Source organism: Adiantum capillus-veneris, chromosome 6 (genome assembly GCF_014529385.1).
Source record: "Adiantum capillus-veneris isolate H3 chromosome 6, ASM1452938v2, whole genome shotgun sequence".
Lineage (NCBI taxonomy): Eukaryota > Viridiplantae > Streptophyta > Polypodiopsida > Polypodiales > Pteridaceae > Adiantum > Adiantum capillus-veneris.
The window spans coordinates 102564624-102708802 of NC_140936.1; positions in this window are offsets into that span (position 1 = coordinate 102564624).

Consider the following 144179-nt stretch of genomic DNA (forward strand, 5'->3'; position numbering starts at 1 on the left):
TCTCTCACACACACACACACACACACACACATTTGCTGGCGCACAGTCACTTCTCTTGACCTTACCACACACGACACTCTCTTAGTGCGCGTACATGCTCTCTCTCCTTCCGCCCTGCACGCCAGAGACCTCGCTGACAACCTCGCTGTTAAGCCCGACGTGTCACTCCCTGCTAGGCGCGCCTCGTCATCTCTCTCTCTCTCTCTCTCTCTCTCTCTCTCTCTCTCTCTCTCTCTCTCTCTCTCTCTCTCTCTCTCTCTCTCTTCCCATCTAGCCATCAGTGTCAACAGCGCACCCAGTGCCCACCAGGGCTAGAAAAATACATTTTTCCTAACCGATCATAATAAGGGGGAGACTTGAAATTCTCCTGGTTTTTAGGTCAAAATTTGAAGCTTTTACTTGTAATTACACTAAAACTTGTGTAAATTTGCCGGTTTTCTTAAAGGCAAGCTCAAAATCTAACCGGGATTTTATAATTTCAATCGATTAAAATACACTAGGACCCTGTTTTTTTCTTACATTGGTGCCCACCTCTCTACCGCTACAGTGTTGCACGTGCTTGAGCCCGCCATTAGTCCTCTGCGCACTGTCAGCTCCCCGTCATATGCGACCTGCTGCAAGTCACCGCCATTACAGCCAGGCTGCCTCAGGTAAGTCAAAGGTATTTTTTTAATTATTTAATTTTATTAAATTATTTATTTATTTAGTTAATGTTTTATTGTCTTTAGTGACTTAAAAAAAACGAACAAATAAAACCAAAATCAAAAGAAATAAAAGAGAAGAGAAATTTCAAACAAAAAAGTAGAAAAAATTATACAAATCACATAAAAAATAAAGAAAAAATAGGAAGAAAATCACAACAAAAATTAGAAAAAAATTCACACTAAAGATTAAAAAAAGCAAAAAATAATGAAAAGCCATAAAATTTTTAAAATCACAAAAAGGAAAGTCAACCAAAATTTTTAAAAAAACTTCAAAAATTCAAATTTGATTTTCAAAAACTTCACAAAAAATTCATTAAAAACTAAAAAATTTAACAAATAAATCACAAAACATTGTAAAAATCATAAAGCCTTAAGAAAATCCAAAAAATAAAATAAAATTCAAACAAAATCCATTAAAACTAAATAAAATCCCAAAAAAGTTAAAATCATAAAAATAAAAGGAAGGAGTCAAAAAAGGAAAAAAAGAGGGCAAAAAAGCAAAAAAAAATCTATGAAGAAATTCACACAGCAAGCTTACCACATGAGAAGCCAAGCAAAAAAAGGCAATTGCAAAAGCCTGATAAGAAAGACAGAGAAAGTGAGAAACCGAGCGAAGTGAGCCATGAGCAGCAGAATCATTTCAAAAATTTGTCGAAAAACGAGTAGAGCAGGCAAAAAAAACCTCTAAAACTTAAGAAGTGCAAAAATAGTGGAATTGACTCGAGATAGACAAAAAAAATCAAAATTTGCCAAAAACGGGTGAAAATGAAACCGCAAAAAATCGAGAAATTGAAGTTGTGGCAAAAGCTGATTGGTTAGGATACATTCACACGAAAACTCAAATCAAAGCTGTGTCAAAAGTTGATTGGTTAGGATACACACGAAAGCTCGATTCAAAACTGAATTTTGAGCAAAATTTGGCTGCTAGGGCATTGTTCATGCGCTAAAATTGTGAATCGGGATTGAGATTAGCAAAATTTGGTAAACATTGGCAAAAACTTGAGTCGTAAGTCTGACGAAAGCCTAGAATTTGGCTTAGAATCAGGGGGAACCGAGACTTAATTATTTTGTCCAAAAAAATCATTGTTCTAGCCAATTTTGAAAAGTGTTTTGACCATTTAGTCAAGGTGCTAGAAGTGATCGTGCCGAGTAGAAACGGGTGTGTGCAAATGATTGCATTGCAAGTTGGGCATATAATTTGTCGATTGGGGGCACCACTCACATTGGATTGCAGATTAGGCAGCTCAGGGCTCATATTTTCATCGTTTCAAGGGCTGCAGTCAAGTTTGATACATTTAAACTAGGGTTAGTCAACTCTTGTGAGTCTAAAGATCAGTCAACCGCCAAATTGATTTGACACAAGCAGTTTTGTCAAACCGAAGTAGGAGAAATTTGACGGAGCAACATCAAAATCTACTAAAGGACATCTTTACAAATTAAACATAACATGGATTCAAGTCGAGCCGAGAATTCAAGTACAGCAGAGCTAACCAGTAGTAGTAGCAACAAAGGCACAAGTGGAACGGAGCACATTTTAGAGCTCTATGGCTATAATGGAGACAAGGTCTTATATGCATCTTATGAGTAGAAAAAGCAATATAGGAGCGAAGATCCTATTAATTAGAGTATATCTAGATCCAGAGAATTCCCAGATGTTTACAGATTTCGGTGAAGCCACGTATTGCAAACTAAAAGATGAAGTGAAACTTGAAGTACAAAAAATGGACCAAAGTGATTATCCAGACCTCTGTACAAGTTAGCAAACCATACAGTTGGTGCATAAGCAATCATGATCATTGTACATGAATTAAAGTGGTCGAATCTACGAGATCCAGAATGGAAGACCCAAGAGATCAACCAATAGAAGCTAGTCTAAGTGGAGAACCATGTCAAAAATAGTATAAAGGTCAAGACGGAGCAGTATATAGCCTGATGCTCAATGTGCTGAAAGAAGATGTTGACAACTTGGCAAGTACAAAAGTATGGATTTCTCAGAAAGAGCTTGAGATGGATGAACCGAATGAAATACCACTAGTCATGGTATATTGCTCAGATAGTGGAAGAAAAGGTGGACATTTTCAAGAGGATTGTCTAAGAAATCCAACCAATAGGGACACAAAAACTACAAAACAACACACATAACTACAAAACAACACACATAGAAAATTGGAAATGCGACTCCCAATGTAAGTGCATCTAGCTCATCATTTTGGTGCAATCATATGTTCTTGCATTACCATTAGAAGCATCTGTAGAAGCACTACAAAGTCAAAATCTGCATGAAGATGAACGAGCACCTAAGTAGCTCAAATTTATCCTTTGAACAACAAATACCTCCATGAGCTTGTTCAAGGTCAAAAAGACTGTTAGGTTTTCAAATGATTCTGCATCCACTGCCACTAGTGTGCAATCATTCACGAGTCTAAGGGACACCTCAAAGATAATGATGTTAGCATTGTATGGTACACATAATTTATATGCACATTATGTAGATTGAGAAGGGAAACTGTAAAAAAAAGGATCGACCAGTGTTCAAAAGACCCACATACCAACTTATAGATTTGTGCCTAGTGATAGATAAAAAATGATTTTTTATTTATGAAGAAAGAATCTATTACATCCCATCTTCTCCAGAGCTGAATGATACTACCCAAGTGAACCCAGAAATCTATTCAGAGCCAAACTCTCCTCCATCAAAAGTCAAGCTTCGACATTATGACCAAACGAGCATATACTTTGACCAAAACAACCGTAGATATAGACAAGAGTCTAAAATCTATGATTCCTTGGGTCCTGAAACCACAACAACTCATATCATAGGAGACCCATCGGGTAGAGAATAATAGGGCAAAGATGATGCTATCTGCAACTTGACTTGGGGAATTATCTGTCATGTTTCACGAAGATAAATAGGAAACTATGAAGAAGGTTGACAGATGCCAAAAATCAATAGTACTATCCACAGTGTGCCTTCACAGTCCCAAAAGGTGAGATCAAACCAAAGCCAAACCTTCTTGAGGCTAGCTCATGGAGAAACCTTTAGTGATCACCTAGGAAGGGGGGAGCTACAAATCTAGTAAGCTCAAATCTTGTACCAGGAAATGCTACACCAATTAGAAGCCGTAGAACTTCTAGCCAACAAAACCCTTTAAAGAAGAAACCATTGAAAGATCATATGCTTGTTGGAAGTTTCCAGTTGACCGAGATCACATCAGAGTCTACAAATAAATTCCTATATGAAGATCATCAAGGACAACGCTTTTAGTTGATCTCTGTAAGTCAAAGTCAAAAGCCGACAAATCACATAGTGTTCCAGTAGTTACATGTGACCCAAGCTCACATATGCATATGGAAACAAATACCAACAAATTCATGACCTTTTACAAACCCCTACGGATGCTAACCCTAAAGTCAAAGACTATCTTAAGATGATGCAAAGCATCAAGCTACAAGAACAGGTGATAGATAGGTCAAAATCAATGGTAGCTAAAGCTCAAAAGACTACACAAAGGTCTCCCCCAAAATCTCCTCCGAAGAGACAGATTCCTCCAAAAAGTATAATGGATCTTTTAAGATCAAAACTTACCCATATGCAGGAGGGAGATAATGCTCAAAAATTACAAGCAAAAGGTGCGGTATTGCAGCCAACCGAGTCAACATTGACTGAAGCAAATGGTCAAAGAAAAGAAGATGCTGAAAAAATTCAATCCAAGGACACCACCACAACAAAACTAGTCAATTCAAAAAGAAATACTGAGAAGATCAAGTGCAACATCACTGGTGAACATGAAGAGAAACTGTCAAGTGAAGTAAAGCTAAATTTGTAGCTAGACAAGAATCTCATGTCATTTTGCACTTGGAAAAAATGTGGGCAACCACATTTGGAAGATGCCCCTGAATTTGCTAGTATATCTGGAAACAAATGAGAAAATGCTGGGGAATCGTTTCCACCACCATTCAAGTAGATTCACATGCCCTTGTAGCTTAGTTTAATGTGATGACAATAAAAGATGTACCAGACGGTAGAATATTGGGAATGCCACTAGCCCAAAAATTTCTAGAACCACGGAGTTCAAACAAGATGCATCTCAACCTGTAATAACACTTCCGGATCTCTCAAAGCCATTTGAGGTCCAATGTGACGCTTGTGGTGATTGTCTTGGAGCTATTTTGCTCCAAGAAGGGCATGCCATAGCCTATGAAAGTCAAAGGCTCGACCCTATTGAGCAAGCTCTAGGCATATATGAGAAGGAACTCTTAGCAGTTCTACATGCTCTAGACTCGTGGAAGCACTATTTATTGGAAATTCAAAGGCTCGACGCTATTGAGCAAGCTCTAGGCATATATGAGAAGGAACTCTTAGCAGTTCTACATGCTCTAGACTCGTGGAAGTACTATTTATTGGGAACTCCTTTCATTAGGAAGAGGATGGGGTCCAAGAGGGCCTCTTTATTTTCCATGAGCTTATGGAAGTGATTAACATTTTGACAAATAGGTGTATGCAATGTATGCAAGAATGGTGGGTGTGTAAGAGTGGTCAAAGGATGCACTTTTCCCCCCCAAGAAGGAGGTGGACAATTTTATGATTTTCGGCCTTCCATAACTCCAACATATGATCTCCAATTTATGCGAAGATTATAGATCTACAATCGATGCCTCAAGCTCTTTTCATAGATATGCTACATGATATGGTTTTACTTGCTAGATTTTAAATTCAATTTTGGGGAGGAAATTGAAATTCAAATAAACTAGCCACTTGGCCTGTTTGAATTCAAAAGTTGTCCTTTGATTACTTTCTTAATACTAAAGGTTTGACTTCCTTAAACTACCAAATAAAGAGGCCCTCCTAGACCCCATTCTCTTCCTAATGTCATCCTGCGAACGGATCACCAAAGCCTTAAGTACTTCATGATGCAGAACAAGCTCTCCAACAAACAGATGAGGTGGGCAAATTTCCTTTTGCAATTTCATTTTCATATTGCTCACATTGCTTGCAAGCACAATCAAGTAGCCGATCGCACTCTCAAAATGACCGAGAGTGAATGCAGTATCCATAGAAACTCACAATGACCGAGAGTGAATGTACGGTATCCATAGAAACTCACAATGACCGATCTTCTATGATAGATGAGTATGCTATTGATCCCGATTTAGAGATGTGATTTCAGTCCTAGCACTACGGAAGAAGGAAGAACCATTTACCCTACAAGATAATTATCTTCTCTATGGTAATAGACTATGCGTTACTAACTCTACTTTCTCACTACAGGAGAACGTAATGTATGAATCTCATGCTCCTCCTTATGCGGGGCATAGAGGGATTCAATTTACCCTAAAAGGGATAGAAACATATTTGTATTGGTCTGCCATGAAAGAAAACATACAAGAGTATGTTTCAAAATGTGTGATATGTCAAAAGACGAAGTTTGATAGAGGGAAGCAACCTGGATTGATTCAACCTTTGCTAATCCCTAATTCACCATGGGAGAGCATATCCATGAATTGCCCAAGTCTATCCATGGGAATATAGGAATATGGACAATAGTAGACATGTTTAGCAAACAAGTGCATTTCATATCTGTCAAAAAGACTATCAAGGCCCATCAAATGGAAACCCTCTTTATATCACAAATCTTCAAATACCATGGATTTCCAATGTCTATAGTGTCGGATAAAGATCCTAGAATGACCATTAAGTTTTGGAAGGGTCTCTTTGAGAATTTAGGTACAAGGCTAAACTTCTCTTCGACATATCATCCCCAAACGGATGGCCAAAGTGAAATAGATAACCTAACCATTCTTGATCTACTAAAAGATTATGTCACAAAAGTAGATCAAAAGTCCCAATGGGAGAAGTACTTACCCTTAGTGGAGTATGCCTATGATAACACCGTACATACTTCCACAGAAAAAGCACCTTTTGAGGTGATAGAGGGAAGTTCAAAAAGTCCCCTGCTACTCAAGGTACATGGGAAGATCTTTGCTACAAATGAATATAGCCAAGACCTACAAGAATCTTTTGAAAAGATTAAGGATGCTGTATCCATCTCTCAGCAAAGGCAAGAGGCTGATGTTGATCAGGACATAAAAGCCCTAGCCTTTAAAAAAAATAATTCGGTCTTGCTTAAGTTTCCCAAGGCTTGATTAAGGCACACAACATGCAAGAATCCTACGGGACACCAAAAGTACTATGCTAAGTTAGCAAAAAGGTACTATGGTCCCTTTTAGATTCTTAGGCCAATCAATGAGATGGTCTATCAACTCAAGTTGCCCAGCCATTGGCTCATACACAATGCTTTCCACGTGAGCCTACTAAAACCTTACAAAAGAGAGCCACCTCAAGAAGCAATTATTGAAGACCCACCGAAGATAGAGGACCAAGAAGAGATGCTGCAGTCCGAATCCATTCTCCGACCCGAAATCAAGGTATTGAAGACCCACCGAAGATAGAGGACCAAGAAGAGATGCTGCAGTCCGAATCCATTCTCCGACCTGAAATCAAGGTATTACAAGGCGGCAAGACTATCCGACGATATCTTATCAAGTTTAAAAAATATCCTTTTGAAGATGTTAGATGTACGAAAGGCATACAATTAAAGGATAACCTAAACCTTGTCAATGCTTAGAATGATTCCCTAGAGTAAGAAAATGTAAATATGTTTTAATGAACAAAGTTTTTGTCTTATAAGACTCTCTTTTTATTTATCATGCGCACATGTTAATACGTATGCATGCTTAGGATCATGTTTGTGGGGACGACGTCTTCCAAACACCAAGTAGAGTTTGTCACTCTACTATGGAAGATTGATACGGAATTATGTGCAAACATGCTTGTGGCAGATAAGGCTCTCAAGCACCAAATGGACTAGTCATCCATTCTGAAACGATGTCGTAGGGTAAAATAGGGATCCTCTACCCGCTAGTAAATGGACAAATGACTAGGCTTTATCTTCTCTACCTCATAGTCGAGGACGACTATGATTTCAAGAGAGAGGTAATGTCATAAAACTAATATCTAATTCTCCCAAATGATTTTCTCATATTAAATTGATCATTTAATATGCGAAAGTACCAGGGGAGTAAAAGCTATAATATTGGTAAGGCTGCCAGACCGATCTCTGCAAGGATCCAAAGGAGGAAAAATAGGGATCCAAAGGGGGACAATCTACAAAAGAGAAATGTGCTTCAATGGGGCTTAAAAGACCTAAGGTTCAGCTCCATTAAGACTTCCATAGGCTAAGGTTCCTAATTTTAATTCAATTGTTTAAAGGCCAAAGTAGGGGAAAATTGGATGGTCATGGGAAGACTAAAAAGTCTTCCCACATCCTTAGGAAGGAGGGGGCAAGCCCTTAGAGTAGGGGATGAGAGAGAAACACACACACACACACACACACACACACACACACACACACACACACACACACACACACACACACACACACACACACACACACACACACTCCAAATCTCCCTCTTTACACAAAGGGAATACTGGACACATGTGAGGCTCCTAGGCCAGTTGCCCCCAATCTCCCCTCAAATCCTATTCGATGGCCCATCGAGGTGTACCAATGAGAATTAGGCTAGAGTAAATTTAGGCTAATCAAATTTAAAAATGCTTGATAAAAGAACCACTAGAAATTAATCCCCCTAGAAGACTAATTGATAGTCTACCAAGGGGTCCAATGAGCATCCACAACAGCCTAATGGCTTGCCCGATTCTTATTGGCCAGAAAACTAAGAGGTCCAGTGAGAGTTTAATTGAATTATTTAATTACCTAAAGCTCTCACAAAAGGGGAAAGGGGGACATATGTCAAAAGGATATCAATTATGCTTCTAATTTGTCATTGGCTAAGCTTTGCAGGAGCCAATAGGATTCCAGTACTAGTAAATAGAAAGAAGGGTCAACCAAGATGAGAGAGAAGGCTGAATTTTAGTCTATCTTTATGCTACAGACACACACACACACATACACACACACACACACATACACACACAATAAACTGAAAAAGCCCTCATGTACAAAAATACATCACGCACATGCACACATACCCATGTTCTATAGAGAGTGAGTTAGACCATCACCAATTTTTATACTATTATTGTATCAATAAATTTTAAACTTATATCAATTTATTTGATTCACAAAAAATGGTGAGAGTATGATTTGCACATGTATACACACACACAAAAAATGGTGAGAGTATGATTTGCACATGTATATACACACACACACACACACACTAGGTTTTGATGTTTTATAAAGCTCTAGTATATTTAAATTAATAATTAAAAAAAAAACATACACACACACACACACGCTCACTCTCAAAGTTAGAAGATCCCTCCTCCCCCCCCTTTTTTTAGTGGGTATCTTATTATTATTTGCTTAAAATGTTTTTTGGGTGTGACTCTCACCCAACCCTCAAATTTGAATGGTGGCCCTAGTTTGCATTTTGAAGGCTCATTAAAACTACCTTTTCACTAGATGCACAAAAAAGAAAGTCATATAAGTGCAAGGCCGGGAGAAAGCCCTAGTTTGCATTTTGAAGGCTCATTAAAACTACCTTTTCACTAGATGCACAAAAAAGAAAGTCATATAAGTGCAAGGCCGCCCTAGTTTGCATTTTGAAGGCTCATTAAAACTACCTTTTCACTAGATGCACAAAAAAGAAAGTCATATAAGTGCAAGGCCAGGAGAAAGCTCTCAATTTATTTCTATACAAATTGGAAGGGTACAAATAGGATATCCAAATACTTTTTTGAAAATCTTTCACTTGTTTTAAAATGTAGTGGCTGCATTGACAAGGAAACATGTAGGACCATCACCTATACTTTTTCTTTTCAAACAAAGACAAAAGATGGTAAAATACTTTCCCTACCCTCTAAAAACTTCTCCCACTAGCTCTCATGCACACCAAACAAAAGAAGTTTTGGACACACACACACACACACACACACATACACACAGACACCCAACTCTCTCCTAGGCATTGATTTTTAAATAAAAGGGTATTGCTAAAAGAGGAGGAAATGGATTGCAGCTTTGTTGTCTTTTATCATTCTCTCTCCTTCTCACATGTACACACACACACACTCTTACAATATTGTCTCTATGCAAAACAAAAATTGGTGTATCTAATAATAGGTCACTCTACTCTTCAAGAGATTGAGGACATATGAGGATAAAAGGAGAAGAAGAGTGATTGCTGCCTACCAAGAGAGCCTTGAGTATACACAAGCTTGAGTTGTACTACACAGTAGAGCTTGAAAGACTATTTGCTTACTTTCAATTTAGCATAATTCTATGATAGCTATATATGTTGAGAAGCCAATCAAAGTATAAATTGTACCCCCTTGACAGCTCGTATGACATGTAGCCCTTAGGGACTGTTCCCCTAGTCCAAATGATGGATTGGCCACCCTAACCCGGCTGGAATGACTCACCTTAAGAGTCGGATTGCCTCCACCTACGGGGGTTGGGTGTGTGTGTTGTAATTTCAAAGTTATACTCTCTCAGAAAAAAAAGAAAAAGAAAAAAAAGAAAAAAAAGAAAAAATTGTAGCACTATATCAATCATCAAGGTACCCTTGGACATCACAGTCTTGGAGGTGATTTGCAACATGACATTACTTCTTGCCACACCTTTACAGGTGTTGTTTAATTCATCGTTTTGTCATCAATTTTAAATATGGTGAAGAAATTGTTGCAATTTTTGTACAAATGTTTTCATATGTATTCACACACCCATAGGTACATACATGCGTGTGCATGTATGTGTGCATGCACACTTGCGCGCACACACACACACACACACACACACACACACACACACACACACACACACACACACACACACACACACACACAAAAGCAAATCAAAACACACCCTCACTTGAAAATACACTATACCTACAAAAATGCATGCACATGTATAAAATCCTGTGCGCATGTGCGTTCGTATGTGCACGTGTGCACACACAATCACTCATTCAAATGTAAGTAACCAAAGCTAGAGATTATAACAAAATATACTTCTAATCGACATGTGTGCGTGCGTGCGTGCACACACACACACACACAAACAAACACACAGTAAGAAATTTTGACATAGTGTATATGTATATTGGTTTATTTGTTACATCCATACAATGAAATGTAGGGTTTTGTGATAAATACAATAGGGGATTATATACTACAAACTTGGTGATGGTTTTAAATCTATAAGTTTCATGGACACATCCTCTACATTTATAGATACATGCATATTCACAATAATATTTTTGTTGTGAATTCAATGTCTTGAGGAAGATGTTCTCAACTTGTGTGATTACAAAATAAGAGATTGTTGGGAGTTAAAACTCATTTCTATCAAATGGTAATTATTTTTTTCTTTCTCCTTCTCTCTCTCTCTCTCTCTCTCTCTCTCAATGAATAATTTACCTCATTATTGGAGAATGCAAGATGCTACGCATTGCTAGATGTGACAACTATAACACGTGGATGGGGGGCGCTTTACACTTGTCACCCATTCAATACATGATTAATTCTAACTATGTGTTGTCTGGTTGGTTGGCAGGTGAGTCTCTCATCCCTTAGCTAGGAATGCTTGTGGCAGAAAGCATCTCCTACAAAATCCAATTTCTTTGTGAATTTATCTTTGTAAAGCTGATTAATGCTATGTTCTTTTGTAATTTATGATCATAAAGATAATTTATTTTGTATTGGAAATTTAATCTAAATTTCACTTAAGCATATGATTCCAATTGTGGTTAGGATTAAAACATAAAACACACACAGTTATATAAATCATACCCCCCCCCCCCCCCCCTCTCCCTTTTTGGGTTGCTCTAGCCCGGATCTTGCTGGGTCACTTTAATGATAAAACACTCAAATTATACCATTTCCTGCTATGACCATGGGACCTAGCCCTTGAATAAAAATTGGTATTCATAACTCTTGGAGAGGCGAGTGTGGTCATTGGTCTCTTCCCTCATGACGCTGTGAAGGCGGCCTCTCCTCCCTGGATTTGGATCTCCCCATTCATGGGGATCTACGTGCCATTCTGTGCAACCACACACTCACAAGGGAGTGTGGCCCAACTCACTCATGATCCCAACACAGAGGACGTGCATACCGTCCTGCTCCTGCTATATAAACAGGTGAGGGTGCATCTTTGCCCCTCACTTAGCCAGTGTAGTTCTGTTGTGTTTTTCTAAGAGGTCTTACTGCCTGCTTCACAAAAAAGAGATATGGAGCTCACCACACAGGTGACTCAGGTTTCTCTCTACCTTAGCCTGCTTCATTACTGGCTTTATTGGTTTTTTTGCACTGTATGCTTTCGTATGACATTGTAAAATTAACATTAGAATGTTTTAGCAAAGGGAAGGTTATTCTACCTTGGGCTTATTCTGCATTCTTTCATAATAGGCTTTGTACATAGGTCGAGGATTGTCGCATTTCACGCTGTATACAGCTGATATTTTGTTTGTATCATTAGGCTTAGCCTGGAAACTATGGGTAAATTATGCCTTCTTCTGCTATGTGTTGACAAGGTAAGGTAAAACATTATGTATTATGATATAATGGCAGGTGTTCTCACCTTAAACAATTTCTGCGTGCGTTTATGGTAGGACTTACAGCCGTCAGGGTCTGCGGGTTTTTTATACTGTGTATAGCTGGCACTTCTATTGCCCTGGAAGGATAGGTTCTATCAATATGGGTAAAGATTGGTAGGGATGATTTGGCATACATTGGAAAAAGTGATAAATGGGGTTCTATTTTTTGCTTGCTCAAAACCGGAATTCACTTACTGTTTTCTTTGAAGAGAAGGGGTTTTCTTTCCCCGGGTGCTAACCAGGAGTGGTTTAAAAAAAAAAGAAGGGGGGGGGTGGGGGGGGGGGGGGGTTATGGTTTGGTAATTGGATTGGTAAGCATGGATGAAGGCTCACTGATGGCATACAAGCCTATTAAACTCATCGTTTTGGTTTTTAAAGGAGTACTGTTACTTGTTTTTTTTGGGTGCTAAACAGTACTGTATGAGTTCACTTGCTTTATTGAGGTAACTGTTTAGAGAGGGTATGGTTAGGGATTGGATGTATCCACTAGTCATTTGGTAAAAGATACAAACTGGAAAAACTCATCATTTTGGATCTTTATATAAGGAGTACAGGATTGGCGTTATACGCATTATGTGCAGGGTTGTTTGGGTAGGCTGCATACGTTTGCTGTATAAAATCTGGTTTTAGGGTTGTCTATTAATTCTATCGCATTCACTAAACAGTTATACAATTTTGTATAAGTACTCCTTAACCTGTCACACCCGTTGCTTTGTAACTTACCCTGTTTTATCTTGCTTAAAGTGCCTTGACCTAGTTAATGTAAGTATACACTATGGGATTATTAATTTTTCAACTATATTCTGCTGCATATCATGTACCCCTTGGTTTGGAATAAGGAGGATACGGTACTGGATATCTTCTTGCATAATAACAGATGCCATCTGTATGGTTTTCGGAGACTTGGTCTGCTGGCTACATACGGATTTTGAATTACTTGGTTACTTCAAGGGCTCCTTGCCACTTAAAAGAGATGAGAGATGTATCTAATAAAAGTCATACATGCCATAGGATTTTTCTAATTCCATATACCATGATGAACATTTAACTTAATTGATCTAAAAACAAAACATAAACTAGCGTATTATTTTTTGGGCTAAAAGAAGTCTTTTTTGAGCTTCGGATAAAATTCATTAAAACTTGAAAGAATTATTGATAGGGGACTATGACACTTGGATTAGAAGGGGTGGTGGCCTTCTAATCAGAATGATATTTTTTTTAGCTAATAAAAGAAAAAAGAAGAACATTTCACTTAGCTTGTTAGAATGAAAAAAATTTATAAGATGGACATGGATAACAACTGGTATGGTCCATTGATACCTGTAAAACACATCCAAGGCTAACTGAATTGTTGTCTTGTTTGGATGGATGAAGGTAAGGAATCTATCTTCTCTTGGAAGATTTTTTTACTTTGGCAAGCTACCCTACTCTAGATAAAACACTCACAGATGACTTGGGAAGTTTTTTTACTTTCTACATACTGACAGTGATCTCTTTCCTACAAACATTGTACGTAAATGATTCTAATACTGAGTTGTTTTTGTACATATCTATTCTTTGTTCCATTGCCAACTGTCTTTTGAATGTAAAAATTCAATTATTTCTTATTATCTAAGATTTAATAGCTACAAAGACACACACAACTCATGTGTGCAAGAAGAACTCCATCTCCTTCTCCAAGCATTGAGAAGTGGAGGCCTACACCAACAACTCTTGGCTATGGAATGCAAATCCAACCAAGAGCCAAGCTTCAATGGCATGCTCATCTCCCCTAACATGCTAATTACTAAGCTAAGCTAAGCTATTAGAGTGATTATGTTTGGAGAATACTTCTTTCTTGTGTCTTCTTCCTCTCAATCTATCCTCATTCCTTCTAGCTCTCACCATTTTTGAAGGTGTGTGAGGTCTTGAGACTGAGGCTAGGGATACTAGGTGTGTTTTTCAAGCATAACTTGTTGCATGAAGCTTCCATCTTCATTGCACCAACTAGTTTTGTTAAGGAACACAAAGATTGTATTGTACAAAAGTCTCCTTTGATGGGAGAAGCTATAATACAAAGCCTTTACGGAGGGGAGACCTAGCTACATATAAATCCGGTCCACTTATTCTATTTATCTCTCTTTTCAAGTATTTTCAATGCCAAATTAGCTAGGTGTAAATTTCTATGCTGATTTCTCAAATTAAGTACTCTCTCTATGCTCATTAGGATCTTGTTGTTAATGAAATTCTCACCATGTTATCAATTTTTGCTACACACAAGTTACTAGTGTATTAAATGTTACATCACATATGCATGCAAGGGTAGAAAATATCTTAGTGGGGACCCCTGTCCTTTTTTCCTCTCTAACATAGTTCCCTTTATGCCCTCTTCACCACAATTAGCATTAGCTGCCTCATTTTTGTTTGTGCCAGCTATGACATCACCTGTATCCACTGCCTCCCTTGATCCAAGTTCTCTCTCACTTGGGACCTCTATACCTTTACCTCTACTATCCACAATAGAGGCATCTGCACCCAAAATGGCATTAGTTGCATCACATATGTCTGCAAGGAAAATAACAGCCTCAGTTGGATAGTCTTTCCTAGCTTGGGCCGCGACATCCCCTATACCTATTGTCTTTCATAATCAAGCTACTATATCAATGGGGACCTCTGTACCTTTACCTCTACTATCCCCAAAGGTGTCATCTACATAGAAAATACCACGTGTGCCAACAATTGCCCCATTATCATTAATAGTAGCATCTGGGCTAACATCAACCACCATATTATGGATAATAACATCTGTGTCAACATCACTTACATTAGTATCAACAATGGCATCTACGATAGAATCAACTTCCAAAGCATCCACAATGGTATCTGTGGCATTATCAGCTACCATAGCATCAACAATGGCATCTATCTAGATTCAATTATAGTAGGGATAGGCAATGTATCCATTCCAAGTTCAGCAGGCTCAACATTTGGTATTATCAACTACCATAGCATCAACGATGTCATCTATCTAGATTCAACTTTAGTAGGGACAGGGAATGTATCCTTTCCAAGTTCAAGAGGCTCAACATTTGTGTGCACATCATCATTTACAACCTGCAGATGAACTGCATTTTCATCCCCAATGGCTTGGGTGCCAACTATATTAGGGTAGGGAATGTATTTTCAAGCTCAAAATGCTCAACATTTGTGTGCACATCATCATGCACAACTTGCACATGAGCTACATCACCATCAACAATGGCATCTGTGCCAGATTCAATAATAGGAGGAGTATGTAATGTGTCTCTTCTCAAATTAGCATGCTCAACATCTGTGTGCACATCATCATGCACAACCTTCACATCAATTGCATTATCATCCACAATGGCATCTGTGCAAGATTCAACTGTAGGAGGAGTAAATAATGTATCTACGTGCACACCATAATGCATAACCTCCACATCAATTGCATTTTTGTCATTAATGGTACCTCTGCCAGATTCTACTGTGGTAGGGATAGGTAATGTACCCTTTCCATTTATAGCTTGCTCAATATCTATGTCCACATCATCATGCACAACCTGTAAATCAATTGCATTAGGCACATCCATTGGAACAAGTGAAGAAGTACTAGTAGTGAAGCAATGATTAGCTGTATCTGTGCACACTTTCTTGTTATCATGATCATTTGTATCACACACTTTATGTCTATCATATTTTCATGTATCTATGAACACCTTTTTTCTATCACTTTTGCCTCTAGCTATGTGCACATCTCTCTATTACTATTGGCTCTTGGATTCTTCAAAGAACAAGAAGATTGAGCATGTGAATGTACAGAACCCTCATCTAAATACACTGAAGAGAAAAGGTGTGTTGTGTTGGTACTTCTATTTTCAGCCTCTTGATTATCTATGACAAGAAAAATTAGTAATATATTACTAAACATGTATAACAAACTTTTTGAGATAGTTTACAACTTCTTGATGGAAAGAAACAAGAGACATTTCATTAACAAATTCCAACAATTGAATCAACAAGGGACATGGATACAATAGGGGTGCAATGGAATGCACTAGCCTTTAAGGCATCTTCTAGATGATGGACCTATGACTAAGATATAATTAGTGCTTTGCATTTGGTTTCTTCCTCTTCCTAAATGAGTCAAGGGGTATATCCATTATGGGACTTCGATCTCGTGCTCTTTGGTGTTGGCTTCTTCGGCTCAAGCGGTTACAATACTTTCTCCGCATCTGCAACTACCTCACCCTTTATAACACATGCATTTTCTCTATATGCTATATAGCACCAGCTTGTTTTGGTATACGATATGATGTGTCCTATATGCTATATAGCCTTGGGGGGGGGGGGAGGGGGTCACTACAAGGAAACAATGCCTATCACATGGGTTCAACATTGGGAATTATTTTCTTCTATATTTTTTCACATTTTTACATACAGAAGGGTGTTGAAAAAATGTTATTGGAAAAAAATCACAAATTGAATAGGAAAAGGGTCCCTTTTATTGGTGAGAAATTCACACCTAAGGGGTTTTATAAATAGTGCTTGAACGCACGTGATATGTAGGTTTCACATATAGTGACCCCCCCCCCCCCCCCCCCCCGCCTGACCCCCTGAGTATATAGAATGTGCTATATAGCACATAACACATAACCACACACACTCCAAGAAGATGAGGGATTTATTGTGACCATATAGCATATAGGTTGTGCCATTTAGCACATATCACGCATGCCGATTGTGCTATATAGCCCATATCACAAAACCACACAAAGTTCAGGGATATGTAAAGATTGTGCTATATAGAACACATCACATATGTAGATTGTGCTTTATATGACATATCACATAGCACATAACTACACACATTCTAGGGAGATGAGGGATATATTGTGACCATATAGTACATAGATTGTGCTATGTAGCAAATCTATGTAGCACATAGTACATATGAGGATTGTGCTATATCACACCTATCACAAAACCACACAAACTCCACTTCTATGTACAGACTGTGCTATATAAAGATTGTGCCAATGGTACAAACATACCTTCTATTTTCACTAATGGTCTAGCAAAAGCACCAAGGGTTTTGGAACCTCTCCCTCTACCACTCATCCGGTCTTCCCACCTCTTGATCTTGCTTTGCAGGTTGTGTCTTCCTCTGAGGCTTTCATTGCCCTCTCTGCAAAGACATCCCATGCAATTTGATGTTTTCTAAGAGATGAGGTGTCTATTGTAAAGATTTCTAATGGCCTTTGCAAACTGAGTCCCTACTTCATACATATAGGGCCCCTCTTGGTACACATCCCAATGTCTCCACATAAGCTTTTGTAAGAACTTTGATCGTGCATGGTATGCCTTCACTTTCTTTTTTGACTACCTTGAACAGTCTTTGGGTATATGAAGACATTGTGTGCACAGGTGGTTTGATGTTCTTAACCAGACTGCTACTTGCTTGAAACCGGTTCTTTGAGGAAGGTTCCATGATGTAATCTACCTGGAAAAAATACAGTTAGCTCTACCTATATTCTAAGTTGAGGAAGGTGCCATGATGCAATCTACTTGCATAGACACATGAGACATGGTGCGGCACTCATGCACAACTAAATACAGTAGAGCAAAGTTTGAAATTCATGAACTCATTCAGCTGGTTAAGCTTGCATTGTCAAATGTGATATAAATTGGACTCTACTGAAATGGAGCTACATGCAACATAGAACTAGTGCAACATATGCAGCAACCCGAGTACCCTTGCAACAGTGCATGTGCATGCAGTGTGTATAGAGTGATACATGCCTTGTTCAAATACCTGTATAGTAGGAGAAGCCCTTTGCCACCTCCTTCAAGTAGTCTAGTTGTCTTGTCAAGCGTCATACACAATAGAAGTGCGGGTATCTTTGAGCAGAGTAACAGGCATGGTATTCAAGAATGATGGCAACGCGTGTCAGAAGTTTTTTGGAGCAAGGGATTGCACATATGTACATACACATGCATGGTGCATCGAATAAAGGATTGCCCATTTTCCAGAGCCAGGTGGTTATGTGGGGCCCACATGTGTACAGGTAGGACAACATGTACATAGTGCATCGATTTTCATCGTTACCAGTACCAATGTGTTTTTTCTACAATAATGAGGAGTTGGTAGTGCGTAAAACTTCTCGAGGAAGCTATCCGTGGGCCGAGGATATGAGGTAAGCAGGTGCGTCAGATGGCATCTAGTGGCGTCAGGAGGTCGAATGGGGTCAATATTTGCACGTGGAGATGTACGGACACAACGTGGATGTTTTTTTGTGATAATTATGCAGAAAGGTCATCATGAGGACCATATGTTGGGGCCACTTCACGTGGTGGCGGGAGGCATTATTGAAAAAAATCGAGTGCCAGTTGTGCGGATGATGCAAAAAGGTGACAACTATGCACTGCGAGGTCAGTTTTTGGGCTGTTTAGGGTCCGTTTGAGGTCATCTAAAAGGCCAAGGGTGCCCAAGTAATAAAGCTAAGTGTGGGAACTGAAAAAACAGAGAGAAGACCAGAAAAAGAGTGGAGAGAAGAGGAGGAACAACCGCAATTGTGTTTTTGGGGTTTTTGGAGCCTGTTTTGGCCGTAAACTGCTCATCCGAGGTCGGATTTGAGCACTTTGACATTGTAGACTGGGGTTTTGGGCCGTTCCGGACGTGATGGCGCTGTCCATTTTGCCAAATTCCTCACTTATTTTCTGTTTTTTTGGCTGTGTAAGTTTCTCCTATGAGCGAAGCTTCTGCTCCAGTTTGTGATTGTATCTGGCTTATTTTACCCATATTGTGTGAGCTATTTGGCCATTGGTGTTGGCCCAAGCTCATTTGTATCTAAATATTAGAAGTTCTCCTCTTTTAAGCTGAGTTTTTTGGGTGTGTGTGTGTGTGTGTCTCTGTGTGGAGTGGGCAAGTGGATAGTCTCTCTCCTCTCACTCCATAGGTGTGTTTCCTGTCTCGGCCAGGTGGGTTGTGTAAGCCGAGTGGTGCCCCATAGTGTGTGTGTGTGTGTGTATCCTTCCAAGAGTGTGTGCTGGGTCGTTATAGAGGCGTTCCGTGTGTTTCCATCCCGCTCAAAGCGGGTAGCTCCATCTCTTTCTCTCTCTCTCTCTCTCTGTCTCTCTCTCACTCACTCACACACACACACACACACACACACACACACACACACACACACACACACAGAGAGAGAGAGAGAGAGAGAGAGAGAGAGAGAGAGAGAGAGAGAGAGAGAGAGAGAGAGAGAGAGGGTGGGTCCCCTTTCAAACTGCCATTGGATTTCCCACTTGTGAAAGAGAGTAGGTATTTAAGACTAAGCTCACATTCAATATTTTCTCTCTCAAATGTATATCAATTACCTTGTGCTATGCCATTTCATGATATTATACATATAACTTTCCATTTATTCACGCTTTGACCCAACTATCTAAGGGCGGAGAGAGTGAGAGAATAATTACATGCAAGGTTTCTCTTTTACAAGAAAATGACTTCCCCTATTGTTTCCACCTATTAGTTGGGATTATGTCAAAAAATAAGCACGTCTTTGTAAGTCTTAAAGTCACTAAAACTCAACACTAATAAATATCCAAAATGTGCAAGATTTTTCATTCTCTTCTGGCTCATATGGCCTAGCCGGCTACGCCACAACTCAACAAATGGCAATTTGGTTATAGAAAAATAATTGTCTTTTGCAAAAGACATATTGGAAAAGGGAACACACGCAATCAATCTACCTCTATATAGCCCAAGATACCCATTGCACCCCAATCCACTAGAGTTCACCTTCAAAACTCAACACCTTCACATACAGATCACCGTCTGTATGCATAACCAACACACGCACGCTGCTTCAGACAATCCCTTGACAATATACCACACCAATATTTCCCGTTTGCAATAATCTCACAACGGACACCACTCTCTCTTTCTCTCTCTCACACACAGAGGCCCGGGGAGGCATGCACATCTCACACACCAGCACCATACAAATTGGAGCTTAACAAAGACAAGAAGGGAAAACAAGGGAAAGAAACGACACCCAGTTTGGCTATGGTTTGCTTCAATCTTGACAAAAATTACCTCTTACAAACACCATGAAATATGCTGCTACAACACAGCTCCGTCAGCACAAGCACGATGAGCACAGAAAACACTTTGGCAATATAGGTCTCCTTCTTTGTGTGGGTGGGCTTCCTAACCTCATCCTTATCTTGTTGCAAACATAGCAAGAACCACGAATATAATTGTCAATCCATGGGATGAAGCTGATTCGACTAGTGCATGGAGGCTACAAGAGGGTGTCAATCTTTTGGAAAACAATAGACAACTTGCATCTAACTCAAGCTACACTCAAATGACCTAAGTCATTAAATCGTTAATTGGCAAGAAAATCATGATCGTTACATTGTCAAACAACATCCGAATGATATAAAACTTCTAGGAAAAGTATATAAGACCAAGCACACATGCTTATGGTCCCAAATCTCACTTTAAATGAGTGGAAAAAAATGAAATTATTAAGAGTAGTGAGATTTTGACTTAGTTGTTTTTGACCCCGAATGCATCTTAATGCTTAGCAATGATTCCCCGATACGCCACCTATACTTACTTTGTGATTTCCTAGCCTAAATTCCTACTTATGATGAAATTTAGACCGCGGTTTGGTGATGTTAAATGCTACGATTTATCACAATAAGCTTACGTCAATGCGTAGAGCTCTTACCTATGGTTGTAATGCAACAGAGGCACTATATGTGACAACCGACAAGGGAGATAGAAGAAAAAAAAGGATAGAGAGACCGTCATAAGGTCACACATTGTATTTCATTATTTAAATCCTAATTAAAACTTTACAAAGTTGGCTTTTATACCTTAGCCAAGGTTTCTTAGGTCAACATCCTTATCATTTGGGAGCTCTAATCAAGGATTAACTGATACAATCTGGAAGCTTATAGCTCCGGATCATAGATTACAATATTCACTCATCAAATAGGAGTCACAATATTCTCGATTTATCAAAAACTTACAATGAAGCGCCCAAAAAATGTTACATGGGTTAGCTTGCTGCTAACATTTCCGCCCTCCTCAACTGTGTCGTCCCTTGACACAATTTCATGGAATGAAGTAGTCTTCGGGTTGACGGCTGTCGAGGCGGTCTTTAAGTGCTTGAAGAGCTTCTTGATATTGGTTGCATCGTTCTTTTTTAGGGACTTGCAAAAATTGTTGTTGGCGGATATGCCACGATGGACGTCAGCACAACGAGAACTCACCTAACAAGAATTGTCAGCTAAGGACGAAGCTCGACCGACAGGCGCGTGGAAGCAAGCATAGGGTGTCAACCTACACTCAACCGACTATTGACTACTTCCTACAGAGGTCTCTACTTAATGTTTAAGTTACAACCTATTATAGTGCACAGGAGGAGATTTTTTACAACGCTTGCATGAGCCAAATACCCATTAGACGCTCTCGAAACGCTACGAAACTTGAGGGATATACTATTAATACCAATAGGCCACTCTCTCTAAGGTATGTGACCCAAAAACCTACCCAAAAACACTTGGTGCAGAATCACGTAGGATGTTTGACAGGTTTTTGCATGTCGATGTTTCTGAAAACTAAGGTGCCTAATGTGTAGCTCTACTCAATACGAACGCGTGTATGATGATATGTGAAAACAGACACCGTTTGCTTACCGAATCCCTAGAAATAGCTCGCAAGTCAGTCTTGCAAAGCCGGGTCGTACACATGCAATGTACTTGGCGCATAGCTCTCTTCGGGGGCAGCATGCGGCACTTCTCCGTACTCGATTCCAACCACCCGTGTGCGCGTAGTGTCAAGATAATCTCTCACTCTCTCTCATACACAGAATACGCTTCTCACAGACACTTCATAGAATGAACAGGGGGTCTTTCATTAAGGTTAAAATTTGGTATATATACCTTCCAAATACAAATCCTCAGTTCCAAAGTGAAATCCTACTCAGTCTAATGGCAAAAAATAATATACAAATTGGAAACTTCTGCAAGACCCCAGTATTTACAAGTGAAATTACAGGTTTTTCTTAATCTGAGAATGACTACATAGGATTTCCTTCTTTTCTCATTTTTTCAGTCTTCAGTTGAGTGTGGCCGCCAGTCTTCAGCTAACACTCCCCCCCTCCTAGCTCATATCGTCCCCGACATGACAATAGAGCCGTTGCTTCAGTGGAGGATGTCACACATCTTCAAAACAGACTCATACCGTGCATGCTAGGCCACTAATGTTGGGCCGAATATATCTGTGTTGATGGTGAAGAAGCCGGTGTAGAAGGCTTCTTCAAAGGATTGGAGATGGTATGAGGGCAAGAACATTATTCTTTGGTAGAGGGCATGTATCACCTCATGGGAAGGTTGAGCAGACAGTCCATAAGCACATCTATAAGTGTCCTCGAAAAAGAATATGTTGTCTGTGGCTTGTCCCAGTTTGAAGACTTCAAAGACTGCCAGAAGTGTTTTACATATCTTTCTGAGCATAATGCAAGAGATGTCAGGCAAGCGAGTGAACAATTTAATGGCACCCGTTAGGGTTTTCACCATGTATTGCTCACTCATTCTCTCGCCTGCCATTAAGCCTGGCAGCTTCGGCTAGTTGAGCCACATGGGGTGGCTTCTCTTCAACAATTCATGTTCCTTCCATGTTTGCATACTTGGTAGAGGGCAAAAGCTGAGGCCGACTCTGATCATTTTAGGCGCCTCTACCAAATGTACTAAATACTGGGGGTATTTAGTGAGCCATGCCTTCCTCCATCTTGGTTGAGAGTCTACAATGAGATTAACACCTTTTGGTTTGGTTATGTCTTCATTGTACAGTGGCACTATAGAATCCTCTTTAATCCTCTTGTTGATTGTAGCAGCCTCGTATTTTAGAAGAGGATAGGGAAGAAAGGGTTGTAGCCATTCATGTCGAACTACATTTGCATCTAATTTTTGAATGGTCATTGTCTTCAATATCCTCTGCTCCCACTGCATTGCTTCTTTGGCGGTGTCTTTTATGGCTGCTTCTGTTGCTTTCTGTAGATTGTCCTCTTCTTCTTGTGTCAGATCCCGGGGCTCTTGTAATGGTCCCACAGGGATGTCTCCTTGTATTGTTGTGTCCACCGGATCTGACACATTATCTATATCAATTCCTTCCATAGCAGCCGGTCCATGACTTTGTTGATGTTCTTCACTTGTTTGGCTCTTAAGTTCGTCCAGCTACTTTTGTAAGTCGTCTTTTGCTAACTGAGCTTGTTCTGTCACAGCTACTACTAATAGGTCATTAAGTTCTAGATTGACTCTATCAGCTTTCTATAGCTTCTGTCTTACCACATCATTGTCTGTCTGCAGCGTCTTTGTATCATCTTCTAGTCTTTTCTGAAGGTTAACCAATTCTGCTTTCAATGATTTGTTATCATCTTCCAATCTACTATGTATCACCATTGATCCCTCTACTAGCATCACTCTCTGCCTCTTTTCAAGCGCCAGCTCTTTTTGAAGTTCTATCATTTGTTCTTCAAACACATCTTTATCTTGGCTAGTGCTAGTTGCAGCTGCAGCTATTGCTCTACCCAGAGATGCTCTCAACCTCTGAATCGTTTGATCTTTCACTTTGATTTTGTCCTTTCGTTCAATCACCTCATCTTGGCTAGCCTCATGTGATATTCCAGCCTTGTCCTTGGCCTCTTTGAAGCTCTCAACCTGTTTTGACTCTTCCGCCAGCTGTAGGGTGAGCCCATCCCTTTCCTTTTCTGCTTCAGTCAGAGCATTGTTGGTTTTTTTGTATTCTTCTTCAGATTTCATCAGCTTTTGATTGGTTTTTCGGTTTTGGCTTTCTAACTCTTGACATTTCTTCAGTGTTGCTTCTAGTTCAACTTGCAGCTGTGCCTGGCTGTGCATTTTCTCTTGACTTTGTTGCTGAAGTGTTTCCACTTCAGCCTTCACCTTTTCTTCACTCAACCTCAGCCCTTCATACGCAATCTCTTTGACCACTAATCTGGCTCTTAATCCTTGCAGTTTCTGCATCACTTCTTCCCAATCTTCTACTTGCGGTTACAAATCCATCGTATTTGTTGCAATCTCCTTTAGCTCTACGAAACGAGGGCTTCGCATGTCTTCTTCTGGTTAAGGGGTTGACAATTGAAAAGATGTATGAGCTACCTCTTCTCGGGTGTATCAAGCAGCAGCTAGTAGTGTTATGGAATTGATATCTTATTATTTATTGCAGCTCTGACAGGTGGAAAAGGCTTGACCGAGCTAAGCTATTGCAAAAGGATATCATATTTTATGTACATTTTATTATTCAAGTGCTCTTTATGAGCTTTGGCCATTTATGACCGGCCGGTCAGTTTGTACTCATTTTGACCATTCAAGAATCTATAAATTAAATACGTGCAAGAGGAAAATGGTCACTCTTGCACGGGGGGAGATTGCACCTAGTGTCTGCGTTGCTTTTCTCATCTCTCTTCTCTTCTCTCTCACCGTGCCGGCGTAGCACTCCGCTCTAGGAGGTGCGCCTGCACGTGCTCTCTCAATCTCTCTCGTGCTTTGTCTCTCTCTGTTCGTGTATCTTGCGATCATGCGACCACGTGATTGTGCCAGGTATGCCGATTAGCCTGTTTTATATTGTTTATTGTGTTATATCGGGTATTTCGCAGGGTAGCCACGCTCTCGTTAGTAGCAGTGGTATCAGAGCGATGGCTACGTTCTCGGGCTTGCAACACCCAAAGCTATGGATATGATAAACCTCAAAGATAAGTCTTTTTTTTCCCATTTTTGTACATGAAATTACAATTACTTCATGATGCTTGCCTTAAGTACGGATTTCAAGTTGTCAATTTGTGTTTAGATAAAAAATAGCATAACGGTGCATTGATGAATGATGCCGGTTATATTATATTATTTACCTCGTTAGTAGAGAAGATTTGAAAAGGCAGTATACCTCACCCGCAATATAAGGCAATAGCATGCTCACAAACCATCTAATTGTGGACTAAATACATACAACAAATTTATATAGCTCCGTGCTACTAACTGTGCAAGGTTAGACAGAGGAGTAGGATAGCTTTAAGTTCATGGACAAGAAGAAGAAGAAGAAGCCCATAACAACCATGGTTCATTTTTTTTCTTTTTCGTTTTGCTTTTAGGCTATGCTCACTTTGCCGTGTGCTCCCACGTGACGACTCAGTTTCCTTAGCAGTGGCAACTCAAAAGATGGCAGTCTCCACACGATGGTCGGCGACATCATGACAACACCAGGAGCATTGCAGCGCACAAATCAGACGTAGGCTTGGAAGCCATAAGTGGCAGAGGCCAAGCAACATGCGCACAGTCGAACTCACCATTGAGCAATAGTAGGGCACCGTCACTTGAGTGCCGGTTTGAGTTAGCATGGCAGTTCTAGCAGCACGTTCCACCATCTGATGACTTATTGGACAACATCTACAAAGCAGACCTGACCCTACCATGTGGCTTTGCATGGGGCCACCCATCAGACCCTTACGTCTATTGCGCACCACCCAATCACCATGCAGGCTTTTGGCGACTAGCCAGTTGTCCACTCTCTCTCTCTTTACTGAACCAACCCCCGCCTACACATAGTGATCCTGACACTGGGCGGCTTTGCACACCTTTGCATGCCGCAACAGAACTAACCTTCCCAACCCACACATGATCATGGGCCAACATCCCGCTCCCCCTCTCTCTATTGCATGGCGGCACTAAGAGCATGCAAGTTGTTTTCTCTCTCTCTCGTAGAGACACACACACACGTCGGCCTTTTGCTCTCTAGTTCCGACTCACTTTCACCCACCACCTCGCATGCGTGCATGCATTGGCTGCTGCCGTAATCTCTCTCTCACCTCATCCACTACGCCATGCAGATGAACGCCGTGACGATCATTTTTTGTTTCTCTCTCTAAACGACACCCTCTCGTAAACTAGAGACAACAGTAAGTGTCGAACTCTCTCTCTCTCTCTACCAATCACTGGTGCTAATCATGTCTTGCAGCCTCCCACAAACGCCTTCTCCTACTGCACCACACATGTCATGCAAGAGCGGGCTTCTAGAGTTGCGATTCGGTCTCCTTTACCTACCCATGCATGCACGCGTCGTTAAAAAAAAGTCTTTGTCTACTATCCCGCACTCAGCATCTCGCACTGGCCAGTAATAGCTGCTTGCATGGCTACAACACGCACCCTCACACCTTTCGCATGGCGCGATGGCAACCACCAAAGAAAAAGGAAAAAGAGGCGACGACTAGTTTTTTTTTTCCGTTTTCCTATTATATGCAACTGCCAACCACTAGATGAGCAAATCCTTATTGGCACCTACCACAACATCATCTGTATATTTCTCTTCTCTTCTTTGTCTAATCACGACTACTGCAGATACTCTTGGAGCAATGTGCTACCCAGCACCCTTTACTTATCAACAAAGTCTCCCTCTGTCTGAGCAACAACCATTCTCTCTCTCACTGCATCCTTCGCACACTTCACTCTTTCTCTCTCCCTCATCTGTGGCTGACGGCGCAGTCCCTGCAACAACCACCTCATTGCCTACACGGTCCAGAGATTGCAGCTTTACCAACTAACAAAACACGCATACATGGGAGCGCCATATCTGGTTTCATTTGGCCGAAGGAGCTCGGGCTGGAGAACGAAGCAGGAAGACAACATCGTGGTTGATAGGGGCAACATCAAGAAGAAGCTCCGATAAGATGCTAATTGTCAAGCTCACTACCTAGAGCTCAAAAAAACAATTACTGTTGGGACGCAGGCTGAAACTTCATCATCGTTTTGTTGTTGCAGTCGCTCTACTGAACACCCTAAGGATGGAAGATTTTGCTTTGCTCACTTGTAGGCCACAACTCACTTTAGCCTCATTCTTACTGAGTTCTTTGGGTGCCAGTAGTTTCCATGGTGCCCTCGGACCCTCTCTCCTCTTCTCGAGTAAAATTGATCTCCGCAAAATCTTGAGTTCCAACGCATCAAAACGAGAATCACAGTCATTAAAGTATTTGAGCTCTTTGACTTTATTGATTGTCGGTAGGCTTAAGCTAGTCATAAAATCATTGTAATGGAGAGCAAGTTGATCAAACATGGTAGCAGAAAAAAGGGTGCAATATTTGTAGGAGACAGTGGAGAGAGCATGTAAGTGCACATGCTCACAATAATCTGCATATGGGTGCTTCATCCTTAGGAAAATCCCTCAGGATTAGTATGACTATCATCAACCTCATGCACATCAATGATACGAAAGATCGCCTCTTCTCTAAAGCATTCACAAATTATTATTTTTATTTTACACCAAGAGTGATTTAACTTTGAGCCTGCCATGAAACTCTTCTTCCCCAAGTTAATTGACCTAAATCTTCCTTGTACACTGCTAATAGGTCAAATTTTTTTTGTCGCTATCCATTGTCTCTTGGCACTTACACATAAAAATATGATCTATTTTGTATAAATAGACTATCTAAATATGTAGAATCTATAAAATTTGAAAGAAGTTTTCTACTAAAAAGGAGAACATTTCTCTCTCCTCACATGCCCTTGGCCAGATGATGTAAGATTGTCTCATTAGCAATACTTTAATGTAATTCCATTTGTAGTTTGGTACGCTTGCAACGATTATTTCCACTATGGCACTATACATTCCTAAATTTGTTATTGGAGTCTAGACAACTACGATTATTTACAGTTAGGTACTTACTCTCATGCTAAAATTAAAAACCAAACTCCTCGCATCATGAGTCATACTTTTTTTTTGTATTCGAATATAGACTCATCATCATCACCATATACCTGAGTATTTAGTGTGCAGTTAACCTGTTAATAAATTTAATAAGAAATCTTTTTTAGGGCTTTGTCTTTGAGAAACATGTTTGCAGATAAACCTAAGTACAAGGCTACCATATTGTAGACCCTCCAGCTATAAATTCCCCTACCTTGGTTATGGGTTCTGATAAATTCATGCTTGTTATATTTAATTTCTTTTCAGTAAGTCTTCTTACAGATATTCTCACAACTCTATAACCCGAATTGTTAGTTTTAAAATCAATAGCCTCAAGATATTCCGCCTCTTGGCCATGTAAATTTAGTGTATGATTAGATTGTTGTTGAATTTAACACAAAGTCTTTTTTAGTGCTTTGTTTTTTTAAGACAAGTTTTGCAGATAAAATCTAAATACAATGTTCTCATATCAAGCTCCAGGTATGTCATTTCTTGATGGTATGTCATTTTTTGATGCATTCTGATAATACCCCTCTTCAAACATCATCTCAATTATTCTTGATAAGTAAGATCTATCTATGTATCTTTAGACCTCAACGTAACATTATCTAATTCACCACAAGTACCTATCCCATCTCTTCTCTTACCTTGACCCCTCCAAATTCCCCCACCCTTCATCACATCTCCTTATGAGCGAATCCTCTAGTTTAATAGTGGTTTGATAAATTAATGTTTATTATATTTAATCTCTTTAAAGTGAGTCTTCTTGCAGATATTTTCACACCGCTATAAATACCCAAGCACCTTTACAACAGACAAGATTTTTTTCAGATGCTTTTAAGAAGACATAACTTCCTTACTTGTTTACATTATCTTGCAAAATCCATTGTTTCTACTGTCATGGGTTCTACTTTCTTTGATTGGACTCTTCCAGAGATGACTTGTCATACCACTAATTACGTGAGCTCAGGTGGTGTGTGATGATTGCTAACATTTGGTATATGTTTCAGCATTTGAGCATATTCCAATTTCATATCAGACAGGTCATTTATTTCTCACGTTTTATGCCCTGTCTAGTCCATTGGTCACATGCACACATATTCGCCGATTTAGGCAGTGTACCAATGCTCATCTAGTGCAGATTCGCCGATTTAGGCAGCACAACAACAAACTAATATCAAATGCAGATTCACCGATTTAGGAAGCATTGGTGCAGATTCGCCGATTTAGGCAGCACGTCAGGTGTAGATTCGCCGACTTAGGCAACACCGATCACAAAATCATGCTGCAGTGACTGGCCACCACTGCAACTGGTATGATTTTGTTACCCGGGTACATAATGAAAGTGATTTGTAATTGGACTTATATTGTGGAATTGGAATTGGTTTGGGATTTGGTATCTGGTGATTATTATGGCAGTGTTTATGTGATGAGACTTGACATTATGAGATTAATGATGAGTGTGACCAATGATATCTTGATTCATCAGGGTATGACATATACTGCTTATTCTAGTGGTATGGGACACTAGAATAGGTAGTATGTGGATGACGGCAGGCATAAGCTAATGTTGTTTAGTTTCATAAATTTTTCTTTTATTGTGTGATGTTTTTGACACAACATACTAATCACTGTTTTTGACAAGTATTGTTTGCAGATTTTTATCTTCGCAACTGAGGATAGTTGCTTTCCAACGGAGAGGTATGTTATGGAATTGATATCTTATTATTTATTGTAGTTGTGACACGTGGAAAAGGCTTGACCGAGCTAAGCTATTGCAAAAGGATATCATATTTTATGTACATTTTATTATTCAAGTACTCTTTATGAGCTTTGGCCATTTATGACCGGCCGGCCAGTTTGTACTCATTTTGACCATTCAAGAATCTATAAATTAAATACGTGCAAGAGGGAAATGGTCACTCTTGCACGGGGGGAGATTGCACCCAGTGTCTGCGTTGCATTTCTCATCTCTCTTCTCTTCTCTCTCGCCGTGCCGGCGTAGCACTCCACTCTAGGAGGTGCGCCTGCACATGCTCTCTCAATCTCTCTCGCTCTCTGTCTCTCTCTGTTCGTGTATCTTGTGATCATGCGACCACGTGATTGTGCCAGGTATGCCGATTAGCCTGTTTTATATTGTTAATTGTGTTATATCGGGTATTTCGCAGGGCAGTCACGCTCCCGTTAGTAGCAAGTAGATCCAAGAATATTCCATAGTTTTTTGCTTTCGGATCTTGCTTCTCAGGCTTCGGTTCAAATTCTTCCTTCTGCTCTTTCTCTTTGTCCTCTTCTTTCTTGGAGTCTTGTTGCTTCTCAGATTTACTCAACTCCTCAGTTTGTCACGGTTGAGGAGGACTAGGAGGGGGTGGTGATGGTGGAGGACTGGACTCGCGGCTTGATGGTAGGGTTGATGGCTTTTTTTTGAAGTCTCGATCAGCCTTTGTTTTCCTCTCTCACTCTTCACCTTCCTGCTCTTCTAGTAGCTGCCGCCTCACATTAGCAACCTCTTCTTCGGTAAAAAGGTATGATTGGAATATTCTCGGCAGTCGCATCTATGATCTCAAAATTCTTTATATAATCTTCTAAGCGATCCCTATTAGTCCTTCGATAAGATCCAGACATGGCCTCAAGTGAGGGTTTCCATAATTCGTTTATATCTCCTTTAAGCATTCTTTGGGCTCTGAAACTCTCCATTAGCCTCTCTAGCCGAGTGGCCTTCTGGGATTTTGTCTCTTTTGCTGGCATCTGAATGGTAGATTTCTTTCCTTTCTTTGGCTGAAGTGGCTCTTCTTCTACTATCACTAACCTTCTTTTCATTCTGGTGGTCACCCTGGAAGCTGTAGGTTGCTCTCCTTGTCTTCTGTTAGCTTCAACCGCTCATTCTGTAATGGAGGAAGAGGCCACTGGCCCCTAGCATGTTGAGCTTCATATATCACCTTTGTGAGCATCTCCCCTGCTGCAATATATGTAGGATTCTTGGTTCCCATCCTCACAATGTGGTCTTGCAGGTGTGCTGCATAATCTATCTCTCCTGGGCTGCTTGTCTTCATTGCCCATGTGAATGTTGTTCCAATTGCTGTAGGTGGCATAGTGTACTATTGAGGCCTCTTGGTGCAGATATGGAAATATTGGTTGTAAAGTTGGCACATGGTTGCCACCATTGGATCCACAATATCCTCAACGGTGTAGTTCTTCTTGGTGTATACCTTTACATCTCTCGCCTCTTGTTGACACTGTCTCCTGCATTAGAGAGGTTGAAGGCACTTGCAACCACCCTTGGCGTGATTTACAATCACCCTGTTCTTTCCTTGTAGATCTGTCACCTTGACTATGCCATTCTCCTTTATTGTGGTGAAAAATTCCCAGACTCTCTGAATGTTAATTCCTGCTGGCAAAGCCTCAAAATAATTGTGTAAGTCTAACTTTTCCCAGATAGACACTATTTTTGGCTTTCTCGTGAACTCATTGCATTCCTGTGGTATCATTGGCAGCTCTATGGCATTGCCTTCTAGGTCTTTGAATATGCCTTGGTATATTCTGAGGTCGTTTGCTTCAAGTAACCTTCTTTGTAACCAAGTGGTAGTGGGCTTTATGGTGTCTGCTGGTATTATATATGGCTCCACCTCATCGAGGTAGTCCTTGTTGGTCATTCTTTTTTTCTTTGTTGGCAACTTAGCGGCTGCCATGGATCCTGTTGCACTCAGTAGCCCAAATTTAGCGTTCTTTATAGATTAGCTGATAAACTGAGTTTTAACTATCCAATTGACTTGAAAATTGAAATATAAGCTCAAGAGGACTAAGGATGCCCTGCAAGTGAAAACAGTAGGGTTTGTGCTGCAAAATAAGCCTAAAGACATACTACACGTAGGATGTCTTTTTCATTAGAATGACTTGAAACTTGACATGATGATAGCTTATGACCCGTACATCACAGCTATGTGCTTGGATTTTGATTTAGACACCAAAAAGTGAAATTTTGGACTATTTTTGGCTTCTTGGTATACAAATGAGGAGGACGTCCTATAATGATGAGCAAATGGTATCCAAATGACTTGAAACTTAATATGTAGGCTCCTTGTAGCATGTTGATCACATTCATGATGTCAAACTTGCCTCAGTAAGTCAAAAGGACCCTGGAGACATACTACGTGTAGGATGTCTTTTTGCTCAGAATTGCATGAAACTTGTTAGTGTGATAGGGCATAGCCTGTGGATCATCACCATGGTCTTAGATTTGGATTTGGATAAGTTTTGAGGGTAGGAAGACCATTTTTTGTGCTTTAGAGTATGAAAAGTCCATCTATGGAGCTATGAGGCCAAAAAGTGATTTGTTTGGCTTGGAACTTGGTGGTTGAGTTTGTATGAATGTGATATAGATGTTTGAAGATAAAACAAATCCACCTGTAGGTCATTTCAAGCTTGGAGACATACTACGTGTAGGATGTCTTTTTCATGATTTTGAAGATGTGACCTCACAGTTAGGTTTGAGATGTTATGAAGAGTGTGTGGTTTAAGTTTTACTTGATTTGGATCATTTTTGAGGACAAGAACATTATTCTTTGGTAGAGGGCATGTATCACCTCATGGGAAGGTTGAGCAGACAATTCATAAGCACATCTATAAGTGTCCTGGAATAAGAATATGCTGTTTGTGGCTTGTCCCGGTTTGAAGACTTCAAAGACTGCCAAAAGTGTTTTACATATCTTTCTGAGCATAATGCAAGAGATGTCAGGCGAGCCAATGAACAATTTAATGGCACCCGTTAGGGTTTTCACCATGTATTTCTCACTCATTCTCTCGCCTGCCATTAAGCCTGGCAACTTCGGGTAGTTGATCCACGTGGGGTGGCTTCTCTTCAGCACTTCATGTTCTTTCTATGTCCGCACCCTTGGTAGAGGTCAAAAGCTGAGGTCGTCTCTGATCAATTTAGGCGCCTCTACCTAATGTACTAAATACTGGTGGTATTTAGTGAGCGATGCCTTCCTCCATCTTGGTTGAGATTCTACAATGAGCTTAACATCTTCTGGTTTGGCACTATAGGATCCTCTTTAATCCTCTTGTTGATTGTAGTAGCCTCGTCTTTTAGAAGAGGATAGGGGAGAGAGGGTTGTAGCCATTCATGCAATATCCTTTAGCTCTACCAAACGAGGGCTTCCCGTGTCTTCTTCTGGTTTAGGGGTTGACAGTAGAAAAGCTGTATGAGCTTCCCCTTCTCGGGTGTATCCAACAGCTAGTAGATCCAGGAATATTCCATAGTTTTTTGCTTTTGGATCTTGCTTCTCAGGCTTTGGTTCAAATTCTTCCTTGTGCTCTTTCTCTTTGTCCTCTTCTTTCTTGGAATCTTGTTGCTTCTCATAGTTACTCAACTCCTCAGTTTGTCGCGGTTGAGGAGGACTAGGAGGAGGTGGTGATGGTGGAAGACTGGACTCGCGGCTTGATGGTGGGGTTGATGGATTTTTTCTTAAGTCTCGATCAGCCTTTGTTTTCCTCTCTCACTCTTCACCTTTCTGCTCTTCTAACAGCTACCGCCTCACATCAGCAACCTCTTCTTCGATAAAATGTATGATTGGAATATTCTCGGCCGTCGCATCTAGGATCTCAAAATTCTTTGTATAATCTTCGAAGCGATCCCTATAAGTCCTTCGAGAAGATCCAAACATGGCCTCAAGCGAGGGTTTCCATAATTCGTTTAGATCTCCTTTAAGCATTCTTTGGGTCTCTGAAACTCTTCATTAGCCTCTCTAGCCGAGCGGCCTTCTGGGATTTTGTCTCTTTTGTTGGCATCTGAATGGTAGCTTTCTTTTCTTTCTTTGGCTGAGGTGGCTCTTCTTCTACTGTCTCTAACCTTCTTTTCATTCTGGTGGTCACCCTGGAAGCTGTTGGTTGCTCTTCTTCCTTGTCTTCTATTAGCTTCAACCGCTCATTCTGTGATGGAGGAAGAGGCCACTGGCCCCTAGCATGTAGAGCTTCATATATCACCTTTGTGAGAATCTTCCCTACTGCAATATATGTAGAATTCTTGGTTCCCATCCTCACAATTTGGTCCTGCAGGTATGCCGCATAATCTATCTCTCCTGGGCTGCTTGTCTTCATTGGCCATGTGAATGTTGTTCCAATTGCTGCAGGTGGCACAATGTACTTTTGAGGCCTCTTGGTGCAGATATGGAAATATTGGTTGTAAAGTTGGCACATGGTTGCCACCATTGGATCCGCAATATCTTCAAAGGTGTAGTTCTTCTTGGTTTCCTTGTATACCTTTACCTCTTCTCGCCTCTTGTTGACACTGTCTCCTGCATTAGAGAGGTTCAAGGCACTTGCAACCACCCTTGGCGTGATTACAATCACTTTGTTCTTTCCTTGCAGATCTGTCACCTTGGCTATGCCATTCTCCTTTATTGTGGTGACGAATTCCCAGACTCTCTGAATGTCAATTCCTGCTGGCAAAGCCTCAAAATAATTGTGTAAGTCTAACTTTTCCCAGATAGACACTATTTCTGGCTTTCTTGTGAACTCATTGAGTTCCTGTGGTATCATTGGCAGATCTATGGCATTGCCCTCTAGGTCTTTGAATATGCCTTGGTATATTCTGAGGTCGTTTGCTTCAAGTAAGTTGCTTTGTAACCAAGCGGTAGTGGGCTTTATGGTGTCTGCTGGTATTATATATGGCTCCACCTCATCCAGGTAGTCCTTATTGGTCATTGTTTTTTTCTTTGTTGGCGACTTAGCGGTTGCCATGGATCTTGTTGCACTCAGTAGCCCAAAGTTAGCATTTTTTATAGATTAGCTGATAAATTGAGTTTTAACTATCCAATTGATTTGAAAATTGAAATATGAGCTCAAAAGAGACTAAGGATGCCTTGCAAGTTAAAACAGTAGGGTTTGTGCTGCAAAGTAAGTCTAAAGATATACTACATGTAGGATGTCTTTTTCATTAGAATGATTTGAAACTTGACATGATGATAGGTTATGACCTGTACATCACAGCTATGTGCTTGGATTTTGAATTAGACACCAAAAAGTGCAATTTTGGACTATTTTTGGCTGCTTGGTATACAAATGAGGAGGATGTCCTATAATGATGAGAAAATGGTATCCAAATGACTTGCAACTTAATATGTAGGCTCCTTGTAGCATGTTGATCACATTGATGATGTCAAACTCTGCTCAGTAAGTGAAAAGGACCCTGGAGACATACTACGTGTAGGATGTCTTTTTGCTCAAAATTGCATGAAACTTGTTAGTGTGATAGGGCATAGCCTGTGGATCATCACCATGGTCTTAGATTTGGATTTGGATAAGTTTTGAGGGTAGGAAGACCATTTTTTGTGCTTTAGAGTATGAAAAGTCCATCTATGGAGCTATGAGGCCAAAAAGTGATTTGTTTGGCTTGGAACTTGGTGGTTGAGTTTGTATGAATGTGATATAGATGTTTGAAGGTAAAAAAAATCCACCTGTATGTCATTTCAAGCTTGGAGACATACTACGCGTAGGATGTCTTTTTCTTGATTTTGAAGATGTGACCTCACAATTAGCTTTGACATGTTATGAAGAGTGTGTGGTTTAAGTGTCACTTGATTTGGATCATTTTTGAGGACAAGAACATTATTCTTTGGTAGAGGGCATGTATCACCTCATGGGAAGGTTGAGCAGACAATTCATAAGCACATCTATAAGTGTCCTGGAATAAGAATATGCTGTTTGTGGATTGTCCCGGTTTGAAGACATCAAAGACTGCCAAAAGTGTTTTACATATCTTTCTGAGCATAATGCAAGAGATGTCAGGCGAGCCAATGAACAATTTAATGGCAGCTGTTATGGTTTTCACCATGTATTTCTCACTCATTCTCTCGCCTTCCATTAAGCCTGGCAGCTTCGGGTAGTTGAGCCATGTGGGGTGGCTTCTCTTCAGCACTTCATGTTCTTTCTATGTCCGCATCCTTGGTAGAGGTCAAAAGGTGAGGTCGTATCTGATCATTTTAGGCGCCTCTACCAAATGTACTAAATACTGGTGGTATTTAGTGAGCCATGCCTTCCTCCATCTTGGTTGAGAGTCTACAATGAGATTAACACCTTTTGGTTTGGTTATGTCTTCATTCTACAGTGGCACTATAGAATCCTCTTTAATCCTCTTGTTGATTGTAGCAGCCTCGTATTTTAGAAGAGGATAGGGAAGAAAGGGTTGTAGCCATTCATGTCGAACGACATTTGCATCTAATTTTTGAATGGTCATTGTCTTCAATATCCTCTGCTCCCACTGCATTACTTCTTTGGCGGTGTCTTTTATGGCTGCTTCTGTTGCTTTCTGTAGATTGTCCTCTTCTTCTTGTGTCAGATCCCGGGGCTCTTGTAATGGTCCCACAGGGATGTCTCCTTGTATTGTTGTGTCCACCGGATCTGACACATTATCTATATCAATTCCTTCCATAACAGCCGGCCCATGACTTTGTTGATGTTCTTCACTTGTTTGGCTCTGAAGTTCATCCAGCTACTTTTGTAAGTCGTCTTTTGCTAACTGAGCTTGTTTTGTCACAGCTACCAATAGGTCATTAAGTTCTAGATTGACTCTATCATCTTGAATCTATCAGCTTTTGCTAACTGAGCTTGTTTTGTCACTGCTACTAATAGGTCATTAAGTTCTAGATTGACTTTATCAGCTTTCTCTAGCTTCTGTCTTACCTCATCATTCTCTGTCTGCAGCGTCTTTGTATCATCTTCTAGTATTTTCTGAAGGTTAACCAGTTATGCTTTCAATGATTTGTTATCATCTTCCAATCTGCTTTGTATTACCATTGATCCCTCTGCTGGCATCACTCTTTGCCTCTTTTCAAGCGTCAGCTCTTTTTGAAGTTCTATCATTCTTCAAACACATCTTTATCTTGGCTAGTGCTAGTTGCAGCTGCAGCTCTTGCTCTGACCGGAGATTCTCTCAACCTCTGAATCATTTGGTGTTTCACTTTGGTTTGGTCCTTTAGTTCAATCACCTAATCTTGGCTAGCCTCATGTGATATTTTAGCATTTTCCTTGGCCTCTTTGAAGCTCTCAACCTGTTTTGACTCTTCCGCCAGCTGTAGGGTGAGCCCATCCCTTTCCTTTTCTGCTTTAGCTAGAGCATTGCTGATTTTTTTGTATTCTTCTTTAGAGTTCATCAGCTTTTGATTGGTTTCTCGGTTTTGGCTTTATAACTCTTGACATTTCTTCAATGCTGCTTCTAGTTCAGCTTGCAGTTGTGCCTGGCTATGCATTTTCTCTTGACTTTGTTGCTGAAGTGTTTCCACTTCAGCCTTCACCTTTTCTTCACTCAACCTCAGCCCTTCATACTCAATCTCTTTGGCCACTGATTTGGCTCTTAATCCTTGCAGTTTCTGCATCACTTCTTCCCAATCTTCGGCTTGTGGTTGCAAATCCATAGTATTTGTTGCAATCTCCTTTAGCTCTACCACATGAGGGCTTTCGGTGTCTTCTTCTGGTTTAGGGGTTGACAGTTGAAAAGCTGTATGAGCTTCCCCTTCTCGGGTGTATCCAGCAGCTAGTAGATCTAGGATTATTCCATAGTTTTTTGCTTTTGGATCTTGCTTCTCAGGCTTCGATTCAAATTCTTCCTTCTGGTTTTTCTCTTTGTCCTCTTCTTTCTTGGAATCTTGTTGCTTCTCATATTTACTCAACTCCTCAGTTTGTCGCGGTTGAGGGAGGACTAGGAGGAGGTGGTGATGGTGGAAGACTAGACTCGCGGCTTGATGGTGGGGTTGATGGATTTTTTTTGAAGTCTCGATCAGCCTTTGTTTTCCTCTCTCACTCTTCACCTTCATGCTCTTCTAACAGCTACCGCCTCACATCAGCAACCTCTTCTTCGGTAAAAGGTATGATTGGAATATTCTCGCCCGTCGCATCTAGGATCTCAAATTTCTTTATATAATCTTTGAAGCGATGCCTATTAGTCCTTCGAGAAGATCCAAACATGGCCTCAAGTGAGGGTTTCCATAATTCGTTTAGATCTCCTTTAAGCATTCTTTGGGCTCTGAAACTATCCATCAGCCTCTCTAGCCGAGCGGCCTTCTGGGATTTTGTCTCTTTTGCTGGCATCTGAATGGTAGCTTTCTTTTCTTTCTTTGGATGAGGTGGCTCTTCTTCTAATGTCTCTAACCTTCTTTTTATTCTGGTGGTCACCCTGGAAGTTGTAGGTTGCTCCTCTTCCTTGTCTTCTGTTAGCTTCAACCGCTCATTCTGTGATGGAGGAAGAGGCCACTGGCCCCTAGCATGTAGAGCTTCATATATCACCTTTGTGAGCATCTTCCTTGCTGGAATATATGTAGGATTCTTGGTTCCCATCCTCACAATGTGGTCCTGTAGGTATTTCACATAATCTATCTCTCCTGGGCTGCTTGTCTTCATGGCCCATGTGAATGTTGTTCCAATTGCTGCAGGTGGCATAATGTACTTTTGAGGCCTCTTGGTGCAGATATGGAAATATTGGTTGTAAAGTTGGCACATGGTTGCCACCATTGGATCCGCAATATCCTCAAAGGTGTAGTTCTTCTTGGTTTCCTTGTATACCTTTACCTCTTCTCGCCTCTTGTTGACACTGTCTCCTGCATTAGAGAGGTTCAAGGCACTTGCAACCACCCTTGGCATGATTACAATCACTCTGTTCTTTCCTTGCAGATCTGTCACCTTGGCTATGCCATTCTCCTTTATTGTGGTGACGAATTCCCAGACTCTCTGAATGTCAATTCCTGCTGGCAAAGCCTCAAAATAATTGTGTAAGTCTAACTTTTCCTAGATAGACACTATTTCTAGCTTTCTTGTGAACTCATTGAGTTCCTGTGGTATCATTGGCAGATCTATGGAATTGCCCTATGGTTCTTTGAATATGCCTTGGTATATTCTGAGGTCGTTTGCTTCAAGTAAGTTGCTTTGTAACCAAGTGGTAGTGGGCTGTATGGTGTCTGCTGGTATTATATATGGCTCCACCTCATCCAGATAGTCCTTGTTAGTCATTGTTTTTTTCTTTGTTGGCGACTTAGCGGCTGCCATGGATCTTGTTTCACTCAGTAGCCCAAAGTTAGCGTTCATTTTAGATTAGCTGATAAACTGAGTTTTAACTATCCAATTGATTTGAAAATTGAAATATGAGCTCAAGAGAGACTAAGGATGCCCTGCAAGTGAAAACAGTAGGGTTTGTGCTGCAAAGTAAGCCTAAAGACATACTACATGTAGGATGTATTTTTCATTAGAATGACTTGAAACTTGACATGATGATAGCTTATGACCTGTACATCACAGCTATGTGCTTGGATTTTGATTTAGACACCAAGAAGTGCAATTTTGGACTATTTTTGGCTGCTTGGTATATAAATGAGGAGGATGTCCTATAATGCTGAGCAAATGGTATCCAAATGACTTGCAACTTAATATGTAGGCTCCTTGTATCATGTTGATCACATTCATGATGTCAAACTTGCTCAGTAAGTCAAAAGGACTCTGGAGACATACTACGTGTAGGATGTCTTTTTGCTCAGAATTTCATGAAACTTGTTAGTGTGATAGGGCATAGCCTGTGGATCAATACCATGGTCTTAGATTTGGATTTGGGTAAATTTTGAGGGTAGGAAGACCATTTTTTGTGCTTTAGAGTATGAAAAGTCCATCTATGGAGCTATGAGGCCAAAAAGTGATTTGTTTGGCTTGAAAGTGGGTGGTTGGGTTTGTATGAATGTGATATAGATGTTTGAAGATAAAAAAAATCCACCTGTAGGTCATTTCAAGATTGGAGACATACTACGCGTAGGATGTCTTTTTCATGATTTTGAAGATGTGACCTCACAGTTAGCTTTGACATGTTATGAAGAGTGTGTGGTTCAAGTTTCACTTGATTTGGATCATTTTTGATAGGTCTATGACCATTTGTTGCCTCTATGCTCTGACTTTGTGTTTTGTGATGCATAAGAGGTCAAACTTGGTCCAAATGGAGTGAAACTTGAGGGATTAGATGTAAATGACATGTAGAGGCTGTGTGTATGGTTAATTGATGAATTGGGTGCCCAAAAGTGGCCTTGAGACATCCTACACGTAGGATGTCTCCTGTGCATTTTTTTGGAGCAAGTCCTACTACTATGTGCATATGACCTTCCTAAGTCCCCTTTGTGCCTTATTTCAATTAAAAAATCAAATGGTTAGTTAGAAACTCCCTGCTTTGCTTTCAAAGCCTCAGAGGCAATTTCGGATTCTTGGAGCGCTTTTCCGCGATGAAATTTCTTGATGATGACCAGCATAGCTTCATAAACCCCTGGGGAACCTTGCCATGTGATTCTTGTTGGCTTTGGATTCACCTGAGTTGCGTTTGGAGATTTGTCGCTCTGAAAGATCCCATGATGGCGTTTGCATGCCCCCGATGATTTGTAGTGGTCTACCACCATAGGACTTAGTTGTTGAAGGCCTTGGTAAGCCGCTCGTGAAGTTTGGTGGCAAATGGACGTCTCGCTTGGCTGTGAGAGCCAAGTGACGCTTTGCGTTTCCGATGCCGTTTTTGAAGCTTAGGCCAGCTTTGAGTCGCCTGCTGGCCATGTGGCCTATGTAGCCTTGTAGAGCGTGTCGAGAAGCTCCTATCCATGACTTTTGGTATCATTCGGGTCACTTCTCCTGGATTTTCCTCTTTGTGGCCTCTTGTAGGGCTTGAGACGTTAGGGTTTTTTCCGTTGCATTCTTGCCTCCTTTGGGCATCCAAGATTGGTCTCCTAGGCTAGGGTAAACCTCCTATGAAGTCTTGTTGGTATTGGGTTAGCCATTAGGTGGCTATGTATGTTTACAAGCCTCTACCCTGCAAACCCCGTTGGAGTTCTATGCTAGTCTTGGCGACAAAACATCAAATATACATGAAGAGCATAAGTTGCTGAGTCTACCTCTCATATCTTGTGGCCGTCGGGTGCCTGTGTGCGGCGTATCCGCCACTGAAAGTCTTGTGCGCTCTAGGTGTGGCTAGAGCTCTCTCTCACAAGTGAAATAGTAGAAATGAGCTCTAAGTTGGGTGAAAAAATCTTATAATGGGGGTCCCCGAACCATTTTTCATGAAATTTGACATGTGCTCTTAACTTTTTGTGAAATGTGGTTTAGACTCAAAAAGTTCCTCATTTGGACTCCATTTGCCTAGTTTCTGAGAATTTTGACGATTCAGTCAAAATTTGGCCCACAACACGCCTCCCACTTCATTCTCATAATTGCACCCACACTGTACCCTGGGTTATCTTATAGTCACTGATCATCCCCATGTTTTTTGTTTTTCATTACGTTCACCTTTCACCTGCTTTTTGTATTTTTGAAGTTTTTCTGCCAATAATTAGTAAAATTGAAAAGAAAATAGCAAGGTCAACCCAAAAAAACCCCAAAAATTAAAATAAATCAAGAGCTTCACCTTGACACACTATGTACACTCACATGTAATTTTTATGGCCGGATTTCTTTGTTTTACTAATATTTTGTTCGAAAAATGACTATTTTTATATATACACACATCTATAGGCCTCAATTTGGCGTTTGGCCTCATATATCTGTAGATTAATGCTGTATAAGGGCATATCTACTTAGGCTAGTTTAGAAAATTTTGTAATCAAACGTAAACCCCTCAAAAATAGTCAAAACATGCCCTTTTTGCTGCTTTTTACGGTCATCGGGTTTGCATTGAGAATGCCTCCCCCCCTCCCAATCGGAGTCCTCCTGGACGACAAGGTATCGCCTTGGGGTATGTGCAATGCATGGGTTAAAAATCATGCTAATGTGTTGCCTTGTAACATGGCCCTACCTGATGTATACTCAGTCAATGCATGGTAAAATTAATGCGGTGCGAGAGGAGGGTATAAGCACGATGCTTATTGGCATTCGATGTTGAGGTTTTCTGTTTCTTCTTGGTTTGGTTGGCAGATTTTCTTTGCATTAAAAGTTGTAATTCTGCCACTCGTTGTTTGATCATCTTCTGTGGGAAAGTCGCTTGGTTTGTCGCTACTGTAGATATTGCCGTTGTGATATCCTTGGAAGGGAGTGTCTTGTTCGATGTGGCCATAATCTTTTTCTCTTTTGATTGCCATTTGTAGGTTTGATTTGGAGGCGTTTGGAGGTTTATGGCTTCTTCTTTGGTTGTTTTTGCGGTTCTTTTGATCGGCACCCACATAGATTGATTTGCCGATGTCGGATTTAGGGATTGTCTGGCTTCTTGTGTTGCTTGTACTGAAGGGAGTTCCTGTAGCATCGCTTTGGGGATCCAAATACGTGTCTCATGTAGTTGGCGATTGACGGTGTTTGTTTATCATTGTTTTTCGGAGGTTGTCTACTATAGCACTGTGGTTTGTATGCTCGTTCACTTCCATCCTTCCGTACCCATACCTGCTGTTTGCGTATCGCTGACCTTGATCTGTTCATTGTCGCCTGTGGTCTCTCATTTTTTGATTGAGTACAGTGGGCAGTTTCCTGGTTATGCTGGCTAAGTGGCACCCATCTTTTTTTCTCTTTATCAAGTGATTGTGGCACCATTATCTAGTTCTTCCGGGTTGTCTGAGCAAACGTTACCACCTGGTGTTGCTGTGCTTGTTGAATTTTGACCGTATTCGAACTCCAATCTTTCTGCACATTATACTCTTTCTGTCATGGTTGTCCCGACAACATTGGATGTAGTGTGCTCGCATCCTCAACCACATAAAACTTGTGGGATAAACATATTGATGTATTTGTACATGCAATATTGTCCAGCCCAACATGCTTAATGAATGTGATGTACTGCTTTCCAGTGCTTGTTGAGTAGGATGGAGTTGTTCTTCAAGCTTGAGCTGTTTATAAAATTTGCAAGAAATCAGATTTGCTTGAGCTCTTGAATCAAGCAATGCCGTCGATTAACTTGGTTTCTACCCACTTTGACTGCGATTATGGGATCCACTATGTTGTCATTAAAATTCATTAATCGAATAGCATTTATTCACAACGGTGATCCCATTTGTTGCTGTTGTCGTAGAAGCCTTCTTTTTGCAATGCGTTCTTTTGCTTCTGCTTGTGCTTCTTCTCTTACCCTCTGTTTCTCCTTTATCTATTGTTTTTCATGATGAATTTGTTGAAGCATCTCCTGTGTTAGTGGTAAATGATACTTTTTTAACCGACACCCACTAATCCAATTTGGCATTTCTTCACCTTCCAATGTCGCAAGTTTGACGGCTCCGCTTTGTGATAAGTCACTAATCACAAAGAGTCCCATCCCTCGCTTTTTAAGTTTTTTGGCATGTTGCTTCAAAGTGTAAACAAGTACATAATCACCTGTTTTAAACTCTTGCGTGCGCACATGCTTGTCAAAAAACTCCTTTTGTCTTCTCTTCTAAGCATAGATTGAAGCTACAACTCTCAATCGAAGTTCATCTAGCTTTTCAAGATCATCTATTCTTGAAGAGAGTTCATGTCCTGTCCATTCTAAGCGTTTTGCCACTTGTAGAGTTGGAATACAAAACTCTATGGGCAATATAGCATTTAGACCAAACACCATGTTGTACGGTGTTGTTCCAATCGATGTTTTATAAGCTACCCTCTATACCCATAGTGTTGAGTGTAATATTTGGATTGATGTCTTGTAATGTTTGGTAATGTAAAAGAGAAGGAGCAAAGTAACCCAAAATATATAGGATAGGCAAATTATCACTTACCTGGCTACACTTAGAACATGTGCAATAAATGTTGAAGATTCAAGCTTGCTATAATGGACTCGATAGATGATCAGGGTGGAGATTGGCCAGCCAAGACCTCGGCCATCTTTTCATGGAATGCACATGACTACCCTAATTGACATGTGATTTTTGTTGTATTTTAATATAAAATTGTATTGTCCATTACATAGACATAATCATAAATTCTTTAAATATTACCAACGTGAAAAGTCCACACTGACATTTAAAAAGATAAAACAAAATAGAAGTAAAATAAAGACAATAATCTAAAGAGATTCATTGATAATTTTATTATTTCTTTTATATAAAAAGTACGTCTAATAAGCATAGTTACATAGTAATTAATAAAGTAATCTCATAAAATGGACCTTTATGAAGTCCTTAAATGAAAGGAATCTTTCATAAAGTAAAATTTTGAAAAAATATGGTCTTTAAATTAAAATAATTCTTCACAAATTAGAATATTGCAATTTCTCGCATCATAGAATCAAACTTCTATGAAAGCACTCCCTAAAATCTTGTCCTACAAGGCCTTTTTTTAGCAAGGCAAATAGCTATGTAGTTCATGTCAATTTCAAGCATCTTAGCATGTGACTTCTATTTGGATTGATGTCTTGTAATGTAAAAAGAGGAGGAGCAAAGTAACCCAAAATATATAGGATAGGCAAATTATCACTTACCTGGCTACACTCATAACATGTGCAATAAATGTTGAAGATTCAAGCCTGCAATATTGGACTCAATAGATGCTCAGGGTGGAGATTGGCTAGCCAAGACCTCGACCATCTTTTCATGCAATGCACAACTATTAGAGGCCTTGCAAGAAAGGTGTGCAAATGGATACAAATGACGTGGAAGATAGGGTTTTTCAAGAGGGATTTGTGCCTTGGTGGCAAGGAGTTCCATAGTTTTTCACTTGTAATTTGTACGCAGATTGTCAGATATTGTTTCTTTAGTAATATTTAAAAGACCAAAAAACTCTCGTTTCTTCAATAACGTCCTTTATGTGGCTAGCTTCTCAGAGATTGTGCAAGAAAGCAAGGAGTTAATTTATGTGGTAAGTAAAAGGTATAGCTCGGATGATTGGATTTGGACATCCCTCGCCATCTGGTCATGCCTTGCGCAATAGTATGTTTCTTGGTTTTTGTAACCTAGCTAGGATGGAACCCTTGGTCCCTCAAGGCTCGGCATGAGCTTGAGGCAGTCTTGTATCTCTATTGATGACTTTATTATACATTCACTCACAATTGTGAGTTTAAAAGAAAAACATGTGCAACAAATATATGATATGAGTGGATAGTGGCTACACGCATGTTATGTGCACCTTGGTCTCAACCTTGGTTTGTGCATATTAGTGTAGCCACCTGCTATTAAAACTTCATTTTTCAAAACATACAAATTCTATAATAAAGTTTCATTTTGTGAATGGCATTGATAACCGTTTTTCGGCTCTCATAAAATAATTTTAAGAAGCCACTTCACCCCACAAAAACTCCCTAGCACAATGACTAGGCTCGCTTTTTCATTGTAAATAGTGTGCGTGTGTTTAGGGTTTTTATCACATTTTTTTATATCAAATCATTGAGTGAGTCATTGGGCTAGGAGACAATAAAATAAATTTATAATATTACGGTCCTCTTTATATGTAAATATTTTCTATCAAATAAAGGACCTAAGTATAAAGGGTTTTTTTCAAAAAAATTGTATTTATATAAATATATATTCCTAGGTGTGTGTTATCAGGCCTAAGTATGCTAGCTTCCATCACGTGTCATTTCTTATACATATTTTACTATCATTCTATCCCTTAAGCTCAACTCACACAAGCCTTGAAAAACCTTTATGTGACTTCATTGTAAAAATTCACCAATAACATTTTTTTTCCATCCCTCCCAGTTAAATATTCACAAGTACATAGATTTTATCTTCAAATAAATTCCATGAATTACTCAAAGGAGAAAATAAATGACGGTCCCTTCCCTCATGATTTTTCTCCTTTTATTTTATATATTTTTTGCCACCATGCATCCCATGTATCCATTTTTCATGACTAGCTAGCCTATCTTCTTACCCCACAAGTATATATTATATTTGATACTTATCCTATACCATACATGTGTGCAAGCTCCTTGGCAATATTAGGTCATGGTTGATGTATGGGGGGACTCACTTGGAAGACTACAAAGGAAAAACAATCAAATAGTGGCCCACTTCAAGCTTTATTAGGTGTTGCAGGGATAGCTTTTTGTTTGAATTTTGGCACCTTTTTATGATCCGAATTTGAGGATACTTCCAAAAGACAAAACGTAGCTCGTGAGCTGTAGTATTTTCCATACTTTTTTCAAAAATTTTGAAGTCAAGGGAGATTTTACATGAAATTTATGGCTGACTTCAAAACTGCCACCTCATACACCCAAAAAACCTTCCTATTTCTCTCACCCTTCCACACACCTACTCACTCTTACACACTCCTCCCTCTCCTTCCCACTCCCAAACCTGCAACTCCCATGTCCTAATTCACCCTCTTCACCATTGCCACTTCTCTCACACCTCCATAGCCTTCATCCTCCATTTCTACACCCCTAGGTGCTTCCCTTTCTCCCTACATATATGTCCATATTACCATACTCTCTTCAGCTTTGTAAAGAACTTCAAAAAATCAGCAAAAATCCAAGGTTAACCTCTGCAAATGAAGGCTTTTATCATGAATTTTCCAAGGTTTGAGGATAACATAGCTTCATTGACACGCGCTACTTCGCCATGCTGACTGCTTCTTCTACTGGTGATGTAAAGAGGTGAATGTCAACTTCTCCAAGCTTCAACCTCTCTTTACAAGCTCATCCCTTCTCTAACTTTTCTCATCATATATCTCACCATTTGGTGAATGATTTTGTAAATATTTTGTAGTGATAATTACTAACTACTAACCACTAACCTTATTGTAAAATGCACCCTCTACTAGAGTAGGCACTCCCAAATTATTCAGTCAATCCTTCTCTCCTTTCATCCTCAATAATTATCTTCCCTTGAGACCACATCCATGTGACTCAAAGGACAAGAGATACCCACCCTCATTTTAAAAAATAAAAATATGCATAATCTTTTATTCCTTCAAATAAACTTGATTAGGTCTAATCCTAATCGGGGCTTGTAAAACCTATAAATAGAGCCCTTCTCTCCCTTGTAAATATCACATGATCACATCACACCACACCATTCTCAACACATAACACACCACTCTTCAATCCTAGTTGTGTAGAGTGTGTGCATTGTGAGTGCTCTATTCCATCACTACACATAGGTGCATGGAGAAGCTTGAAGTTAGTTATGCTATCTAGAGGAGTGGAGTGATACCATACCCTGAATGAGATCCCCAACATAATGCAATTATTAATTTATAATAAAAACACTTACTTTTCCATTTTATCAAACAATTCTATTTTGAATTTTAATTTTCTTATTTTGCAAGGCCACCTTTTTTACCTCTATTGGCTCAATCTTGGCCAACTTACCTCTATTGGCTGAATATGATAACAACCAAATTAGTGGTTTACTTAGCTTGCAAGAAAACTTTAGAGTGAGTCCTTCTGTTAGAGTTTATTTTTCTGTCCGCGATGGTAGCTCTAGTATCTCCTAGGAGCAGATTGGGCAGTGAGGGTTGTTTTGTGGTTGTGCATGGCCATACTTGAGCTAGATGTACCTGTTCTCAGTGTGGTGCACTTCACTCTGATGCTCACCAGATAGGCTGACATGAGGGGACCCCCGTTCCTAGGGTTTATTGGGGTCAGAGTCTCAAGTCTTCTACAGTTTTGCTACTAATTAAATATGTATCACAAGTCACTTTTTGTGAGTTTATATGTTTATTAGCCATTTTATCCATTTATTGGGATCATGGGTTTTTTGTTTGAGTAGGGAAAACTAGTGGTTTCCCTTTATAGGAAGCCCCCCCTTGTACTATTTGGTGGTGGAAACTTCTCAGCATGTCATAAATGCCCACTGTGCTGAAATATAACCATAGGTGGTAGTCTATGAGGAGTTAATGGCTTCAAAGAGGTGCTAATCAGTTGGCTTTCGTGCAAGCTCCTCAAAACTATGATGGAAGAAAGCGAACCCATGGAATTGAAAATGGTTTAAGGCTCTCTTGATTACTACATAGAGTCTTTCCAAAGAGCTTGTGCAGTAATTATAGAGAGCAAAGGAATGGAAGATATAGGTACATGTAAAGATTACTCAAAGCTTTTAGCATTAGATGATGACAATGTCTTCAAGAGCTCATGGACTGAAAGGGCCTAGTAGACCCTAAGTTTCAAGGTGATCACAATGGAAATAACGAACCTCAACTATTGATTCTTTTAGAGATTTTCCTCAAGCGCCAATTTCAAAAAAATGTTTTTCTTGTTGTCTATGTCATAGGTTTGTTATTTATGTGAGTTCTCAATTTTGTCATGTACATTTGTACAGGTTTTAGACATTTCCACATGAAAAAGTGGTATGACATCCCAATTATCTCTTTGGTTTGAGTTCTTGTTTTTTCCACTCTGAATGTTGTCCGAGGAAAGTACACACACCTCGGTGTTATTGTTAAGGGGGGCCTTCTACTCATTATTTTAGGCGGTTTATTAAACTCTTCCATGGTTTGTTCTCAACCCATTATCATTGGTTTGGGCTTGAAAGGGGATTTTTGGGTTTCAAGCACTAGTCTAGACATTGTGTCTAGCCCGTGTGGGAACTACTCTTGTGGCATGCAATATACCGCTACTTTTGTGGAGTTTTCATTTTAAACTAGTGGCTTCTCTAGTTATATATTTCATATAATTAGAGGTTTATAATCATATAGAGAGGTTCTTTTGTTCCCTAGAAATCATCATATCTCTCTCTCTCTCTCTCTCTCTCTCTCTCTCTCTCTCTCTCTCGTTGATATTTGCTACATGCCCACTAGCTTCCATGGCTCCTCAATGGAACCCTGCATAGGCATCATCCCTAATATTGATTTTGATTATTATGCCATATTTCCTCTAAATTTCCTTATCAAATAAAAATTTCAATCCATGAGAGCCTCCTCGAGAGAGCTTCACTATCCTACACTTGCTTTGCAAAATGTCTAAATCAAGTCGAAGAAATCAAGCTTCTTGTTGAGACCTTGAGTTGGAATTTCTCTTGTTGTATTTAATGACCTCTTGCAATGCCACAAAAAATAAGTGTGCATTTCAAATTTTCGTGCCTCCAACAATTTTTTTCCTTCCTTGCTATGTATGTTCACTTTGGAGAGATTCCTTAAAGAACTTTTAAGCTTTCTTTGCCTTGCTGCGGATTGTGGGGGGGGGGGGGGGGGGGGGGGATGGATGGTGTGGTTTTCTTCCCCCATAGGCCAAAATTTGAAGGGTTATTGGCATTTGAGTCTGAACTCAAAAGCCTCAAGAAGTGGTAATGGATGCATTATAGTTAAAGAGGTGGCATGTGAATCAACCTTTTTTTAACATTTAATGCACTAGTAACTTGTGTGTAGAGGAAATTGATAAAATAGTGAGCATTTCATCAGGAATAAGTTCCTAATGAGCATAGAGAGAGTACTTAATTTGAGAAAGCAACACAACAATTTACACCTAGCTAATTTGGCATTGACAATACTTGAAAAGAGAGAGAAATAGAACAATTGACAACAATTGAGGACCCAATTAACATGGAGCTGGTCCCCCCTCCATAAAGGCTTTGTATTATAGCTTCTCCTATCAAAGGAGACTTTTTTACAATACAATTCTTGTGTTCCTTGACAAAACTCGTTGGTGCAATGAAGATGGAAGCTTCACGCACCAAATTATGCTTGAAAAACACACCTAGTGTCCCTACCCTCAGTCCCAAGACCTCACACACCTTCAAAAATGGTGAGAGCTATAGGGAATGAGGATAGATTGAGAGGAAGAAGGTGTATCTTACGATAAAGAAGTATTATCCTCACATAATCACTCTAATAGCATAGCTTAGCTTAGTAGTTAGCATGGTAGAGGACATGAGCATGCCATTGAAGCTTGGCTCTTGGTTGGATTTGCATTCCATAGCCAAGAGTTGTTGTTGCTGTAGAACTCTACTTCTCAATACTTGGAGAAGGAGATGGAGTTCTTCTTGCACACATGAGTTGTGTGTTTCTGTGTGTGTGTGTATGTAGCATTGTGTTAGAGTAAAAATGCAGCCTTATCTCTCATCTTGGTCGACCCCTCTTGCTATTTGCTCATGCTGGTCTCCCATTGGCTCCTGTAAAGCTTAGCCAATCACAAATTAGAAGCATAGCTGATAGCCTTTTGATAAGTGTTCCCCTTTCCTCTTTTGTGAGAGCTTTAGGTAATTAAATAATTCAATTAAACCCTCATTGGACCTCTTAGTCTTTTGGCAAATAGGTCATGCAAGCCATTGGGCTGCTCAATGCTCATTGACCGATTGGTAGACTATCCAATAGTCTTCTAGGGAGCTTAATTCTATTGGTTCTTTTATCAAGAAATTTTAAATTGATTAGACTAACTTTACTCTAGCCTAATTCTCATTGGTCCACGGTGGCTCTATGGCCATCCAATAGGATTTGAGGGGAGATTGGGGGCAACTAGCCTAGGAGCCTAACATGTGTCCAATATTCCCTTTGTGTAAAGGAGATTCCTTGGAGTGTGTGTGTGTGTGTGTGTGTGTGTGTTTCTCTATCATCCCCTACTAAAAGGGCTCGTCCCCTCTAGGGATGTGGGAAGACTTTTTAATCTTCTCATGACCATCCAATTTTCCCTTTGATTTGGCCATTGGATAAATGAGTTAATTTTTGGAACCTTAGCCTATGGAAGTCTTAATGGAGCTGAACTTAAGGTCTTTTAAGCCCCATTGAAGCACATTGCTCTTTTGTAGAATGTCCCCCTTTGGATCCCTATTTTCCCTCCTTTGGATCCCTGACAGAGATCGGTCTGGTAGCCTTACCAATATTCTAGCTTTTACTCCCCTGGTACTTCCCCATATTAAATGATCAGTTTAACATGAGAAAATCATTTGGAAGTATTAGATATTAGTTTCTACGACATTACCTGTCTCTTGAAATCATAGTCGTCCTCGACTATGAGGTAGAGAAGATAAAGCCTAATCATTAGTCTGTTTGCTAGCGGGTAGAGGATCCCTATTTTACCCTACGACAACGTTCTAGAATGGATGACTAGTCCATTTGGTGATTCAGATCCTTAGCTGCTACAAGCATGTTTGCACATTAGTCCATATCAATGTTCCATATTAGAGTGACAAGCTCTACTTTGTGTTCGGGAGACGTCGTCTCCACAAAAATGATCCTAAGCATGCACACTTATTAACATGAGTGCACAATAAAGAAAAAGCATTAGGGCCAATTTGGATGAAAAAAGGGCTGTGTAAGGATCTGAAAAGGGGCAACCTAAAAAAGACCATGAAGATCTTACCAAAACTATTCAACATGGGTACTCATTGGATAGATCTCATCAAGCGCCACCCATGGACCATTTGAGCGCTAGATTTGGAGTTCATATGAAAAAGTTATGGCTAAAATAGTGCAAAATATTCCAAAAGCAAGTGAAGGAGATCTTCACACGTGTACAAAAGTGCCATACTTTTGGAAATGTGGCTCCTCCTTGACCCTTAGATCAAGAATAGAGAAACCCTAAACAGCCCTTATTTCATCCAAATTGGCCCTAATGGAGAGTCTTATAAGACAAAAACTTTGCTCATTTATACATATTTACATTTTCTTACTCTAGGGAATTATTGTAAGCATTAACAAGGTTTAGGTTATCCTTTAATTGTATGCATTGCATCCATCTAGCATCTTCAAAAGGATAGTTTTTAAACTTGATAAGATATTATCGGTGGATAGTCTTGTCTCTTCTCCTGGTTCTATCAAGTCTATCTTCTTTGCGTCCTCTAGTATGACTCCTTGTCCTTTTTCTCTCGTATGGGTGGTGTCGTCACTACCTTTCTGTCTTGGATAGTGTATTTCTTGTAGCACTTGGGAAGGCTCGCTCATTTTGTCATCATTTTTCTCATTCTCTTCTCCAATTTCTATCTCCATTGTCCACACTTCCCTCAGAGTTTTCTTGAGATCTTTGTATTTCTTCTTTCTCTCAACTTTGGTCCAGTTAGTTTCTTCAAACTTGTTTAGTCTTGGTTCTTCTGTTTTCTTGGGTTTTGTTTTAGTTTCAAAATTTCGAGTTTGTTTTCTCAGGTTTCTTATGTTGTCTTGTGTCTTTGGATCTCAAGCTCTAGAAAATCTCCCTTAACACAATCTTCAGCTTTTACAACATCAAAAATTGTGTTTTGCCTTTTGTTCTAGGTATCGGATTCTATTTAGCCCTGTGCTTAGTTCTCTTTTCCTTATAGCATTGTTGACGTCTAGGTTTCTGATTTGGAAAGTCATAGAACGTGACATCCGTTATTGTTTCCTTTGTTTCACTCAGTTTGTCAGAGCATTCATTATCTATGTCCTCATCTCGCTTAAGATGCTCTGGAGAGTTGCATAACAACTCCTTTGTCTACTTCAACCGGTTCATCTTTTTTGGGTTGTTCAAAGATTGGTTCCTCATCTTCCCCATTTACCACGCTAACCATATAGCATGGAACCACGTCATTGCTACAATCGGAAGTCGTGGCGCCCCTGCAAAATATACAAATACTATGCTATATACAACGAAATACACGAATCTGCATACCTGATGCATTCACCAGCACATAATCAACGATGTACGCGAACAGAGAGAGACAGCAAGCGAGAGAGAGGAAAAGAACATGTGCCGACGCACCTCCTAGAGCGGAGTGCTACGCCTGGCACGACGAGAGAGGAGAGAAGAGAGGAAGAAGAATGAGACGGACACTGGGTGCAATCTCCCCCCGTGCAAGAGTGACCATTTCCCTCTTGCACATATTTGTTATATAGATTTCTTGAATGGTCAATTTGGTTACAAACTGGCCGGCCGGTCATAAATGACCAAAGCTCATAAAAGAGAACTTGAATAATAAAATGTACATGATATACATATCCATTTGCATAGGCCAAGCTGGGTCTAGTCTTTTCCATCTGTTAGCTGCAATAAATAATAAAATATCAATTCTATAACATACCTCTCTGTTGGAAAGCAACTGTCCTCAGTTGCGAAGATAAAAATCTGCAAACAATACTTATCAAAAACAGTGATTAGTATGTTGTGTCCAAAACATCACATATAAAAGAAAAATTTATGAAACTAAACAATGATTAGCTTATGCCTGCCGTCATCCACATACTACCTATTCTAGTGTCCTATACCACTAGAATAAGCAGTATATGTCATACCCTGATGAATCAGGATATCATTGGTCACACTCATCATTAGTCTCATAATGTCAAGTCCCATCACATAAATACTGCTGTAATAATCATCGGATACCAAATCCCAATCCAATTCCAATTTCCACAATATAAGTCCAAATCCAAATCACTTTTATTATGTACCCGGGTAACAAAAATCATACCAGTTACAGTGGTGGCCAGTCACTGCAGCATGATTTTGTGATCGGTGTTGCCTAAATCGGCGAATCTACACCCGACGTGCTGCCTAAATTGGCGAATCTGCACTAATGATACCTAAATCGGCAAATTTGCATTTGATATAAGTTCAAAAAAAGCGTGAATCTGTAGTTTGTTGTTGTGCTGCCTAAATCGACGAATCTGCACTACATGAGCATTGACACACTGCCTAAATCGGCGGATCTCGGTGCTTGTGACCAATGGACTAGACAAGGCATAAAGGAGAAAATAAAAATAGTTACTATGTTCACATCGCATTGCATTATATCAAGGCACTTGCAAATTTTTGTGCATTACCCCAAACACTCTGGCTCACATGAGTAGCTGCAAGGCTTATTGACAAATCATCAAAAGTACTTGTAGTACAATTAGAAGCCATGATCGAAGCATTTGATGGAGTATTCAGGGAGCAGATAATGTAGAGAAATGAAATTTAAAAATAAAATTGATGTATCTAAGATTCCATTTGATAAGTATTAGTGATGACATGAGAGATGTTGGGTTGTCTAATCTGTATTACAGGCGTATTAGTTATATTGTCGGTCTTTCCACTTGTACTAGTCAAGATTGAACGATAACGCCTTTCTTGGGTATCCTCGGGCATTGACAGTGATGATGTTGATTTTACTCATGATTTTAGGCTTTTGGTTTAAGTCTTTTGAGTCTTTCACTTTACTTCATTTTATTTTTGTACCCCAGCATTGGTTTAGATCCACAAGAATTGTCTCAGTTTGTTCTCATAGGTAATTTTGTCTTTTGCAGTCTATTAATATAACATTTCATTTCATTTCTCTCTCTCCCCATCAGGTCATAAATCTTTAAGGTATCTTGGGATAGTTTCCTATGATGTTACACTTCATAGCTAGCAACGATCAATGTGAGGCACTAGTGGGGCTTGGCATGGCTCATTAGGCACAATTGAACTTCTCTATGAGCCTATCCTACTAAGCATCAAGCATTGTCAAAACTAGTTAAATCACCTTCTTCTACCTTTACTTTACACACATTGGCCGATCTCCCTACTCCTTTGCACTCTTTAGATCACATTTCCTTTCACCACGGATGAAGGTGTAGGTGCCAAGGGCCCTACCATTTTACACATATGTAGCATTCCTTTATTTTGTTTGTCTCAAATCAGTATGCTTGTAGTTTGCCATCATGCGTACACCATATACGTAACCACATCACACTTTAAACACACACATACCCGTAAATATTTCACTTCAAAAAGTTGCACTATGACGATCTGAATCATCTTTGTAAATCAAATCCCACTCAGGATTATCATGTTGTAACACCCAATGTGCATAGCCCACACAAGTAGAAGCTCGACCATTTCATATGACACCTACCTATAACCAAGAAACATAATTATTTTTATGTAGTAACACACAACACGTATCAAACACCCCGTGATAACCACGTTTTACTACAAGTTTACAAGTTTTAATACATTGCAAGCACATTTAACTCAAACAATGTCAGAACCGAAAGAACTTCACGATATAGATTCTCATCGCATTTCTCTAGTTCTCACTTTGGTTACTAATTAAATTTTCATACTTTCTTATGACCTACTTACTTAATAGTCTATCTCCACTGACTGCCACTCGAATAACCTCTATATTTCCTAGTTTTTCGATCATCCTGCGTATGTATATTTCACTAATAAGAAAATGAGTTCATGACTTGTGATAACCTGAACGAATCACAAAAGGCAAAGTAGTATCATGATACACTTTGCTGGAAAGTGGTTACAACGGAGATTTTTAGGGTGGATATTTGTAAATATGAGCAGATCAAATTTTATACTAACTTGTGCTAATCAAAATTATGTAGTATAATGCAGACAAAATTGCGAGAAATAATGTGGTGTTCGTATGACAAAATCATTTTAAAAAATAACCATGCTAGATTACGTATGCTATGAGAAGTGTTGACAACTTAAAACAAACCAAAAGATTAGTTATGAATCCCGGCATATGGGAGCCGATAGAGCTATTGCGATATCCCTAAAAATAAAGTAGGCTACATAGAGATCTATGAAATGAGGAGGGCCAAAGGGAGCCTGGATAGGCTTAGTACAAAATTAGAATTAAGAAAACAAAAGACACGTCTATTGTGTAGGGGCGGGGAAAGTAGTGCTAGGAGGGTCGCGCCGCGGTTTCTTGGTGTCAGTGGAGAAGGGTTGTTCGAGGAGGTGTTCGGTGAGGCCCATTAAAGTAGAGTTTAAGGCCTGGATGGAGGCCTTCAAGTCCAAAAGGCGAAGACAAAGCCTTCGGAAGCGGTTTTCCAGGCGGTCATAGTCTCGTCGAAGTTGTGTGAGCTCATCTGGCAAGGAGCGGAGGGTGTCAAGGGCATCAGTTGTGTCGTTGGGCAAAGAAAAAGCCATAGTTGTCGATGGAAGATGGAGAATTCTTGGAACGTTGAAGAGGTGGTCGATGGTGCCGGTAGATCTTGCCAATAAGTAACCAGTGTAAGACGCGTCAATTCTCGAGGATGCTCAAAAGCGGGGATGAAGGGAGCTGTGCTGCGCTGTTGTCGGGCTGAAGAATTGCTCTTGCAAGCACAACTCGCGTTGTTGTGGGGCTGAAGCACAATGGAGATTCTTGGCCTTGCGTTACTGCTGCTGTAGAAGGGGCTTGTGATGGATGGTTACAGCCATGCCCCGCATCAATCCAACCCACGAGGGCCAACAAAAAGGAACTGGGTTTCTTGAATGCAGGTTATTGAGTTGGCAGTTGGCATGCCTTGTAGGCAGGGGCCGCCATGCAGTGGAGTGGCACCAAGATGGGTGGACATCTAGACATCATACACGTATGAAGTCTGAAGGCTCAGTTTAGGGCTCAAGAAGTGATTTTGATTGTCCAAGAGATTTCATTGAGACCCTAGGATCCCATCTATCTCCTTAGATTAGTACATAGAACTCACATAGCGAATCAAGTCCTTACATACAATTGTTTGATTAAGATTAACCTTTAATTATACCTATCAACATTGTAGAGTACTTAAGTGAGAATCACTATTTTGATAAAAAATTTCAGAGCTGAAAGTTTTGTACAAATAGCCAAAACCAATGATCTTGCAAGTTGATGATCCATTTGGAGTGAAAATTACTTTACAAGTTAGGAAAGCGGGTTTGAAAGTAAACCAAAACAAAGATCAGCTGCAAGCAGACTTCTAAGGTACGAGGTTTGGATTGATAGTTGTTTGTGTGAAAGATTTGATGAATTTGAGATCTGGTAGGTGTCTTCAGAAAGATCAAAAAGTGGGAGGAGATCAGGTTAGCGTAGTGTTGACAGAAGAGATGCAAACCAAGCAAGGATCGATTCGCTAGCACCAATCATAGAGGAGGGTAGTGATACTAACACCTCTTTTAACAAATCATATCAATGGATGGATAATGAAAAACTTGGAGGTTTCCAAGAGCAAGGGACTATGGGGGGTAGCACCTCCCAAAAACCCTTAAACATACCAAAATACATGGCAATCTTCCTAAAGGAAACAAACTCCCATGGAGCCCTAGTGTATGGTGATGTTCAAGGATGTCAATGCATTTGTATTGAAGAATGGCCAGCAAGAGGATTGGCAGTAATTATGGTAAACGCCGATGGTGATAGGTCCCATGATGAGGAGGGAAACCACTTCCTCATTATCAAAGATCCAAAAAATTACAATTGGTATGTATACAATGTAGCAAAAGGTTAGATGGTTATGGAGACCCAAGAATTTCCTCCTAAATTCACTCTTCCTAGAGCCTTCTACATTCATGAAAAGAGAGTAGTGAGAGTGGATACAATTCAAAAAAAAAAAGGGATTTACAAGCACGGAGAGGGGAGAGTCTCCTCTTACTACTGTTGCATGGAACCCCATGTGAGATTAAGAAAAGACAAAGTCGTGTACTTGTTTCTGTATGATTCTGCAACTCGAACCCATATCATTTTTGTGAATAAGTACGGACGATAATACAAGCCCTTCACCCAGAAGATGTAGGGAGAGTGATTACGCCAAAATTGTTGAAATAGGCTTCTTAAGAGAAGCAAATGCCTATAGAAACCCCTAGAAAATCTTTAAATTCCTTCTCATATGATTATGACGCCACATTGCAATCAAATAGACAACCATTGTCCAACCTTGAGAACTCACAAGCCTCACCACTATCAATGGAAGCATGGCTTGAGCAGTTTGCTATGCCAGACCTAAACGCGAAAGGGGGTGGATATTAGGCCATGGGTGGATGCATGAATAGGTGGACCAAAAACCTTGTCCCGGACAGAGGTTTTATAACCGGTACATACAACCATCTCTATTAGTTCAATTCAATATATTCTTTTGAACAGATTTTTAATTAAATATAGAATTTCCACAGCTTTTTGTTAAATATAGAAGACGGCTCTGTACCTCTTAACTATGCACGTCATCCAACTCTTTACATTGATCCGAGCCTATCACAAATTTTTGTTTATCATATTTTGTTGGTTTTCCTTGCTTCTAGAGGTTTACAATAAAAGAAAGAGTGAGAACAACCTCTTGGAAAAAAATTTTTAAAAAAAGATTTTTTCTTGACTAGTTCACCGGAGGTGAAAGGTAGAGGGAGAACCTAGTGAGGTGAAAGAGAATTTTGGAAGCCAATTCTTGGCACTTTCACCTCTCTGTGTGGGGAAGGAAGCAGGGTTCCTACAGGTGGTCTAGTGCAGTCCCGTCCCGTTCGTGTCCTATTTTCAAGTGTGTGGAGGAGTGAATGATAGCTTTCTTTATTCAAGTTTTCACTTGGGAGAGTCTATGAAAGTTCTAAGTTTTCATGGATGTGTGTGTGTGAGGAACTGAGGGAAGAAGGTGCGGCTTTCTGCAAGGCTATGTGACCCTACATCGGTGCCATTAGGGTTGGCGCTACTCCAAAGAGTCCAACAGAGTGGAGTTTGGTGGGGCTTTTGCAATGGTTTAAGAGAGGAATTTTGTGGCTGGAGTTTTTGATATTTTTATGGTTTGTCTTGTATATTTTGGTCACCATCAAGTGTGATTTCAAGTGGTGATCAACTCGACTCACCTTGTAGTGTCTGTGCGGGCAATCAAGGGCTTGTAGGTTGAGGCGTTTGGAGTTTGAATCGAGCTTGTGGGTAGTGTTTTTATTGATTTCTTGAGTGGTGGTGTGTGTGGGTTTGAATTTAAGCAAATTCAAAATTCTTTATGGTGTGTTGAGTTGTCTTGGTGTGTGAGTGTGTGCACGACGTCTTTTGCTCCGTGACTGTTCATCACTAAGGAAGTGCAAGATATAAAGAAGAACTTGCAAGAGTAGCTAGGAGCCCCAAAAGAGAAAAAATAAGGAGAGGAATTCAAGGTTAAATGACGGAGGTTAACCCCACGTGCATCTCCACTTGTATACACCTGATAGCCAAGCCAAGAGAAAAAAACAACTCAGCCATCTACAAAGGCAGCATAGGATGAACCTACACCAAAATACGAAGCAAAGACCGACATAATCACTTATGATGATCTCCTCAGAGCTGAGTACACATTTGCGGACGTGTCTAAGGAAACTTATGGTACATCTAACCCACCATGGGCTACAAACAATGAAGAGAAAGCTGGAGAAAAGCCCAAGGACAAAGATACACAAGAAAGAGCACCTGAAATGCACATATCATCGCCCGACGTGCTAGGGATGGTGCAAATTCCACCTGTGCCACACTCGAGACCTCCAGAGAGTCCATGACATCCCCCTCCAATGGGAGTACTGTTAAGTATGGAGCCCGATTTACCCTTGTAATTTTCAGTGGTAAAAGCGCACATTTGCAAGGCCCCCATTACGAGGAGAAGCCATCGTGCGTGAAGGAAAATCACTCACCGGAAACCAAAATTTCCACGGACAAGAATCAGGGGCAACTTTAAAGGCCGGAATATTCTTTTTCGCCGGAATATTATGGCCGGACGGCGGCCGAAAAGTGGTCGGAAAACAACCGGTCGGTTGGCCGGTGGCCGGTAGTCAATGGCCGATGGCCGGTGGTCGGAAGTCAATGGCCGGTGGCCGGTGGTCGGAAGTCAATGACCGGTGGCCGGTGGCCGAATTCAATGGCTGGTGGCCGAATTCAAAAGCGGACTTGTCTTCTCAAGGGAGGCCACACATGGGCGGATTGGAGGGTCCGATTTGGACTTATTCCCACAAGGGCGGCTACACATGGTTGTCTCTCATAAGAGAGGGCAGCCCTTTTGGCCTATAAAAGGAGGCCATTTCTACACACATTTCATAGTGTGAAGTTGATGCAACAAGGTGAGTGTGAGGTGGTGAGAGTGAAGCAAGGCGGGAGCTCCATTAAGGGTATAATCCCTTTGTAAATTACTTCTTGTTTTGAAGTACTAAAGCCATTGAGTGGCTGCTTTCCCGTGGACGTAACCCACATTGGGTGAACCACGTATATCGTGTGTACTCTCTCTCTCTCTCTCTCTCTCTCTCTACTCTATAATCTCGTGTATGTAAATCTGTCTTTCTCCATTAAGTAATCTACTCAATTATCTATTTAGCTACGTCTTATTTCCTAACAACTGGTATCAGAGCAAGGTTTGCTCGTAGCTAAATTATCTCAAGGAAAGGATTCCTTGAATTGAGTGGGAGTTATGGCGGAGGAAGGGAAGCTCAAGATTGAGAAGTTCAACGGCAAAAACTACCAACATTGGAAGATGCAGATTGAAGACTATCTCTACCAGAAGGACCTCTATTTGCCACTAGGCGGTCTTGCGAAGAAGCCCGCAACAATGGCAGATGAAGCATGGATTGTCCTTGATCGAAAGGCACTCGGAACAATCCGGTTAAGCTTGGCGTCAACGGTGGCCTTCAATGTTTTGGAGATGAAGACCACGGAGGACTTGATGAAGTCACTTGACGAATTCTACGAGAAACCATCGGCATCCAATAAGGTATTTCTTATGAAGCGCTTGTTCAATCTAAAGATGGCAGAGAATGGTTCAATTGTAGAACACCTAAATGACTTTAACACAAACATAAGTCAACTTCGATCGGTGAAAATCAATTTCGATGATGAAGTGCGAGCTCTCCTTATATTATCATCTCTACCGGATAGTTGGGATAGCCTTGTGATGGCTGTAAGTAATTCTATCTCTGGTATAAATACTCTTAAGTTTGATGATGTTGTGGGTGTTCTCCTAAGTGAGGAAATACGAAGGAGAAGCACAGGAGAATCATCAAGTGCTGCATTGTCAGTGGAAACAAGAGAAAGGCCTAAGGAGAGGTTCAAAAACCAAAAGGGTCGTGATCGCTCAAGGCGGAGCAAGTCACACACAAAGTCAGTTCTTGAATGTTGGAACTGCGGCAAGAAGGGCCACGTCAAGAAGGATTGCTGGTCCAAGAAGAAGGAGACAGACTCTCAAAACAAAAAGCCAACATCGGAGGCCAATGTGGCAGGTAAAGTAGAGCAAGATGCTCTAATTCTCTCATTAGACAATGTGTTTAATTCCTAGATAGTAGATTCCGGGGCTGCATTCCATGCGACACTACACAAGCAACATTTCCAAGACTACACCAAAGGTAATTTTGGGTATGTATACTTGGGAGATGATGAAGCTTGTGAGATTGTCGGCAAAGGTACAGTTTCTGTCAAAACTGCTAACGGAAATGAATGGAAGCTTAAAGATGTTAGGCATGTTCCTTCTCTTCGTAAAAATTTGATCTCTACAGGACAATTGGACGATGAAGGTCACAACATTGCATTCGGAAACAAATGGTGGAAGATCTCAAAGGGATCTTTGGTGGTTGCCAAGGGTGAAAAAGTCGGTACACTTTACTTGTGTACTGTTAGCACGCAACCTTCAGCTTGTGCAACAACTACAGAAGTTGACAGTGCGGTGTGGCACTACCGACTTGGGCATATGAGTGCCAAAGGAATGCAAATCCTTCAAACAAAGAAGCTTCTACCAGGTTTGAAAGAAGTGGACTTAGAGTTCTGTGAAGATTGTGTTTATGGTAAACAAAAGAGGGTAAAATTTCAAAAATCAGGAAATGAAAGAAAAAATAAAAAACTTGAGTTGGTTCATTCTGATGTTTGGGGTCCTGCAAGTACACCATCACTTGGTGGCTCATTGTACTATGTAACATTCATAGACGATGCGACTAGAAAAACATGGGTTTATGTCATGAAGAATAAATCCGATGTATTTTCCATATTTCAAAGGTGGAAAGCCTTTGTGGAGAATGAAACAGGTACCAAGGTTAAATGCATTAGATCCGACAATGGAGGCAAATATTGCAGCCAAGCTTTTGAAATCTTTTGTGCTAGCAATGGCATTCGGAGGCAAAGGACAACCCCAAGGACACCTCAACAAAATGGGATTTCGGAAAGGATGAACAGGACAATCATGGAACGAGCACGAAGCATGCGGCTACATGCAGGCCTACCGCTTGAGCTTTGGGCGGAAGCTGTAAGTACGTATGTGTACTTAATCAATCGGTCACCCTCAACGGCATTGGATGGGGGAGTTCCAGAAGAGGCATGGACAGGTAAACCGGTGAATTATGCATTTCTCAAAGTGTTTGGGTGTGAGGATTTCATGCACATAGATAGAAGTCTAAGATCAAAGTTAGATGCAAAGTCCAAAAAGTGTTTCTTCATTGGCTATGGAGAAGGAGACTTTGGGTGTCGCCTATGGAATCCTGAAGATGGTAAAATCTTAAGGAGTAGGGATGTAATTTTTAACGAACAAAATATGTACAAAGATTACTTGGAAAGAAAACAAACAAAAGAAACAGGTGATGAGTACATGGAGCTTGTCGACGATGAAGACTCAAGGACTGCAAACGATGACAATGTGCAACAACGTCAACCAAATGAGGAGCCTCAACCTATTCCTCGAAGATCTACAAGAGCAAGTAGACCTCCAGAAAGGTTTGTTCCTTCCTTCAACCATCTCTTGATCTCAGATTCTGGAGAGCCGGAATCATATGAAGAAGCTATGCAACATGAATCCAAAGAAGAATGGATGAAGAGCATGCAAGTGGAGATGGACTCACTACATCGCAACCAAACATGGGAGTTGGTTGAGTTGCCTAAAGGTAAGCAGGCACTTCAAAACAAATGGGTGTACAAGCTAAAGGAAGAAGAAGGTGGGAAGAAAAGGTACAAGTCTAGGCTTGTGGTAAAAGGTTTTTCTCAAAAGAAAGGTATTGACTTCAATGAAATATTTTCTCCTTTTGTAAAAATGAACTCAATTAGGCTTGTCTTAAGCCTTGTGGCTGCTCATGATCTAAATCTCGAGCAAATGGATGTAAATACGGCATTCCCTCACGGTGACTTAGAGGAGGAAATCTACATGCTTCAACCAAAGGGGTATGAAGTAAAAGGTAAGGAGAAAATGGTTTGCAGATTAAAGAAGAGCTTATATGGCTTAAAGCAAGCATCAAGACAATGGTACTTGAAGTTTGATCGATGGATGTTGGATCATGGATTCACAAGATGCAACTCGGATCACTGTGTCTACACGAAGAATTTGGGAGATGGGAAATTCATCATCCTAATGTTGTATGTTGATGACATGTTGATTGCAAGTGCTAACATGCAGGACATCAAAGACCTAAAAGAGGAGCTGTCCAAATCTCTTTCAATGAAAGATTTAGGTGCTGCAAAGAGGATACTTGGTATGAAAATATCAAGGGACAGGACGAAGAAAACAATAAAGCTATCTCAAGAAGATTACATCAAGAAGGTACTAGAAAGGTTTGCAATGCAAAATGCAAAACCAGTTTCTACACCTTTGGCTGGTCATTTTAAACTAACGAAGGATATGTGTCCAAAGACACAAGAGGAGATAGCCTATATGTCTAAAGTTCCATATGCTGCAGCGGTAGGTTCTCTAATGTATGCTATGGTCTGGACAAGGCCAGACATTGCACATGCAGTGGGAGTTGTGAGTAGGTTCATGGACAACCCAGGTAAAGAGCATTGGCAAGCTGTGAAGTGGATACTTAGGTATCTAAAAGGGACAACAACAAATGCTTTGTATTTTGGAGGAACTGATATTTTTCTAGAAGGGTATGCTGATGCAGATATGGCAGGTGACAAAGATACTCGAAGGAGCACTACTGGCTATGTGTTCACGGTTGGAGGCACAGCAGTAAGCTGGGCTTCAAAGCTGCAGAAAGTGGTTTCACTTTCTACCACGGAAGCAGAGTATGTAGCAATGACGGAGGCAAGCAAAGAAATTCTGTGGCTTCACAGATTCTTAGAAGAGCTTGGATTCAAACAAGACAATTGTGTCTTGTACAATGATAGCCAAAGCGCTATCCATCTTGCAAAGAACTCAGCCTTTCATTCAAGGACAAAGCACATTGAGGTGAGATATCACTTCATACGCACTCTTTTGGAAGAGGGACAACTAAAGCTAGGAAAGGTGCATACAAGTGAAAATCCTGCAGACATGTTTACAAAGGTGGCCAACAAGGAGAAGTTGAGCTTTTGCTCATCTTCAATCGGCATTCAAGGATAAGAAGCCAGAATGGAAAGCAGTCACAGGTTTGGTTTGGAGATCAGTCTCCAAGTGGGAGTACTGTTAAGTATGGAGCCCGATTTACCCTTGTAATTTTCAGTGGTAAAAGCGCACATTTGTAAGGCCCCCATTATGAGGAGAAGCCATCGTGCGTGAAGGAAAATCACTCACCGGAAACCAAAATTTTCACGGACAAGAATATTCTTTTTCGCCGGAATATTATGGCCGGACGGCGGCCAAAAAGTGGTCGGAAAACAACCGGTCGGTTGGCCGGTGGCCGGTAGTCAATGGCCGATGGCCGGTGGTCGGAAGTCAATGGCCGGTGGCCGGTGGTCGGAAGTCAATGACCGGTGGCCGGTGGCCGAATTCAAAAGCGGACTTGTCTTCTCAAGGGCGGCCACACATGGGCGGATTGGAGGGTCTGATTTGGACTTATTCCCACAAGGGCGGCTACACATGGCTGTCTCTCATAAGAGAGGGCAGCCCTTTTGGCCTATAAAAGGAGGCCATTTCTACACACATTTCATAGTGTGAAGTTGATGCAACAAGGTGAGTGTGAGGTGGTGAGAGTGAAGCAAGGCGGGAGCTCCATTAAGGGTATAATCCCTTTGTAAATTACTTCTTGTTTTGAAGTACTAAAGCCATTGAGTGGCTGCTTTCCCGTGGACGTAGCCCACATTGGGTGAACCACGTATATCGTGTGTACTCTCTCTCTCTCTCTCTCTACTCTATAATCTCGTGTATGTAAATCTGTCTTTCTCCATTAAGTAATCTACTCAATTATCTATTTAGCTACGTCTTATTTCCTAACAAGTACTGCTCAGTATGGGTCATCAAGTCCCCTTAGCCAGAACATTGCCAAAGTCTACTACCAGGAATGTGGTGGTAGCTAACAAAAGAGTTTGTGCAAGTTTGACTTGTAAATTTTGTTGTGAGCACATGTGCATGATGTACGCCCAAGCTAATTCTAAGAATTAAAGGCTTGTTCCTCCGGTTCTTATACACTGGGTGCATATCTAATGCCTATTGGTCTTGCTACCAAGAGAGGTGGCCCCAAAACTGGTTGTAGATGTTATACCCTTACGAGCCCTGGCAAATTTCCTATTGTATACCTAGGCATTGGTGGTACTTGAGGAGGTGCTACTTGGGCTCATGGGGCATACTATTGCTCTCTCACATATTCCTTATTGTAGTAACACTCTTCCATCACACGATTAGTCTATTTTTTCTTGATGGTACACCACTTGAGTTTCTTAGCCTATGGCTTAACAAATTGGCTTATCCTTTTCAGCACTCCTTCAATAAGTTTCTCCTAACTTACACCTACCTCACTCTTTTGTGCTGATTTTGTGGACTTTGATCCACTATGATGTGATGAACGAATCATCATCTAAGTCTTTATAGTCACCTTCCTTGTAGACAAAAGATTTTTCTACTAGGTATAGGGCTTCTTTGGTCAACTCGTTTAGAGTTATTCTCTTCTTCATATGTAGATCCTTCAAAAGACCCACATTCCTTAGTCCTTGGATAAATATAAACATGAGTCTGGAATCTATTGGTAACTCTTCCACAGGGCAGAATGTTATGTAGTGTTTTAGTCTTAAAGCTAAGATTCATATAGATTCTCCTTCTTTTTTTCTTGAACTTAAGGATTTTCAAAACCGTATTGTGAGATATCCCTCTTTTAATCCCTTGATAAACTCATCAAATACCTCCTCCATTGATTGGAAATCTCCACGTTCAATGAAGTCAAACCGGGTTGCGGCATCCTCCTCTTGAGTTAACCCAAATCATGCAAAGTGCGTGGGAAAGTCTAGGACTTCATCGGCTCTAATGATGTGCACAAATACTACCAAGTGATCCCTTGGGTCTATATTTCCATAGTATTTCTTCCTAGCCCATTGTTGGACTTGAGATGGTATGATCCTCCGGTGATCCATCAATCTAAGCATAGGATCCCCCGTTCCTCCGCTATGAGATCTTTTTGGCCGAGGATATGGTACATGTTCCACCCCTAGGGGTGCTCCTAATCATAATTCCTGATTGGTTTAGCAAGTGGTCATTCCTTTGCTCTGACCCTTTCTTCGCATTCTCATTCTCAATGTAGTGCTTCAGTCCTGGTCAGATTTGGCATTCTTGTTTTACTCTCATCTTTGTAATGAAAATGGAGTGGTGTCTTTGGTGGTGCTTCTAACCCTGACATGGGGGTGGATGCATGAATAGGTGGCCCGGTTTTAACCGGTTGAAAGTTTCTTTTGGAGGCTTAAAATTTAGGGGGTATGAAACTGGTGTTATGGGAAAGAATTGTTTGAATTAAATATTCGTGTGGAGGATACAAAATCTTAAAAATCATGTGGAGGATTCAAAAACACGTGTGGAGCCCACGTCAGAGCGAATGTTCAGTCGAATGTTTTCATGACTGTGACTTCTCTGTATCTTTGTGCCTTTCTCCTTCTGCCCCTTTCTCAGCTCGCTCTACAGCCCTCTGTGCACGTTGCTTATCCTTCGCTATGGATAGCAACCTAAGAAAGAGCCCAAGGAATGCAGCTCGACAGGTCTCCCCCACAAAGACCCAACATTCTCCCACGAAGGTATGTCACCTCTCTCTGTCTCTCTCTGTGTTGTGTACAACGGACCTGTGTGTAGTAGAGTACTGAGGTGTGGATACATTGAGTAATGAGTATGGATTTATTCCTTTCAGAGACAGAAGTTATAGCCTCCTCCCAAAATCAGCCGCTTTGTTCACCCCAAGGATGTGGAGGTGCCATTAAAGGCATTCTGCACGACAAAGGAGGATTTTCACAGGGAATATGGGTTAAGTCTTGAGGGGAAAGATGTTAGGAAGTTGACAGATGCAGATGTGCCCATATCCGACTGGATGAAAGTTTTCACGTGTCTTCCAGTGAAGGAGAAAAAAGTGCCGATAAAAACAGCAAGGCCGGATCACTACAAGGCACTCTACCAGCTCTACAAGCAGGTGTACCAATCCAAACCACCAAACTATCTACTGGGAGTCAAGTTTGCACGCGGATATGTTTATTTCGTATGCACAGGTCCAGTAAAGTGGGCTGAGTTTGCATCTGAGGTGGTGAAGAATGTGACGAATGAAGGTCATTTAGATAGGAAAAGAGAACAATGGAAGTTAGAGACTTCCCAAGTATCCACAGGTACCCCAAGTGGTTCTGCCATCTTCTTAGTAAATACCCCATCCGGAAGTACACCAGTCGGAAGTGGACTTTTTGCGACCACTCAGTCTGCCTTTAGTGTTGAAGTATCCACTTCCTTGCAAGAACTTCTTGTTGAGGTTAGAAAATCTCATGACAATGTATTAGCCGAGTGTCAGAAGGCTAAGGATTCAGTGGTCAAATTTGTTGCTGATGTGCACGATTGCGAGGGTGCCCTTGACACCATCTGAATGCACTTCCCTGATGATGCCAATGTACCAACAGGCTTGCTTGACAGGCTCCAAGAAAAATTTGACCAAGCAAAAGCCACCCTACAACAGGCACAGGTATGCTTTTTAACTCCATCTGATTGTAGTATAATACATGCAAAGTACCATACGGTATGATTTTTCATACCGGTAGGATTATATCATATTCGGTAAGGGTAGATGACAATACCGGTAGGATGTTATCATACCGGTAGGATTATACCCTACCGGTATGATTACATCCTACCAGTATAATTATATCCTACCGGTAGGATGTTATCTTACCGGTAAGATTTAGGAGATAATCCTACCAGTATGATAACATCCTACTGGTATGGTTACATCCGACCGGTATGGTTAGATCCAACCGGTATGATAAAATCCAACCGGTTTGATGTTATGCTTCCGATATACTGTTATCCTACCGGTATGATGTTACCAGATGTTATCCTACCGGTATGATGTTATACTATCCAATATAATAACATTATACCGGTGGGATAACATCATACCAGCAGGATGTAATCATACTGGTATGATAACATCATTATACCGATTTTCAAGCATTCATACCGATTTTATACCTGTTTGACATTGTCTGATAACAGAGCTCTCTTGCCTACAGGAAGAATTATCCAAATGCTTGGACCGTGAGGAAACCTTTGGTCTCTAGGTCACGTTTGTGACAGGCATGATTAGTCAACCAATGCTACCTGAAACCATAGTCTTGCCTACACGAGTAATAGCTCCTGGACATAGTGTTGTTCTCATTGATGTGTGCAATGCTTGTGGTGTAAGAATTCATGATCACAATCACTCAAGCCATGTTGTTTTATTGCCTTGTTCACATGCATACCATGCATTCTGCTATGCTCACTTGGCTGAGAAAGGAAAGTGCATGCTTAAGGATTGCCTCGGAGTTATTTCTGTAGAAGACCAATCCCTTCTAAAGAAGAAGCCAGTTGAACCATGCCCAAAAACAGGTGAGAAAATTGTTTTAATGGGTAATCAGGTGGTTGATTTTTGTCTTCTCTGATGTTTTTTCAGAGTCAAGCTGCTTCAGAACTACTGCCAGTAAAGACACAGGGAACGATGCAGTGACGCCTGCATACAAGACACCTGTGGAGATATTGCTTGATGAAAATGTCCCTGGTAATGCTGAGAAACCTGTTTCGGAAACAACAGAAGAAGAACAAAACTTTGAGGTAAAGGAGCAGAGTACGACTGGTGCTAAAGAGAAAACCCAGAATGAGGAAGACGATGTGTTGCTAGACAGCGTGCGGGTGACAAGATCAAAGACCCCAAGAAAACGAGGCCAACATGGAAAGAGTAAGTTTTTTCATTGATTATGGCTCTAATAAGTGATCTCTTGCTGCACAGCTTTCTAAAGCTGATGGTCATGTAGATGTCAGGCTGGAGGGAAGTCCCGAGGAGACCCTTGCTCAGCATATAAGAAAGGCAAAAAGAAAAAAAATCGAGAAGACTGGAGATGAGAATCTTGAAATGAAGCAAAAAATCAAGGAAGAGGAAGAGACCCAGGGGCAGCCAGAAGAGGAGATGGACATAGAAGACACTAAGGAGATGCAGAATACCGGCCCAAGTTCTGACCCTAAACCCAGAGCCTGCAAAAGATTATAGTTTTCCCCCCCATGTTTCTTTTTATGTAACCACTTCTGAAATTAATATAACTTTCTTTCCCATTCGACGTCTCTTTCATCTTGTGACTAATTTTTGAACATTGTGTGTTTTTATTGTATGATTTCAATCTATAGATATGTCCTAATTGCATATTTAAATTTGAGTCTTGTGTAATTTTACATCTGCAGATATGTTTTCAGTTGAAGAATGGCGCCTTGCAGATAGGTTCAGGGTTGACAAGGAGAATGGCAGGGCTGACATTCGTGCAATATGGAATTGCGTGTTGTCTCCTGCAGTGCTCGTGTTTCCTCTATGGCATAGACTAATTAAAAGAATCCCACTGATATGGCCAAGGCCACCACCTCCGTTGAGCGTCCAACGTAGGGTTCTCATTTTGGACCTTAATGGATTATTGCTCAAGAAATTTGATGGAAAATATGGTGAAGAATTGCCCCACTGGCCAGAAATGCGGTATGTTGTTGAAGGGGATACACAGTTTTGGGTAAGGCCCGATGCAGAAGTGTTTCTGAATTTTTGTTTCAGATGGTTCGAAGTGTGGATATGGAGCTGCTGCGAGTTTGAGAAGCTCAAACGCACGCTAGCGACAGTGTTCCCTAACCACCACAAAAGATTCAATAGAGTGGTAAGTCAGGCGCAGTGCACAAGGGCCCCTTTTAAATTGGGCGCGACAGATAAACCGATGTTCCACAAGAATCTCGAAAATTTTCCTGACCTACCACCTGACACACTTATCTTTGATGATTCTGGATATAAGCTAATGTTTAATCCATTGGGGTCATTTCTTGTTTTTCCCAAGCTAGAAAAGCAGTCTAAAGAAGTGCGTGCCTATTTTCTGTCAACCATTGTCATAAACTGGCTGGCACACTGGTTGTACTCTAAGGACATAATTGATTATACAAAGAGGACTGTAATTTGTGCAGACGGACACCCTGACGACACCTATGTGCGTCGTTTTTATTGGAAATGGCGGACTGACTTTTTCAAGAAGAAAGGAACAGATTTTTTATATAAAAAGAAAGCTTCATAAAGTCAGTGAAGTGGGCGACTTTGGTCGATGTATTTTTTGTCGATGGATGTAAATGGAGAATTACTCAGCCAAAAGGCTCAATCAATGTAACAGAATTCATGTATAATACATTTACAAGCAAGTTGCATGGAAATACGTTGTATTCTATATTTGAAGTATATTGCAAATAAAAGGAGACAGTGAGAGAGAGTGTTTGATAACGGTATTATACTGGGCATGACTGGTATGATACTGAGAAGTGAGTGAGAGAGAGAGAGAGAGAGAGAGAGAGAGAGAGAGAGAGAGAGAGAGAGAGAGAGAGATACAAAGAAGTGACATGTATGATACCGGTATGATTCTTTCAAGTGACTGGTGTGATACAGGTATGATACTGAGAAGTGACCGGTATGATATTGAGAAGTGACACGAGAGAGAGAGAGAGAGAGAGAGAGAGAGAGAGAGAGAGAGAGAGAGAGAGAGAGAGAGAGAGAGAGAGAGAGAGAGAGAGAGAGAGAGAGAGAGAGAGAGAGAGAGAGAGAGAGAGTCTTATACTGAGAAGTGACTGGTATGATACCGGTATGATACTGTGAAGTGACTAATATGATACAGGTATGATACTGAGGAGTGACCAGTATGATACTGAGGAGTGACAGAGAGAGGGAGAGGGACTGGTATGATACTGTGGAGTGACCGGTATGATACTGAGACGTTTTACACACACACACACAGAGAGAGAGAGAGAAAGACAGAGGAACTTGTATAATATCGGTATCATACCAGTCACTCCTCAGTATCATACCGGTATGATACTGAGAAATGACTGGTATGATGTTTAGAAATGAGAGAGAGAGAGAGAGAGAGAGAGAGAGAGAGAGAGAGAGAGAGAGAGAGAGAGAGAGAGAGAGAGAGAGAGAGAGAGAGAGAGAGAGAGGGAATGTATGATATGGGTATGATACTGGGAAATGACTGGTATGATACTGAGAATTGACTGGTATGGTACCGGTATGATACTGAGAAATGACTGGTATGATACAGAAATGATACTGAGAAGTGACAAAGAGAGAGAGAGAGAGAGAGAGAGAGAGAGAGAGAGAGAGAGAGAGAGAGAGAGAGAGAGAGAGAGAGAGAGGGAGAGAGGGAGAGGGAGAGAGGGAGACAGTTCAGTTTACAGTAATAGGCAGATATACACAAAATTATGCATTATGCATTTCTTAAGATGGTTACAGCTCAAAAGGCATACTATTGTAGATAGACTCACTGACATCAAGTGATATTGTATATAGTTTTGAGTTGCTTGGATGGGGTATCATGGGGATTTTGATTGCCCGAACAAGATGTGAATATATGAACACCTCTGGCTTTTTGTCCAAAAGCTCGTAGGTCTACTCATTTATCATACGATAGTAAAACCCTTTGATAGCATAGGATCCTCGCCCAATGATATTTCCCCAGTCATCTTCAGCGTCTGAATGAAACTCTTGAATAGCTGTAGTGCATTTCACTATATAGAAATCCACTTTTTCTTCATTGTCATTTGGTGCGGGAACAGCAAAATTATCACCAACAATAAGAGCTTGTCTGAGGGTGTCATAGTGTCCTTCATATCTGCATCCTCATTTATTTCGTCATCATCGTCTTCCCCTTCTTCTGTAGGCTCCAAAATAAGGTATGTCCAGAAAGGAACGTGTGACTTGCTCACACATCTCCTCCACTTTTCTTGTTTACATGCACTACAGAAACAAGATAGTGAACGTGTTCTCAAAGCAGTTGTATCATGCTCTAAATATGCAGAAACAGAGTGCATTGAGCGGGTATTTTTTACAGCCTTCACATCCTAATTTTTTCCCCTTTCGACATCTCCCAATTCAATCACCCAAAAAATCATGCTTACATAACAGGCCTGAGATGCATAGGTGGCTGTAGCACCATATGACAAGGTCCGTCTCAATAATGCCACAACATCTGTAGCACAGTCTATCTTTGGGCAGTTTGGCTGCAATTGGTATTGAGTTAAAGACCTTTTTATCACTGCTCCTGCACTGTCGTGTTCTCCCTTACCATGTCCGGATCCAGTTCCAAGACATTTTCCATCCCGTAAAAACACTGTATCTGCAATTTATTCAATGGATAGAAGAAGATTAATATACTCTTGGCACGATAAAATTACCAAGAAAAACACGTATTATAATATTATTGATGTTAGACAAGCATTTTATTACAACTTTAATGCCACTATGATAGGTCTCTATATTAAAACCACCTTCAGATAATGTTTGTTAGAACATGGTATACCTGGCAAGGAAATAGAATGGTCTTCTTGCTTTGAATTGTGAAGCTGCTCCATCAGACCATACCCAATGACGTTTTATATTTAGACCAAATTGCTTTAGCCATTCTGCATGTTTCAGAAAACAGTGTTGAACAAAATGTGTGCCATGTTGCTTGTCATCTGAAATGAAGAAGTGAATTGTCTTGTGGATGTCACCTGCATAATATAAAAATCAAAAATTATTGAAGGCTTAATACAAAAGAAATAATAGTGATCTAGGGTTATGTCGTTACCTGCAATTCGGAAATATGTTATGTGCACAAAAATAGTTAGTTGATTTGAATACTAGTGCATGGACTGAATCTCATTTTGTTCTTTGAAACTATAATTTTCAGCAAAGTCAACAATTGACACAACAACATCTTATGGAAAGCTTTGTATACATTCCTTATATTGTTCTGCTTGCCATCTATACACAAAATTATGCATTATATAATTCTTAAGATGGTCTTTGAACATGACTGAGAGATCTTGGCATGATATTTCCTTATGCGACAATACTTTCCTTTTCTTCTTCAGACTGTCACGCGCAGTTTCTACTTCTAGGTCCTCAAAAATCTTCACCACAATTTTTTTAGCAAGTCTAACTTATCCGGGCCACACCTTTTACATTGACCACTCAAGCAGGCAAGGGCATGGAAGGTGGACGTATCTGATTTAGGACACAGTATAGAGTCCAATAAGGCTGTTACACTCTTGATAGGGTTTTTTGGTGCCTTGTATCCACCATTGTCTTTGCATATGTTGCATTGAAAATGGAAAGCTTTTCCATGCAGACCGAATACAGAACTTCGCATGTGATTCATGGCATCCTTTAGGAAGGACATTTGAACATGTGAAATGCAGCAACAAGTATATCGGTCTCTCAATTTCTGCACAAAATATGGCTTCATGTACTCAAATGCCCGCTGCCTTATTACAGGTTCAGGGTATTGTTCTTTGAAGTTGAGAAAGAGCTCCACCTACAATGAAAGACATATACGGTTAAAGAACATTGAAGAAAACTGCAGGTTTTGAGGAAAACTGTTACATTACTATAAACCAGTATTTTTATTTCAAGCCACTATGTTTTTTCACTTAATTGGTTAGGTTTTCCAGTATATATGAACACATGTCCTTGGTACGTACCAGTGGTATATAAGTGTCAACCAGTGCAAATGTTCTTACTGCTGATGTAAACCAGTCTTTTCATTTATAACCGGTATGTTATTTACCTAACCAGTACAAGTGAGCACTTAACCACGATGTATACCAGTGATAAATAAGTGTTAAAAAGAATAAACACATGCCCTTGGTACGTACCAGTGGTATATAAGTGTCAACCAGTTCAAATGTTCTTACTGCTGATGTAAACCAGTTTTTTCATTTGAAACCGGTATGTTATTTACCTAACCAATACATGTGAGCACTTACCCATGATGTGTACCAGTGAAAAATAAGGGTTAAAAAAATGAACACATGTCCTTGGTACGTACCAGTGGTATATAAGTGTCAACCAGTTCAAATGTTCTGACTGCTGATGTAAACCAGTCTTTTCATTTAAAACCCGTATGTTATTTACCTAACCAGTACATGTGAGGACTTAACCACGATGTATACCAGTGAGAAATAAGTGTTAAAGAAAATGAACACATGTCATTGGTACGTACCAGTGGTATATAAGTGTCAACCAGTGCAAATGTTCTTACTGCTGATGTAACACAGTCTTTTCATTTAAAACCGGTATGTTATTTACCTAACCAGTACATGTGAGCACTTACCCATGATGTGTACCAGTGAAAAATAAGGGTTAAAAAAATGAACACATGTCCTTGGTACGTTCCAGTGGTATATAAGTGTCAACCAGTGCAAATGTTCTTACTGCTGATGTAAACCAGTCTTTTCATTTAAAACCGGTATGTTATTTACCTAACCAGTACAAGTGAGCACTTAACCACGATGTATACCAGTGATAAATTAGTGTTAAAAGAAATTAACACATGTCCTTGGTACATACCAGTGGTATATAAGTGTCAACTTGTTCAAATATTCTTACTACTGATGTAAACCAGTCTTTTCATTTAAAACCGCTATGTTATTTACTAACCAGTACATGTAAGCACTTAACCACGATGTATACCAGTGAGAAAAATGTGTTAAAAAAAATTAACACATGTCGTTGGTACGTTCCAGTGGTATATAAGTGTCAACTAGTTCAAATGTTCTGATTGCTAATGTAAACCAGTCTTTTCATTTAAAACCGGTATGTTATTTACCCAACCAGTACATGTGAGGACTTAATCACGATGTATACCAGTGAGAAATAAGTGTACAAAAAAATTTACTGGATATGTAAACCACTATTTTCCTTTCAAACAGATATGTTTTTTACCTATCTGACATGACAAACAGTACATGTGAACACTTGACGAGTACATGTGAACACTTAACCACTATGTATACCATTGAGAAATAGGTGTTAAAAGATTTTTACTGGTTATGTAAACCAGTTTTTTACCTAACCAGTTTATACATATCATACGTGTGTGAAAGTATGCGTCTGCAAACGTATGTTTCAACAAACATACGCGTATGATAAAAACTATGTTTCCATTTATATTCTCCTTCACATCCAATATTTATCTACTCTTAGTCTAGGACCAAATACAGATTCCCCTTATTTCCATTTATAACTTCCTTGATATCCGATTTCATATCTACTCTTATCAACCCATTTATAGAAAATATAGGTCATGAATGCAAATATTAGAAAACAAAAATGGATATAGTGAAGCAAGTTATTACCTAAGATTGTTCAAGAAGATGCACAGGATGTTTGACATATGAATTTCTTCTAATACGCTTTCTGCACACATCCTTCTTATTGGGTGAAACACGAGTGTTAGACATCCAAAAAGAGAAGATCAACTCTTTCTCATCAGGTGTTATGAAGCCACGATCCATGGGCTGTTGAGCACACAAAGAGATTGGCAAATTGCCATCACCTGTTGCCCTCAACCGATTCTTTGCAGCTATGAAGTTCCTCTTGTGAAAATTTAGCAACTTAGATGCAGCTGAAACATTCACTTTTGAGGTAGATGTACACTCAACATTCATAAGAATTGTGGTGATGAACCTTTCAAGAAAGAGCTCCTGTCCGCTCTTGGGTAATTTGATTGCATCTATTGTGTTGCGTATGGCTTCAACGAAGGTTGTTTGTGCCCTGGGCATTTCAAGGTCTCCAAGAGAAGGATGATTGACAAACTTGCACAAAATATCTGAGCGTGATGCAACATCGAGGGCCTTTGTACGCCGTTGAAGAGCATAACAAGGTGATTGCAAAGTCTTTGACGCTTTGCATCATCAGCACCATTTTGATTATTATCTTCCTCACATGCTACCTGCTCAAGCTTGTTCTTAGCACGCTGCTCCCTCTTTCTCCTAGCATGATATTCCTTGACCGCATCAACAACATACCTAGCACACAGTTCACAGTGAGGCTGAGAGCAGTCACATACAGTGTGAGATTCTTGCTCCATGCTAGAGAGGGAGAGATTGAGCGAGGTGATAGGCCTACAGAGAGCAAGAGCAGTATATGACAGCAATAGATGTGTGATAGGCCTACAAAGTAAAACAGCAATCTGTGCTCCTACACAGAGAGTTAAAGAGAGATAGGAAAACGAGAGAGCGGGAAGACAAAGAGCTGGCTGACGTGCATAGTTAAGAGCTACAGAGTTGTCTTCTATATTTGAAAAGAGACGTAGAAATAGTAATGGTGTTGACGAAGGAAATTTGGAATGGCGGCCTCTACACCAAAACAAACTCCATTGCGCCACAAGGGAAATGAGATGAGGGCACCACCTAGTCTTGGAAGCGTGGACTAGGACCGCTACACGAAGAGAGAGAGAGAGAGAGAGAGAGAGAGAGAGAGAGAGAGAGAGAGAGAGAGAGAGAGATCACTATGAATGAAGCATTAACCGTGGTGTGTGTACAAGGAATGGATGACTTCAAACACTCCCAACAAAAATAGCATATAGATTACCAAACAGTCACTCAAGGATTAGCCAAGATCACATCAAGCACTCTCACACGCATATAAAACATTTCTCTTAATTAACATAAGTAAGAGGAGGAGAGGTTACTAGCATGAAACAATTTGCACTCTAGGATGTGCAAGAATAGAGTGAATGAATGAGCTTATGGGCTCATGGTGAGTGATACAAAGGCTCAATGGGTTGAGGGAGGCTTGAAATTACAAAGGGGAAGGCCTCTTTATATAGGAAAGAGAGTGATTAGGAGTGAGGTTAAGATACAAGTGTAATTTGTACAAATGAAGCTTGATTAGGGACATTCAACCAATGAAGAAGCTCCTTCCAAGTGATTTGTTGACCAATTAGCTCCATCATCACTTGTGTTGTCTTCACTCCTTCCTCCATAGCTTGAGTCCAAGAGCTTCCTTATTTTAAAATGTAAAGAATCTACATAAAATCAATACATATCTAGTAATAATAGAAAGGGGTTGAGTGAGAACTTATGAATTACAACAAGATTAAGCATGACTTGAGAGGTGATTAGAAGAGGAACTTTGATGGGTTTTTGAGCTTGAGAGAGAGGAGGAAGGAGAGGAGGGTGAGAAGACTAATAGTTGATTTTAAAGAAGGTCTCAATGTGGAAAAGGAAGGGTGTGTGTGTGTAAAGGTAGGGGGGGTGGTCTCCACCACAGTTGAAAAAACTGGCGTCCACCATTTTGGCCATATCTCCTAGACCGTAGATGCAAAAATTATAAAAAAAATATGGCCAGAATCTTCAGCTCGTCAGTTACAACTTTGATGAAGACAACTTTTCTTGGATCGGAGTGGAAGTATTGTTTAAAAATTCAACAAAATCATGTGCCTGGTTTCTTCCTTTACCAAGTCTTCCACTTGGGTCCCATTTGTTTGAATCATCATATGGCTCCAAAGCCATGATGATATGAGACACTCATGACCCTTGAATCATGGGTGCATGGCTCCACAACCACATCATATCTTTTCTTTTTACATATTTTCCCTTCCCTTTACCAGCATCACTGATGTGGCAAATTGAAGCCTTTTCACACCATTTTTGGTCATTTTTTGACCTTTTTTGACCCAGTTTTGACCCCTGATAGGCAATTTTTGCGGGAAAAATCCCAAACGAACTCCAAAATTCACCAACTTTTGTATGCTTGATCCTTGATACCCAAATCACTTTTCCACATCCCCACATTCTATTTTTGACCACTTCTAGGGTAGTGCACGCATCATCGTAGATCAGGCACCGTAAATAGACAGTTACTGCATGTCCCAAACTTCTCGAGCGGAATGAGAGTACCCATACTTGTTGCTTGCATTATTTACATTCTAGAAAGCTCAAACAGATTCTCTAGAGCCAAAATAAGCCACCTAGAACCATATGCAAGGCCCCGATACCCTATCCGGGCGTGAACATGTGTCCGACTGCTAGCATGCGAACTTGCCTATTCAGAATGTGTACACGTTGCATCTTTTTCAAGCTTGAAACCACTTTGCAAATCTACCAAATGCATATATTTATATATTTTTGTACATATGACCATGCATAAAATGCTACTTTGTACATGCCAAAAGAGGTCTATCATCATTGCTCACCCTCTAGGTAGAGCATTTATGCTCAACCAAGAGACTATTTGCATCTGGAACCACATCCCTCACAAAATATTTCTTCTATCTATAACCATCTATTCTTTAGCACAAACATCCACCAGACAATTTTTCCAACTCATATGCGCCATTAGAAAATACATGCTTCACTCTGTAGGGACCCAACCATTTGTCCCTCAACTTCTTTTGAAAAGTAAAATCCAAGCGAGAATCATACTTTATCACTAGATCTCTCTCTTTGATATCTTTCTCTAGCAGCCTCTTATTCATTTTCTCCATCCGTGCCTTTGCTTGTTGAAGATAATAATCACTGGCTTTCTCTCTATTCATTCGCAACAACTCTAGAGAAAGAATTCTTTCTTGCAGCTTGTCATTATGCTCACCTTGCATTCTGCACAACAACTTAAGACATCCAGATGCACTTATATGGGCATAAGAGCTTCCTTTCCATAAACAAGCTCATATGGTGTAAACTATGTTGACGCTCTATACGCAGTTTGTTGGTGGTCATAGCACAACGCGCAAACCATCGACATAATGTCAATCCGGTGGATCGGAACCCGGCTAGTGCGTGGAGGCATGGATGCACCTAATGTGATGGAATGAGGACTCTAGGAAGAGGGGAAAAACAAGAGAGGAGAAGGGAAATCCGATGAAGCAAGATCTATGCACACACACTCTCAATCTACACTCTAACTCTCTAATCATGCAGACAATGGTGTATCCCTTTGCTCTAATCTCAAGCACACACACTCTAATCACACATTAAGCATACACAAAGAAGCCTAATGAGAGAAATGTATGCAGCCCACGTACACACACACTCTAATCTAGAACACATGTGAAGCAAGAATGCACAAACAAGAGGGAAAAATTGAAAGAGAAGAGAAGATTAACACTAATCATACACCATTAACACACATAAGCTTGAAAGGCAAGAGAAAGTAGAGAGAACTTAGCTTCCATTAATCCCAATGACTACTACATATGATATGGAAGATCCAAGCTCCATAGCCACTCCTCTTCTTCTTCTCCACACTCCCTCACACTCTCTTCCCTAAGAATGCCCTTTCACATCTTGTGAATTGACTTATATACAAGGGCTTTTAAAAATGGGCGACCGGCCAAAAAATGTATAACATGCTGCAGGTATCTAGGCTTATCTACTCATCAATATACAACTTGGAACCACAGTTACAAGGGCTTTTAAACGCCAAAAAATTATAACATGCTGCAGGTATTTAGGCTCATCTAATCATCAACATACAACTTGGAACCCATTGTGGAGCCCGTAAATACAAAAAATATATGCATACACATATGTGTACACACCAATGGAATCATAATGCATGTCGTTGACGCTCGCCTATCAACACAGTTCTATAAGACCACAAACACTTTTCCAAGTCCAAGTCCCACTCTTTAGGATGCTCTCTAGCATACTTTGATAGCATCTTCACAATTTGACCATTGCAGTTCTCAACCAACCCATTGCATTGTGGGTAGTAAGGAGAAGAATGCCTATGCTGAATTTTCAATTTCTCCATGAGAGCAGCAACAAGTTTTTCCCTAAACCCTGGTCCACGATCATAAATGATAACCATAGGAGCTCCAAACCTACAACACACCTGTTCATATGAAAAAGAGGCCACTCTTTCTACTGTTACATCTTTTACTGCTCTTGCCTCCACCCATTTTGTCAAATAGTCCACAGCCACAAGGATATACCTTTTTCCATTGTTGGTCTTTGGCATTGGACCTACAGCATCTACTCCCCATTTTGAAAATGCATCAAAAGACATAATAGGTTTTTGAGGCTCAGCCAAAAGCTTCCGATTTGCAAACACTTGGCATTCATGGCATGACTTGCACCAAAAATAAGCATCTCTCATCATAGAGGCCAACAGTAACCTGCTCTCAAAACATGAAAGACCACCTGATCCTTGCCTTGATGGCCTGTTTCTTCATGGCAGTGCTCCAAAATCAAGCCTATCTCTTCTTTGTACGACACTTTTCTCAAAATGCTATCCTTGCCATTAAGCATGAGATCCTCACCTACCAATGTGTAGTTTCTTGCTTTTGCAACTATTCCCTTACGCCGAACCTTTGACATGCCCTCTGGACATTTCCCTTTACTAAGAAATACTTCCACATCTTGCAATGATTCCCTTCCTGCACACAAGGCTTCCTTGACATTTAAAGGAGCTACCAAGGCATCCAACTTGTCCCTAGCCAACTCATCAGGTTCTTTATTCTGCTCACAAGGAGCATGCTTAAACTGTATCTTCTAAAACTCATACAAAAGCTTCTTGATGCCATAGAACCACTTCTTCAAATTGTCTTTCTTAACATTCCACAAACCAAGCAACTAATTCATGACTAGAAATGCATCCCCTTTTGCAATAAACTCTTCAATCCAAACTCAACACACTGCTTCAACCCGAGGAAAAGCGTGAGATACTCGGCCTCATTGTTACTTTCAGCTTCATCAAGATCGTAAGCTTTAGAAAAGATTACATCGCCTTTTGGGTTCTTAATGACTACCCCACCACTTGCCTTTTTGAAGAACTTTCCTATATGCACCATCAAACATCATTTATATGCATCTGTAATATCTACTTCCTCTTCATGATCATCCTTGTCAACCCTTGGGTAAGATGGAAGCTCCCCCCCCTTATGTACCACTATGTCTGCCAAGTGAGCTTTAACAGAATGATCCACTTTAAACTCAAACTCATACTCTTGAAGCTCCAAAGTCCACTTTAAGATGGGCTTGCTAGGCTTCAAATGTTGTACTACATCTGGCAAAAGATTTGATGTGGTGAGCACATAAAACTTTTGGGACAACAGATAGGTTTTGAACCTTCCTTTGACAAGCAAGAACCAAGACAAATACCCACTATTCCATTTCCGTGTAGGATAACTCGCTTACATTCTTCATCTTGCTCTCAAAATAAATTGGCTTGAAGTTCCTTCCTTGCTTTTGTAAGAGAACCGACCCAAAATCTACTGACCCCACACTAATAGATACATAAAAACTGATTGCAAGTCGGGAGGACTCACTGTTGGTAAAGCACACAATACCTCCTTGATACCATCAAAATCCTATTGCATGTCTTCATTCCACTCAAACCCTTGAACTCTTTGACTCAATTTCTGGAGGATACACATACTAACATAGCACTTAAAATACACGTGACAAGTACCTGAGCTTATGCTCAAATGATGCCAAATCCTTTGTGTTGTTGGGCGGATCCATAAGCAATAAAGTCTTAACGTTTTTTGGGTCATCTTCTATTCCATTTTGGGAAACCACGTGTCCTAGCAAATGGACTCTGGCATGAGAAAATTTATACTTCTTTGGGTTGAGTTGCCTACCCTCTTGTTGAAGCCTTTCAAAACTCAATCGCAGCTTCTCCAAATGTGTGATCCTGGAGCTATAACACCCAGTGTCATCCATGAAAACACGAATGAACTTACCCAAGTAGGGACCAAACACTCTATTCATCCATCCTTGGAAGGTAGCATATGCATTAACCAGCCTAAAAGGAATTCTTTTTGTAGGCAAAACAACCCCAAGGAGTAATGAAGGCCGTCTTCAATCGATCTTCAATCGCTATCAAGATCTGAAAGTAGGGAGAAAATCCATCCATGATAGAGTAATGTTCATGACCTGCAACCTGATTGAGGATTTCATCTAGAAAGGGTAGTGGATAGTGATTTCTTTTTGTGGCAGCATTCAAAGGTTTGAAATCAACACATATCCTTAATCTTCCGTTCTTCTTAGGCACAATAACAACTGGAGAGACCCATTTGGACTCCTCCACTCGAAAGATGAAATCTGGTTCCAAAAGCTTCGTCACCTCTTCATGAAGTGACTTCTCATGAATGACCCCCAACCTCCTAAGCTTTTGAACCTTTGGCCTGGCACCTTCTTTTAGATTGATTCTATGCTCGACTCTTTTAGCTCCTTGCAACTCTGTATATTCAGTGGCGAATAGCTTTGGAAAATCCGTGAACATGTCTTTATACTCCTTTTTTTCTTTCTCTGTCAGGTCCTCTCCTAGCATGCTCCTTGGGTTCACTTTGGCAAGCTCTACAACTGCTTTTGGACTATCCTTCTCCTCCTTGACCTTTGCATCATGCACCAATGCTTCCTTTTCAACACTTATCCCAAAAAGATAGGACATAATTGCATCAAGCCTTCCTCTACACTTTCTTCTGATGATGTAGACAAAGCATCACTATCGTATGACGTTGTTTCTGTCGAATCTTGCATCTCCACTAGGGGCTGTGTACGGCTCTCGTGTGTCTTCATGTTGTAGACAATGGTCCTTCCTTTCTCTTTGTTGGGGATGGTGATCAAGCCCGTGCCCCAATCCTGCTTAGCACCGAGGGTTATAAGCCATGGCCTCCCTAAAATGATCGGATAAGCATTCTCACCCGCTTGCATCATGTAGCAATCAACTAAGCACTCAATCCTCAAGACTTTTATCTTCACATCTTCAGCTATTCCAGGACACCTTGCCTTTTTGTGGTTGTCCATCCTCATATGGATTGAAGCATTCACTCACATATTAACGCCTGCTTCCTTCATGATAGCCTCGGTCATGACACACACCTGGGCACCACCACCCACATATGCTTGCACTTTTGTCTTCTTTCCCAGCATAGCTTCAACTATTGGCACCATATCCACTGGGTGACCAACCCTCAAAGATGACACCATGCTTTGATGCTTGTCCTTCTTGAAAGGAAGCCGCGTACTCACACACTTGGTCCACTGCCTCCTCAATTTAGCGTTCAAAGCCACCAGCTGACCAAAAGATATATTTGCCTTTTGATTTTGTATGTCGTCAACAATATCATAGTCTTCAACACCTTGGCCAAGGAGGTAGTCCTTTGGACAAATTTTCCTTCTTCGCCACCTCTTGCTACTTTCTCGTTTGTCTTCTACCTTAGCCTTTCCTTTCCTTGCTCTTGTTTCCCTCTCTTCTTCTGTCTCTTTCTCCCTATCATGCCTAGCTCTCTTATTGGCCAAAAAATCCACATCTTGATGCTCAAGGGTAGTGATGTTATTAGCTATACCTTCCCCATTTCCAGGAAACGGTTGTGGTTGTTGTTGCGGGGGTGGTGCTTCTAGTGCCCGCTCTTGATGATTTTCTTTCTATTCTTCCTCAACCGCGTCCATATAAGGGGTATATCCCTCCTCTCTCTCTTGGTGGTTTAGGACAATCAGGGGTGTAAATACACTCTTCATCACAATTGTAGCATCTACCTTGTAGCCTTCATCCCCTACCTCTCCCAGCTTGCCGCTCTTCTCTTTGGTTCCTATTTATTATGTTAATTCTTAATTCTTGCAACTGACCGGCAAGATCATGAAAAACCCAGGCCGTAAGGGGATTTGGACCTTGAACCACTCGCTCCACTCTATCATCCGTTGCCAGAGGGACCATTGGTTGCACCATACCTGGCTCAGTGTGTGTCATGCCTTGCTCCCACCTTCTCTTGATCTTCTTGCTCTTGGCCTCAGCAATTTCCGCAGCTCTTTCGAATGTAGCAGGCTCATCTTGATCAACCTTCTCCCTTACACTTGGATGGAGACAATCCATAAACTGACGCACTTTAAAGAAATCCCCTGGAGGTACTTGGGATGCCGCCCCTAATTGAATCCAAATTCCTTTGAAGTGTTGCAAAAACTCTTTAAAGTTAGCATGGACATCTTGCTACAAACCTCTCAATTTTGTCGTCGCTTCTGTTGCAGTTAGTTTCTTCCCAAACCTGTCAAAAATTGCCAGCTTCACCTGCTCCCATGTTTGCTTTTTGTCTTCCTCCAAAGCTTCAAACCACCCCCGAGATTCTCCTTTGAGCGCAAGAGTAAATACATGAAGCTTTGCTTCATCATTCACAATGTGCATACCAAGCGTATTTCCAGTCGAAGACCGCAATCCAGTCCTTCATATCCTCCTTTCTTGTGAACACTGGCCAACTATAAGCCATCTCTTCAGAGTCGCTTCTCCCTTGCATGAGTAACTCCACAAAAGTTGAAGTCTTGCACCTTAACCAAATCACTACTTTTCTTCAATGAAGCTTGAACTTCACAGCAAAACTGCTTCACCTAGGTCACAACCGGCAACTTTCCGCTTTCCACCGGGATCGCAACAACAGGATGATGGAGCAAAAGACGTTGTGCGTACACTCACACACCCAGACAACTCCACACCACAAGGAATTTTCTTAAATTCAAACCCACACACACCACCACTCAAGAACTCAATAAAAACACTACCCACAAGCTTGATTCAAACTCCAAATGCCTCGACCTACAAGCCCTTGCCTGCCCACAGACACTACAAGGTGAGTCGAGTTGATCACCACTTGAAATCACACTTGATGGTGACCAAAATATACAAGACAAACCATCAAAATATCAAAAACTCCAGCCACAAATGGCCTCTCTCAAACCATTGCAAAAGCTCCACCAAACTCCACTCTGTTGGACTCTTTGGAGTAGCGCCAACCCTAATGGCACCGATACAGGGTCACATAGTCTTGCTGAAAGCGCACCTTCTTCCCTCAATTCCTCGCACACACACATCCATGGAAACCTCAAAACGTCCATAGAATCTCCCAAGTGCAAAATTGAATAAATAAAGCTATCATTGACTCCTCCACACACTTGAAAACAGGACGCGAACGCGATGGGACTGCACTAGACCACCTGTAGGAAACCTGCTTCCTTCCCCACACAGAGAGGTGAAAGTGCCAAGAATTGGATTTCAAAATGCTCCTTCAGCTCAAGTACTCATGGTAGCATCACGGATGTGGAAAATGGAAGCCTTTTCACACCATTTTTGGTCATCTTTTGACCTTTTCTGACCCAGTTTTGGCCAGTTTTGACCCTCGGCGGGCATTTTTCGTGGGAAAAATCCCCAACGAGCTCCAAAATTCACCAAATTTTGTACACTTGATCCTTGATACCCAAAGCACTTTTCCACATCCCCAAATTCTATTTTTGATCATTTCTAGAGTGGTTCACGCATCACCGCAGATCAGGCACCGTAAATAGACAGTTACTGCATGTCCCAAACTTCTCGAGCAGGATGAGAGTACCCATACTTGTCACTTGCATTATTTAAATTCTAGAAATCTGAAACACATTCTCTAGAGCCAAAATAAGCCACCTAGAACCATATCCAAGGCCCTGATACCCTATCCGGGCATGTACATGTGTCCGACTGCTAGCACGCGAACCTAGGCTATTCACAATGTGTACAGATTGCATCTTTTTCAAACTTGAAACCACTTTGCAAAGGTCCCAAATGCATATATTTACATATTTTGGTACATATGACCATGTATATAATTGCTACTTTGTACACGCCAAAAGTGGTCTATCAACGACTCTATATGTTTTTGCTCTATTAACTACTCTAGCTCTTCATAGGCTTTGATATAGTGATCAAACTGGTCCTTCTCGGGCCTAGAGAAGCTGCCTCTTATCTTATCTAGGTCTGGCACCCAGTATTATTCAAAGTCTCCTTTCAGTTCCCTCTCAACCCTAAACTGTTCTTTTAGCCTCTTTATCCAGTTCGCTTTTTGACTATTTGTCTCTTTCTGTCTTTCCTCCTTCATCATTGCAGCTTTTCCCTTCTTCTTTGGTGGCTCCTCTATTGTATCTTCCAACATGGTCATGAGATTTTGCTCGAATCGCATGGAGACAGGTGGTGCTCCAACTATAGAAGGTTCCTCTTCTATTTCCTCTTTCAATGACAACCACTCATTATGTGGGGGTGGGTATGGCCATTGTCCTCTTGCTCCAATAGCTCCATAGGCAATATTTGTAAGAGTTTTTGCACCACCAATGTATTTCGGTGTGTCCATCCCTAAGCCCACTACCTTCTCATGTATGTAATGGGCATAGTTAACATCTTTTGGTATATTGCTGCCCAGTGCCCGAGTAATTGTGGTGGAAATGGAGTGTGGTGCGGTCGTGTACTTCTGCGGCCGCTTGTTATAGACATGAAAGAATTGCTTGTACAACGTGCAGATCCTATTCGTTCTTGGATCCACTAGGTCTTTAAAGGTGGGATTGGTCTTGTTTTGCAAAAAAATTTATTTTTTTCTCTTCTTTCACGGATAGAGCTACCATCATTGCGGAGTCCCAAGGCATCAACAATTTGAGCTGTAATGGCGACTTCTCTCCTTTCCTATTTAAGTGTGGGGAGAGTTTTCATGCCGTCTTTCTTGATGGTGGTTGTCAACTCATAACCTCTTTAGAGATCAATACCAGCTAGCTCTAATGTGAAGAATCTATGAAGGTCCACTCTTTCTAGGTGGTTGAGGATGCCCTCTTTGCTGGCATACTTACATAGCTCTCTTGGAATCATTGTCATGTCCATCGTATTGCCTTGCGGGTATCTGCATGTTCCTTGATATAGCCTTATGCCTTCTGCTTCTAATGTGGCTTTGTCTATCCAAGATTTAGTCGGCTTTAGTGTTTCATTTGGGATGGTAAAAGGCTTTGCTATTGCCATGATATCCTTTAGGGTAGGTCTTCTTCTCTTTACAGGTGACTTGCCTGCTTCCATTGATCTCGCGTGCACTTCAAGTGCAAAAGTTAGAGTTGTTTACAAAATCTGAAATTTCTTTGTTTTTAGCTATCCAAATGACTTCAAAATTTTAACATAAGTGTTGCGGGAGAGATTCACACCACCCACAAAGTTCATGCAACACAACCTACATCAACATAATGTCAATCGATCACACAAATGACACGATAGGCGCACGGAGGCAATCTCTTTAGCTTGCCAAAGCTGAGACCATCCCACACATACAACACTTAAGAAGGCTAACTAAATTAAAATCTAGAATCTTACTGCTCTCAACTACACCACCAACCCACATGTACACAAACGAAACGAAACTCACTAAATCATACCAGAATCGCAGAAAACTTGAGGAACACCATCCCCTCACTACGATACACCTGCCCCAAAGCCTCTACACTCAAAACCCTCAGTCTAGACCCACTTACAAAAAAAGCGTTGTCGTCCCATGGTACATGCATAATGTGAACATAAAAATATCTACCTCTCTCTTAATGTTTTTAATGTGTGAGTCCAAATGCTACAATGTACATAGTGTGATATATGCGAAAACGGATGTCATGGTTGTAGGTGTGTACATACCTTACCAGGCATGCGAGGCTACGAACGTGGCACCGTTGCATGTTTTACCACATTAAATAATGCCTAATTTTCTTTAGGAATGTACAAATGTCAAGTTTTTCAAAGTGGCAGGCTTGTTTTGCCTAGAAAGTTCAATGCAGACGATCTTGGCAAAAATAGCAGGTTTCGTGCGCGGGCATAAAAGACGTGTCCAAAGTGCTTACCAAGTGGGAAATGAGGTTTAACATGAAATTTGAGCCGAATGGGATTTTTCTCACAATTTTAGGGATTTTTCCCAGTTTATTTGGGCTTTTTACGGACAACAAGGGGCATTTTTGGGCTAAACATGGCTAAAAATGACCATAAAATGGTCAAAATAGCCTAAAAATAGCTCAAATAGCTCAAAATGCCATATCAACGATGGTTCTATCATTGCCTAAGTACAGAGGGAAGTTTTAGAGCCAAGAATGAGCTCACTTGGGCATAAAAGCAAGGATATACAGCCATTCATTTACAGGGTGCTAGTGTAGTCCCATGCTGCTTCCACTAGATGGTTGAGGCTGTGAAGCCTACAGTTAGGGTTTCCCCTTCTCTAATAACTACTTGGGATTCTCCAGTGAATTATTGAAGCTTCCATGAAATGGTCACGATGAGAAATCAAAGCGTCATTTTAGGGTATTTAACAGGTCAAATGAGCACTGCATCTGTGCAATTGGGAGCGAGGCCGCACCTAATCTTCACACACACAAGGTATTTGAGTTAGTATTGGTTCTTTTTCAAAGTGGAGCCTTCATAGATGAATTTTTGTCCTATTAAGTGTGTTTTTGGCTTCAAATTATCAACACCTAGATTGATTTTGCTACGAATCCTCACAGTCAAAGGCCTGACGTTTTCCTAGTCGCACTACTGTGCACTTCTTGATACATTTTTTGTGAACACTATGCAAAGTAGGCAAGGGTGAAGGTTCAAGATCTTCATTGAAGGTATCAAAACAAAGGTTTAAAGCTATGGAGCAACAAGAGAAACAGGGGGTTCCATTTGATTCAGTCACAATGAAAATGTTTCAAGCTTTTGCGGTGTTTCTGCAACAACAACAAGCTGCAAAAAGGAGGGAGCTTTCGTCAACCAAAGTGCTTCAATCTGTGGTGAAGAAAATGGACCAATTGAAAGGTAAGATGTAACAAAGTATATTTGTGGATATGTAAAGGAGATGGAACTTCATCGAGTGTCTGAAGCAGAGATGGTACAAAGTTTTGAGCTAGCTGTGGTTCCTGAGATCAGAGAGCATGTAAGGGGAATTAGAAATGAGCATGGGTCATCTTGGGAAACATTCAAATTAGCCTGAAAAGAAGAGGTTTTCATGGAGGACTCCAAAAGGGTAACAAAGAGGACTTTTTTAGAGTGGGTAGTTAGGCCAAAAGAGGGTCTTTCACCTACTAAACTGCTAAGGGAATTTGAACGCCACTATGATTAACTTTCGAGGACTAAAAAGGATACCTTAAACTCGGAGAAGAAAGAGCTCTTTTTGCAGGCCGCAGGTAAAGAGATTCAAGAGAAGTTAGAGCTACCACTTGAGGATAAGGATGAGGAACATGGATTAAAGACCGATTGAAATGAGGTTGAAGATGCCATTTTGCTGCTAACTAAGCAACAACAACAAAGAGACAAGATGATAGTCAACCCTACTCAAGTCCCAACTGTTCCCGAGATTCCTATAAAGCTGGTGATTGTGGTTCCAAAGAGTGATAAATCCATCCTCGATGATATTGTTAAATGAATGTAAGAGCTAAAGTTAAAGCTTACGAGGCTAGAAGAGAAGGGGCAACCATCAGGTCAACCTATAGGGCAACGAACTCAAAGTAGAAAATAGATGCATATGGTGTGATAGTAATGACCATGGGAGGAGGGATTGTGAAAGTTTCAAAGATGCCTTGATGAAGGATCTTGTTCTCTTTAAAGATGGTAAGATTCACATAAGTGAGACAACTAAGCTCTTGGGGACCAACTTTGGAAAAGGCGGGATGAAGAAGCTAGGTGAGGACATGGCTACTAGCCATGCCATCTCAATGGTTGAGGCAGTCGCCTATGGGTTGAAGGTGGATCCTATTAAGAAAAAAGGATAATTCAATGTTATAGAATTTGCTATGAAGGGTAAAATGACTACATAGATTTTACATGAAGCTGTAGACTGCAATTGGCTAGAAACAGGTTGGAATGACCCTGTGGACTATTTGTCAATGCATGCATACGTTGCCAAATGTCAATCCAATGAGGCCATTGTCAAAGAGAAATTTAGGTGTGAGAATGGGGATGAAGGGCCTTCAAAACAGGCGACATGGAGTGGAGGTAGAATGACACAGTGCCTCCTAGATCACCTTCCTCGCAACAGATGCTTGTCCTCGAAGTGTCTATGCAAGAAGCCTCTAAAGAAAAGAAGAAGGAAGCAACAAAATCTAAAGTAAAGGGTCCAGCCCACAAAATCCAATCCGATATAGAGGCAGCAACGGATCTCAAAGAGGTTTTGGAAGAGAGGATTTTGAACAGTAAGGTGGAACTTACCTTGGATGAGGTCCTTGGAATAGCAAAGAGGGAGTTTCATGAAGAAATAATTAATATCATAAAGAGGAAGTGGTAGTCTCTTACTAAATCTATCCATGCACAGGGTGAAGAAGAGACTTTAAATGCACAAGAAGTACAGGTCTATGGTGAGCAAGGTGATCAAACTATTGTTGGATGCTACAAGTCTAAGGGAGGAGTAAAACACGTTCGTTTCTTGATGAAGTTGAGACCACTCACAAGAGTTACTACTTGAAGAGTCACTGGGCAAGAGCAACTACTAAGACCCTGGTAAAAGTGGAAGACTTAGAAGAGCCATACATTGCGTTGATAGATCATGGGTCAGAAATTAACCTCATGTCAAAAGCCTTTATCAAAAAGGAAAATGGCGAATTGATATAAATAATGGATGGATGATTCGTGTAGCAAACAACTCATCAGAGGAGTTGTACGGAGCTTGCCCAAATGTAAAGGTGACTATAGGGGATGTGAAAGATGACCAAAATTTCTTTGTACAGGAGATGTCTACATACCCTCTTATCCTTGGGCAGCCATACATCACTGCTACTCGCATGGAAACCAAGGTGATGGACGATGGGGGATCAACTTATGCAAGGATAAGGAGCAGGGATGGTAAGTGTGCAGCAGTACAGTTCCTTATTGTTTGTGTGGACCATGAAAGCAACCATGAAAATCTTAGAAAGCAACCCTTGCCAAAGACAAACAAAGAATTCAAGGACTACAGGGATATGAGGGGTTCTAGCCATGTACCATTGTAGAGAGGGATTGCAGTGGTACAAGGAGAGAAAAGTTCTTGCATGATGTATATGCAAAGGAAACATTTTCTATAGGTTTTGTAGGATTAACAAACTATGGGTCTATTGCTTTTACGAAGTGTGAGGACTTAAAGCGGGGTGAACTACAACATGTAAATAGTTTACAAAGAGGTTTTAAGATGAATGGTTTGCTAGAAGATGGTGGATGCATTACAGGTGTGTTTGATGAGTGCTCGTTTGTGGATACTATGCAAGACTTGGAGTCTTTAGTGGATTGCAATTTGCATATGGGAAGTGAGGTCGTGAATGTATGCTCAATAGAAATGTACAAAGTCATTGAGGATCTCAAAAAAATGCTCAAGTTGTTGATGTACGAGTGGAGACCAAGTATAAATATGTGTCAAAGAAAGTGAAACCAGTGGCGTTACCTCTACCAAAAGAGTGTACGGATAAGATGGATCAAGATGCTTTGCAACCTAGTTTTCATGAGCCGAGCAAGATTGGACGTAAGTTTACACATGATACTTTGAAGGAGCTAAAGATTGGTTGCAAGGACAGTTTGATAGATTTTGAAAGAGTATGCTTTGAAGAAATGCTTGCCAAACATGGAAAGGCTTTTGCATTTGAGCCACATGAGATAGGGTGTTTTGATCCATCCATTATTGCTCCTATAGTGATCTTCACTATCCCTCATGTACCTTGGAACTTGAGGCCTATTCCACTTCCAAAGGCCCATTTGCCAAAACTCATTGATTTGCTTAATGAAAAGATCAAGATGGGTATTTTGGAGCCTTCTTGTGCTCCATATTCAAATAGGTGGTTCACGGTTCCAAAGAAAAATGGTTCTTTACACTTTATCCAGGATCTGCAACCTGTCAACAAGGTTACAATTAGAAATGTGGGTACAGGGCCAGTTGTAGATGAATTTGCAGAGGCATCCGTAGGAAGGGAAATATATTCTATGGGGCATTTGTACTCAGGGTATGATCAGTTCTAACTAGCAATGGAAAGCAGGGACCTGACTACCATGATGACACCTTTGGGTCTGGTAAGGATGTGCACCTTACCTCAAGGAGCAAATAATTCAATTGCACATATGATGAATGGTATGAACAAAGTCCTACGTGACTTCATAGCGCAAACTACAATGCCTTTCCTTGATGATGTGCCTATCAAAGGATTTGATGTAAGTGATATAGATGTGGCTTTGGAATCAAGGGGGTGCCAAAAGTATGTGGAAAACCATATGAATGACTGTGATAATATCTTGTCAAGGAAGAGGTGAACCTTACCCTGTCTAGGCAAAAGTCAGTGTTTGGTGTGAGCGAAGTTCTTATTGTGGGTGCGGGCCATATGGTAGAAGGCCTTGTCCTACAAAGATTGATGTAATTCAAAGAATGAAAGAGACATATATTAATGTAATTGAGGTTCGAAGGTTCTTGGGTGCATCTGTGCTCTAAGTTATTTGGATTCTACATCATGCACATGTGGCAGAACCTTTGTATCAACTTTTGAGAAAGAACCAAAAGTTTCAATGGGAAGAAATGCATAGCCATGCCATGAGAAAATTGTAGAAGTTGCTGCTTATGTCTCCAACTTTGAGGAAAGCAAACTATGAATGTGGAAGATATGTATTTGTGACAGTGGATACTAGCCCCACATGAATTGGATGGGTGATTGGGAAAGCTAATGATGACGGAAAGCGATATGTGGAGAAAAAGTCCTAAGTACTCATCAACGCAATTATTAACAAGTAAAAAGAGAGCTATGGGGAGCAGTCACATCATTAAAATGCAACAAAGAGTATTTGATAGGAGCAAATGTAATAGTGGATACTGATTGTCTACCCCTTCTTGGAATGATCACAAGCTGCTCAACTCTCGACATTGCTATGTTGGGATGGATGGCCTACATAAAGTCCTTGAATCCAGAATTTAAGCATATTGCAAAGAATGATAATCTAGTTGCAGATATGCTTTCAAGAGCAAGGTATGAAAATGAAGAAGACATGGTTGTCGAGGGCAATGATGTAGGCACATAGTTCTATAGTATCTCTCATGCCAAGGGTGATCATGTTTGCATGTCAAATGCACTTGAGTCATTTACAGAGGACCTATATCAAGGTGATTGGTTTCTCATTGGATGCTATCTGAACACTTTGACAAGGCAAGAAGGGTGGACTGATCAAGAGTTCAAAAGAATACGGAGAAAGGTCTATGGATACTTTTTGAAAGATGGGTACTTATGAAAGCGTCCAGAACAAAGAAATAGAATTCCCTTGAGAGTCGTGAATGATAAGGATGCTCAAAATGAGCTTTTGAAAATGTTTCATGAGAGTCTCTATGGTGTACATAGAGGCATATGGGCACCTTTACTAAAATGAAAGAGAGCTATTAGTGGAAAGGTATGTATAAAGATGTATCTCACTTTGTGGAAACCTGTCAAATGTATTCAAATGTACGTCATCGTGATGGTTTGCACCCTACTTACCCATTGGCCATGCACTGTAAGTGGGTAGTAGATCTGGTTACAATGCCATTGAGCTTATGGCAAATGAGATACATAGTGCTTGCACGAGAAGATTTAACCAACCAAGTTCAAGGTCGTGCTCTAAGAACAAGAAGCACATAAGGGATATGTAAGTTCCTCTTGGATGATGTAATTAGCCGTTATGGTTGTGTTGGGAAAATAACAGCGGACAGGGGTGATCTGGATGCTGGCAAAGCAAGGGAGTCTTTCTCTAGGTTGGGCATTAAACTTTCTCTCACTACTACATATAGTTATGAGGGAAATGGTAAATCAGAGTGTGGGCATCCTCCTATTATTAAATCTTTGGCTAAGGCTTGCAAATTTAAAATGGGAGAGTGGCCTAGGTTATTGCCTTATGCTTTATGGGATGATCCTATAACTCATAGCTCAGTTACTGGTAATATGCCTTTTGAGTTGATGTATGGTCAGAAACCTATAATTCCAATTGAGGATGTAATTGCCACATGGAATGTATTACCTTGGGAAGATGGAATGAGTAGAGAAGACCTTCTTGATTTTCACATACAACATTTAGAAATAATTCCCCAAGATATTGAGATTGCAGTAGCACGATTTAAAGATTCAAGGTTAAAGAATAAGGACAGATTTGAAAAGAGGCATAGGCTTAGACCTAAATCTATTGAGGAAGGTGATTGGGTGCTGGTGTATGACATTAGTCTTGAAAACCAACATTCGACAATAAAAAATATGTCAAAGAGATGGTTTGGTCCTTATGTGGTTCAGCATGTAGATGCGAATCCAACCTATACCTTGCAAGAGTTAGACGGGGCAGAAATGAAGATTCCCATTGCAGGGAAAAGAATCAAGTTATCCAAAAGAAGAGGTGATACAGATCCCTTTGTTTCACAAGAAAGTCAAAATGAAGGCTCTGATGAACATTTATGGATGAAGATGAAGAAAGAGATGATGATGCATTCGATTTCCTTGGAAGCGATAATGATTGAACCTGCTATAAAAAGATATGTGTAACACATGTCGGAGGATGTGCAGGTTTAGAGGGGGTGGATTTCATGCCATGGCACCTGCATAATGTGAAAATAAAAATATCTACCTCACTATTTATTTTTTATTGTGTGGGACCAAATGCTACAATGTACATAGTGTGATATATGCGAAAACGGATGCCATGGTTGCAGGCATGTACATACCTTGTCAAGCAGGCGACATGAGGTACGTGGCACAGCTGCATGTTTTACCACATTAAAGAATGCCTAATTTTCTTTAGGAATGTACAAATGTCAAGTGTTTCGAGGTGGCACGCTCGTTTTGCCTATAAAGTTCAATGCGGACGATCTTGGCAAAAAATAGTAGGTTTTGTGCACGGGTGTAAAAGATGTATCCAAAGTACTTACCAAGTAGAAAAATGAGTTCAACATGAAACTTGAGCCCAATCGGGATTTTTTCATAAATTTAGGGATTTTTCCCAGTTCGTTTGGGCCTTTTACGGACAAAAAGGGGCATTTTTGGGCTAAAAATGACAATAAAATGGATAAAAATAGCCTAAAAATAGCTCAAAAATTCCACATCAATGATGCTTCTGTTGTTGCCTAAGTAGAGAGGGAAGTTTTAGAGCCAATAATGAGCTCATTTGGGCATATAAGTAAGGAGATACAACCATTCATTTAAAGGGTGCTAGTGCAGTCTCGTGTTGCTTCCACTACATGGTTGATGCTGTGAGGCCTACAAGTAGGGTTTCCCCTCTTGAAAAACTACTTGGGCTTCTCCAATGAAGTACTAAAGCTTCCATGAAATTATCACGACAAGAAATCAAAGCATCTTTTTAGGGTTTTTAACAGGTCGAATGAGCACTACATCTGTGCAATTCGAAGCGAGGCTACACCTAATCTTCACACACACAAGAGTTTTGAGTTAGAATTGGTTATTTTTCAAAGTGGAGCCTTCATGGCTGGAGTTTTGTTCTATTTGAGTGTGTTTTGACTTCAAATCATCAACACCTTGCTTGATTTTTCTACGAATCCTCACAGTCAGAGGCCCGACACTTTCCTAGTCGCACTGCGCACTTCTAGACAGTGTATGAAGACACATCAGTATTTTGAAAGTTTCCAAAACTAAAATCAATGAGTACCTATTCATAGCTTATGTCACCATGATTCTAATGACTACTTGCAAGAAAAAAAGAAACATCATTTGATATACTTATTGTCAGATCCCCAACTCGCCAACAACAAAATCTGGATGGGATCCTTGATAGGTCTCTAGGCCTAAAAACAATCAAAGTCTTTAAACAAGAAAAATCCAGGGAATAGACCTTTACCATTGACAATGTCTTGGGTCAATAGCCCTAGAAGAAGACTTAGTTATGTCTCACAGCGGAAACGGGCCAACATCTTAAAAGTCTAAACCTCTTTCGGCCTTATAAATTCCACAAATTGAGCTAAGGTATCCTAAGCCAACGCTTTCTCCCCCCTAAAAAATGTTAGGGCACAGCCGCTGGTGGACTCCTCTTCCAAGTGAATAAGTTTTCTAAATGTTTTAGTGCACAGGGATGGATAGCTACCTGACTAATCAGGTCCACCCGTCCATGATTGACAACCTTAGTCAATCCCCACTTACCACCCCGCACTCACACATGATTCTTGTTTTTCTACTTACTATCACATTGTTTTAACGTTTAAAATTAATGGTTTCTTTTAACTTTTTGTTAGAGTGATTCCTTCAATAAAGTTTTCAAGATAGCATTGAAAAACATTCTTTTAGCAAACAGATATCTTTAAACTTAAGAGAGGGTACTATCAATCAAAAACATTTTTCTTTTAACTTTTCGTTATAGTTATTCCTTCAATCAAGTATTAAAGACAACATTGAAAAGCATTTTTTTAGCAAAAAGATAACTTCAAACTTAAGACAAGGTACTGTCAATCAAAAACATAATAACCATGACCAATACTCTTCTTGTCTCAAGACCACATAAGGTGAAAAACGACACCCATTCCTTGTTCAGAATCCGGGGTGCATAAACCCCTACCCAAGGTTCGGGGTGCCCATACACCAAACTAGTTGCCCAAACAACCAGGTGCCTCTCCTAGGATTAAAAACGGTATCTTGAATTATGTAGAAACATCAAGACATGACACGGAGAATCTGGGGTGGAAAAACCCCTACCCCAGGTTTGGGGTGCCCATACACTAAACCAATTGCCCATACAACTTGGAGGCTCCCCTAGGATAAAATAGGTATCCTAGGGCTCTAGGAGTAGTTCAAGGGTTTTTCTCTTCTAGACAATTATGTCTATAGTGCCCCATTTGATTGCATCCATAGCACCTAACATTTGGAAAGGTCTGCCCAAGTTCACTGCTACAGCTACTCCACGTTGTTGATATCCTTAGTTGAAAGTTCCCCTGGCTCCTCCCCTAAAGTTATTAAATCCTTCAGAAGCAAGAGGCCTGGCCCTGAGAAGGGAGTCCTAAATTGATGCAGGCCTCATGGCTTCGAGACGTGTACTCAAGGGTTTATTGAGGCCTTGATAGAAGCAGGCAATCTGTTGTTCCATTGTCATCTAGGGAGCATAGCATTGTAAGCACATAAAATTTGTGTAGTACTCCTTCAGAGAGAGTCCTAGTAGCTGTCGTAGACCAAAGAATTGGTTCATCTTGATAGCCTGATGTGCAGGAGAGAGATAGCGTTCTTTGATTGCCTGCTTCCTTTTCTCCCAAGATGGACTACTCATGGGATTATCTCTGCAGTTTTGCTTTCACTAAAGTTTGGCATCTCCGCTGAGTTGGAACACACCCAATATTGTTTGGTTTTCTTGAGTAGTTCTTGTACCTTTAAAATAGTCATCCATAGCATCTAACCATGCTTCGGCATCTCGCTCTAAATTCAGTCTCTCTCCCTTGAAGATAGAGAGTTGGACTTGATTTAGTAGTAATTTTTTCTCTTGAGTAACAATGTAAAGGCTATTTACGCGAGTATTATCTTGGGATTGAATTAGTGGAATTTAGTACTAGATGAAAATCTCTCTTACTTACGCTATTAAGTTATCCCATACTCAAAAAATTTGCACACTAGATGAAGACATATGTCAAACCATAAACAAAACTTCTTATAGCATATCCATGAGAACCATAGTATGTACAAGAGCTAATAGAATCTATGAAGATCCTACTATGTGAAAAGGTGACAACAGTCCTATACTAGAATCTTGTGGACTTCGGGTGGATCAGATATAGGATCAAAATATACATCTTTTGGTCCATAAAAACTAGGGCCTACACTTATGGGCCTACTTCTACTTGGGTAGATTACTTTAGACACTTGATCAAGCACCCACTGATTTTGTGATACTTGGACACCATCTACTACAAGGGTTTCCTCTAGATTCTTTGTCCCAATGAAAAAGTATACGTCAGTCACTTGAAGATATTCAGCCCATTTGAATCTCTTCATATTTAGTGCTAAACCTTCTAACTCTCCCACATCAATGATGAAAATTTCACTAGATCTTTACCACTTGATCCTCCAAGTGGGAGAAGAAACATTCATGTCTAGCCATTTCATCATGCTTTGTCACATTGAATAGCATCGAGATAGGCATGCCCTTATAAACCTAATGATGAAACAAACCCAAGAATTCTTGGTAGGCTTGATGCAAATCTTCCTGCAAGATAGGGATAATTATCTCTCTTTCTTTCTCTCCCTCTTCTCAATTAAATACCCCTTTTATTGAATTGGTCAAAAATTACTTATTTCAACCTAATACCTTAAAAGTTTCCCTAGGTCCAAGGCTTTAATTAACACACGCTCTGATACCACTTGTGCGATCCCCAACCCACTGACACCAAAATCGGGATGGGATCCTTGACAGGTCTCTAGGCCTAATAAAAATCAGAGTCTCTAGATAAGAAAAGTCCAGGGAATAGACCTTTACCATTGAAGATTTCTTGTGTCTATAGCCCTAGAAGAAGACCTAGTTCTCTCTCACAACAGAAACCGGACAATATCATAAAAGTCTAAAACTCTTTTGACCCTCGACCAACGCTTCCCCCCCCCCAACAGATGTGAGGGCACAACCGCTGGTGGACTCCTCTTCGAAGTGAAGAAGTTTTCTAAACATTTTAGTATGTAGGGATGGATAGTTACCTGACTAATCAGGTCCACCCATCCATGATTGACAACCTTAGTCGATCCCCACTTACCACCCCGCACTCACACATGATTATTTTATTTTTTAATTACTATCAAATTGTTTTAACATTAAAAATAATGGTTTCTTTTAACTTTTCGTTACCGTGATTCCTTTAATCAAGTATTAAAGACAGCATTGAAAAGCATTCTTTTAGCAAACATACAACTTTAAACTTAAGATAGAGTACTGTCAATCAAAAACTTTTGACCAAAATAACCATGACCAATACTCCTTTTGTCTCAAGACCACCTAAGGGTGAAAAATGGCACCCATTCCTTATTCACAATCCGGGGTGGATAAACCCCCACCCATGGTTCGGGGTGCCCATACGCCAAACCAATTGCCGAGACAATCTGCCGGCTCCCCTAGGATAAAAACCGATATCCTAACTTATGTAGAAACATCAAGACATGACACGGAGTAAAAACTCGTCATTCATGGGAGTAACCGACTTATTTGTGTGGAAAGACATCATTAAAATATACCAAGGAGTCCAAGGTATTTTGAGACAAGCTGTCTTAAGGATGATCAATCATATCTTTCCTAAATCAACCAGCCTTAACCCAAATAATTTTTTCCTAACTTACAAACAAATGCACATTGGTTTCTTGGAAGATATCTTCAGTTTTCAATTATTTTTTCTTTTCTTGTTCCTTACTCCCTCTTTTATGTATGTTTAATATCTAAAGAAAAACTTGACTTAATTAAAACTTAAATTATAATGAAGACCCACCTCGGACTGATCGGCCATTTTCTGCTGCATTGCTAGGGCCTGAATGCTCTCATCAGTAGGCCTACTACTAGGCTCAACCTCATCGTGGTGTGATGCTCTAGCTCCTTTAGGAATACTACCCTCATCATCAGATTGAGGATTGACAGGGGTCCTTTTTGGTGCCATGACTTCTTATCTCTATGAAAGAGGACGTCTATTTTTATATAAATCATTCAAAAACTTGACTTAACCTTTGTATTCAATCTAATTCCTCTTTTTAACCCAACTAAGGATAAATTTGTAGTCCTATGTTAATTTCTTGACCTAGCAATTTCTTATTTGCTTATATGGGTAAGATAACTTTATCCTAGCTTCTCGTTAAGGTTTTGGGTGAAAGCATGTTAATGTGTCGCGCTTTTTGTGCTAGTTAGCATTTCCAAGTTAGCACATCTTTAAAAAGTTGGGCGGCCAGTAAAATTTTCACAAATGAGATCAAAATTTATCGGAGGTTGTATATTTGGATTCTTTATTTCAAGAGCTTTCTATCGTTATATCATATGTCATAGATCTTGGAGATGTAGCTCATGTTATTGCACTAGTTAGCATATGTCCAAATTGTGCTAGTTAACATTGTTTGGATTATGAAAAAGTATGTCACATAAACATGCTTTCTTCCTTTTCTAAGCTCTCTTAATTTTGTTATAAATTTCTATAAATTTTCACAAATTCATCTCAATATTTTATACTTCCAGTAATTTTCCTAGAGACTTTTGACATTAATTTCCATTTATCCTAATTTAGTTTTAGCTTACAATAGGATTTTTTATCAATTGTAATTACTTAAACTAGTTAAATAACTGTATTATAATTATCACAAGTAGACAATGATATTTCCTAACTTTGATTACTACCTTGTAGTTACAAGTTAGTTATCTAATTTTCTCTTTTTATTTTTAGCTTCAATTTGTCTGTTTTGGCTTAATTAAATATCTAGATTGACTTTATGACCTTGAGATAATAATTACAAATTACATATTTTGTATACTAACTTTGATAAATAGAACTTAGTTATTTAACTTGATTAGCTAATTTCCTTGTATTAATTTTAGCTAAAATCAATCTATTTTGGCTTAAATAAATAGCTAGATCAATTTTTAGACCATAAGCTAATTAATAGTACTTACTTATGATGTATATTAACTCTAGTAAATAGCACATAATTATCTAACCTGGTTAGCTAAGTTCCCCCTTTTATTTTCAGCTAAAATGAGTCTATTTGGACTTAATTCAATAGGTAGATTAACTTTGTGACCTTAAGCTACTTATGAGGGCTTACTTATGAAATATGCTAACTCTAATAAATAGCACATAATTATCTAGCTTGATTAGATTATTTCCCCCTTCTATTTCAGCTAAAATGTGTTTGGTTTGGCTTAATTAAATAGCTAGATTAAATTTTTGACCCTAAGCTAATTGTCACAAATTACTAAGAAGGTATACTAACTCTGATAAATAGCAAGTATTCTAGCTTGATTAGATAATTTCCCCCTTTTATTTTTAACTAAAATTAGTCTATTTCGACTTCATTAAATAGCTATGTTACCTTTCAGATATTCATCTAGTTATCACGGCTTACTTTTGATGTATACTAACTTTAATAAATATCACTTTATTATCTAACTTGATTAGTTAATTTCTCCCTTTTAATTTCAACTAAACTCAGTTTGTTTTGGCTTAATTAAATACTTAGACTAATTTTCTTTTAATAAGGTAGATACCCCATGTTCCTTATAGTGTTTTCTAACTACGATAGTTAACTTAGGAATATTTGAGTTGATTAAGTAGGTTTTTTATTAGATTTTTGGTTTAAAAATAGCTACTTCTTGCCTAATTAATTACAAAAACAAATAAAAAAACTATGACATAAATTTTCTAGCTTCTTAATATTTTTCTAGCTTCTTTAAAATCTAGTCAAATTCTAATAATTATCTTGTACTAATATAATCTTAATTAATATAACTACCCTTAATTTAAGACTAAACACATTAATTTAAACCCTTATATGGTTTAATAATTAGTAAGATCAATATCCCTAATCTTTCAGAGGGACTAGCAAGGTTAGTTTTGTTTGAACTTAATTTTGAAAATTTCTAGCCCTGGGCTTTCCGTGCTTAAGATTCCCAAAATACCATTTTTCATTGCTTTTGAGATAGTGTTTTACCTGTTTGTATATCCAATGCTTTTCCCTAAAGCTTTGAGTTCATTCCTCTGTAGCTAGAAAGGTGGAGACCTTACAATCACCCCAACTTAAGAATTGGAGATGCCCTCATCTCAACCGAAATTGGGAAAGTCTTTGAGAAGAGAGGTTTCATTTTCCCAAGTGGCATCTTGGGTGGGATAATCTTTCCAATTTACCAAGTGTTACTGATTACTCTAAGAGTTCTTTCTAGTTTCAAGGATACAATCTTGTTGGAGTTTCCACAATTCCTTACTAATTACTTGCTATTGAATTTTTTCCAAAAAGCTCTCAGTGTTGAGACCATCTTAAAAATCGTTACAAACCAATTGCATCATCTCAAAAACCAGGTTAAATCCACTCTATAAAAGATCCATATATCCACCTTGTCAACATGAATGCGCTTGATCTAACTGACCATTCAGAGCAATCAACGTTCGACAACTATTGTGTATTCCAGGTTTGCCAATTTGAAAGCGCTCGATATGTTCTTGCTATTCTGAGCAATCTGCATTGGCACAAGCTTCAACCATTGCACCAGAGGTATCCCCTCTGTACTCTAACCTGGTTGACCAACATTATGTAAAGGGATTTAAGAGGTTTCATATCAAGAGTTCTTTTGGCTTCCTATTAGTCTCGTACATTAATACTTAAATATCTAGGCCACTTTTCAAGGAAGGCTAGCTTGTGCACAAGGAATGTGAGTTGGTTTCTTGACAACTCTCTCTTTCCTAAGATTCAAATTCTACCTTCCTATCAAGAACCTCTATCTTATTTGCTATATCCATCCTTAATTTCTTGGTTGAATGCTAACTTAACTTTAGATTTTTTAAGTAAGTGGGAAAAAAATAATGTATATCAATATAATATATAAGTAACTCAAAGTTTTACATTATCGGTTTATAATGGTTTACAAAATTTCCTATTGTTGCTGAGCTCTAGGATTGCTAATTGTGGCCAAATGAGTGGCTCTTTCATCTTCCTCGTTCAGTAAAGCTGGTTCTCCCATGATTGCATTAAGCTCTGACTCCTCTCACTCATCCTTTACCTCATCCTCCATTTCTACCTCCTCTTCGAGTGTCTCCTTGATTTTGAGGAATGGCTCTAGCAGTAGTTCGACGGTTTTTCTCTTCTAGATAGTTATTTCTATAGTGCCCCATTTCATTGCATCAATAGCACCTGATATTTAGAAAGTTCTACTCCAAGTTCACTGTTGTAGCTACTCCACGTTGTTGATATCCTTGGTTGAAATTTTCCCTGGCTCTTTCCCTAAAGTTATTAAATCCATTATAGTTCCTTGTAGAGTTGGTTTCTTCAGCTACAAGAGGCTTGGCCCTGAGAAGGGTGTCTTGAATTGATGTAGGCCTCATGGCTTCAAGATGTGTACTCAAGGGTTTAATGAGGCCTTGACAGAAGTGGGAAATATGTTGCTCCATTGTCATCTGGGGAGCATAGCATCGTAAGCACACAAATTTTTGTGTAGTACTCCTCTAGAGAGAGTCCTAGCTAGCGTAGACCAAAGAATTTTCTCACCTTGATAGCCTGATGTGCAAGAGAGATATAGGACTATAAACTTACAAATATAAGTTGAGGAGGCACTAGCACCAGTTTTCAATGTTGTTGAATATAGGAGAGTCTACTAAAACAAGAGATGATTAGTAAAGAGTCCTCATAATATCAAAGAAGAAAGGATTCCAATAAGTCAGTCATGGAAAAAATACACTAACCAAACATGCTTTGCAAGAACTGATACTTACCTCAAGATCCTTGGCCAACATTGAAAACTTGTGACCCTTCATAAGCCTTACATACACCCCTTGCATTTTGCGAAATTGGCACCAAGTATAGTAGATCTCTACTCCATTGCAATCCTTTGTTGGCTATGAGCAAGCACATTCCTGCTAGAAATTACTTGCATAGTGCATAGAAGGCACTTTCTACCAAGTACACTCCTGCTAGAAATTACTTGCATAGTGCATAGTTCACACACACGCACGTGCGCGTGCGTGCGCACACACACACACACACACACACGCATACACAGAGTAAGCAAATGTTGTAGCAACTATGAAAAGGTTTTTGAAAAGGGGTAGGGAGCTAGAGTAGGAAAGTTGATGTTACACATCAAGAAAGAGGTTATGGAAATCAAAAGAGAGATGCAAGCTTGGGAAGAGAGTGAAAGTGGACTGGGGAACCTTGATAAAGGAAGAAGATGTTGGAGGTATGGAGACAAAAGTTGCAGATCTAGAATGAGATGTTGGAGCTATGGAGAAAGAGGTTGCAGATCTAACAGCAAAGATGTTGGATCTATGGAGAAAGAGGTTTCAGATCTGGAAGGAAATGTTGGATCTATGGAGAAAGAGGTTGCAAATATAGAAGGAGATCTTGTAGCTATGCAAAAGAGGTTGCAAGTTTAGAAGGAGATGTTGTAGCTATGGAGGAAGAGGTTGCAAATCTAGAAGGAGATGTTAGAGAGGTAGAATTTTGTGTGGTAGGCTACTTTACAAAAAGATGCCCTAGCATGAGAAGAGTAGGGGAGAGAGAGATATGTCATGGCATTTTAGAGAGAGAATGGAGATAAAGATTGCAGATCTACACTTTTCAGTTGTTGATGGGAGAGAAAGAGAGCTTAAGACACTTTTGGAGGGAGAGAAATAAGAAGAGAGACAAGACAAAGAGGGGACAAGAGAGGGAAACTTTCAATATTTGAAAATTGAAAAGCTGCTTTTGGGGGGAGAGTAACTCCAACCACATCTAGTAAAATTTGCATATATTCTCTACTTGAAAATAAGAAAAATTATTTTGTATAGATATTTCTAAACTATCTACCCCACCCAGTCTAGCCTTTGGTCAAAGCTTGGGTTGATTAAGTTTTAAGTTTTTCCTTAAACTGCCAAATAAAGAGGCCCTCCTATACTCCATTGACTTCCTAATGACTTGGCATAATTGGCCAAGCAAAACTTGATTTTTACAAATCCAAGTGCCATTTATCTGCCTGATCAAGAGCATGGCATCACCAAACACATTTAGGCACTGAACCCCTTACAAAACACATTGTTCTAATCCAAGAATTAGGGCCGCATACTGTGCTTTGTTCTTGGAGTGGGAGTGTAGTAGCTGCTCAATAGAGAAGACCTTTTCCTTTTGCTCATTGAAAATGACAATGCCAGCTACAGCCTTGGTCCACTGTTCTTTTGTAAGCTCCATCAAAGAAAAGAGAGTGAGCTCCTTCTACCTTAGGAACTTCCACCATTGGTGCCACTCCTTTGCCTTTTGTGTTGACCTTTATCTTCTTCTCATAGTGATGATGAGTAAGAATACCTGCTAGACTACCTCTGGTGGAGTTCTCCACTTGCATAGTTTAATCAAACTCTTGTAATCTAACAAGCCACTTAGAGATTCTGGATTAGACATCCATGTGTTGCATTACATACGAAAAGACTTCTTCCATTGTTAGAATTACAAAGGGCCTAGGCAATAGATAGGAGCAGAACTTTGTAGTGGCAAACATCAATGCAAGCACCATGTGCTCTACCATGGTGAATCCTTTTTCTGATGGGGTCATGACACAACTAGAGAAGTAGATAGGACGCATGAAAGAGGTTTTGGGGTCCTTCTGCATTAGTACAGCTCCAAGTGGTATCACTCCCTACACTGGGGTTAACATAAAATGGATCGTTCCATCTAGGGGGTGCAATGGTGGGAAGTGAAGCAAAGATCTATTTCACTTTGCTAAATTGTCGGTTCATTTTCTTCACTGCATAGGAAGACATCTCTATGGGTGACTTGTTGTAAAGGGAGAACCACTTGAGAGAGCAAGTGAATGAACCTGCTCAAATACCTTACCTTCTGAAGGAAAGAGACCAACTACCTTGCTATTGTGGGTGATGACAAAGATACTAAGGCTTGAACCTTGCTAGGGTCAGCTTCAATTCACATGGCCGAGAAGAGTGACCTTGCTATCACCAATATCACACTTATCTACGTTGAGCTGGCCACCTAAGGTTTGCAGCCTAGCCATATCATCATAGACCTTGCTCAAATGGAGGGAGCGAGAGCTGTAGATGCAGAAATTATCTATGAAACCCGTATGGACCTACCAAAGTATGGCTGGAAGACAAAAGTTACATAGCATTGGAATGTGGCCGGGGCGTTGGTAAGGTCAAAAGGCATCACTCTGTAAGCAAAACATCCCCATGGTGTTATGAAGGTTATCTCTTTCTGGTCTTCTTCTGCAATGCTAATCTGGAAGTAGTCTAAGTAGCCATCACATACTCATGACCCTCTTTCTTGCTGCATTGAGAGGTTTCTAGTCTACACAAACCCTCTACTTACCATTCTTCTTTGGTGTGACCACCACTGGAGAGACCCATTTTGAGTCTTCGACAGGGTAAATGAAACCTGCTTGTAGCAAGTTCCTTACCTCTTTGAGCAATGCCTCTTGCTGAACTACCCCAAGCCTTCTAAGATTTTGCACTACAGGCTTCCTTCCTTGAGTCTTATGCGGTGTTGCACCACTGTGATGCCTATGGCCTTGTCATAACCATCAATGAAAAGTGTGGTGAAGTTACCCAGCATAGAGATCTCTCTTTACTATCTAACTCACTAGAGAGCATCCGATGTAACTTACTTCACCAAGGGTTGCATACCTGATTGTCCTGTTTGGTTCTCTGGTGGTGCTTCAAATTGTGTTAGTCTCTTTGGATCTCTCAGGATGACTCCCATCACTTCAATGCTACTGTCGCCCTCTTCAATTGTTGTTGTCCCTTCTCCCGAAGTGGTCGAAGAGTCACTAGTGAATTCATCTTTTGATGCCTCCAAGATCATGTTGCATTGCTTCCCAGTCTTCATGTCGTAGAATATGGACTTTCCCTTAGCATCCTTCATCTGGATCATTCAGGTGCTCTAGTCCTGCTTAGCCTCCATAGCCATGAGCCATGGTCTTCCGAGAATAATAGGGTAGCCCTCCCCCTTGTGTGGAATGACAAAAATGTCTACTCCACTTCTGTGTTGAATACCTTCACAAATAGCAATAATTCCCATATTCATACCCAGGTCTATAGACTCATAGCTAGTAAGCTGTATCAGGTCTCGGGTATATATACACAGTAGGTATTTATACCTATTATCCATGCCCTATGCTACGCTTCCGCCCTCACAATAGTGTGAAAAAAAACACCTTTTATAGTGTGAGAGACAACACAATATTAGACACACTTTCCTATTTCAAAAATGGTTTTATTAAAGATGGTTGGTCTAATATAAAACCCCAAGTATAGAGTATCATTTCTAGAGTTTGGCATTCTTCATCTATTTTGCATCCTTGGTGTATTATGGCCTACAGTCATGACCAGGTTTTTTTCATAGCAACTGCACATCTCTTTATGTCAAATGAATCTATACGTCGAGCAACATCACTCCGTTATGAACATCATCTATTCTCGCAGTTAGGAACCTCTGTTTGCCAAAAAAAGTGGTGGACATATCAGGACCGAGTGACCTGAGTGACACTTTGGGGTCGTGAACATTTCAAGAATAATATCCGATTGGCGATGCTTACTGAAGCAGTGGGTCTAGGGCCAAAGTATTATTATATCAAGCATTCAATAAAGCCTGGTTTTTCAAATCGGTTATATCTGCTAGCCCAATTTCTACCTCCTCACAAGATTTTCCTATACCGTAGTTATGGTCATCAGCTACGAGGATATTTTAACTATACTTACCACACTCGGGAGTATGGGGTAGCCTTACCAACTCGCATCGTGCCTTTGGCAGAGAGGCCAAATACTTGCTTCTACTGTGATAGCTGTTTGTGTGATCATGTGATGGGCGGCATAATAGAGATGTAGATGTAAAGCTCCTGAAATAATCATCAGCTAAGCCTTTTTTTGTCCCGTGACAGATTTTGTGTGTGTGTGTGTGTGTGTAGGGAGTGGTGTGTGTGTGTATGTGTGTAGGTAAGTGTGTAAGTAGAGAGAGAGAGAGAGAGAGAGAGAGAGAGAGAGAGAGAGAGAGAGAGAGAGAGAGAGAGAGAGACGATGGTGAGAGATAGAGAAATGGAGAGAGAGCGGGTGAGGGAGTGTGTGTGGGTGTGTGTGGGAGTGTATGTGAGAGTGTGTGTGTATGGAACGAGAGAGAGAGAGAGAGAGAGAGAGAGAGAGAGAGAGAGAGAGAGGGTGAGATGGATGGCGGTCCCCTTCTATTGATGAGAGAGAGAGAGAGGGTGAAAGAGGGAGGGAGGGAGGGAGGGAGGGAGAGAGAGAGAGAGAGAGAGAGAGAGAGAGAGAGAGAGAGAGAGAGAGAGAGAGAGAGAGAGAGAGAGAGAGAGAGAGAGAGATGGAGAGGGTGAGATGGATGGCGGCCCCCTTCTAGTGATGAAGGAGAGAGAGAGAGAGAGAGAGAGAGAGAGAGAGAAACCCATAATACAAAGCCTTTTGGAGGGGGAACCGGCTCCATGTAAATCAGTCCTCAACTGTTGTCAATAGCTTAGAGAGAGAGCTGGCTCATGGTGGCCCCTCTGGCTGGTGACGAACAAGAGAAAGAGAGTGAACTTGGCCGCTTGTGGTGATCATGGAGGGGGGAGAGAGAGAGAGAGAGAGAGAGAGAGAGAGAGAGAGAGAGAGAGAGAGAGAGAGAGAGAGAGAGAGAGAGAGAGAGAGAGAGAGAGGAAGGGTGTTGCCATGCTGGGGTAGCCCCTCTGTGGGTGCATGAGCAAGGAGGGGAATGGCAGTAGTATGCAAGGAAGAAAAAAACATTTTTTTTAATATTATTATTAAGCTCCCCCCTGCCCCCGCCTCCGAATGGGGTTTGTTCCCACGGCCTTGTCTCCGAAAGCCGACCGTCAATGTGATATGGCCAACAAATGCAGGGCCAGGAATCTATAGGTTGTTTTCATCACATGCAAAGAGAAGAAAGCTCTCCAATTTCAATCACATACACTTGTATCTTGAAGGCAGGCGGCATTATGCAAGATGTTGATATGGACAAAAGAATTCAGGATGATATTGCTAGCCAGGGGCTATTGAAAAAAAAAAAAAGATGTACTGGGCACTGCCTTGGTTGATATGTATGCCAAATGTGGTGTACTTCATAAAGCGCAAAAAGTGCTTACGAAGCTTTCTCTCTGTAATGTCATCTCATGCAATGATCTCGGGATATACCCAATAGAGGCAAGGCCAGGAAGCTCTAGGTTGTTATAAGCAGATGCAAAGAGAGGGCAGCTCCTTTGCAATCACATATGCTTGTATCTTCAAGGCATGTGGCATTATGCAAGATGTTGATATGGGCAAAATAATTCACAATGATATTGCTAGCCAAGGGCTATTGAGAAAAGACAATGTACTTGGCACTTCCTTGGTCGACATGTGTGCCAAATGTGGTGTACTTCATAAATCACAAAAAGTGCTTCCTGTTCGCAACTTGGAATGCATTGATCATAGGATATACTCAACAGAGGCAGGGTTAGGAAGCTCTAGGCTATTTTTAGCAGATGCAAAGAGAGGGCAACTCTCTAAATACAATCAGATATGCCTGTATCTTGAAGGCATGTGGCATTATGCAAGATGCTAATACGGGCAAACTAAGTCATGGTAATATTGCTACCCAGAGGCTATTGAAAAAAAAAACAATGTACTTGGCACTGCCTTGGTTGACATGTATGCCAAATGTGGTGTACTTCATGAAGCACTCTTTGTCGAGAGAGCGTATATATTATTTGAGTCATGGTACAACATGATCTGTTGGAGAAACATGTTAGACTCGGAGATGCTTTGGTCGATATGCATGTCAAATGTGGCATGACCATGAAAAGTTTTGGTTCAGCTTCTTCCTTACATCAGTGGTTTCATGCAGTGAGTTGATTGCATTATATGCTCAACATGGCCGTGAAAAGGGTCTTGATTGTTTTCACAAGGTGTGAAAACAGAAAGGACCCCTCTCGATGAAATACTCATGCATGAATCTTGAATGCGTGTGGCATTATCCGAGACATTTTCATGGGTGATATTATTGACGATGAGGTTGCAAGTCAAAGGCTAGTGGAGAAACATGTTATGCTTGGAAATGCTTTGTTCAATATGTATGCTAAATATGGTGCCGTCACAAAGCTTGAAAAGTTCTAGATGACTCCCTCCCCGTGTGTTATCCCTTAAACTGTAATGATTTTATAGGATATACCCAACACTTTTCACAAAACACAAAGCAAAAAGGGTCCTCTGCAAATGGTATCACCTATGCATGTGCCTCCTTTTCTCATCAATTAAAAAAATATAATGCCCATCAATCAAAGGAGTAGGATATGAAGCATCACATGTGCTGCCACAAAGGTAATTGGGGTTAGGAATGTCAATAGCCATTAGGAACTAGGTTGAGTAGTGAGGGTGAGGGCAAGGATTTGGGCTACATTAACATCAATGCAATATGCAAAGTCAAAGGCCAATTTGTATCTTGAAGGCTTGTGACCTTACGCAAGATATTGATAGGGTTGAGAAAATTCACAATAGCATTGCTCATTAGGGACTATTGGAGAAATCTATGCTTTCCAATTATTTGGTCAATATGTGGTGTAGGCCTTCCTTCTCACAAGCTTGGAGTAGGTGATAAGCTTTCCATTAAAGCTTGAGAAGGAGAGAGAGTCTTCTTACTCCACACATGAGCTAGTATGACTGTGTAGGTGATAATGCCTAAAATTCATCCCCCTCTCTCTCTTGGTCTACCCCTCTTGCTATTTGCTCTTGCTAGCATCCTATTGGACCTCCCCAGGCTTAGCCAATGGTAATTAAGCAACATAAGTGATAGCCTTCTGACATGTGTCCCCCTTTCCCCTTTTGTGAGAGCTTTAGGTAATTATTTAATTTAACTAAACTCTCATTGGACCCCTTTGCCTCCTGGCCAATAGGAATCAAGCAAGCCATTGGGTTGTTGAATGCTCATTGGTCCCCTTGGGAGACTATCCAATAGTCTTCCAGAGAGCTTAATTCTTATTGGTTCTTTCATTAAGTGTTTTTAAATTAATTAAACTAGATTTACTCTAGCCTAATTCTCATTGGTCCACCTCCAAGGCCATCCAATAGGAATTGGGTACACCTTGTGGGCATCTTGGCTAGGGAGCTGACATGTGTCCCTCATTCCCTTTGTGTAAAGGGAGCTTGTGTGTGTGTGTGTGAGTTTCTCTCTCATCCCCTACTTGCAAGGCTCGCCCTCTCCTATGTAGGGATTGCCAAAGACTTTTGGGACACACACAAAGCATCCAATTCCCCCAATGTTTGACCTTTGGACGCAACCTTTGAATTTTGGAACCTTAGCATTTTGGAAGTCTTAATGGGTTGAAAGTTAGGGTCTTTTAAGCCCATTGTTGCACATGGCTCTTTTACAGATGGCCCCCCCTTTGGATCCCTATTTTCTCTCCTTTGGATCCCTATTGTGGCCGGTTTGCTAGCTTAACCAATATTCTAGCTTTTTCTCCCCTGGCACTTCCCATATTAAATGATCGGTCTAACATGAGAAAATCATTTAGGAGAATTAGATATTGATTATTATGACATTACCTCTCTCTTGAAATCATAGCCGTCCTTGACTATGGGGTAGAGAAGATAAAGCATATTCATTAGTCCTTTTCTTAGCGCGTAGAGGATCCCTATGTTACCCTACGACATTATTCCACAATGGATGACTAGTCCATTTGGTGCTTGAGCCTGAGGCTGCCGCAAGCATGTCTGCACATTAGTCCTATCATCTTCCATAGTAGAGTGACAAGCTCTACTTGGTGTTCAAGAGACTTCGTCTCTGCAAACTTGATTTAAGCATGCATACTACTTCATATTTGTGCAGAATAAGAAAAAGAGAGTCTTATAAGACAACAATTTTGTTCATTTTTAACATTTGTACATTTGCTTACTCTTGGGAAGCATTGTAAGCATTGACAAGGTTTAGGTTATCCTTTAATTGTATGCCTTGCATCCATCTAGCATCTTCAAAAGGATATTTTTTAAAATTAATAAGATATTGTTGGATAGTCTTACCATCTCTTAGTACCTTGTCTTCATGTCGGAGAATGGACTCGGGCTGCAGCACCTCTTCTTGGTCCTCGATCTCCGGTGGGTCTTCAATAGTTGTTTCTTGAGGTGGCTCTCCTTTGTAAGGCTTTAGTAGGCTCACATGGAAAGCATTGTGTATGAGCCAATGGTTGGGAAACTTGAGTTGATAGACCATGTCATTGATTGGCCTAAGAATCTAGAAGGGACCATAGTACCATTTTTGCTAACTTAGCATAGTACTTTTGGTGTCCCGTAGGATTCTTGCCCGTCATGTGCCTTAATCGAGCCTGGGAAATTTGAGTAAGACCCAATCATTTTATTTAAAGTCTTGGGCTCTTCTGTGCTTGTCAGCAGCAGCCTTTTGCCTTTGTTGTGAGATAGAGATAGCATCCTTAATCTTTTGAAAAGATTCTTGTAGGTCTCGGCTATACTCATCTGCAACGAAGATCTTCCCATGTACCTTAAGTAGCAAGGGACTTTTTTATCTTCCCTCAATTACCTCAAAAGGTGCTTTTCGGCCCATGGAAGTATGTACAGTGTTATTGTAGGCATACTCCACTAAGGCTAAGTACTTCTCCCATTGGGATCTTTGATCTACTTCCATTACATAGGCTTTTAGTAGATAGAGAATTGTTAGGTTAGCTATTTCACTTTTGCCATCTGTTTTCGGGTGATAGGCCGCCGAAGGGAAGTTTAGCCTTATTCCTAAATTCTCAAAGAGACCATTCCAGAAATTACTGGCCATTCTAGGATCTCTATCCGACACTATGGACATTGGCAAGCCATGGTACTTAAAGATTTGTGAAATGAAGAAGGTTTCCATTTGATGGGCTTTGATAGTCTTTTTGACAGGTATAAAATGAGCTTGTTTACTGCACCTGTCTACTATTGTCCATATTCCCGTATTCCCATGGATAGACTTAGGAAATCCATGGATATGCTCTCACATGGTGAATTAGGGATTGGCAAAGGTTGAAGAAATCCAAGTTGCTTCCCTCTATCAAACCTCGTCTTTTGGCATACCACACATTTAGAAACATACTCTTGTATGTTTGCTTTCATGGTAGTCCAATAGAAATATGTTTTAATCCCCTCTACGGTAGACTGAATCCCTCTATGCCCTGCATAAGGAGGAGCATGAGATTCATACATTACTTTCTCATGTAGTGAGCTAGTAACACATAGTCTATTGCCATAGAGAAGATAACCATCTTGTAAAGTAAATGGTTCCTCTTTCTTCCCTAGTGCAAGGGCTGAAATCACATTTGTAAAATTGGGACCAATAGCATACTCATCTATCATAGAAGATAGATCATTGTGAGTTGCTATGGAAACCGCATTCACTCTCGGCCGTCTTGAGAGTGCATAGGCTACTTGATTATGCTTGCTAGCAATGTGAACTGCAAGGAGTTCCTTTTCATATATGCCTAGAGCTTGCTCAACAGGGTCGAGCCTTCGACTTTTATAGCCTATGGTGTGCCCTTCTTGAAAAAAAACAGCTCCAAGGCAATCACCACAAGCATCACATTGGACCTCAAATGGTTTTGAGAGATCCAGTAATGTAAGCACAGGTTGAGGGATAAAGCTTTTCTTTAAGATTTTTGAAAGCGTTATTTTCCTTGGCAGACCATGTGTACCTAACATTTTTCTTTGTTAGGTCATGTAACGAGAACTTTTCTATGAAGCATCTATAGTATGCGCACATACCTATAAAGCTTCTTAACTCATGAAGATTCTTTGGTTTAGGCCATCCTTTTATTACCTCTAACTTTGATGGATCCATTTGGATGCCATCTTGAGAGATAATGTGACCTAAATACTGAAACTCTTGTAAGAAAAATTCACTTTTCTTTCGATTAACATAAAGTTTATTCTCTCTTAGAACTTGAAATATTACCTGGAGGTGTCGCTTGTGTTCGTCTAATGAATTAGAGTAGATGATGATATCATCAAAGGACACTCAAGTAAAGGTTCGGTGAGGCCTGAATAGCTTCTCCATCAAGCGGTTGAATGTGACTGGTGCATTAGTCAAGCCAAACGGCATGACAATGTATTCATAAAGACCAAACGTAGTGCGAAATGTGGTCTTTACAATGTCTTGATCAACAATCCTTATTTGATGAAAGCCACTTTTTAGGTCAATCCTACTGAAGTAGGTGGACCCTTGTAGCTTATCAAATAGGTCTTCTACTCGTGGAACGGGAAACCTATTTTGAATAGTGATCCTATTTAGTGCTCTATTGTTGACACACATACGATATGTGCCGTCTTTCTTTTGCGCTAGTAGCACAGGAGAACAAAATGGAGATGACCTAGGCCTAACCATGCTCTTCTCAACTAACTCATGCACTTGCCACATAATCTCCTCTTGTTGAGCTTGAGAAACTCTATAAGGAGGTATGTTAGGCGGTGAACTTCCTGGAAGAAGTTCAATTGCATGGTCATCACTGCCTCATTTAGGAGGTAGCTCACAAGGGATGTCGTCAATAAAGACATCTTGAAACCCCTTGAGAAAATTGGATAACTCTAATTCCTTTTGGTTCTGTATATTTTCTTTTGCTAAAACATTAGGTTCATTTTGAGAATCTTTAACAAAAATCATGTACACAAAAATAGAGCTCTTTCTTGACTTGTTGAAAGCTTGTGTTGTACAATGGGTATAGTGTTACCCATTTCCTTAGCATCTATATACATATCTTTTTCCCTGAACTTAAAGGAGATTCTCCTTTCAGGGAATTTAACATTGGCAGCCATGTGATCAAACCATGGTGGCCCCTAGGATTACATCCTCATGCTTGAGAGGAGAGATAAAGAAGTCCTCTTTGCCCACATAGATTTGGACACGGAGCCTCAATTTCCCGATTAAGGGAATGACTGAAGCTTCTTGCCCCTTGAAAGGACCGTCTGTGGGTAGGAAATCTCCCATCTCATAGGTTTGTATACCTAGCTTTGTGGCCAACTCTATAGATATAAAATTATGAGTAGAACCGGGGTCAAAGAGAATAAAAGAATCATGTTCTCTTACCTTTCCCCAAGCATGGCATATAGGAGATCCTTTGTGGTGAGTTTCCTCCTCTTGGATTTCGACCAAGGTAGCTCTAGGAGGATCATGGCGGTTGTTCTTTTGGGGACAAGCGTGGTATGCATGCCCTTGTTCGCCGCACTTGAAATACCAATTATCCTTGCGATAATGCTCAAGCTCTTCAGGAGAGAGTTTATTTTCGCCTTTATAGACTCCCTTCTCTTTAGCTTTGTAGGAGTTGCCCTTAGGAGACTTTTGGACATTGTCCTTCCCCTTAGGCTCATTGGAACCCTTGTTTTCAGGGGTCTTAGAATTCCTCTTAGCCCCTATTTGGAAATTGATTCGAGAGGCCACCATAGTATGATGTATTACCGCTGATATGGTGGTTGGCCTTTGGGAGTTGACATACTCCGCCATTTCTTCGGTTAAGCCCGCACAAAATTGTTGTTTTTTCTCTCCAAAATCCAACTTTTTGAAGACAATGGCTTTGAGTTGCCAAAACTTGTCTACATATTTGTGGATAAATTCATAGGGGGAGAGCTTCAAGCTTCGCCATTCGGTGAGTACTTTGTCTTTGGCATCGATGGCCAAAAACTGCTTCATAATGGAAGCTCTCAAAGATTTCCATGTTCGTGGAGCTTCACCATTGGCCCGTAGACTAGACCACCATTGTCTGGCGGACTTTTGAAAGTGCATAGCTACATGGCGTAGCTTAGAGGACTCCGTGAAGCCCTTATTTCCGAACGCAGCATCAAATTGTTGGATAAAGGCCAAGACTTTGTCCGTAGCACCAAAAGTGCCATCGTAGGTAACGAAAGAGATGCTCTTTCCTCCCTCTTTGAACTTCTTGAGCTCGGATGACCTCTTCCACGCGGCATAGGATTTCCTATGGCCTCTTCTTTTTGATGGTTCAAAAGTTGCACCATCACTTTCTTCAAAAGATAAAGAATTTGAGGTAGATGGAGAAGAGGGTGACCTCTTTCTCGCCTTTTTCTTGCCTTGATCTTCGCTGTCTTGACCATCAATTCATAAGAGGAAGAGGATGAAGAAGATGGAGAACAGGGTGTCCTCTTTCTTGCCTCTTTCTTCTTTTGCTTTTTGTCATCCCTCTTTGAAGTATGGTGTGGAGAGGTATGCAATGGCCTTCTCCGTTTTGGAGGTGATGGAGAGCATTTAGCCCGCCGTCTTTGTGGAGCCATCTCCGTCGAGGTGGCGGGAGACTCACTTCTTTCTCGTTCATTCAGTGGAGGCTCTTGAATTCTCCTTTGAGAAGGAGATGCGTCATCAACGAGCAAATTTCTGAGCCCTTCATAGGGATCCTCTTCTTCTTGCCGAATCGGAGAGAGACCTCTTTTGGAAATCTCACAAGGAGGCTCCTAGGTGTTCTCTCGTCATGGTGGGGAGCTTGGAGAATCCCATGAGCACGAAGCTGCCGTTGCACTTCACTTTGGAGGGATGGATTGCCCATGGCTTGTTGAAGCCTAGAAACAAGATAGTTAACAAGCATCGGGGCATCATTAGTAGCTTTCTCATTAGCAAAATCAAAGCTATCAACATTAATTTCACTCTCTTTACTATTGTCAGCCATTCTAACAACTTTTAGGTGTAAACTTTTTAGGTGTACTTTGGCACTTCAATCCCTAGTTGCTACCTCTCTTTACCCCTTTAGAAAAATCACTCAAGCTACTGTACCCATGGCTCGTATACCATTAATTGCAAGGAATAGAAGAGAGGGTCGTTCAACACCAAAACAGCACCGGCTCCTATCAAGCTTCTAATAGCTTAATAGTGGTTAAGCCGTAGGCAAGCCCCGTAGGACTCCACTATTAAGACCATAGCTCTTGACGGTGATGCCCAGTTAACTGCACAAAGGCAGCCGCACTACAAGGCTGAAAAATCCTTATTCTACTTACTCACATGCAATTAATAGTACCAACCATTTATAGCTAGCTTGAGGACCTTCCTTCTTGAGCAAGAAAAGAGAAACCTTGTGCTTTGATACCAATGTAACATTTAATGGCCTAGTAACTTGTGTGTAGCGGAAAATAGCATGAACATAGTGAGCATTTCATTAGAATAACTTCCTACTGAAAATAACAAGAGTGCTTGGGTGGAGAGAGCAACAAAAAGCATAACACCTAGTTAGATAGCATGAACAACACTTCAAAAGAGAGAGAAATTAAGCAATTGACAACAGTTGAGGACCAGATTTTCCTGGAGCAGGTCCCCCCTCCAAAAGGCTTTGTATTATGGTTTCTCCCATCAAGAGAGACATTTTACAATACAATTTCTTGTGTTCCTTCAATACTAGCTAGTGCAATGAAGATGGAAACTTCATGCACTAAGCAAAACACTTATCAAACACAACATCAATTCCCTCGCGGTCTCAGACCCAAGACCTCACACACCTTCGAAGATGGTGAGAGCTAGCGGGGTATGAGAGTAGATTGAGAGGAAGAAGGAGTATTCTTACGCGAAAGATGTACATCTCCTCACATAATCACTCATATTAGCATAGCTTAGCTTAGTAATTATCATGGTAGAGGAGATGAGCATGCATTGAAGCTTGGCTCTTGGTTGGATTTGCATCACAAAGCCAAGGGTTGTTGGTGTAGGCCTTCCTTCTCACAAGCTTGGAGTAGGTGATAAGCTTTTCATTAAATCTTGAGAAGGAGAGAGAGTCTTCTTACTCCAAACATGAGCTAGCGTGAGTGTGTAGGTGATAATGCCCTCAAAAAATCAGCCCCCTCTCTCTCTTGGTCGACCCCTATTGCTATTTGCTCTTGCTAGCATCCTATTGGACCTCCCAAGCTTAGCCAATGGTAATTAAGCAGCATAAGTGATAGCCTTCTGACATGTGTCCCCCTTTCCCCTTTTGTGAGAGATTTAGGTAATTATTTAATTAAAATAAACTCTCATTGGACCCCTTTGCCTCCTGGCCAATAGGAATTAGGCAAGCCATTGAGCTGCTGAATGCTCATTGGTCCCCTTGGGAGACTGTCCAATAGTCTTCTAGAGAGCTTAATTCTTATTGGTTTTTTTATTAAGTGTTTTTAAATTAATGAAACTAGATTTAATCTAGCCTAATTCTCATTGGTCCACTTCCAAGGCCATCCAATAGGAATTGGGTACACCTTGTGGGCATCTGGGCTAGGGAGTTGACATGTGTCCCTCATTCCCTTTGTGTAAAGGGAGCTTGTGTGTGTGTGTGTGTGTGTGTGTGTGTGTGTGTGTGTGTGTGTGTGTGTGTGTGTGTGTGTGTGTGAGTTTCTCTCTCATCCCCTACTTGCAAGGCTCCCCCCCTCCTATGTAGGGATTCCCAAAGACTTTTGGGACACACACAAACCGTCCAATTCCCCCAATGTTTGACCTTTGGACACAACCTTTGAATTTTGGAACCTTAGCATTTTGGAAGTCTTAATGGGTTGAACGTTAGGGTCTTTTAAGCCCATTGTTGCACATGGCTCTTTTACACATGGCCCCCCCTTTGGATCCCTATTTTCCCTCCTTTCAATCCCTATTGTGGCCGGTCTGCTAGCTTAACCAATGTTCTAGCTTTTTCTCCCTTGGCACTTCCCCATATTAAATGATCATTTTAACATGAGAAAATCATTTAGGAGAATGAGATATTGATTATTATGACATTGCCGATCTTTTTCCTCCCTTGATATGTATGACCTCCTCACAGTGGACATCGACATAGATGATTTTTGCCTCTTCGTTATATTCGTTGCTGGCATTCATTGATCGTGTGCTTTGGTCGACAGCAGTGATGGCACTTAGTAGCCCTCCCACCTGATGCTCTTAGTTTGGGGTTAGCCCGAGCAATACGAGATGGAGAGATTACCTTTTGGATATTGATGATGCTACAGCCTGACAATAGTATTTCAATGAAGGCGGTCAGTGTTTCCTTAATCGCCTCCTCCTCCGTTCTCCAGTTGGAGAATTCTTGCAGCCATTCGTCCATGGTCGATGACGTGCGTTGTTTTCAGCATTGTAAACTGGAGGTTTCTGAGAAGGCCTCCTCCATGGGGGCACCAAATGACGAGCGCAAAGTGTGACACGCACCTTGACGGCCTCAAACCCCAAGACCGTGCATGCCGAGCTGGCCATGAGAAATGAACAGGGGGCACCACCTAGATTTGAGCAGCTAGGACACGAGCAATGATGATTAAAAAAATCACAAGCACTGCAAACCGAGAGAGAGAGAGAGAGAGAGAGAGAGAGAGAGAGAGAGAGAGAGACGTAGGTGATGAAAACCCCTTAGGATGTGAAGGAAAACTGAGTCAATGCAATATTTACAGAAACCTTAGCTTTGGCGAGATGGCAACTATGGTGATAGAGAGAGGGAGAGAGAGATAGTGAGCCTATAGTACGTTCTCTAGAGGTGATTTCATAAGCACGAAGATTCTACTCTTGTGTCTGTGTGGCAAAGCCTTGGAGTCAGGATGTGGACATGGCTTCCTTCTCATAGTGCTAATTTCCCAAACCCCAATGCTCAAGTACCACCCAAGATGTTACACCACTCTCCCAGAGTGTTCTCCCAAAATGTTGCCCCAAAATCCCCTCTCCCTCCTCTTCAAGTGTTGCCAGTCCTCCTCGATAGTGACCTCTTAGTGCCCTTTTACAGGTGCAGGCTTCATTAGATTAAGATAATCTGATTACGTTAGGGCCCTAATCAGGAGAGACAAAGCAAGGGGTTGGGTCCCAGATGATTGACCCTTGCTTTGTCTTAGAGAAAATTCTAAAATGATATCTCATAGGTGGGCCTTAGTGACCATCACTTAGAGAGAGGTGGCAATTTACAATGGATTTTTATACAATATTTTTGGCTTGAAACTAGAAAATATAATAACCTACGGATGTTACTGCGGAAATGCGTTGTGGACGAGATGCCAGAGAATGGCGGGCTTTGCTGGTGCGTTGGTGTAGCGCGTTTGCAAGTTTTGGCGCCGGGGCATGCCTTCGGCGTCACTTCCTGACTTTTGGTCCCTATCGCGTGGTTTGGCCGTCCTCCTTCATAGATGTGGAGCTTTTTCTTGCTTTTTTCTTTCTTTTGGTGGGTGCGTTTATGCGTGCATGTATTGTGTGTGTATGTGCATGTGTTTGTTTTCACTCGTAAGTGCGTATGCGTGTGTGTGTGTGTGTGTGTGTGTGTGTTACTATGTGAGTGACTAGATGCTTGTGAGTGTGTGGGCGTATGTATATGGGTTGTGTCTGGGTGTGTACGTGTGTGTGTGTGTGTGTGTGTGTGTGTGTGTGTGTGTGTGTGTGTGTGTGTGTGTGTGTGTGTGTGTGTGTGTGTGTGTGTGTGTGTGTGTGTGTGTGTGTGTGTGTGTGTGTGTTGGCAAGAGGGTGTGTGGGAACAAGAGAAAGAGAGATATTATTATATTTTCCTAATTTTCCTTTTACATGCTGGTTGACTACAAAGAGCGTGAGTGAGAGAGAGAGTGTGTGTGAGGATGTGAGAGGGATTTGGGGGGTTTGGGAAGGGGGGGGGGGGGGGGGTGAGTGCGTGTATGTGTGTGTGTAGGTAAGTGTGTGTACGCACACACACACACACAGAGAGAGAGAGAGAGAGGAAGAGTTTATTCATGCGTCCGCATGGGCTGAACGAGGGGAAGAGAGAGAGAGAGAGTGGGAGCGAGAGGTGGGGAGAGAGCGAGGGGTTGAGGGGTGAGGGGGGGGGGGATGGGATGGGGTAGTGTGTGTGTTTAGGTTACGTAGAGAGAGAGAGAGAGAGAGAGAGAGAGAGAGAGAGAGAGAGAGAGAGAGAGAGAGAGAGAGAGAGAGAGAGACTGTTTGTACCCGCATGGGCTGTTGGGGACAGAGAAGGAGAGAGAGAGAGAGAGAGAGAGAGAGAGAGAGAGAGAGAGAACTGAAATTTCTTGCACCCACATGGGCTGCCTGTGCCGACAAGAAACGAGAGGGGGAGAGAGAGAGTCAACGGGGGTGGGGACTGAGGGGTGAAGGGGGGGGGGGGGGATGGGATGGGGTAGTGTGTGGGTGTGAATGGGGGGGGGAGAGAGAGAGAGAGAGAGAGAGAGAGAGAGAGAGAGAGAGAGAGAGAGAGAGAGAGAGAGAGAGAGTTTATTATTATGCTGGCTCACATGCCACCATAGGGATGGAAAGGGAATCAACGAGAGAGAGAGAGAGAGAGAGAGAGAGAGAGAGAGAGAGAGAGAGAGAGAGAGAGAGAGAGAGACGAGTCTATGCTGAGAACGAGAGAGGGAGAAGGAGGGGTTGGGGGGCTGAACAAGGGAGGGAGAGAGAGAGAGAGAGAGAGAGAGAGAGAGAGAGAGAGAGAGAGAGAGAGAGAGAGAGAGAGAGAGAGAGAGAGAGAGAGAGAGAGAGAGAGAGAGAGAGAGAGAGAGAGAGAGAGAGAGAGAGAGAGAGAGAGAGAGAGAGAGGGGGGGGGGAGGGATAGCGAAAATAGAGATGAGTGAGAGGCTAAAAGAGGGTGGGTATGGCTAAGTGTGTGTGTGTGTGTGTGTGTGTGTGTGTGTGTGTGTGTGTGTGTGTGAATAATCAGAGAGAAAGAGAGAGAGAGAGAGAGAGAGAGAGAGAGAGAGAGAGAGAGAGAGAGAGAGAGAGAGAGAGAGAGAGAGAGAGAGAGAGAGAGAGAGACTCTTGTCGTTGCATGGCGGCCCTAAGAGGGAGGAAAAAAAAGAATTATTTTATGTGCCTATTGGCTTGGTGACACAGGAACAAGGGAGGGAGAGAGAGAGAGAGAGAGAGAGAGAGAGAGAGAGAGAGAGAGAGAGAGAGAGAGAGAGAGAGAGAGAGAGAGAGAGAGAGAGAGAGAGAGAGAGAGAGTGGGTTGGCAGAGCCGAGCAGGAGAGAGAGGACTCGTCCTCTAGTGATAATGGAGGAGTGTGGCCAAACTGAGAGGTGACCCACCGCCTGCAAGCATGGAAGGGGTGGTGGTGCATGCAAAAAATGTTTTCTTTGTCGTTTTCCTTGTATTACGCTTCTTCCCGATTGGGGATGGCTCTTGTGGCTGCTGTTTCAAAAACCGGCCATCAGTACAAAGAAAGAGGGCAAGATAACCTATATGGGAGCACCTGAGGTACTTACAAGAATAGCATGCTATCGGCATGGAACACAATTTTCCACCTGCCCCAAATCAGAACACATGGATTGTGTCTGCACAGCCATCTCCTCTAGCCACACGGTCCACAAAAAGAGCTTACAAATCCGATGAAGAATCTACCGAGAGCTCTCCTAAAACACATAGCAACAAAAGCTCAAACATTGAGTAAAGAGGAGCCCGCAAGCATTGAAGAGATGAGAAGAAAAGCAGTGGCCGCACATCAAGAAGAGCCTCAGCAAAAAAAGGCGAGGTTTGAAAGGAAAAAAGAAACCTACGAAAGAAGCCGCCAAGCTGCAGGTGAGGACCCTAGAAAGTGGGTACCAAAAGAGTTAAAGGGGCCAAGAACAAAGAACCCTACAAGGAAAGAAGCAGAAGACCCCAAGGATTTTTTGGAAAGAATGTACACGAAAGCGAGCGAAAGCGGAAGCATTAAAGTTAAAAGAAGCTCAAGAAGCTAAGAGAAAGGCTAGAGAGAATGCGTTCGAGCAAGAAAAACAAGCTAAAGTGACACAACAAAGTGGGGCCCAACACAAACAAAGTGAGATGTCTCCCAGACCATCGTCACCTGCTACGAAACAACATGACCACCCCATGCCAAGCCCTCCATCATCACCAACAGTTAGACCCACTAAGGGCAAGCAAACCAACGAAAAGGAGGCTAAACCACAAGAGGCAGCAGGATATGAACAACAGGCAGCAACTACTTCCGAGCAAGGCAAAGTAAAAGAGCCAGAACCAGAAAGAGCAGCAAGTCCTGAACCAAAGGAGGCAACAAGTTTTGTGCAACCAAAAGCACAAGAAACAGAGGCCACACCATCTACCACCAACCAACAAGAAACGACAGAGTCATCCATGAAGCCTCAAGAAGATGAAGCAGCAAAGGCAACTGCACATCCTCGAGGAGAGGTGCAACCCCTGTCGCTACCGCAACCAGCAATTGCCACAGCCCCACCAAAGGATCCACAAGAGACTGTTAAAACATCTAGGCAGCTCACAAAAGCTCGCAAGCAAATGATGAAGTAATTCTCCAAGTAAATGAATATGCCAAGCAGATGTAGAAGATGACAGAGAAGATGCAAACAGCAGCACTTAGCCGCAATGCTAAGGCTAGGGAGTTGGAGATGGTGATAGATGCTCTACAAGGAGAACTAAAGGACAGGATGACTGTCATCACCGAGCTATAGAGACAAATCCATGAGTTGAAAGTTGAAGCTAAACAACACCAGCTAGCCAGAGAGAAGCACCAAAAGGAAATGGAAGAGCTAGGTGAACTTCTCACAAAATTATCAGACGCCTACAAAACAAAAGACGAACAACGGACAGAGCCTACCAATGAACTCTTAACTAACTCTATCACTTCAAAAGATCCAAGTGCAGCTAGATGTAGCAAACGCTTCATTGCAATATTCAGAGCAGAGAATCAACGATCAGGCAACCTTCTTGCCGACAAATAAGAGAAAATCTTGCAGATGCCTCCATCAAAGGTACAGATGAAGTGTATAAAGCACTAGAGAAAAAGAATAAAGATCTCAAGCTAGAGCTAAAACTAGAGCAGTCACAACGCAGAGACCTTGCATTAATGCGGGTACAAAGAGAAGAAGAGCTGATCAAGGAGATAGCAGAGCTCAAGAGAGTTAATCAGCTACTGCCAGATGGACAGGAAGAGATGCAAGAAGAAGCAGGTCCATTGGAACAACCCCACATTGATATTCCCTCAGTCTCTTTCGCTGAGATGGAAACACAACCGGTAGAAGGGCTAGGCGGAGAAGATGACTTTCAGGTACCATTAACAGAAGCCGATGAAGTGCCAATGGTCAATCTGTCAAAGCTGAAGAAGATGCACTTAAGGAGCAGGTCACTCAAGAAACGGATAAGCAGTGGAAAGCAGCGATCGATTGGGAGTTGAGAGTTCTCCATTTTGTCAATGTTACTCAAATCAATGCACAATGGCATCAACAATCACTGCCATATCTCTTGATCAAGGTAGAGCTGCTACAGGTTAAGGAATGACTATATAAAGACACGCAAGCAGAAGGCGCAGATGAAGTCCACCCCAAGTGGAGAAAGAGCTGGCTGAAGAAGAATCCTAGATACTTGATTCTGTTCACAAGAGCACCTGTAGCACTTCAAAAAAACCCAACTTTTTGTCATGTACCAAGAGTAAGGACATGGCAAGCACATGACGCAATGACACAGAATCAACCTACATGGCTGAATTATCCCAGATTGCCAGCTCCAAAAAAGGGAACGTCGACAGAGGAATACATGGTGAAAACCCTAACGGGCACCATGGCATTCTTCAAATGTCTCCCTGATCTCTCGTGTGTTATGCTCTACAAAATTTGTTGGATACTGCTCACATGCATTGAAGTTTTTCACGAGCCAAAGCAAGTAGGAGCACCATGGATGTCCTTCCTTGAGGGCAATAAGGGTCTATGCTACAACCTAAGTGGCCAACCTTTCGAAGAAGTCCTCTATGGCTTCTACGCCTGCTGCATGTTCTTGCCATCTCATAATATGTTGGTGTTTGAGAAAGCGTTCTACACAGGGTTTTTCACTTGGCGAATGAAGATTTTTGGGCCAGTGATCAGCAACCTAACTTCCAGATTCGTAGGCTACTCCGCCATCGAGCTAAAGAACAGAGTCACTATGAAATTTTTGCAGGTTCCAGAAAAAGAAAGAAAGATCAGATATGAGAAGTCACTCCATGCACTTAAAGACCGCCTCGTCTGTCATCAACCCGAAGATTATTTCAGCCCATAAAGCTGTGTCAAGGGACGACACAGGCGAGAAGGGGGGAAATGTTAGCAGCACGCTAACCTGGATACCATTTTTTGGAGCTCTCATTGTAAAAACAATTATTATTTTGATGAATCGAGAATATTGTAACTCTTATTTTTTGGATAAACTTTGTAATCGATGAGCCGGGTCTACAAGCTTCCAGATTGTATCAACCTCTCTTTAGTTAGAGCTCCCAGATTATTAGTTTTGACCACCAAAAACCTTGGCTAAGGTATAAAAGCGAACTTTTGTAAGTTATTATTAAGTTTTTGGATAATGAAATACACAGCGTGAGCTAACGATGTTCACTTCCCTCCTTCTCGCGCTTCCTACTCCCTCCCCGGTTGTCACATTGTAGGATCTGTGGCGTTGCAACCGCATGTAAGAGCTCTACGCATTCACATAAGCATTTCACATTATTTTGTAGCTTTTGGTGTTGCCAACCCGTGGCCTAATCTCATCATAAGTAGGAATTTACATTTCAAAATCAAAAACTAAGCATAGGCGGGGTATTGGGGCATCATTGCTAAGCATTTAGATGCATTCTGGATCAAAAACGACTAGGTCAAAATTCCACTCCTATTAATAATCGTGATTTTTGCACTTGACCTAAAGTGGGATTTGAGACCATAAGTATGTGTGTTAAGGTCTTATAAACATGTCCTAGAAGTTTCATTACGTTTGGATGTCATTTGATGATGTAACGGATGTGATTTGTTTGCCGATGAGCGATTGGATTTTGGTGATTTCAGTCACTTGAGTGTAGACTGAGTTAGATGCAAGTTGTTTGTTGTTTTTTGAGAGATTAACAACCTCTTGTAGCCTCTATTCACTAGTTGAGTCAGCTTTGTCCCATGGATTGAAAATTATATTCGTGGTTCTCGTTACATCTGCAATAAGATAGGAGTGAGGTTAGACACCCGTCCCACAGGAGATCAAGCCAACCATACAAGTAACAGAGGCTCTAAATGTTGAAACAAATACAAAGATGGAAGATTCTCAAGAAGTCAAGGAAAAAGCAAATGATGTCCAAGACCAGAGGGGTGGACAAGCCTCCTCACAACAACATGAAAGCAAAGATGTACGTACGGAATCAATTTATGGCAAGTAGGTAATTGGCGATTCTCTCCTACTTGACAAGGGGGTATGTAATGATTTCCTCTCTTCCTTGTCTGATGATTTGATAGTAGAGGATATACATGAAGATCAAGACAAAGAAATGTGCATGTGAGAAGTATTGGTTGGGAAATTTGGCTCAACATCTATAGGTAAATCTGTTAAAGAATGCGACTTTATGGACTTGGAGTTGATGATAGCAAGTGATGAGGTTGGGTCTGCTATGTAGAATAGAATATGCAAGTAGGTTTGCATGATTCAATTGTTGATGGTTATGCTTGTGCAAGTTGCTTTGCAGCTGGTTATGTGGCAGGTACATGGCTATTTGACAAAGAGTTTGAGGATGCGATCCTTTTGAGGAAAAGTTGGTATGGATGCATGGGATATAGGGATCCCTCTCATGGAGAGGACCATATATAATGTGCATGAATATTGTTGGATACAGGTTGAAGTGGAGGAATATTATGGAGAGCTTTTATCATGCTCTATGTGTAGGTTTATAGATGCAACACAAGCACAAGCTACATATGTTTTACAAATGCATGGCTTTGCCTGATGGTTTCTATTTGATCCAAGTGGAGTTCCAATCATGCTTGGGAGAGCTTATGGCTTTCCTTTTGACCCAAGGGGATTGTGCAGTTGACGGATTTATATTTTCTATGTACATACTACATAAAGCTCTTTCTTATGGAGTTTTATCAAGTAGGGGGTGGGCAATGATGGTGTAGCCAAAGTTGATCGGGTCGTGGACATGCAATAAGCAAGTCCATGGGATCTTGCAAAAGTGCATGGTGTGGTGTTTAAGGCCATACTAGATGCAGGGTATGTAGATCTAACCAGGAAATGTATGTCAAAGGTGGCATTCAATAGTTCTTGTAAGTTCTTCAAGCTTTGCTAACAGGGATTAAAGCTTATAAGTGCTAAAAAAACTTGCTTGAATGCCAATATCTTGCAATTTATCAATTGGCAGCCATGATAGCTCTAGTTAATTAGCAATCAAGACGATTATACTATTTATGATGGACACCTTGGAAAGCATTTCCTTAAAGTGAATTATGTTATTTGTGTTCAGTTGCAGCCATATGGTTGTTGTAAAGCTTCATGCAGGGTAAGCTTGAAGCAAGGATGACTAGAGGAGTTTTTTTAATGTTGCCAATCTAAGGCTTTCGTAAACGTGGGACAAGGCACCAAGCAGTTTTCTAAATCCAAGCTAAAAATAGCTTAGAGCTATTTACCCTAGAATGGTGATAGGACACTTTTATGTCCTTGGACACTTTTGTGTCCTATTAATTGACCATTTTTCTTGAATTATTTGAAGAGTATGAAAATAAATTTCTAGGTGCTAATATATCCACAAAGTTGCCTTATGGGCTGAAAAACTTGACATTTGTTTTTAAAATATCGATCTCACCATTAACCTTACTCTTGCACAACATTTTTGAATAGGACATAAAAGTGTCCTATCAGGGTTTTGGGAAAAAATTCCAAGACCATAGTAGATCCACTCGTTTTGAAAAATCCTTTCATGAGCTTATAGTTCAAGGACTACTACATATGGCGAAAATGAGAAACTTGTAAATTTTCTCATCTCTTGGTCACAACAAGCCTTCAAAACTGATGGACCAGTGCATCTTGCCCAACACAGTCATTTCTTACAGTTGATTATATATAACTAAGAGTGGATATTTTTGTAGAATATGAGATAAAATGCCCCGTTAACTTCAATGGGTTGGTGATCAAAACATATGATTGCTTTTGCCTCACTTTTTTTTTTTGGAAAAAAAATACGTACAAAAAAGTTGCAATTATGCCATTCTACAAACCTATCATCAAAGTATATACATGTTTTCTTAGTTTTATTTGGGCCTTTGGATCAAAAAGGAGCCATGGAACATGTCAAAAGAATAATGGATCTCTTACGAAGTGGAACCTTGCGAACAATGATGAAGTGCTAAATACAGCAAACATGACAAAACTGGGTTTAGCATTATGATCTTTAGAATCCCATAAAAAATACTCAATATCTAGCCAAATTTATATGTATTGATTAGATATGGTTACTACCTACAAAATACACACGATTGTCCTGACACACTAGCAATATTGAGAAAGCTACACTTGCTACACTAAAATGTCTCGTATTCTTTAGCAATCAAAAATCTCAACCATCATGATATACTATGCTATATAGCATATTAGGTCCCCCAAAACTAAATTACAACTAGCTTTATGTTGTACATGATACTTACACAAATCAAAATTGCATTTGGATATCAAGAAATCCATCAAAAAATCATAAAAGTGTTAATTTTGTCCAGAAAATAGGATTAGGCAATTCTTGTAATTTGGTCATAACTTTCAATTTTAGCACTTAGTTCTCCCTAGAAGCATCAAAACATGTTGAGAACTACAAATAGCAATCTAAACTTCGCAAACATGAAGTTTAGAGTGGTATAGTTGCAAAAAGATAAAATTAAAAAGCCAAAAATAGCACCCATTTTTTCACACAATTTAGGTTCAAAAATGTTGTGCAAGAGTATGGTTAAGGTGAGATCAATATTCCAAAACAAACGTCAAGTTTTTTTCAACTCATAAGGCAACTTTGTGGATATATAGCACCTAGAGATTCATTTTCATACTCTTCAAATAATTCAAGAAAAATGGTCACTTAACAGGGCACAAAAGTGTCCAAGGACATAAAAGTGTCATATTATCAATCTAGTGTTAATATAAAAAGAGGAGATGGGGCTTTGCATGCAAAAGGGGACGCTATCACCAAGAAAGCAATCAACGTGTTGGGTCTGCTTGAAGGAGCGTGAGTTTTCGAGGAAGGGGATGTTGAGAGGTGCAGCTAAAAAGGGCTTGCATGAGGTAGTTAAAGGGGGGCGATCTAATCCCTGGCTTACAAGGAGTCGAAGCTCTAGGAGTTTGAACGCTGATCCTCCAACCAGGAGTTGTCTGCTGGGTGTTGCTCCTGCATCTTTTTCAGCGAAGCAACACATCATCGAAGATGCTGCTCCTCATCTCTCGCTACACCCAGGCGGCAGTGGGCCGTAGACTCCTAAAGAAAGAAACGGCTAAGTTGAGCAGTTCCAGAGGCCACTCTGTCAGTAGGAGAATTCTGCGTGTCCAAGCCCTCTGTCCAAAGGGCCACCACTCGCTCTTTGATCTTAGAGTCTTGCAAGATCCTCTCAGGGATGTAGAGCATTGTGTTGCCTCTCCTCTGTCTATCTCTCACTATGAGGATCACTGGTGCATGGTCCGAAAAGGAAGTCCCAGCCAAGATGCAAAATAACCCACCCCAGCCACATATGCGATCACTAGCATAGAAGCAATATTTCTTGGATAGATTCACTTCTCCAACTTTGCGAACGGAACGGGAGAAACCAGGCTCTTAGGGAGTCGTACAAAACCTGAATGCTGCCAAACATCAGAAACCCTCCTAGTCATACAAAGCAGCTCCCAAGCTGCCAGCTCAGCCCCATGTACCATGACATGGCCACCTCCAATCCAATCTGAGGGGTCCTCCAACATGTTGAAGTCCTCTCCAACACACCACTTCTCTGCATGTGGCAAAGACTCCACAACATGAGACCGGAACTCTACCCGAGCACTTGCCACATTGGGTGCATAAATCTTTAGGAAACCCATAAGGCAACCTTGAACGTACATAGTAATCCACTGAGCTCTACCTGGTACAATAATACCTCTGCCCACAATGGCATGATGCAATAGTCATACATACCCCTCCTTGGATGTCTCCAAGTCCAAATGCAGCTAACCAAAACGTCTCATAGCAATCATGCAAAATCCGACTACACCGTCTAATGCGGCTCTCACAAAGATGATGCTTCTCTAGCATAAGAATGTCAATCTCACCACCCACAAGGCATCTATAAAGCTCCTGATGCAGCCGACACCTCTGACACTGAAACTGGGGCCCTTCTAGTCCGTGCACATTCCATGAGATGATCCTCATGGAGTTAGTGAGAGAAAACACATGTTGCAACAGCAACCAACCTCACTATCTTTGAGGCCGGTTTGGATGGGGACTAATTTGCATTTGAACGACCTCTAGATAAGCACAAAAGGAGTGATTGTCCCACCCATGCCCAAGCCGAGCATGCAGCACAAAGGGCTACATCCTCTGTCCAAGAATGCTCATGTAGAAATACATAACAAGGAGGGCTCTGAGTGTCAACAAAAAAAATGCACCACAATGTGCATGCAACTCGATGCATCCAGAGGTGTCATGCTGAACTTGGCAAGAGGCCAAAGTGTTTGCACCAGATTTGTCACCCCTAAGTCCCATGTGTGGTGTGAGAACTCGGTAGCCTGAATCTAGAGCCAATCAAGAACTGTGTGCAGGGTCCACTCTATGGGATCCCTACCACACAGTGGAAAACCAGAAACCCACCGCTGTGTCCATAGCCTCAATGCCTCTAGCTACAAAAAAGAGGATGTGGACTCGAAACCAAGCCTCCTCCAAGTCACGAGAAGAGTCATCGTGTGAAGCTGTAGTCGAAGAAGTCCCAGCGTCTGCGAACGTCAAAGCTAGTCAAACCTCTAAGGACTACTGCAAAAGGAGAAGCCTGCACCAAAAAAGGTAGCCTCAAGTGGGGTTGTCCCTCTCAAGCCACACAGCTTGTAGCAAAATCACTGCCAAGAGATTGCCTCATGGCAGATGTGTGTCCAGTCCCCTGCATCTGAGGAGGAGTGGAGAAGGGGTCGGGAGATAAGGCTATGGACCCCACCAGGGAGAGATGAGGGACGGGATATTGTGGATATGCTCTTTGGTTATGGTTTTGCAATCAGGTTATGGTTATGGTTATGGCTTTACAATTATGTTGTGAATATGGTTACAATTTTTGAATCGTATTATATTTATGGTTTCGGTATCTTCATATTGTTATCTTCATATCGTTATGATTATGGTCTTCAAGTCATGTTACAATTATGGTTTGAGAATGTTCATATCGTTATAGTTACAATTTTCAAGTCATGTTACAGTTATGGTTTGAGAATCTTCATGTCATTGTGCTTATGGTTTAGAAATTGAGGTTAAAGTTATGGTTATGCTTTTGTAAGCTTGTCATGTTTATGGTTTTGATTTTTTAGTTTTATTATGCTTACAATTTTACTGATCTTTACTAATTGTATTTCTCACTCTTCAACGCCAAAATGTAGATGGAGTTTGGTTGCATTTGCACTCTTCCATGGGGCAGAGAAGGCTAGTTTTTGGTGCTGCAATAATGTGCAACATCAGCTGCTAGTCCTATCTGCCCAAAAACAATTTGCAGGTCTTGGCATCGGTATGGCTGCCGGTATGGGTGTCCATACGATCATCAAACTACGTATCAAAATATTGATGCCATATGCCATCACTTTTTTTGACGTGTATACCGACGCTTATAACAGCGGATATACCGATGAGCAATAGACCAGCATACATAACAACGCTACAATTCCAACCCACATATGACGCTTACACAAATAATTTTTATTTTTAAAACAAGTTTATTTGCATTGATACATGTGTCGGTATCAATTTGACCCCAGTGGTAGCAGTTATGGTTTATGGTAGACCAATTACTATATTGGCTTTTTGTTGATCTTGGAAGGTGGTGTAGCCAATAATTTCTTCTCTCTCTTTATCTCTATGCTATTTAAATAGTTGTTATAGATCACTTTGCTTTGTACACTCTTATTATATCTACACCTCTACTATATATCTTTTTTCTTATGAAGAATCATTATATAGCTACTGTATACCATTTCCTCTTATGCAACCTTAATATACCTAAACAATGTTATGGTCGAGCATAAATTCAATGATGGTCTAGCCAAGGTTCAATCAGTTCATGGAAAAGTCATAAGACAGTACATGGGAGTTTGCAAGTAGATGGTAGAGTGCTTATGCAGGTACTAGATGCAATGTACAACAGATGCTATTCAAATTTGTATGCCAAAAGAGGCACTTAGCAGGCTTAGAGTGTCTTCAAGGTTTGCTACCCAAGAAGGGTAAAGATGCTAACAGTTTTTGGATATCATCATTAGATGATTCCATGATATGTATGAAAAGGGCTATTCTATTTCAACGGTCATGATGGTCGTCGGCCCTCTCAGTTATAATTTCCTTGCATATGAGGGGCACTTTTATGAATTTGTCTATGTCCACAAGTAGGCATGGGGCCTTGGTACAAGTGTAAGAAGGTTTTGATGTTGCTATGGCATGCAGGATCAGTAGTAGGCGATTGGCGAGGTGATGTCTTTCATGGGATTTACTCAAAGCTACACGAGGCTACTGGGCATGCAAGCATCATATGGGGTTGCAATAGTCATTTTGTGGCAGCATGAAAGGAAGCTAAGCACGGATTTTTTTAAAAGTGGTGGAGCCCCAAAGTCAAAGCCATGCCATGGGCGTGTTGGGGGTAAAGGTGGTAAGGAAAAAAGGCAAGTTTTTCTGGCAAACATTAGGACCAGCGGTCGATGGCGTGGGAAAGGAAACCAAGCAAGAGGCTGGAGTTAACTACAAAAAAAACATGGTTCCAAGTGCAAAGGGGGAAAAGTTGACACCATCTAGAAGGGGAAACACTCTAGAAACAATCCATCGGCTTGCATGTAGCACCATTGGGGAGCACTGCAAAGGCCTTAACGATAGCTGGTGAAGTATTGAACTCAACACCTGTGGTTACAGACGGGAGCTCTACCACCTCATCTACACGCATGCTCGTGTCCACAAGGCGAGAGAAGTAGATGATAAGATTCACAAAGTGTAGCGCCCTGAAAATCCATCGTGACCGGCTGTCCAGGTCACCTGCACCTACACAGGGGCAAGCACCCCAAAACTTAACCATTGCCATCATTTTTGCACTAGAGGGCCACTTGTTGCAACAAAGAGGAAGGAGCAACCGTAGGAGGCATATAAAGAGGGCTGAAGGTGGTAGAAAAGGGATCTCTCTAAATATCAAACTCTCAAGGATGTGGCACCCTTTAGAGTCATCCAAGTGGCATTCATGTTGACTTGCTGGGTCGATTCAGCAGGTCAAGTTTCAACACTTAGTTTTTTTCCCAAGCGCCTTGGTTTGCACAAAATGCCAAATGCTCAATCCAAAAAGGTGATTAAACATCATTGAAGACTATTCACTAGAGGTTTGAACTCAAGCGCCCGTGGTGAGAGGCTAATGCTCAACCACTAGCTCTGGCACCACGATCTGTCCCAATCCCTTGTTCAAATGGATCTATTGTTTAAACAAAGGGGGTGTGTGTGTGTGTGTGTGTGTGTGTGTGTGGGGGGGGGGGGGGGGGGGGGGGGGGGGGGGGGGGGGTTAATTCTTTTTAAATTGAACCGGTTGCCGGTGGATGGACCTCCCTGCCACGTCGGCAGAGAGTCCGATATCTAGGACGATCCGTAGAAAAGGTGACGGATGGTAGCAAATGAGCAAAGGCAAGTGCTTCCAATTAGAGGCTCCTAGAGAAGGTAAAGAACGTGCAACAGGTCGGAGTGTAGCATGGTAAGATGATGGCACCAGCTATGGAAATTTGAGTGGCAAGAGATGAGAGGGATTGCTTGAAAAGAGGGAGCACTATTCAGGGATGAAGTGTATGTAGGGAAAATGTTGTGAGAAGGGGTGATGGAGGCCATGAAGAGGGCTGATTGTAGTACCCAAAAGCATGAGAGTTGCATGGAGGAGCACCAGTTAAATGGGGTGGCCATCAGTTGCATAAAGAGGCTATTAAAGGCTTCATGAAAGAGGAAGGAGGGAAGGTGAGCAGGCTGAGTACTTTGGCGCTGCAGGATTAAAAAGGGAGAGTGGTGAGAGAGGGAAGGAATTGTAGGGGCTAACCTTAAGGGCTCTTGGAGGTGATCTCCCTTGCTATAGGAAGCCAAAGTTGTAGGAGTTTGGATGCTCGAGAGGAACACTGGCTGGTGTGGCGAGTTGAAGCTAAGAAAAAGGGGAGTGTAAGCTCAAGGTACGCCAAAGGAAGGGCCAATTTGAGGAGTGTATGAAAAGCTTGTAAGCTACATAAAAGTGGGTCTACAACATGAGGAGGGCATTTTCTTTTTAAAAATCCTTTATTGTACACATTTTTTAGAAGTATTTTATCATAGTGCTATCCACACTACACTCAAACTATATCAACTTTGTTTCTCGCTCTTGTGTCTAACTATTTGTCAATGTATATGTGTATAGGGGAGTAAACATTTAATAATCACGTGATCACATGAAAGTTTTTGTGATTATCATGTGTTATTATCATATTCACACAATTACACTTTATGTGATCTCACATTTAAGCCAATGAATAGTGATCTGATAACCCACCAAAAACCCGCCAGGCTATTATTTTTTCATGGCGAGGCCACTTAAATATGGAAAAAACTCACTATCAGGCTTGCCAAGATATGGAGAAGTCCACCAAGGATACCATTTTAGGTGGGTTTTGCAGGTTAATGGGAAGATCATGTGAACATTTAACATGATCGCGTGTTTTAAATAATAATCACTCAACAATATTAACATGTTTGCGTTGTTGGACACATTTTTGACACCCCATTTTTTGTAAATTTGTACATGACATCTGATGTCAAAAGGATGTGTGGGTTCTCCCTTTTTGTGGGTTTTTTGCAAGCACATGTACATGAAGGGCAAGTCACTAGGGTAGTGCCAGCTGTCTAGTTACTATAAGTGCCCGTACTTGATTTTTTTGAAGTGAGACTTGTAAATGACTAAAACTCGTGTAAAAATCTTGGTGTACCTTCTTCATGCTTTTGGATGTAGTTTTTTTCCCTCTCCTTGCCTTCTCTATGTGTAGTCGTATCAGGACAGCTCTCTGTTCACATCAATTTTTCATGTAGCAATGTGTAGATTCAATTTTGGTCATCTTCCAAGCTTTAAAGTGACCCAATTAGAGTTGTGCTCTTCAAGTTATGGCTAGTTATGTGCAAGGCTATATATATGGTAGTCTAGTGATAAATTATATGCAGACAAATTGGAAGGGCATTTATCTATGAATTGTGGAGTTGATGTTGAAGTTATGGATTTGTGATGTTCAATTGCAAAAGAGGGGGCCCTTGTCTTCATATGCATTGGTCGGCGTGTGCTGTAAATCTGTGCTTTGATATGGTTTTGCTCCTATGTGCTATGGTCCTTTGGGTAGACATGTGCTTGTGAATTTCCAAGAGAGCATAGGCCTTTTGGTTGGGGGTTTACTAAGAGTGATTTTGGTATATTTCTAGTGCTAAGGTTGAAGTTTTGATGCCCTTGGGCTATAAATCTATAGAGGTGTCCCACTTTCTCTTTTGCCAGCAGTGTTTTGGCCTGCCACCAAGGAAGCACTTCAAGCTACCTTCAGTTGTGACAGGTTTTGGAAGACCTGGCATTTGGTTTTTTGGAGTTTAGTGGGAAGTCAAATGAAAGTTCCAAAGGGTTTATTAAGGAAATGAAGTTTGCTTGCCTTCTTGATAATAAGCAAGACCCAGTGTTGGTGCTGCAAATCTTCTACTTCTGATTGAAGGAAGATACTAGGGAATGGTTGGAAGGCTACAAAAGGGAGCTACAATCAGCCCAACATCCTCAAGTCATGACTAATAAAAAAGTAATACATGCTTTTCTTACACAGTTTCATTAGGTGGAATGCCCACAAAAGGTATGGAAATCTATTCAAGGCTTGGTACACGGTGAAGGCCATAGAAGAGTTTTTGAAGGCATTCAATGCATTATGGACAAATTGGTGTACATCTTTGGGGGTTGAAATTCCTCTAGCCATGTTGAAGAAGGATAGGTTTCTTGCAAGTTTGAGAAGTAGTCTATGCTTGAAGGTGAGCTTAAGCAACCAAGGACCTTTGAGGAGCTAGTTAAAATTTCAAAGAATAAAGAGTGGAAAGCAGAGCGTCTTCATCAACTTAGAATCAATGCTGAGTCAAATGTTGAAGTGAAAGCTATAGAGCAACCAAGGATCCTCATCAAGGAGCCAGGTTATGATCAACAAGCTTCTCATGATGTGAATTTTTTTTGTAAGAAGATGCAAGAGGTTGTAGGCCTTATGAAGAATCTTAGTGTGCATATGATGGGAGGTGGAAAATATCAAATCTATGGATATGGTTGTGGCTATGGAAGCAATGGGGGTTTACAGGTGGTAGAGGAAGAGGCATGGCTAGAAGAGGAGATATGTTTCAATGTTATAATTGTGGTGAATGGGGTCATAAAATCCCTCAATGTGACAATCCACAGAGAATGGCTAGTGATATGTTTCCTCTTCCTTAAAAAATTCCTTCTCATGATCAAGATTATGATATTGAGATTAAAGGGGAAGCACGGCCAAGTGGTTTGACAGCTAAAGAGAAGGGCAAAACAAAGGTGGTAAGCATAATCTTTTTGTAGAAGAACGAGAATGATTCAAGAGCTATGGTCATTCATGTAGATAAGAGGGTTACAAGAGATCATGACATGAGTGATGCAAGTCCCAGCCATAAAAGAGGGAAACAATTTGAAATAGGTGCAGGTAAAGAGAAGAAGAAGAGAAAGCCTAAGCAACATCAAAATGCATCCTAATTTACATTGTGTAAGGGCAACCAAATTAGAGCTTAAGGGCTGATTTGGTGAGTAGAAAGGCTAATGTTATGTTTGGGCAACTCATGGAGATGTGTTCTAAGTTAAAGAGGCAATGGAAGAATATAGTCAACCCCATGAAGAAGGAGGCTACAAAGGGGTCTGTGAGAGTCCTATCTTTCAATGACTACCTAATATATTCCCTACTATGGATGCATGGCATAAGGATAAGTGCATTGTAGAGGCTTAGGTGCGTAGGTATGTGTTATTATTCAAGCTTGTGTATCAAAGTTGGGACTCAACATGGTGAAGAATTCAGGTTTTTGCATAAAGCTTGCCAACCCATCAAGAGTGAAGTGCTTGGGATTTGTAAAGGACTTGGAGGTGGATGTAGTTGATGTAAAAGTTATGGTTAATTGTCACGTTATTCCTACGAGTATTGGTGTTTTCCCTCTCATCCTTGGAAGACCATGGTTACAGGCAACCAAAGTTGTATAGGGTTGGGGATATGGTACCATCGCTCTCTACAATAGAAGGAGTGATAAGAAGAGGTTTGACATGGCTAGCAAGTAGTATTTGGATGTTGATTTTGATGAGAAAAGTGATGAAGAAGAGTACTTAAGTGAAGAAGACAATGGGGATTATGGCAGTGAGGTGGAAGATAGGAGCGATAGTGATCTAGATGTTTCCTCCTTATTTCTTGAAGAAGAGCATGATGAGAAAAAAATATTTATTGGCCTTATGGAGAATGATAATATCTATGTTTCTTATAAGCAAGTTGAAGATTTGATGCTACCCAAAGTTCAACCTAGTGTCAAACAGGAGCTGATACAAAGTATGTTGTCTCCCGACGTGACTAGTCATGAGAAGGGTGAGTACATACACATGATACAGGAGTTTTTCAATTTGTTCATCACTTCTTAGAAGGAAATTAGAGGCTTCAAAGGAGAGGAAATCCACATTCCCACCAAGGAAGGAGCTCAACCCGTGCACCAAAAGATAAGGAGAATGGGACAGGTACAACTTAATGCTTTAAAGAAAAGGGATGAAATTTTTGTGAGCTTTTATTTTTCATGCTTTTGCAATCAGTTTAATTTTTTTGAGCTTTTTCACCCCATTGTCACTTTGCATTTAGATTTAAGCCACAAATACAAAACAAAACAAATCTATCATGTCATAGTCCCAACGTGTCTAAGACAAAACATGTACACAAACTATCAGCATGAAGTAAAATTTAAGCAATACAAAAAGAGAAAGAATTTTCATTCCAAAACAAAGTAAGACCCTTTCACATGCCTATCATGCCTTCCAAATAAAACAAGTGAATGGATGCAATCTCCTAAAAGAAACTTGTCAGAGTTTCCTTTATACAAGAGAGTCTTTTTCAACAAGATTTACCATCCACCATCCTTGAGGCTTCCATGTGGAACTAAAGAAAAATCTATCATAGCATAGAATAAACCAACATAGTCACATGCCAAGAACAGAAGATATTACACTCCCAAACCAACATAGTCATGTGCCATCCAGATAGTCACATAGCTATCGCCAAAAGAATTGCGGCAAAGAATGAAATGCAAGAACTACTTATAGAAGTAGGAACAAAATAAAACGTCTGGAATATCCCAAAGAAAGAAAGCCCTCCCTTAGCATGGTATGGGTCCACACACTACATATCGTCTATCTCTATACACATGCAATGCCTCAACTCCTCTACGTTGCTCCTTTCCAAACCACCACACTCTACAAACACAACCAAAACATAGTCACAATGTTCTGTAGCTAGCAGACACATAATCATATCACCAATGAATTAAAAAAACTAATTGCCTTGTAAGTGGAAATAATGTGAATTACTTAATGAGAAGACCATGCAAAAAAACTTAAAACAACATCATATGTAACGCTACTTGCTACCGATAGAAAAGATACCTCCTCTCTATTTGCATCTAGCAATCACATGATCAATTTATTTGAGAAAAACATAATCATCTAGCTTAGATAGCTACTGGACACTCAAAACAACTTCTCTTAAATCTTCTCTCCAATTTTCTATTCAAGTGCGGCTTCACATCATGAAAATCACAATGCCAAAGGCATATGGTAAGATCAATCACCTATTTCAGAATGCAAATTGAAAATGTGATATATATTTATGATTAAAGTATGCAAAGAAAACTTATTTAAAGCATATAGTGATCTTACCTCCTCTCTCGTGATTGGATGACGATATGCCTTGGATTTACACATGAGTGTCCAAGTACAATGAAGCATAAGTCCCACATGAGCATCCAAGTACAATTCGGAACTTCTTCAAAGTGATTACTTTCAAACAATCATTACATGCAAGCAGTACTAATATCAAATTTATTTAAGACTACTCACCAATAGAATGAGTCATAGGTTGCCTCCCTCAACTCTCTTTGCCTAGAGATGACTTTGTAACAAAGGAGGTGATGAATGCTATATAAGACTCTCACACATTCTTCCTTTGTGGGTCTATTGAGGTGCTTTGTAATTTCATAATCGTATACCTTTCTTGTCAAGAATGCTAACAATAGGAGTAGAAGTGGCCCTAGTGGTAGCTGATGCATTAGATTGTGTACCTTGGGAGGCTCTACTTCTACTTGTCTCTCTTTGAACCCTATAAGCATCGTTGATATTATCATCTACATGGTTTGAAGTACTGATTAATCTCATAAAGATCTTGTCCTTGGTTTTGGATGACACCAATTGGGTAATTGTGCCATTAACACTAGTCCTGTAATTGGACATTCAAGTGTCCTAAGACACTGAAGTGTCCTGTTTTCCTACCAAGTTTCGGCAATTTATTTGTCAAGCTAGAAAGACTTTTTTTACACCTTGCTTACCATAGATTGGTTATGAGGAAAAGAAAACATTGGATTTTTCTCCATGCCAAGATTCAATTCCTATGGAGAGAATTATGGTAAGTTCTAAGCTATAAATTTTAGTGAAATTTCAAGCTGTTTTGCCAAAAAATCCTAAAATTCTTATATATTTTTGTAGAGATTGCCTTTTTTATGTTTATAAAAGTCAAGTGTTAGTACTTAGTGCTACAAAACAATAGAATGCCCTCAAAGACTAGTTTCCATGTCACACACATGTTATAGACATAATTTCATACTTGAGCATGTGCTGAAGAAGAGCATAATTTTGGTTTTCCAAATGGCCCCTCATGGAATTGCAGTTATTCTAGTGTAGTTTGACAACTAAAAATGACTTTATACGTTAAAACCAGAAGTACGTATTTTTTTGGCTCCCTAATTCAGTTAAATCTCCTTGCTTGAACTGTATCTTGAATTTTTTATCATGCAAAAACTCTTGAAAATCTTGTGTTCTCCATAATAACATTGAAACCAAGGTTTTAGGCGCCGCAATTGTGTCCATACCATGTACTTTGATACTTTTAGTGGATCTACATGAAAAGTTTGATATTATTTGAGGTTTTGAATGCTCATGTCTCAAGAATGAAAATATCAAAGTTCTCTCTTACGCAATTTTGAATATTTGAAATAATCCAATAATTGTTGCATATAAAAGCCCTTCTCCTTGCCACCTTGAGTCCTCATGGAGAGAATAAGCAACGTATCACTTTCTAAAAGTCACAAATACATCAAAAACATGTTTTTCTTTCTATACAACGATATGCTCGAGATGGCCATATCGAACAAACGTAGAGCTTTCCATTATTTTATATACTTGAAAGTAGTTTTTTTTGCACATAAACTTTCAATTATCAATAGCACAATTATGGAAAAGTCACGTAAAATTTTGTACAAAGTATCTTCATTTTTTCTTGAGGTTATAAAGTCGATTTCTTCAAAGCATCAATCGCAGTCTTACGAGGGTCAACTTGATGAGTATAGCTAATGATTGTGGTAGCTTCTAAAATGCAAGGTTATATTTTGAAAAGACCCTCTAATTGACATAGTTAATCATATCAAGAGGGTTTTCTTAAATACACCGTCTAATGAAACTAGCATCTAATTTAAATTTGTGAAAAAAGGACACTTGAGTGTCTTGTTTTGGTACCAAACTTATAGTGTTAAGGACATTAGCGTGCCTATATATATATATATATATATATATATATATATATAATCATCATACATTTAAAAATTTTGAGTAATTAGTCTTAAAGATACTGATTAGTTGTTCCTACCATAAAGTTTAAAAAAAAAACTAACTAATTAAGAACAATTTATGGAAAAAATTAGATTTTAAAAGTTTCGCAAGAGTCTCGTTGTATTTTCATTCAAATTTCAAAAATCTACCATTCCACCTTTCATAAAAGTCCTCCACTTGATAGCATAGAATGGTGTTGATTCTATGTGAGCTAAAAAAACTCAACCATCTCCATTTAGCTCGCTATATGGGGTATTAAGTGCTCCAAAATTGAAGGAATAGTAGTTTCATGTTATAGTATTTACCCGCATACATTCACTTTGAATTTTGTGAATGCTACCAAAGAATTCATGAAAGTGCAAAAGTTGACAAAAGGCAAGACTAGGGAATTCTTGTGATTAAACCATAACTAGATCAACTTCAAACAATGAGTTTAGAGTGGCTCATTGCAAAACTCAAAAAAGGCAAGACTAGGGAATTCTTGTGATTAAACCATAACTAGATCAACTTCAAACAATGAGTTTAGAGTGGCTCATTGCAAAACTCAAAAAAATGGCCAAAAACAGTATATGTTTTACGGCACAATCTAGGTTTACAAATATTTTTCAAGAACAAGGTTATTAGTGAAATACTATCCAAAAGAATTTTCAAGTATTCTTTTAGCTCATAAGTCAATTTTGGGATATACAACATTCAATATTTCATTTTGAAACTCCACAAAAGTGTCCTAGTACAAAACTAGCATCAATACCATTTAGAGCTCTATTAGAAGTGGCATCCACTTCTACTTTGGACAATCAATGGCTCAAAAAGTCTAACATCATACCAAAAATTGGAAAAAAAGGGGAGGTAGCTAGAGCGCGGATGATCGAGGGCCTCCGAACACCCCCTCCCTTTTTTTCCCAATTTTTGAGAGTGCAAGCAATGTTAATAATGGAGATCTTGCATTCAAAAATTCTTCATCCATAGTAGTCCAAGGAGATCCAAGTCGATAAAAATTCAAGCCCCGGAACTCTATGCTCTAAAAATGGGGGAAAAAAAGGGAGGTCGGAGCCCCCTGATGGTCCGCGTCCACACAGTCCGTCAGGGGCTCCAAGCTCCCTTGTTTCCCCATTTTTAGAGCATAGAGTTTGGAGGCTGCATAGAGTAGTTACATGTAGGTTGGTAACTATGAAGGAAAGATCCATGAAACTACTACCTTCATTTCCAAAAAATTTTGAAAAAAGAGGGGAGCTAGAGCCCTCTGGTTGTCCACTCACAGAAAGAGGATTCCATGGAGGTAGAGGCGGTATGGCCCTGAAGAGGATGCTGTTGATGAAGTGACCTTGCAAAAATTTGTGGCGGGGAGACGAAGAGAAGGACCTACATCACCTATTTCCATTGGCACATGTGCCGCTATTGGCCTTCTTCTCAAGTTGTGTGATGCAGGTAGCTGGGGTTGGTGAGCTGGTGATGATAAAGCTGATGTAGTTACACTTGAGTTGGGATTGCTCGTTTAATTGGCTGACGCAAAGAGGCGAGCGTGTTAATCTACTCTACCGCAGTTTGCAAAGCTTCAAGGCCGACAACATGCAGACCAGGCATCCAGGCTTAAGATAAATCTCAAGTTGCATGTGCGCGCCATCGTGATGATATTCTGCAGGGAGGTCTACATAAGCTTTCACTTCTTCTTCCTTGAGCTCAACGGTGAGGGAGACGAGGCACTCTTTCAGGCAGATGGAGCAGACGCAATGACACCATTACAAATGCACATAAAATATGGACAAGCTTTTTGTGCAAAATGTCCTCTCTCTTCATCGTCTAGATCTTTAAGGTCTTTTGGGATAGTTTCCTACGATGTTAAAACTCTCTTCTTCTTCTTCTTCTTCTTCTTCTCAAAGTGTGTTTATTGTAACCTGGCTTTGGTGAGGAAGCTCGGAGCTGTCAGTCACAAAGTGAGAATTTCTTGTCAGGGGAAGATATGCTCAACAAAGGTTGGCTGAGGAAGCTCTAAAGTCTTTTTGGTAGATGCAATACAAGGGCACCTTCCGAACTGCAGTATGAAGACAATGTCATCATCTGATTATCTCATTTCTTCTAGGTGCTTCTCAAAAATGGAGAAATGTCGAGCTCGGACTCTTGGCGTTGAAGTGTGCAGTAGCAATAGAGACTTTATGTAAAGCTACAACATGGGTCATTTTGTGACATTTATGTAAATGTTGGTAGGCAAGGAGCGGCACAAAACATTGAATGTAGAAGAATGGTGTCTGCAAGTAGCAAAGATATGGCCTTGGCCAATGTATCCTGCTTGGCATTAACAAAGCCTTTAAATAACTTTCTTCTTTTCACATTGCAAAATGACCTACTATTATAGGAAGTGATAGCCAAAAAGGAACTATGGCTAGCTCAAAGTAGATAGTAATGGAAAGTACGCATGGTATGATATGGACATTTATGCAACCACTAGCTAGTAGGAGGCGGAAGAAAACATTGAATGCACAAGAATGGTTTGTGGAAGTACCGCAGATGCAGTCTTGACCAGTGCCAGTTGCTCGTAGGTAGGAAGTGGTTTCTTAGCTTCAACAAAGCTAGTACAAAACACTTTTCTACTTGTCTCTCATTTGTAGGTGTAAAAGGATATCACAAGAGCAACCAATTACTATCAAACGAAGATAGTGCTAAAGGAGAGACTTACTTTGTACACACACACACACACACACACACACACACACACACATAGAACCTGAGAGAGAGAGAGAGAGAGAGAGAGAGAGGGGGGGGGGGGGGGGGGAGTCAAAGGCCAAAGTAGTGCATATAGTGGTGGAAAATACAAAAAATTAGCAGTGTTTGTTATATTAGGTAGAAAAGAGAGGCCACATGGGTGATGTGTAGCTATGGAGTTTTAACACTCTTGGGCTATAAAGCTATAGAGGTGTCCCACTTTCTCTTTTGCCCACCAACAGCATGTTTGTGATCACATTAATGAATTTCGTGTTTGAGAGTGTGGTGAATGTAAAAGAGATACGAATTTGTGGTAGAATTCATGCATGCCATATGTTTAATAAGTTGTACTGTGTGGATGCTCCCTATATGAGTGTGATGTTTACTAGGGATTTGGGGAGTCTCTATAGATATAATCAAACATGGGCCTGCATATCTATGGTTGATGGTACTTTAAAGGGCCATAGATAGAAACCATGATTGCATGCTTGGTGATTGGGTTCATGAAGTTAGGGTTGGTTGGATACGGTTATGGGTAGCACTGCTTTGCAGATTGGGTCTCTGTGTGTGACCCGGGGGATTCACCATGGAAAACTTATCGCACCATGTAATTGCAGGGGAGGGGGGTTTTTTTACAAGTTAAATAAGCGTATAAGTTAGGGGCAGGCCCCCAATAATTTATCTCCCAAGCTTAAATATAAGGGAGGGGGGTATCATACTTATTGGGGGGGGGGGGGGGGGGGGGAAGAAGTGAGAAAAGGGAAAATGAGAGGAAGTTTTTGTGTTTCAAACTCATGGCTTCCGAAAAGAGTCTGCCCTTGAACTTGTGACTCAATAGCTATAAAGATACATGCAAGAAATAACATTGCTTTGTATCAATCACTTGTTTTGTGATTATAGTTCATTTGTTGAAGGATGAAAGCTATAAAGAGTTTGTATAGATGCAAATTTACACAAAGAACCTAACACAACTTTATAGCCATATTTTTTGAGTAATTTATATGGGTTTGAATTGGACGAGTAGCCAGAGTGCAGGTTGATCGAGCACATAGTTTGAAAGTCAAACTAAGACATCCAGTTATCAATAGATGTGGTTCCTTAGTACATTGCTAGTCACTATGCTACATACTCTTTGACTAGTTTTACTCAATTAGATCATGTGAGACATAAATGTTATATGTAAGATAGGGGTATGATAGTTTTCTTCATTGATAGTCGTATAAGTGTAGAAAGGGGGGTTATATTCCCTAATATGAGTCGTATATATGGGTTTTATCAAAGTTGTTTGCTCGTAGGTGGCGTCCCGTTTTGTATATAGAGTATGATCCCCGGGGTGTGTGATTACTACGGGATATGGGTGATGTAGAAACCCTGGGCTACGAAGAGGCTTCCTCATTGCAGGTTGGGTGTGTTCCCATTTCCCCCTTTCCATTGTTTTGAGTTTGGATTTCCCTCATAGGACATTATGAGTCTTCATTTTCTCCAATGATCTTGCTATTATTACCTTCACCAGATTTAAAATGGTGTACTCAATCATTGAAGATGATCCTAAACTTTCCACCTTCAAGCTCTTAGAGAAGTAAAATGGCTAATTGTTATTACAGGAATTTGTTGAATCAAAGTTGTTTGTAACTTTACACCAAAATGAATCTTGCATATTATCCACCCTCACAATTTGTTGAATCAAAGTTTTTACTAACCCTACA